We start from the raw sequence: 107,655 nt of genomic DNA on the forward strand, positions 1-107,655 counted from the left end.
ACACTGAAAAACACGCTCACGAAGCTGTGCGAAGGCCGCCCCGAAGATTGGGATCGGTATATTCCTGCCATGCTTTCCGCATACTGGAAGTACCACAAGCGAGTGTAGGGTTTTCTCCCTTTGAACTCTTGTACGCCGTACAGACACAGCTGTGGACGGATGATCACGCTGTCGAAGAGGTACGTACTACCTATCAGTAAGTCGCGGATTTGCGAAACAAACTGGAGGAAGTTTGTTCCCTCGCACAGGAGAACCTCAAGCGAGCGAAGGCGCGTCAGGCGAAGAATTGCAATAAGCGTTCAAAACCACGCCAATATGAAGTAGGGGACAAGGTGTTGTTGCTGTTGCCTCAAGCACACAACAAGTTGCAAGTTTCTTGGAGAGGTCCGTACGTCGTAACCGGGAAGGTCGGAGGTCAAACCTATCGGATACTGCTACCGAATAAGGATAAGCTGTACCATGCCAATCTCCTTAAGAGATACCGGGAAAGAGAGACCGACAGCGAATTTGTCGTCGCCACGATTGTCACCGAGGAGGCCGAAGGCGATATGGAAGGTGCAAGCACTGTCCCGGGCTGTCCGTTAACGAGAGCTGAGACACTCTTGGACGTGGAGAGTGACCCCATGTTGACTGCGGTACAGAGGGGAGAGATAGAGACGTTGCTTACGGAAATACCCGGGAGAACGTCACTTGTCGAGTTCGGGTTAAAGCTGGTGGACGACCGGCCATTCCAGCACAAACCCTACCCATTGCCCCACGCGAAACGACAAGTCGTAAGGGAAGAGATCGAGCAGATGATTGCTCTGGGAGTAATCGAGCCCGCCGAATCTCCGTACAGCTCTCAGGTAGTCTTAGTGCAGAAGAAGGATGGCACACATCGGTTTTGTGTCGAGTTCCGGAAGCTGAATCAGGTAACGAAATTTCATGTTGAAATGCTACCTGTCCCAGAACATATGTTCGCTTCTGTCTCGAAAGCGAAATATTTCTCGAAGTTGGATTTGTCCAAAGGCTATTGGCAAATTCCTGTAAGGAAGGCGTATAGGGCAAGCTCGCTTTTGCTACTCCCGATGGGACCTACCAATGGTTGGTCATGCCGTTCGGAGTCAAGAATGCGCCCAGCGTCTTCACTATAATGATGCGGAAGTTGTTGAAGCCCTTGCGCGATAGTGGTGTCCACAACTTCATGGATGATCTCTTGCTAGCCACAGAAACGTTGGGTGAACACCTCACTCTGCAAGCTAACGTTTTGGAACGGCTACATCAGGCGGGATTGACAGCTCGCCCTTCCAAAAATCGCCTTGGGTTCCGGACATTGGACTATTTGGGACATACCCTGAGTCAAGGCGCGCTGTCCCCCGAAAGGTCGAAGGTGGAGCAGCTGAGACACTTCGCACGGCCCACCACAAAAACTGAGATGAGATCATTCCTGGGACTGGCCGGGAATTACCGGAGGTATGTGGCCAATTTCAGTGGGATTGTGCAGCCGTTGTCTGACCTAACCAAGAAACGTTCCCCGGGTAAAGTTATTTGGACGGGTGTATGTGAGCACGCTTTCCAAACGCTGCAGGAAAGGCTTACATCCGACGCCGTTGTCCGTCTACCAGATATGTCCAAAGACTTCGTGCTTCGCACTGACGCAGGTGACACGGGACTGGGAGCAGTACTACTGCAAGAGCATGAGGGGCGCTTTTTCCTGTTGCTTACGGCAGTCGGAAATTGTCTGCTGCAGAGAAATTGACGAATGGACGCTTGATGCGATGGTCGCTGTTCTTACAGCAGTACCAGATGCAGAACAGATACGTGAAAGGAACCGAAAACGTATGCGCTGATTTCATGAGTAGAAGCGCTGAAATGACATAGATCGCTCTGTAGATAACTGTATGTTGTGTGTATATTCGTGTCCGTAGTCAGCGAGTATTGTCGCTATGATTTGATTCTTTTATTACGTGTAGTAACGCGCATTTGCATTTGAAGCAATTTTGTGGGAATAATATCCCGATTTTATTTTCAAGCGTGGGAGAGTTGTCACGTTGCCTGACCGCGATGACGTAAGTCAAGAACAAAGGAATTGGTTAGAAGCCATATATATATGTTAGACCCCGCGGCTATAGTGCTCCTATTCGTATTTGTTACGAGAGCCCAGCTTGTTGGGTGTCAAAAATCACATGTGGACGTTGAAAGCTTTGTTCAAGAACAAAGGACCCTTATTGGCGTCATAAATCTCACCACGCTGACAGATGGCCGGAGCATTGTCTGCTAAGTTGAATATAACAGGGTAGAATCGATATCCAATCGGAATTGAGAAAGGGTGTGGTCACCATTTCATATATATATATATATATATATATATATATATATATATATATATATATATATATATATATATATATATATATATAATGTACGTTGTTTATAGTAAATGTAGGTAAATACATTTACTACTATCACGAGTCATTTCCTTACATCATCTCGAAAACGATAATATCATATCCATCCCTTCTCTCTCGATCTCGATCAATCGATCGATCGGAATATTGAAATTATAATACTGATTCCGCTTTATTGCTTTTTCATACTGAACCTTATATTTAGTTACCTATACCTGGTGGCCATGGTTAGTAAGGCATTTTTAGAATTGTTTATTAATATTAATTCAGCTTTTATGTCTTTTAATTTTAAACAAATGCAGATTTATCATTAAAATAACTCAGTTAAACAAATTGTTTAAACGAAATCATTAACGGGCAGCGTTTAATCGAATGGCTACATGTAAGAAGCCTTACGAAAAGCCTTGAGATAATGTTACTGCTACTACAACTAATAATGATAATATTAATAATAATAATAATAATATTGATAGCAACGGTTTCGGTACAAGTATATAGTCATATAGCAGTAAGTTCATGTTGTTTTAAAGCATTGGTAAATCAATTTTAACTAACGAAAAACTTAGAAAGTTTTCCGGTGTCTATATGAATGATATTTACTTCAATAAATTCTCAATTAATTTCACATGGGGCGATTTTAGATCGGCTATACAGACAGGGTGGAAACGGCCGACCCTGTATGCATAATGAGCTACGGCAACTAGGTCGAGATTATGATGTTTGTGTTTATTATTTTAATGTCATACCCTACTACACTGGAATCAAATTCAAATGTACCAAATCTAGCATCAAGCATATCTATGTATATATGTATGTATTGCTCTGAACATGTTCGTATTTTGATGTATTGAAGGATAAACGGATTGATTTATTGTGCAGATGTAAGTGAAGTTTCCCGATTAAACTATCGTAGGACAATGACATGTTTTCAATAGGAGTACGATCGGCGCAAAGTGCATTTAATGTGTTGGCTTTTGGATTTTGTTTGCTTTTATTTGTTTAGTTTCTTGGGGATTGTTTGCTTTGAATTTTTAAAATTCAACTTCAGGTACATTATATAATCTTTACATATTCATACCGTATGAGCTAATATTTCATTTTAGCTGCACAATAATGATATCTCATAAAACTGGAAAAGTACAATCACAATTTTGCTTAAACTCACTGCATTTATAAAGTCAGTTTAATATGTCAGAACTCCACATGAAATGTTGTCCACTTTTATTCCTTCTTAGCTTGAAAGTGAATTTAAGGACACAAATATCATAGTTAATAGATAATAAGGATAGTTGAAGGACACACAGTATAGTCACTTGAGAACACACAATTCAAGGGCACACATTATCTTCATTAAATAACAGGGACACTTTAAGCAATTGCAAATCTATTTTTGATTCAGTAGCTATAACCTAGTCACCAATTGTATCATTCACGTAAAGGAACCTAATTACTTTAAACCCCTTAGAAACGAGCTCCACTGAATTATACATAATTCGTGATTTTCTCTCTAATAGTGAATGTCTATCCCCGTAAAACTTCGTGCATTTTCAAAAACCATTATGTTTAACATGGAGTTTTACTTTCAACGAAAAACATCAATAATATAACAATGATTCAAATGTTATGGTAGATTAGATAACCCATTTGGCACCTTTTTGAGTCGATACACCATGAAAACTGGCACAAATATGCTTTTCTTTTTCAAACATATTCCGGCTAATGTGTATTTTCTTCCAGGTTTTATTTATTCCTCGAAACGTATAGAAATAAACAGTACGCCATACGACATACGCAGCGAGCAAAAAAGAAAGCAAAGACAACATACAACAAGATTGAACGATGAGGACAGATATAAAATGATTACTCAGGGGTAAGAAGCAACACAAAACATTCAATGTAAAGAGTCGTTAAGTGCCGCTGAAAGATAATCTAAAGACGTTATAGTTTCTTATCTAATGTAAGAGTCAAGTATCGATGCTGTAGCCTCATTTAAATCATGAAAAATATTTTGTTTACACATTTCTTTTGTTTTTAGTGGCTTAAGTTGTATATTCCAAACCATAGCTTACGACAATCGGTGTAAGACAGAACTAATCAAAGGCAATTCAAGCCTGCTTTCCATATAGAAAAAGCGTCTTCAACTGAAACCCGATGAAGCGAGATGTACATATACTATACCAGGAATGATTCACAGAGCATCTGTTGACTAATTTGCTCATCTGTAAACAAAATGCTTATCAGTGCTCCACGGACCTCGAGGACATGCTCATAGTAGTGAAAAAAACAAGGATCAAACTTTTATACAGTTAACATAAGAAAGATTAGCGCCGAACCACAGATCGGTTGCTTCGATCACTTAAAAGATTCTGAAATACATAGTCGACAGCAACATTTTGAGCACCTCAGACAAGCCATATAATTTCTGCGATAATTAGAATAGATTCTAGAAGAATCTCTCGGAAAAAATCACATCTGATAGTCAACTATTACAGTTGAGAGTCATATTGCTTATTACAGCAAACAATCACCTGGTGACTCGTAACCAAGTGAGTCTTATTCTTTACCCAGACTTCGACAATTTTCTCTACTCTTGTTGGATGCACAGTCTGAGCAACAACAAATTTCCATCATTTATGGCGCAAATAATCGTCTTCCAAAATTCCTACCGCTACACTCGGTTACAGGTCATAAACGGAACAAAATGAGAACGCACCCAAGTCATACCAAAGTTGAGACTAATTTAATTAAAAATATAGTTGAGTCTCAACGTAAAGAAATGAAGACGAATCAGTACGATAATACAGGGTCAAAAACAGTTTTGGTTTTGACATTTAAATATACTGGTCTGGTTACCAACTGTAGGTAGCAGTGAAGAATTAAATATGTTCCTTGACAACACCAAATTATTACCCAGGTGGTTCAAAATGAGAACGAAGACAGTATTGTATGCACAGGATTATGAAATCTGCAGGGTAATGCATTTGAACAAAGACTTCGCATTATATAAATCACATTGATCTGCTATTGATATTCCTGTCAACTCATTCAACTGGATCAAATGTTATTATTCTATTGCATCGGTGATCTTTAGGAAAATTCCACTATCGGGTCATACATGTACGCCCGATACGAGACTTTTCTGATCCTGAGGGTGGACTTTTATATGATATATTCTTCGATTTAACTTTGATTTACATCTGAGTTTCCTTTAAAAGTATAAGAAGATGCATCTTTTAAAAAATAACAATGACAACAACTACTATTCGACTTGAAACCCGCCGATATAATCAGTACTTGTAGCTTGGGGAGTGAATGCAAAATATCCTGATTGCGGGACACTATCTTCAACGCTGCAGAATTTAGTGTGTATTTGTGTTGCAAATAATGTTGATATTGATTACATCATATCCACTGGTGTTTAAAATAACAAATCTACTCGAGGCTCAAAGTTTTGTGTTCTACAAACGACTGGAATAAAATCTCTCTGACGTGCAATTGGGACCTCTGGGTGGAATTTTGCTATCCGATACCGATTAGTTTTCTCACATTTTAGAACGAAAAAAGTGTCAAAAACAAAATCCCTTATTGTAAGTATCGATGAAAGAAACATTAAAACAGAAAAAACAACTTAAATTATCTTATCTTTAAAAAAGTGAGTAAAACTTTAGGTTAACATTGATTTTATTCTGTTGTTGGGTTTAACGCCATTTTTCATCACACGATAGGCTATCCTGGCGGCTAGTATTAATGGTGGAGAAAGAACCCGGGAAAACCCCGGAAAGAACCACCGACCTACGAGAAGCTACTGGCAAGCTTTCTCACATACCCACATTGGCTGAATCCGAGACTCGAACAGGCGCAGACAGAGGTAAGATGGCAGTGATCCGAAACGGAGAGCTCTTTAAACCACTCGGCCACTCGGCCCCCCCCCCCCCCGGTTAACATTGATAAAGTCAGTGTAAACATTACATTATATTTAAAGGCAGTGTTCTAGGAACAGTGGTCACAACCGTTATGGTAATGGCTATACGAAGCTTCTGTATTGTGCACTAAAGATGCTTATTTAATGTGAAGAGGTGAAGGTGAAAATAAAAGGTTTTGTTTATCCCCACGATATATTATTTTATAGTTCCCGATTATGTTTTGATCTCAAATCAATTTTCATTTCACAAATAAAGAAAATATGATTTTTAAAAAAAAATACTATTCGCAGTCTCTGCAGGTTTAATGATCTCCTTATGATGAAAGACCGTGAGAGTATGCCAGTGTATGTTCACTATGATCACAGTAGTAAGTAAAATAATGATAGACACAAGTCAGGTGATGAAAAAAGAAATAATCCCCATTGTTGTTTTACAGTGGAAAACACTATCATCCGCATGTAGAAATGTGAGACATTACTTTCGGACCCATGCGACAGAGAAAGCTAGCTGATTAGAAAACCTTACTTTTATTATCTCAGTTGTCGCAGCCCAGTTGTCTCTGTCATGGTACCCACGCCATACGAACTAATGTTCAAAAGAAGAAATCCTTGTTGTCTTCTGCTGTGCCTGATGGAGTTGTTATAAAATCAAACCACAACAAAAACAACAGACAGGTAACAAAAAGAAATTCGCTCATAAAGCAACTTAAAGTCTCATAAACTTTGATAATTCACCATATAATTTAAGAAAGACAGACACACACACGCACATGAAGTCGAGCCTTTTTGTAAAGCTCATAATTGAAAGCGTATATAAACTAAAACTGCAAAGACTCATTACCGATTATTTGAGTAAACTGTCTGAATCATCACGGTCAGGCCCGAACACACTTTCAACTTTATTAAACATGTTGTGGCCTAAAAATATGTTGCACTTTGGGGTACGAGGGACGGAATGGAGAACACAGAAACAGCAAGTGAGATGATATAATAAACTAAATTTAGAATATTGGAGTTGAAGAGAGACAGACGAAGACGAGTACATACAAGGACGAAAGAAACACAAGCAATGGAGAAAAAAAACAAGATTATATGCTAACCCCATATTTCCAGATAGGTGGTCTGTTTCTACAAATGTTATAAGAAGGAACGGCTCAGTGATTTTTGTGACCTAACCATATATTCTAATCTCCCCATGTAACCCATTTGGATGCGCCTGTGCCATATAACCAATGAATTTTCAAGAGTATCACTTGGAGCAAGAAAAACTGAGTACCTTAATGTGAAACGGCTATGAAACAAATTTGCCCGAGTTGTCTTTTAAGTAAATCACATAAACTCAAGCATCAGATAATATTTATGATTGAACCTAATAGAAAATAGGCTACTCATCATCTGTTACAAACCTCCAAACTCTATCTACATATACCGCAAAGGAAGTATCTACCATAATTCTGTTATATGTTATATATCGCCGCAACAACCAGAAGTATGTTATATCCGACCTGCGCTCTTCAAACTTTGTCAAACATTCCCAATCCGCCCCATCTGAATCAAACATGATAGTGCAATAAAAACTCTGAGCCTACCAGTCATAGTGGCTTATTCATCAGTCCACATGATACTCCATAAGAAGTTTCCATGTAACCTATCATTGCATCAATAATAGCAACACTTGCTGTATTTCCAGGGCATAAAAAACACTTTTAAAAGAAAATCAGATTAAAAAATCTCCTTAAAGTAATTACACTTCGTTAGATCTGTGTACACAGTATGGGATCGTACCACTGGCTATAATAGAACTTTTCAGAGCCTCATGGGGAGATGATTAATGTTACCCCTTGACTGGGATTTCCTTGTATCGGTGCAAATCCAATTATAGATTTTATTAGTCTTGTTCCAATCAAGTTTGATACACTTGGTTTACCTCTTACAATTGAACCTTCTACTTGTCAAATTTGAATTTCTAATATATACTCGTCTCAATCCCTCGACACTTGAAAATACTAGCGCGTCCTAAAGTATATCAGGGACAAGTAATACGAAAGGTTAATGATAAATATAATATGCAAACATTAACATGAGGGGAAATTTTTTGGGCGTTGGTAGTTAGGGACATGTTATGCAACAATGCGTTCATTGTGCTTAAAGTGAAATAGCGTTCTGTTATAAAAACTAACTAAATATTTATCTATTTCAGAAACACATCACGAATCGACAACATCTTCATATTGTACTTGTTCTGGATCAATCAAGTTAGATACATATGTTGTGAATGAAGGTGAGAAAAACTGAGTTCTTCAGACCTTGCATGTAATTGAATTAATGTAATAAATTAACAGCACATACATTACATGTGAGTTAAAATCTGTAAGAACTATCAGCTGTACAGACATTATATATGAATGAAAAGCTGTAACAACTATCAGATGTACTGACATTATTTGTGAATGAAAAGCTGTAACAACTATCGGCTGTACAGACATTATATGTGAATGAAAAGCTGGTGGAACTATTAGCTGCACATCTGTCTTTTTAATACTCTCTCTACATCCCATTTTTATTTTGTTCATATAAATAAAATTACCAGTTAAGATTGCAAAAAGAAATCGCTCATATGGAAACTATTTGGGTTGGGTACATTCTGGTATTGTATAACACAAATAGCAAATGCATTTAGATGAATAAGTTAAACCGTTTGCAGATTGAATTTGGTATCGAATGTATCATTGTGGTAAAGAAAGAAGCGTTCCTTTATTATGGGTTAAGTCGTTACAAGGATTTCGTTTCATTGGGCCCTTTTTTTGATGCAGCCAAAAGATTTTTATGCAATCAGCATTTCTGTGTTTTCTTTTTCCTTAGTTGTTACAACTCTGTTGTTCTTTACTAAGTAACAGAAAGAAGGAAACCAACAAGTGTTGTGAAACTTAATAAATAATCTAATCATCGAAGTTATCAATGGAAAATGGAAATGGAACTTACAGTATTATGATTGAAGCCAAAATAACCATAAAAAGTTCTATTCAAGTCCAAAGAATCAAATGTTCCGATTAAATGTCAGATCCTCGAATATATGTAACACAACAACATGGTCTAGAATGCTTTTGAATAATTCGCAATCGTCTCAGAATGATGTTCAATTCCATCATGTACTTTGCAATTCCAATGAATAATTCTAACAAATGACTTCTCTAAAATTATCTGAACACAACATCAAACACAACTGACGATTTATTTAAACATACGAAACGAGAATCGGAAATAGGAATGAATCCAACATAGGAATGAATCTGATTGTTCTTTTATCTCTTTGTATACACCCACCAAGCATCCATTACGACTATATGTCGAAAAATACTCCACTTGACAGATCTTACCACTCAATCTAATATTTTAAAATACATATTATGTGACCTAACCCATGCAATGATAATAAACTGAATTCTTGTAACAACCCACCTAACCTAGCTCAGCCAATGAGAACTTACCCAAAATTGACAAACAGGGTCAACATATAGGTTGAAATGAACTTTTCAACACGTATTGATAGCTTAATATCTATAAAAATATCATGTATATGTATGGACAAAATATTAACCACGTATTATTTTGTTTATAGAAGAGAACTACAATTTAGAGTCTTGAACAAACATTACACACAATACAGGTATAGGCATACACGAAAAGTAACAAACATTATAGATATACATAACACCATTGCTCTAGTCATTATTTCTGAGCAATATATTACCTAACCTACCATTTGATTAGACTCCTTTTTAAACATTTTTTTTCCGTTTTCTTTAACTTTCCACCGAGAATATAATATTTCTCAACTAATTTACTCTTATAAATTGCATAAAATGTATTTATATATTTCATTTTAAAAAGACGCTAGCTGATTAGTTTTTGCCATTAACCTTTGTCTGTTTACAGCTGACCCGTGTTCAAAATGGGCTTCAGAAGCACTGTTTTCCGCATGTTGTGCTGCATTTAACATATATTTTAAGGTTTTTCCATAAAGGAAATCATCGAAAACTATCGTCCATTTATTAAACTTTGGATATAACCAGCGTATATTATGTATACCCAAGTTATGGAAAACTACACGCAATTATGGCAATACCGTTGAAACACATATCTGAAGCAGAAACTATTTACTATAAAAAAAAAACAACTGTCAATAAGGACATATTGATGTTAAAGGATCTGGTCAACTCTTAGCCGCTTCCAGTGTTAACAAGCGGATATTTGCAAGAAACAATAATGATGTGTTTGATATATCTAACATCAAGAAATCATCGTTCAGTTTTTATATACAGATAATCTTCCACGTAGCGAATGCAGATATTGAATATTTTAAATGATCTACTTTACACCTCAAAAGACGTTTCGTTTATTAAATGCGATATCAGAATGTTTCTTTGCTGAGCACAATAATTTAAATTTAAATATCAGCACCAAAATCTTAATTCAAATATCGCTTTCAGTTTTGGTTCATGTGTTAGTATTTCCTTTGTTATTCTCATATTCTCTGAGTAAGTGTCGTCGTTGTTGTTTTAAAAAATCATGAATGGTACATTTTGAATGCAATGATCTTAATGATTATTCAGTTTCAACACTCTTTCAATTTCTCTTTTGTCTGTGATTGTTTATTTGAAATCCAGTATTGTATTTGAATACAGTCATGCTGATATAAAATTATACAAAGATTTGGTTATTGTTATCTTTAATTTTCTTTGCTTTGTTTCGTTTTTCGTTTTTCTTCTGCGAGGCCATTTCCTTTTAAAGACATTTTGACATTTTCCTCTTCAAAACACATAATATTTCATTTACCTCATTTAAATTCATTCAAAGAGGTGACATTATTGATTATTCCTAGCTTGGCTAGGTCCATCTCAGTTCCTGGTTTTTAATTTCAAACTGCTATTCTGCGACATAAACCATTTTATTGACAAGTTTTGGTTGGTAAAATATGTAAGATTGTTTTAATATAGATTTCAAAGACTGCCGAATCCTTGTTCCTGCCAGGAGATAAGTCAAGGTAATTAATATCTTGAATTTCTCTCTTCAATCTGGTATAAGAATTCAGACTTTGTAGCTTTCTATAAGTCAATGTTATGTAACTTTAATATAGGAATTATTAAAAATAGTGATAAACATGTTCATGTGCCGATCGTTTTTTATGAATCCTCTGATTTCAGTGGAAACTCATCTATCGTATAGTGTACTTTTGTCTGGTTAGATATATCATGGTGTTAATATTACACTTTTATCAATTATGATTGGTGTTTATTTACCATTTGCGGTGTTGCCAATTCCATCTTTTTAATGCTCATGTTCTGTGCATTTAATGTTGAGTCCATTTTTCCATATACATTTTGTTAATTCTCTTTTACCCACTTCAATACATTCGCGAATATTTGATATAAGCCGTATGCAATATGTAAACACGAAATAATTTAGAAAAAAAATCGACTATAAATAAATTAAGAAGTCGATAAGAATATTAGTTCAACGATGGAAACAGTTGCTGATCTGAAATTTACAATCTTTCCACGATGCTCTCCCTTAAGTACACGTCTCCGCGTGAATAGCAAGCCCAAACTGCGCTGATCACCGATTTTCAGGATTGTTCCATGTTCTCTTTAAATACATTTTTATCTTTAAACAGATCCCAGGTGGTTCATTATCCTTATATAACAACAGGTTATTAATTTAGTATATTCTATCAGATAATTATATAACATATTAAATGGAAACTGCATACAGTTGCCAAGGATTGCGTACAAGTTAGCATTGTTTCTTGTTGTTGGTTTTGTTTGGGGTTTCTTCTTCCACAGGACCTAGTTTACAAGAAACACTGATCTCAGTTACAGAAGGAATAACAACTCTAGTCTCTCTTTCATAAGATGATTGTTTACAGTACCGTTCCCATAAGTGTAAGTGGTTACGTTATACAATTCTTAGCTTTGGTGTGAATTACTGAAACATATACGTCTTGACCAGAACTGGGACCTGTGATCGTGTAAGGATTGGCCTTTAACAGGATTGGGAACAATGATCGTGTAAGGTGTTATGTATATTTAAATTACTTGCATCTGATTTAATATATATTTATTTCAATTTAATTATTTGTCGGTTTTCATTTTTTTATATTTTATATTACATGCTATTATAATGTAAATTTATTCACTAGAGATGATCTTTCTTCACAAATAGTTTGAACTTGACTGTTAGTTTATAAACACCAGGTGTCAATCTAAATCCTGACCTTGTTTCAAAATTTGCGGCAACCACGTAAACAAGTTTCTATCTTTATTTTAAGGTGATTGGTTGTTGTCAAGGTCATGATGGGCCTTCGTCTTTAAGATGTAAACAATTTTTTTATTTTTTTTATTTCTTAGAGTAAAATTATTGGTTTTCGGCAGGGTCACACTGGGTCGACGTGATCTTTTACAAGTACTTATTTTCTATAACCTTCTAGAAGATTATGACATGACCCCTTGTTTACCTTTTTAAGACCATATAACCTCTATTTTGGAAATTTATTCTCGTAGAAGATGGGCTGTTACATTGGAAGTTGTATGTTGTGCTGTTTGGAGTTATTTCATATTACATGGATTCAAAAGGATTAATTCTGTTTTTGTTTCTGGAAAATACATGTGCTCATGTGAGATTCTTAATTAAAGACAGTGCTTATAAGAAATTTATTTTGATTTCCAAACTAGACTTCAAAACTACAGGTTACAACATACGTCATCTTCTTCCATCTTGGATTCTTTGTCGGGATTCGAACTTGAAATCAATAGAACATTTTGTTATTAGGGCTTCTAAAATTTTATTAATTGATTATTTTTGGATATGATTCTTAAAACCGTAAGTTCATATTTTTTCATTTTTACAGATTTTTTCTAGGGAAATAAATTATTGTATTTTTCAAAGCTTGATGTTTTCACTCTTTCTTGTGTTACTGTTTATTCGAGCCTAAACAGGTAACATAAGAAAGGTTCAGCCTTGACCAGGAATGGGAACTGTGATCGTGTAGGCCATGACCAGGAATGGGAACAGTGATTGTGTAAGGATAGTCCTCGACCAGGAATGGCAACAATGATCGTGAAATGTTCATTTATGGAAAATTAAACACTTCAGTTTCATTATCACATTTTGATAGAGCTATAATTAATAATCACATCTAACTACACGTATCCTATGTACATTAATGGCAGAGAGAGAGAGAGAGAGAGAGAGAGAGAGAGAGAGAGAGAGAGAGAAAATCTTAAAATCTGGTTAACTCCACATAACTGTTTAAATCGGTGTTAGCCTTCGCACAATAGAGAGATAAGCGATATCATTTCATCCTAGATACAAAAACAGAGACAGCCAGGGATGATACATATGGGTATGATTTTTCTAAGTTTCTTTCCTGTTAATGACAGTATTTGAAATTAGTTTTATACATGAAGACAACAGACCATGACGAAATAATAAGAACTCGAACAAGCATAGCTTTTGGAGAAGGATCAAAATGAACTAATACATTGTACACTGAAATAAGCAGAATGTCGAACTGAATAGCGTAGATTCTTTCTATCTCTACTGTTGATTGAATTTGCATCTCACGGTAAGAGTTAAGCGAGACACTGGTAAAGAAGGAATTTCAAACTTACTTTCAGGTCTGAACACGATCTTATATGTGATATTATCATTAAGGTCCCATAACTTACCATGAGAAAATTTCCGTTGAAATTAGCTAGTGAATGTGGACAACACATTTTTACAGAGTAAAAGTTAATTCATTGTACGTGCAGAACATATCTATGGGAGTCTAAACCGAACTAAACTTACTACCACTTTCTTCTAGTAATGTTATCGTGGTAATATGTTTCAAACGAAATCGTACAATATGGACTAAATAAGAATCAATAACATCGAACTTAAGATTACATATGAAATTTGGAAAATTTCTAAAGATTCCGATTCTATATTTACTCTTTAAAATTATCTCCTGATCCGATGAAACACGTACCATGTTATGAATTTTAAAAAAAAAAACGATCTTTCGATACTTCAAAAAATTATGTTTACAGTGCAAGCTGTTCAATTTTCTTTTCCAATGGTATTCGTAATTTGTAGCAAAAACTACCATAATGTATTTTGCATACACTTATAGAAAGTGTTAATTATCAATAAGATGCACATACGAAGGAAAAATGTATCATATACAGAGATGTCTTTTTAGTTCAATTTCAACTAAAGACATTAAATCGATTATATGCAGCGCAATGGCTTGAAATCTACATCTAAACCATGGAAGTTAAATGTCATTTTTCAACAACGTGCTCAACAACGTGCGCTATCTATGCCTAAGTCAAAAGTGATAGCATTTACATATGGATCTGAACACAATAGATCTAGACGAGTTGTCGCCTGTGCCAATAATCAATGTTGATTGTACATGCTTGGAGCAGCCACTTCTCAAATAGATCCCACATTTATGTATGTATGTATGTATGTATGTATGTATGTATGTATGTGTGAATTTGCAAAAGTGCAGGTTGACAGTATTAGTTGTAGTTGATGACCACCATTACAACTTTTATTGCTATCATAATAGCAAAACAAAATCTAAATTTCGAAATATTCACACTAACAGACAATTAGTGGGGGAGGGGGACAAAATGGCAAAGAGACAGAAGAAAGTTACAATTTGCTGCCAAAATATTATTTCATTTATAACATTAAGCAGTCACGTTCCTGAAATATAAACCTTAAAATTCCATAAAACGTGTACTTTATAATGCTGCGCGTAAGTAAACGTTATTTAATCAATATTAATTTTCATTAAACATTAACTTAACGTAAGATTGTATCTAGTAGTTGACCTTGTCCAAAATCAGTGACAATTTTGTAAACATTTGTTTTTTTATAGCGAGAATCATTATTTTAACCTGAGTCAACGACATTGTTTTTTTTAAGCTAGACTACGTGATGATTGTCGTATAATTTATTGTGATGTTGGTGATGGACTTTCTAATTATAATTAAGATTCTTCTAGAACAAAGTACTTTTCACCCTGATCCGTTGTCTCTTTTTACGTTTTAGTTCAAAATGAAAATCTTGTTTATTCGAAAATTAGTAATTCGTCCTATAATATCTTGAGGAAGAAACAGTTGTGTTATTGTTGTGTTCAGTAGTTCATTCGGGCTGAAATTTTATTTATTCAAATTATTTTATTTAAGTGTTTCGTATTTGGAAATAATATTCTTGGAAATAGTCTTGAATTTATGGTGAAATTCTAAATAAGGATTTAATTCTTGGATTGTATTATTGTGATCTCACAAAAGACTGTTGGCACATCAGCACTATACTGGCCACCACATGCACGTCAACACCTTCAGCGTTGGATTTAATTTGGATTTCCAGAAAACTTCAGAGCTTTAATTATTATGACTTGTGTCCGTAATTCTAGGATTATTTTGAATTTAATTCGCCATAACTTTTTTCCTTTTTTGACATTTCCACTTTGTATTCCAGGAAATAAATTATTTGTTGAATTTTGCAAAGCTTGTCGCTTCTCACTCTTTTCTATTACTTATTTTATGACTATAGAGTCGTACATAATGAGCTGGTTTGCTCCTTCTCTGACTATCAACAACAAACTTCCCTGACAGTAATTTGACACACTGATTTACACCATTCGAAAACAAAATGTTAGCAATTTCTTCAGTTGTAACTCTTTCAGATGAGCATCAACACTGATATCCGCGTCTATTACTTAGTGAATTTTCACGCGAACTTCTCGAAATGGAGTTTAAATTACCGAATTCATTTCGTGAATGAAACGATTTAAACACCATTTGTATCGAAACCACTCATTCGCGCATGCTGAAAAAAAGTGGTATGCGTACATGCAATCCACCAAGTTAGTTGAGAAGTTATGGAAGAGTCCATTTTATCTACAAAGAGTCCATTTTATTTACAAAGGACTTAAGTAAGCAGACATCAACTACTAATTAGAGAAATTTTATCATAAACAGAGAGTATGTATAAATTTAAAATAGTTTAAAGACAAATAGACGGTCAAGCTATAGCGTGATCTGTTTTATTATGTAAAGTGGTGTTTGAGGAATTTGTTCTCTTTACGAAGTACATCTCGGTGATTCAACTAGTGTAGTGGTCTCATCTTTCGATGGAAGTTCGAAGCGGCGTTCCGATTTGCATCTGTCCAAGTCGATACGTGATGAAAACTAAAACAAAATCATCAATCTGCTCTGTTTGAACAGGTAGTATGCCTTTCGTTGTGACGTATATTCTGATTCATGTATATTCTTTCCGAACTGTAATTTGTTTTCAAATACTCTAACCACGACAATGGTAGATACCAACAAAGCGCCCATCAAGGTGTACAGAGAGAACACAGTAAGGCAAAAGGTAACGGGAAAATCAACAGGACAATGACCGATATAAAAGATTTCTCAGCCGAGAAAACAGGAAATACGTGGACGGAGTCATGAAATAAGTATATTTCTCTTATACGCTTCTCTAGTTTTAAATAGAGCCACAACAATAGATTCTTAAACATGTGTCCTAACTTTGGAATCATTCCAATTCTGCACATGTTTAATCATTCTATTGCCATTTATGCAAACACAAACATCAGAAGTTCTGCAGCTAGCCTCTAAAACATCATATTTATGCAAAGTTGAAAGACACAAGTTCAAGCATTTGTTCTTAGATCTTTGATGCATTGCTAATATTGATCACATAAAAGCGTCAATACAGCTCATTCATTAAGCATTAATACTAGAAGATGAAAAGGCAGCTAAAATTCAGTGACCTTCGCCATCTTTTTCTTTCACAAATGACTTCGATACACTCAAACTTTATATTTAAGGAAATCTGTATATTCTACAAAACTGAAAACTGGACATAGTGACTTACTCATCTTCACGGCTAAAGTAGCAGAAACGCATTATCGATAGACTCTCACAGCCATAAAAAACGAATAAATGTGCCTATTGTCGGGTCAGCTGTAGATCTCCCCGTACGCAGCCGCGTGCATCTTGTTACATATATTTGCAGGAAGTTTTCTTTGTTAAATACAAACCTGTTAAGGTTGAAAACGTGTCTTAGGTTTGACTAAATAGAACGCTTGAGTGGACGGATCAGGTCTAATGTTCCGTGCTTCCTTGCAGGTTGTGATATTAGTATATAAGGAACACGGTGACGAGGAGAGTATCATTTATATACCGACTTCCTGTTATTTGAATGAATCATACACATTTTGCAAACACATCAATTCACGTTTGTTCTGGTTTGTTGTTGGCTCATTTAGATCCGCGCACAAGAAATAAACGTATCCAATTTTACAGATGACCTCACAAGGTGATGTAAACTTGGTGCGACGTACGCTCTCCAGATCCTCGAAACACGAGAAACGGTTAGAATGGCAGAAATAGAGTAAATCGTACATATTTTTTTTAAATATGTATTTACTATTTAAATAATGGATAATCTGTTCTATCCCTCCTCTTCATAAATTCGTCACATTGCTCACAAAGCAATTACAGTTAAACTTCGATAACCCACTAATGAATAATTTGTATACTCTGTATCTCTTGAAAGACCAATTCAGTCCCGACGTGGAGCTTTCTACTGCCTGGGACTCTCATAAAACTCGAAACAGCAGAAAACTCGAAGAAACATTTAGGTTGTGCAGCATTTTGAACTCTCGGTGGTTCTAGTGTATTTGAAATATATAGCATTGTAATATGCTAGAAATAACAATACCATGAAATATTATTTTCAGATAAGCAAACATTGGATATTAAACACCAGCCAAATTATACTGATATTTCTTGTATAACGGTCATATTTATCCCTCATGGAATTATTAGTTTTAATTTGTACAATCAACCATAATATTTCGAACAAACAGGATTTAGTGGAAAACTGGTAGAAGATGTGTCCGATGGAGAAAGGAAAGCAGTAATAGTTAATGTTGAATGATATGTTGTTGATGACCGCTTTTAGCGTTATAATAATACAAATTATAGCAGTTGTTGCTGTTATTATAATCATAACAATATCACTACTAGTACTACTACTGATACTACTACTGCTACTACTTTTACTAATATCACTACTACAGCTACTACTATTACTACTACTGATTTTGTTGCTAATAATAATAATAATAATAATAATAATAACTTTTTGTTTTAACGTAAATAAAACATAGTTGGCTATGTCATGCGAGGAAACGCGAGCTAATTGCTCTTCCTAAAGATACATCGACGCAGCCGACCCAGGCTGGCACGGACTAGTATCAAACCCGTGACTCTGATTACGAGTCCGGCGATCTGTCAAATGAGCGAGCGCTTCTCCCAATAATGATAAAATTATCCACAGTAGCAGTATCAACATCATGTTGTCGACATCATCATCACCATTTGTATAGTAAAATTGTTGTACTGTAGATTCTATTATTATCGCTATCGTAGTATTCATCATCGTTATTTACATCGTCGTCTTCATTTTATGTAAAATATGATAGTAATAATAATAATAATAAAAACATAATCTGCGCATGCATCTTGGAAGGATAATGCCATCAATAATGGACAATAAGTACTTTAACTTAGGTGGATATTTCAGATAGATACACGTACTTTTGTCAGGTATATGCCGTGAATATTTTGCCACCTGGACGATTGTGTCAGATATCGTGTAAGGATAGGCCTCAAGGATAAAAAGGAACAATAATCGTGATTCGTTCATTCTTGCAAACTGAAACATTTCTGTTTTGTTCGTCATAATTATATGTGTTAGAATTGTAGCTAAAAATTGCATATGGAGGTTCTGTACTGACTCATATACAATAATGCGTAACACACAGAGAGAGAGAGAGAGAGAGAGAGAGAGAGAGAGAGAGAGAAATTGAATCGAGATCACTCCAAGTATGGTTGACAACTGATTAAATAGGTGCAACTCCTTTACAAACCAGTGAGATAAGCGACGTCCTTTCTTCCATGATAAACATCAGGGACGGACAGGGATTTTAAACATGGGTAAGATTTTTTCGAAACGTTCTCCTATTAATGATATTATTTCTTGATTTATTTTATCTACGGAGACAACAGACTGTAAAATAGTAACAGGAACAGAACGGGCATATATTGGAGTAATTTTAAAATGAACTAATACACTGACAGCAGTAGTTTGTCCAAATGTATGGTGTCAATTTTGTTCAAATCTCTAATGATGGTTAAATTTGCATATAACGGCAAGTATTAAACGAAAGTTGATATGGAAGGAATAGAATGAATACCAATTTACTTTCAGGTATAGAAAGGTATAGAAGAAAACGCAATATACTTTCGGGTATAGAAAAGCATAGAAGGAATTCCAATATTCTTTCAAGACTAAAATAAATTAATTTGCTGTCAATAGCATGAAAGACGAATAACATTAGCGGGGAGAATGGACACTTTATCCAGTAGGAAACGCCGGGATACACCCAAAGTTCTTCAAAGAATTTGCTCACAAGAAAATAGTACGAGGGACATGCCCCCTCGAGAGAAGTATACGCGTGCGCAACCAACCTTGTTTAGTCTGTCTGGGTCATCAATCAGAAGTGTAACATAAAAATACGAATTAAAAAATATTAAAGATGTTATATAATTACTGTGTAAATAAATCATTGTAATTGACTTTTCGTTGAAACATCCCGGTGTGGTTGACTATGTATAAACGAATGTTGCTGGATGCGTGTATTCCTGTAAGCATCGTTCTACATCAAGTGATTCCGTGTGGGTTATGCGGGACTCATGTAAGAGCTACATGTGTAAAAAAAATATGGCGCTGATAAAGGTCAGTTGGTAGGTCTGGAGTGACACTAGCAAAGATGCCGCATAAAACATAAATTAATATAACAAAAGTTTATTTTAATTTAAATTTAACATATGTTCTATATTATTATAGATGGCAGCAAATTACCATGAGCTGGCTCGTGTTTAAGGTAAACGGTCTCTTTTACTCACTGGGGCGAACCCATTATATCCGCAGTCGTCGGTGGCGTTAAATGAACTTCGCGCCGCGATAGATCAACTCATTAACCATGATGAATTAGACAGACAGGCATATATTAACACTGATAGAATGGCCGTTCAATCTTGACAGAGCATGGAGAATTTCTTGCAAGAAATGTACCACGGAAACATGAACCATTCTCTTCCTGCAGGAACGGAGTTGAAGAATAGGGCCAACGTGTCCTCACTGCGTATCGTAAGATGCGACTGAGTGGAGGCAAACTGTTTGCCATGGATTGCGTTCCTTGTAAAGGGAGGAGAAAATGAAAATGGTATTTGAATTGAGGTTTCTCGATATAACACACTACTTTGGCCTCAACTTCTTCTAGACGGGTCGGCATGGGCCCGGTCTCAAAAAATCGGCTGATCACGTCAAGACCTATGAGGTCTTCTTAATTTGTTTTTCTCACTGAATGCTTAACGTTTTCTTGTATCTCTCTTCATACCATCGTTGCCTCATAGTGAACTCGTTTTCTCTTTCTGTCGCCTCTCAGAAAATTACCTAGAAGATGGTGGCTTAACGTGTCATTCTGTAGGTATCTTTACCTTCTGATTATACCACCTGTGTATCCTTGGCACTTGATAAGTGTCCCCTTGTTGGTCTCCGTGGTATGCTGGCAAGCACGGGAGATGAACACTAAAAGGACAATGGAAAATCAAAAAATATCAGCTTAAAGGAACTAAACTTCTATATGATTCGGATGATGAAACTTGTAGCGTGGAGTCATTCCCACACTTGATGGTTACCCAGCCCAGAGACTCCTCAAATCCATTGCCGCAATATCATCATTTTTCGTCGAAAAGAATACACTTGGTCTAGTCGGCACATAAAAAAAAATGTCAACAAATTAAAATGGGGTTGTTTGTTTGTAGAGTGTATGTGGGGAGTACAATTTTAAACTATCCAGCAAATTAAGACTTTCTTTGATATTCCAGTAGCCTCTTTTGCTCACACATCACTTAATTCGTCAAAGGGAATGATTCGAAGTCATGGCTTTCCTGGACTCAGCGACACAGAAATTGTCGAAGGGATGACAAATCAATGTGTTCTGCCATCCGTAGGATTCGTATGAAACGTAACGGCAATTTGCAGGACACAAACGTAGTTATACTCACCTTCAACACACAAACAGTACCTAGCGTAGTTAAAGTTGGATTTCTACAAGTTAAGGACGAGATATACATCCCAAACCCACTTCAATGTCTCAAATGTCAGAAGTACGGACATCACAAAGACAGATGTTCCAAAAGCCCAGTATGTGGACTATGCGGGGACCTTTCTCATCGGGAACCCGAGTGAAAGGCTACTCCTCACTGCGTCAGCTGCGACAAAGGAGCACCACGCAAATTCCAAGGACTGTGAAAACATGGAAAATGGAAAAGGAAGCACAAAGGGTGAAATACACAACCAATATCCATTTTCCAGAGGCCAGAAAGATTGTTAAAGCTAGAATCCTCATACCTGGCACAACCTTCATCACGTGACAACAGCGCCACGTAAAAAAATTAACATCATGCAGCGTTTCCTAATTCTGTCCGCGTGATCATCATTGGGCTTTCCTGATCATCAAAAACATAGCTGCTGTTAAACTTTGTTGTGCGTTGGCTAACTTTGGCTAACTTTTATATTGTAGCTCCGTCGGTAGACTATCAATCATATTATGATGTACCTCGCGATTTTAACAGCACAGTCATCAAAACGAACATCTTTCAGTGAATTTTCTCAATGACGTCTAAGACGCGCCTGATGTTGAGGATCTAAAGGTCAATCACAACAACGTAGTTGTGTACGACAACGTACCGTTGGATCAACAAAAAATCACGCTCGGATATTTGCACGCAGCAGGCACATAAATGCCGACGTGATCTAAGTGACACAACGCTGTGCATATGTTCCTAAAGTGATTCGTGATAGCGCTAACATGTTGACGGTGTTCAACGGGGTAGACGCGCACGGACTAGGACATAATTATCAAACCTGATCCGTCGGCGACATGGCCAGGAATGAGTTTAAAACGTTTTGCTCAAGCTCACACTCAACCCTGTATGGACTTGTCACCATCGAGTTCACAAACAAACGTGGACGCTACCGCATAAGACTGGACCGTATATCGGGGAGCAGCAGGGAGGATGAACAGACCAGTTTGGATCAAATCTTTTTGAAAAATAAAGCTTCCTGCGAAACAAAATGAAAATACAAGGTCAGTAACGTCACACCGAAGCGTTTTTCTGATTGGGTTAGCTCATTTTGTTACTTTATCTGTGTCGCTCGTGTTTTCGAATTTGTATGCGTGTTCATTTACCCACCCGGAGACTCATTATTGGTCGTCACCCTCCATGCTGCTGTAGTGTGTGAGTAATTAAATCATTATTATATCAATAATGGAATCTCACACATCTAAAATAGCTCGACAGCGACTAGAGGCAGTTAAGAAATATCTCCCCGTCCGTGATTCTTTCAAGCAACAACTACAAGAGAGTCAGGAGTCTCAGGTGGAATTTACAGAAGGTGCAGAACAGTTATTTAAACCGGTTACGAAGGCTACCGTGGGTCTTCTTCCCTCGTTGGAGAAAACCGCTAAAGCAACTGAACAAACCGCTAAAGCAACTGGATAAATAACAGAAAGAGCTATAAAAAAAGATTATAAGAGAGCTTCCAGGTAAAATAGCTGGTGCTACTTATCAACCACAAACACAAGAAATACTTGAGGATATTGACCAGCTTCGTTCTGAAGCAGCCGATATAAAGGATCTTATACCAGAAACAAAACCAGAACAAGCAAGAGAGAAATATGAAATAACTAGTAAATTTAGCGAAGAGGATAATACCATCATCAAAAAAGAAATTCAAAACACGGATTAATTATTTGCGTTTACCGTACGCAGTTTTGATCAAAGACAAAAATAACTGAAACCCGAGTACGTTAATGATACTGTACGTCGTGATAACAAGTACCAATGGATATTTCGTTTACACTAAGGGGTTGATCAGGTCCGAAATAGTGATACAAGATATGTTACATTGTTAATAGATTTGGAATAGATAAATATTTTGCACTGTTACAACAACGACAAAGACAACGACAAAAACAACAACCACAGCACCCAGCCCAAATAACAAGTGAGGAAAATACGGTGCCACTGGAAGTGGTATTGGTACAGGTAACAGGGGGACTGGTCTTCTTTCTCCATGCCCCAATAACGTCCTTATTGATGTTAATAGACTGGAAATCCTCACTGGAAAAAAACAAGCCGGTAATTATTCCCCACAAATCATTAATGAAGCAGCAGCTATTTGTCAGAGATTACTTACAGGCGGTATCATGGACTTTAGTGTTAATCGGTATCTCATTGATAAAATCGTTGACGATAACCACACTGTTTAAGGGTATACAATTATATCAGTGACAAGACAATAAGATGATTATACATAATGCTCAACGTGGACATGTAATGGTCAGGGTTATAAATTTGCGATTACCAACATATAAAGTCATTTACGGGGATGGACTCGGTGATGTTGTTCAGGGTCTATGCAGAAGGATAGCCCCAAATGAAATACCGACTGCGAAACAACTATCAATGAAAGCTATTGACGATGCTGGTGATAAAGGTATTGGTGCTGTTGATGATGTTGCTAGTAAAGCATTCTCAGCAATCAAGGATAGACTAGCACGATTAATACGACGAAAATCACAGCCAGTTAAACTGCCAAGCACTGAAGTTATGCCTTCAGATGTCAGTAAAATAATTAATCAAGCTTCAAATCAAAAACTAGCAGAGTAGGTTAGTGCGCAACTATCAGAAAAAGAAAAAATATAACTGCTAGTCTGAGAGCAGGAAGTGGTCTTCCTGTTAGACGATAACAATAATAATAAAATGTTCAAAAGTGCATATTATCCGTCATTCGACACGAACGCACCAGTTCTCAAAGATGAATCGGTGCGCGTTTATCAATATTATTCTTATGACGTACGACAGCCAAATCAGCGTGGGCGAATGAGCTTCAAGTTCAGGATACAAGTAGATATTTCTTACCCGCTGAAGCATTTACTGATGTAGAAGATGAAATTCTGAGAACAGATAAAACTGAATATGGAGCTGATTTTAGTGTTGGTTTTGTTAATAATGGCATTATGGCGTTGTTCGACAGTGCTATGTTTATCATCGACGGAAGAAATATTGAATCAATTAAGAAAGATGTCGACGTTGCCAAGACGATATTGGGTCTAGCAAGATATTCTGATGATTACATGAAGGATACTACTAACCACTCTAGCAACATACGCCATCATATAAAACGACCAAGAAACATTGCCGACAACGCTGACGCTGATGTGTGGCCGGTGGCTCATAGTGCAAATCCAGAATTCAAAATAGGATTCGCAGCACGTCGATCAGTGCTAAAGGATGGAAGCAGAAGATTATCATGTGCAATTCCACTGTCACATTTCTTTGGATTTTGCAGAAATGTCAGAAAGGTTATTTTCGGAGCCAGTGATACAGTTTTACTTATGCGAAAGAGTGATGACAACGATGCAAGCTGGCAACCTGCTGCTGTTGTTGATGCTGGTAAAGTAATACTGACAAAACTTTCATTGTGGATGCCAATAGTGATATCATCACTCGCTGAAGAAAAACGGTTTCTTTCTTTTATGGATTTGGGTGGTAAATCAACATTATTTGGTTGACGATGACCACAGAGAGTGTTCAAAGTACCACTAATGGTTTATTCACATGGCAGATAGCACCACAGCTAGGTGTATCAGCACCAAGACATATATTTGCTGCTTTCCAAAATACTGATTGAATAAACTCACAAACACACAGTATAATGATATTGACAAACTTGGTATTTCTTAGGTTTACTGAGAATAAATGGACATCAAGAACCATCCGAATATACATTATTGAATTTTAAGAATAATCACGAGCATATCATCGTATGATGACATTCATGGGACGTGATCAAAATATTGATTCTAGTCAACAAATATCACACCTAGATTTTACAGCTCTGTATCCGATTTATTTCTTTTCGCTGGAACACATGGATTTATTTAGACAATCTGTCGTTGATATACAGTTTTATGCTCGTGTGGCAAGAGGAGCTATAGCTAATTACAGAGCAATCGCTGTCATACTCTCAGACAAAACAATGTTACTTGAAAGCGTTGATGGACGAATGAGAGTTATGGATGCCCCAGTGGAAAAAACATGTAATTAAATCGCTCATGATATTATATAATCATATCATCACGTTAGTGTCAGTCTGACTCCTGGTCAGATTAAAAAGCTTCAATCGAAATCAGCACCAAAAAAAATGCGGAACTAAAATAGCACTAAAACAAGATCAGATCGCAGGTGGTCCAATAAAATATTACTGACAGAACGTCAACTCAATGAAGCTAAATAATCAAAGACCGGCGTACTACTTAATCTTTCTGCGGGTGACATTAAAAACACAGTCAAGACGGGTGCTATATTTCCACTTCTTGCAGCATAACAGATTTAATAACCGCTGCATCCCCAGCTGTTGCAAAAGCAGCTGCACTTGGTGCTGTTGAAACTGCTGCTAGAATGGCACTAAAGAAAATAACAGGTCACGGAATAAAGGTTTCCAAAAAAAGTTGAAGGGTCTAAGACTGCCAGGACCCCCCCCCCCCCATTCGTGGTACAGAAAGGGTTTAAGACTTCCCGCGACACTTCGTTAGACGCAAAGCGTCTCCTTTGTATGTCCAGTTTTGATTTAATTGTTGCTGCTAAGCTATTAAATATAAAAATTTCAGAGGTGTTTTTATGCGTGATCAATTACCAAAACAACCATACCGTGTTAGAACCAGTATCATTAATATCGATGGAAGTTCTGAAAAAGGTACTCATTGGGTTGCATACGCGATTGATCCACGTGGAAATGTTTTCTTCGATTCGTATGTGTTGGTGCCAGCAACAGAATTTTTAAAATATGTCGGCAGAGTGCAAAGTACTCCCGTCTGGTAGTCAACATTACCAACACAGACAATAACTGATCCGCCGATATGTGGCTGTGAAGTAATTGCTGTACTCGACACTGTGTCATCATCAACAACACCACCTCATAAAGTCGTGCACGAGTATACAAGTAGACAGTATAACCGTCCACCGTCGTTTTAAACAGATCTTAAAGTATAATGGTAGATATTTACGGAAGACCTACTCCGAGTAAGACTCAGAGCAAACCCCAAGGCGACTTATATAATTATGCAACCCTTGGCGAGGCCAATGATGAACTCGCTAATCTTTTGAGTCTCGAAAATGTAGACCAAAATGAAGTCGTTGTTTTTCAGGATAAACAAGGACGGTTCAAGACGAGTAATATCCCGTTGACAGATATTATTCTGCGGGTTCTGATGTTAATGAAGATAAATTAGTGGCATTTACTAAAAACGATAAAATTAAATAATTCGGAGGAATCGGTTCTAACACTTATGGAGAGATAACTGTACTCATCAGAAGAATTAGAGATATTATGTATAGTGATCTCAGTATGAGTAAAAATACAAATATTAATGTGAGAGAACCAAAAGCGGATGATGATGTGGTAACAAAAAGATACATACACAGCAACAACAATACAATCAGAACTGATATCAATGATCGTTTACTAACCTTAGGTGATACTATGACTGGTTTTCTCAATATGACTAATAATAAAATTACTGGTCTTGGAGGACCTGAATCGAGCAAAGGAATACGTCGACAATAGCAACATTCCGATGATGAACTTGTTAATTACAATCAATGATAGAATGACCACATTTAGATCTGAATATTCTAATTATTGACAATCGTTTATAGATTTTCGCAAAAAATAAATGGACTCTTGATGATTTCTTTGGAAAGCCAACATTTATCGGTATGAAACTCTCCGAAATAAAAAAAATTACTAATGGCGTAGTATATACAGTAGCGTCTGGGTCAGCATTATGGACACCACTTAATAAATCCATCAAACATCGTGCTGAGGTTACCGGTATATACATGTTCTCAGTACTCGGCACTACGACACTTACGATATCTACCACAATTTCACGGCGTTATCCACTAACTGGATCCTCTGCACATATGTTAATGATGTTGGAGAAAGCATACTCAAAATTACCTTCGTTGATATCAGCAGGCCTTAGGTAGCAAGGTAGCAAGTTCACAGAAATGATACAGATTTACAACGAGGCAATGATTGTGTCAGAATCAACGAATGATTTACAAAATCGGGATTTAAAATCCTGATTTAAAATCAGTGGTTTAACAATAATGTCGTTACTGCAACAGATTGTCGCTAATACAACACCGTTGAAAACCACGATGATATCAGCAAGCTTAACCGATCCTGAGTTAAACGTTAACTTTCCATCTGCAATTCCAGTGAGAGAAGTCGCACTAGCACAATTACGAGTGTATCATAATTGGCCAAATGTTAGATCAAATTCATTCGGTGAGTTGCAAGCAAATAATTATTTGGTATTTTCCTATAAAAATAAACCAGATGATATACAAGATTGGAATGCTGTGAGTATACCTGCGGGTAATTATCAAGTCGAACAAATAAATAATGAATTCCAGCGCAGAATTAAATCTATAAAAGAATCCAAAATTAATATCACTGTTCATGGACCAACAATATCATCTGCGATAGAAATAAACTCGATAGAATACGCAGTCGATATATATCAATCATCGATCAGAACCGTATTAGGATGGCCAGAGATAGCAAATGTTTATCAAGTACCACCAGAAACTCAACGTATCAATTTCTCAACGGACAAATGAATATTTTTAGAACTTCCAGAATATCGAAATGGAGAACCATGGAGTTTATGGAATATACTTTCAACGCGTCTGATGGTACAAATCTTCCCATGAGTAGATTTGGTTTTTTTACGATAAGTATAATAATAAAGACGGATTCGAAAAAGAAGATCTTTATGAATTTTCCGACAGAGTCAAGTCAGAATACAAACCTGTACTCGGTCAACAACAATTTTTTTCAAGCGTTACACAATATTACAGTGATGATAATAAGCAGCAGAACGGCGCAACGATACAACATTTAAACCAGGTTATATTCAACCTTGAGTTTGTCAATTAAATTATCATTGAACATGTAATTGACCGTGCTGATAGAATAGTTCATGTCTCAACGATTAAACAATTATTCCTGGACGCATATGTAATTACAGAAGAAAAATTGCCAAACTTCATAGTACCAACATTTAACGCCGACGAGCTAAAAAATCATGCAACGACGTCATCAATAATAATTTTCCTAAAATTTTTGCCGCATGGAAAAAAATAGCCCCTCAATCAAATATTTTTCAACATAGCAATGACCCATATGGAGGTCGTCATACTTCACCATGAATTGTTAATATAGCATCAAAGATCGCGGTTAATTTTGTATGTGATGCTATCAATGTAAGCTATCAAGTCGATCTTGAAAATTCCAATCAGGAATATATTTTATATACATTTACACCTCAAGCTCCCCCTGGACATTTTATTGTGTTAGAACCCGTTAATCCAGTTTATCTGCTAAGTCATAATCCGCTACTATCAATGATACATTTCAAACTTACTGACCAAACCGGGCACTTCCTTCATTTGCGATATGAAGCTCTAAATATAAATCTGAATGTAAGATCATACAGATCTTTTCGCAGATCTTCACGTTCATAATTGATTTTCAGTCCTGATTACTACTCAGGGGAAATAAAATATATTAAAACAAAATTTATGTTTTACTGATCATCAGTCAGATTTCAGGTAAATAGTACTCAACATAACAATATTCAGTCAGATTTCAGGTAAATGGTACCAAAAAAACAACAGTCAGTCAGATTTTATAATTTTCTGTAGTAAATGTTACTTAACACTGTAAGAATTAGTCAGATTTAATAATTCTTTGGGGTAAATAATATTCAAAATTGTGAAAAGCAGATTGAAAACAGAAAAAAATTACAAAATTACAATTTCATAAATATATCATAACAATTATTTTTTTACTGCTCATCAGTCAGTTTTCAGGTAAATGATTCTTAAAATTGTTCAAATCAGTCAGATTTTATAATTTGATGGTGTAAATATTACTCAGAGCTGTGAACATCCTACTGAAAACATAAAATTACATAATAAATAATATGTTCAGAATAAAAATAAATATTATAATCTTAATAAATATTACTATCAGAATAAATATTATCAAAATAAAAAAAATATTATAATCTGAAAAAAATAGCATTATCAGAATAAAAATACAAATCTTATCCTTCGCTGATTATTGAATTTGGTTGGGTAAATGATACTCAAAATTGTGATCATCGACCATATTTCATAATTTGTTTGGATAAATGGCATTCAAAGTAATAATTATAGGGCTGATTTCATAATTTTCTGGGTAAATGATACTTACAAAAATGAAAAACCTACTGAAAACAGAAAATTACATCCGGAGTGTTATTACATTTCCTATTACCAACAAATTTGCTATTTTGACTCTGTGTAATACCTCGTAAATTATTTAAAGAATTATTTTATATATCGGAATCAATATCATCGATCACAAGACCGTCTTCGATTACTCAGCAAAAACACTACTAGACAAACCTATGTCAAAGATAATGTTTATTCCTCTTAGTATCGAATTTGAGATAACCAAATTTATCACATCAACGACTGTTATTTTTAGTTCAAGATGAAACCATCACGTGATACTTCATATTTTTTGATGATAGGATATTTCACAAATTAATTTTGCTTCATTTTATATAATAATATTATTTTCCTAAATAATTATTGTAAAAATCTGGCGATATAGTCTTCGGCGCTTTTTATGCCTGTCATTACCGGAGTTATTTTTTTATCATAATATCATTTAAGCTCTCTGTATTTTTTCCCACCACCTTGCACACATAACTGTGTCTCTCCTCTAACCTCAACAGCACATTTCAAGCACGGGTTTGGTCCAAGACTTCCTCTTCGCACTCTTTGTAGGTGCAGTCAACATAATTCGTTCACGCCGGTTTTGTTACAACGCGCTCAAGAACTCATCATTAGCAATTTACAGTTCTTCTTTGTTTGAATCATTATATATATATATATATATATATATATATATATATATATATATATATATATATATATATATATATATATATATATATATATATATATATATATATATATATAAAATTATACTTCAGTTTAATTATATATATGCTTTAATTATAATATGGAGGAGTTTGAGAGATTATCTACAATCGAACTTCTAAAGCTAGATTCGATCTTCACAGAAGAACAAATGACTTGCCGAGACAGGCTCTGGTTGATCCGACGAAAACTTTGATTAAAAGTATTCATGATGCCAAGGAAGAATTTCGCAGTGATTATGCAGCTAATGTGTGGTCAACATTCAGAATCAGGCTCAACAACGAAGGTGTTATCGATGATACAATGAATGACCAACGAGCAGAGACGATTATTCACAATCAAAGATATTTTTGTAGTATAAAATTTATTGCGGAAGTAGACGATACTTCGATTATCCGTGACAAACGTGACCATGTTCGATTACATCACACTGGAAATATTGTTACATTAAATATAAATTTCAAATCAGGAATATTGACTGGTATTAACAAACCGTATTACGAACGAGCGTATCTTGTTACCGCAGTTATTTATGCACTATATCCGCTGAATGATAAACCTAGCGTTGATGATCTCAAACCACTGAAATTTTCGAAAATAAATTGTGTAGCCGAACGGGTAATGGAACATTTTACAAATGCAACACGTGGAAATAAACTAACAGATCTACGACGTGAAGAAATAAACAAATGGGCTGAGTCAGTCAAAGATAAAGGAGCTACAATAAATTATCTTGCTAAGTTAGAAAAAATAATAATGGTAATAACAATAACAGGAGAAGCATTATAAGAGCCAAAATATTTATCGAAAGGAGCTCTGATAAATATCATAATGCACCTGCTTGGACTACTGCTATAGTAACATTTCCAAGAGATAGAACCGCTAGATTTTGCGAAGGAAATATATTTTATTTTATTAATGAAATAAGTAAGAATGATCCTGTGTCGGTGTGGTTATATCAAAGTTCTACAGAAAATCACGTCGAATGAATTAAACCTGATGGAACTATCTGTATCAGGGGCCCCGAGTGGCCGAGTGGTCTAAAGCGCTGTCCGTTACGGATCACTGCCATCTCACCTCTGTCTGCGTGGGTTCCAGTCCAAGGCTTGGCTAGCGTGAGAACGTGGGAAAGCCTGCCAGTAGCTTCTCGTGGGTCGGTGGTTCTTCCACGGGTTTTCCAGGGTTCTTCCTCCACTAGTTATACTGGCCGCCATGTATAGCCTATCTTGTGCTGAAAAATGGCGTTAAACCATAGAACAACAACAACAACTATCTGTATCGAAGAAAATAAATTTGATCAGTTTGTAAGACCTAATGGTGAGATTCATAGAACAGAATTTCTTCCTAAAAAATGAAAGAAATTGCGTCAAAATACACCAACGATCATGAAAGTTGTTCAGTAAATGTTTCACGATTCCATCAGTCGTGGCTCACTTTGCTAGAGAGAGAAATTCATGGAAACAAACTCGGTTTGATTTTCTCGATGATATAATATCAATTTGTGTCGAACACGGACATGGTGGATTATGGAATACCAGACACTATTATAAGGATGTTATCTCGGTTGATACGGTTGCATGTTATCACGGAAGTGTTCATGGAATGGGAGAGTGTTCTGGATATTTTAAGAGATTTGGACATCCAACACGCAAGATGACCAGAGTATCGATAAAAGAACCCCTACCATATTTTGATATGAATGGATTTGCATGAATCATATCATTTTAGTTTGCCGAAGGTCTTCATCCGAATGTCGCTGTTTGGTTTGGAAAACATTTTAGCGAACTCGTTTGGGCTTCAATAGCTTTACTACGATATATGCTTCTTGTAAAAATATTGATATCGTTAATTGTAAGTGAAGCAATTATATTGTCGCAGAAACAAGTTTGGTTACCACAACAAAAAATATTCTGATGATGAAAGTCCTGATATAACTGATTTTGAGAATAAAATCGGAAAAGATGTTGGTAGAAAAATAATTGGCAAATTTACTCAAGGAGAATCACATGATCATAAACTACATTGTACAAGATTAATTAGAGATGATGCTGAACTCGATTTTATAATTGCTGATACAACGAAGAGAAACACATTTATAATTCTAAGTAATGTTAATTTATCAGACGAACTAAATTAGGTACAGTTGTGAGTTACACTGATGGTGAGGCACTGCAGTTTACTCATTTACGATCTCCTATGCTTGTTTACGTTTCGATAAATGCATTATCGATGATAAATAGATTTCCTGATGCTGCTGTTAGAGTTGCCACAACTTCATTTTATTTTTGTATTTTTTAAAATTCAGGATTGCTAGAACAACTACATATCGGCGCTGATGCATCATGGGGCGAATGTAGAATAAAACAAAAAAGATACTTAGTTGTTCTGAATTTGCCGACGTTGAAATTAAGAATATGTATTACAAAAATAATCAAATATCAAAATTTTCATCAGCACCATCGTAATATGATCCTGTGACCAGACATAAGACTGTTTATCTCAATGGACCGGAAGATTCTGGTAAAACAACACTTGCGATCGAATTATTTCGTGGACTTCATATTATTGTGTTGACCCCTGCACACAGGCTTGCCAGACAAATGAAAGAGCGAGAAGTAAAATCTCATACGTATCATAACTTTTTCCAACGGAAAGGAGAGACATAGACGCCTGAACGAATGGGTGAAAAATATATTATAAAGATTATTATCTGGGATGAAATATCTAGTGTTGCTGGAGATATTCAAAATATTTCTTGATTGGTTGTTGACACAAAATACTGATGTTATAATGTGTGTCGATCTTGATCAACCACCGCCTTTTGTTGGATCCTCCCCACATAAGTGGCTGAAAAAGTTCGACGATTATTATGAGAAGAAAAAAATGATCATAGAGCGCTTGATCCAGAATTTAGAGAGCGTAAGAAATTAGTCAGAGTACAAACAAATAAAATTCAGTGCGAAAAAATGCGTGAGATGATTTAAGAAACTCCTATGAATGATTTTTAGAATTTGTAGAGGCCAGATGATTTTATTGTAGCAACTGGAAAAATAGTTCCTGATACACTTCAACAACAATTATTTCTCTTACATAAAGTAAAATTTTCAAATCTACCAGTACCATTTTATTATCGCCCAACAGTTACGCGACGGTGAAATATCGAAGTTGAGATTCCAGGTTGTGTTAGGAAACGAAGTCTTGTGTTAAATGATATTGTTTTAGTTCCTGTCAGTGTTGTTATAACGATTCATTCGTCACAAGGAATAGTTATTTCTCATACTAATATATGGATTGTTGATGATCATATTGAATGGTCAAATTTAGTTTATCTCGCAGTGTCTCGAGTCAAAAGAATATCTCAGCTGCGGAGGGTTACCATAGACTTCACAGAAAATAATAATCACACCCAAGAAATTAACGATGATGTAGTAAGCAAAAAATAGTAATAAACAGTGTGGAAAAAAAGCTTGACTTTGATGAATTTATCATGACACTAAAACAACGAAAGACTAATCATTGTATAAGCTGTAACACAGTAGTGATGTTGCAAAATTCAAATAATAATTCAAGACAGTTTAACGTAGACAGAATTGATAGTAGTATTGGTCACACTCGCGAAAATGTGATGCTGACCTGTCTTTTGTGTAATCGACGTCGAGGCGCCAGTTCACAAAAGTGAACGCGGTGTAATTTTGTATCTTCAGGAATTACTTGTAAGTGTTCATGTACAAATCCACGTTGAGGAGCAGTTAAATCTAGTCTGTAGATTGCAGGTCTACCCATGGATCTTACCACACTGAAAATTGTGTGTCATCACACTCTAAATAGGATCAGTTGCTCTTTCTTTACCACCTTCAAGTTCACCAGGTTCATATAAACATCTTACAGTCACATTACCTCGTACTGGTTGCTTTGAGAAGGAGTCATGACGTTGTATTGGAATGTTTTTTTGTGATCGCATTAATGCGTTTCATAGAAATAGCATGCGTATTTTCATTATTTAACGCAGCTATTACACTCGGTAGTCTAGCAACCCATTCACGAGATCTAATATCTTTCTGTACTTTGTTCAGCGATATTTCCTGCGCATACTGACATCCAAATAACCGCTCAGCAAGTGTTCGATTAAATCGTTCAACAATTGACGTTATGTTTTTTTTTTTAATCAGAGATGATACTACACCCAGAAATTCCCTGCCAGGACCAATTTGTAGCAACTGTGGCCATAGCAAGGGTCCTCGTTGATAAATTCGTTAAAACGCAGATGCAAGTTCAGTTGCTGGTTTTAGTTTGTAGTGGTTCTGTTTCTTTATATCTACTTGAAACGACAGTTAACGCGTATTTGTATGTGCGCGATTGACGTCTACGTGTTTTAATAGTATCGTGTGGTAAAAAAAAGTATCTGCTTGATGAACTTCATTAGGAGCGCTGACATCAAAATGTGCGTACTGAATTTGTTTAGGTGGTGGTAGATACATTTGCCATATTGCCTGTCGTGCTGACCAATTTGCAGCGACATAACGTGTGACATTTGCTGCATTTGCAAGTGTACTAATCGCTGCTCTACCCCTCCAATATCCTCTTGGACTATAATAAATCGATTCCATTATGATAATAATAATCGGCTGATTAATTATCAGCCCCTAGCACTAGTTTACTTTTCATCGCGGATTTTACTAGGAAGCTAGCAAGTTTTTCTCTGAGAGATTTATTTTTTATGGAATTTAACGAGTGAATCAACTTCACATTTGCAATATGTCGTTGTTGTAAATCTTTATTTTTATATGCTATGAACGTGGTGTAACGTGACATGCTTGATCAATCGCATTTATTGGATACTCTCCAGGTCTTGGTTGATCTCGCTCGTCAAATCGAATATCAAGTCAGATTCCAGGACAACAATAATTATATCCAGGAAGATGTTTTTCTCCTGAATATTTAGCTCATGGAGCTCTCTGTAGTTTTCCTAATGAAGCAGCGATATCACTACCTGTTTTCCTTGACTTGTCAAGGGAGATAAATTTGTAATTTTTGTACCACATTTCACACACTTGCTTGTAAGCGCACGCTTTTTTTTTTTGTTATTTTTGTTAATCGACTTGTAGAGGTGGATGTTCTGCATCGAACATAATATAAATTCATTTTATTTATTATATTTCTACAACATGGATGCCATTGATTTTTCAGCGACACGTCAAGTGCCAATCAAACATCAACCAACGCTACCAAATTCTATCAGAGCAATTATCATATGTCCATCTGGGTCTGGTAAGACGCAAATGTTGCTTAATTTGATAATGAGATGGCCCAAGTGGGATAAGTTATATTTAGTGGCACTATCTGTAGATGATCAGCGATGCTACGATGTGCTTAAATATTTCAATGAAAACGCAAAATTGTTGGGCGAGGATGCTAATGATATTATTGATTTTATCACCGATATTGGTGAAACCCATCTGTGGATGACCTCGATGGATTTATTAATAATCTCGAAGTGTACGATGATGTGATGCTGGACAAACAATCAAATCAAGCTCGGTTGTTTTCTCGAGGCAGTCACAAAGACACTGGTGTTATATATGTTACTCAGCGATATTCACAAATACCTAAAGTGATCAGAGATAACTGCAATAATTTAGTTATGTTTAATGGAGTCGATACACATACTGTACGAAATATTCATCAGACTTCGTGTTCAGGGGATATGGGTATGATTAAGTTGAAAAACTAATTTTCAAGTGCGCAAACAATCCCACACGGATTTATCACGATCAATTTACATCATCCTCGGCTGCGATATCGCGTAGGTCTTGATAACATTTTTGGTTAAGAAACAGCAGCAGGGAGTGTGACGACCAACAGTGAGTGTCCCGGTGGGCAAACGAATACGCATACAAATTTGAAAACACGAGCGACAAAGATAAAGTAACAAAATGAGCTAACCCAATTAGAGAAAATCTCAGTCGGTTAGAGGCTTCGGTTTGACATTATTGACCTTGTATTTTCATTTTTGTTTCGAAGGAAGCTTTATTATTTAATAAAAACTTGCTCAAAAACTGGTCTGTTCACCCTCGCTGCTGCTGGGGTTGACGCGCGCAAGCATTCTAATGACTACGTAACCACACGCAGATTTCACTAAGAAGATTTGCCTCGTTGATCAAACCCACAAAGGATATCGCCGGGGCATGGAACTAATCTAGGCCGGACCCTATGGTAACTTAAGACAGCTTACTAATGATTTTAAAGTTAATAATGTTAGTATCAGATTTTGAATACGATACACAATGTTAACGCAGAAATTAAAAATCATAGAAGCAGAGCATCAACTCCGCGACGAAACAAATGAAAAAGTAAACAAATATTAACTGATGTAATTTTTTTTCTGCCGCGGCAGCGTATGGTGTGTGTTTTTTCTTATGTTACAACGATGTCTACAGTCGTGCCCGCCCTAATCAGGATAGCAGTTAATGCGATTTCAAACATCATTGGGATTACCAGAGCAGCTGAGAAACTTTTTATTGTCACGGTTTGAATGCCAACATACGCGGAATATATGCCTCGGCCGAATCCAGAATAGGTTCAGTTATTATGTTACACGCGTTATGGAAAATTTCAGTTAACACTGATTATGTAATGACGGTGTTATCCTAGGTGGAAAATATTAGACGTCTTCTCGGTCAGATTTACACTCGGACTTTTGAGAAAAAAAATTATTTTAGCTGGAGCAAAACAAAAAATATATAAATATGTCTGGGTGACCCGTGCGATTATTTTATTTTTGTTTGCCCGTGGTTGGCTCAGGTATGGATTTTTCCGCCGTGAAAAAAAAATATTGGTAAGTACATCAACAGCTAGTGTTTGTACGTCGTCGTAGCGACGATTTTCTTTTTCCTGTTTGAGAGTTTACGAGACAAGAATTCTCAGCGTTATTGCACATTAGTTATTAATATGTCGTCGATTATAAAGGTTTCCAAGTTCTACTTGAATGCATCCAAGCTCAGTTGCCAACGCAAGAACATTTTTATTGGAATACTTTCTACCGATTCACCGAACGACTCCAATTCTTTTACAAGTCTTGCTTCCGACGATAGATTAGAGCTACCGGTATACTGTCCGGAGTGAATTCAAGCCCGATAATATAGTCATCTTTGAACGTGCCTTGTTCCACAAAAATCATCTGCAGATCACTATCCTCTATAATTATTGTAATTATTTACCCAAGATTCGATTGTTTGTGTTGTTGTTTCTTTTATAGAGTTGCTGTTATTACACGATTTGATATATTCATTTTCGGAGTTGTAGTGATTTTTTTTCTCTCGTGTTTTATGCCAGCCATTTCTTTCACGTGTTTGGAGTATATTCTCTTTCCGTTGCAGCCTAAGTTTACATTGTTGCCCTCTCTTTCTTAGATTCTGCATTTAAGGTATTTGTTGTTGATTAGGTTCAAGGTCCAGCTGTTAAGATACTTGTTGTTTCTGTAGATCACACTCCAGCTGTTCATATTTTCTTTGCTTCTGTAATGCAGATTTTGTGTGTAATGATGTAGGTCCAGTTATACTTAGTTTTCTCGTATCTGTTATTCATATTTCTTGTGGTTGTTGTAGTACAGGTTCTTGTACTTATAGTATCCGGTATTGCTTTGCAGTAGTCTTTCCTGAAATTATTTTTCTAGTATTTTTGTTGCTTACTGGTCTGCTGACGCTCAGTTCAAACGTGATTTAGAGTCGCTGCACTCCGCTTCTCCTTTTTGTCTACCGTGTGTTGCTTTCCTAACCTTCATTCAAAGCGGGTGTGACAACGTTTGTCAGTGTGAAACATTTTCGATGGAATTTGCCAACGATGTCAATGGTATTTACTTGCGCAGATCCTCTCTTTCGAGGCATACCTACCCAAATCGTGTAAAGTCTATTAGTTCCAATTCGTAAACTTGTTTCTGTTGTTTCAATCGGTTGTTACCACATGTGCGCACATGTCTTTGATATAGTTTGGGGACAGCTGTCGTTTTATTTTACATTGTTCTAGATTTGGCTACAAAATTTATAATAATTGCCGTCCGGTGATAATCACTATGAATAGTGATAGTATTAACTAATTGGATTATTATGCGACATTTTCTTATCACTGATGACAATTATGACTGTGACCTTTTATAGGCAGCTACAGTGACGTTTTTGCCTAGTTTTCCAAGGCTAGGTTTATTTACAAACTTTTGCAGTATTTAACACTGAGTTCTCCAAAACTATTTTAAATCGAAGAGATTGATTTATGGTTTTCATTTCGGCGATCATACAAGCAAAGTCATTAAATTATCGTCAGAGAAAATTATGGTCGTTGTTATTTAGCTGCATCCATATACCATCACCGCGAAATTGTAGAAACCATCTAATAAATATCATCTATACGACAGTTGAACGCCAGGTACTCCACCTATTCATACATGGTGTATTTCTTTACGTAACCCCATTTTAACTGCTTTTTCCTGTCCAGGTTTGTAGCACACGCTTACAAACCCAACGTGGTTTATTTTTTGTAAGCATAACCGTGCAAGGTTCTGGTGGGTTTTCGTTTTCCGTCTCCTAGAATAAAGGTATCTGCTCGCCACCTACCGTCTCTCACTCTCACCCCGTGCAACATTCATTTATACAATTTTTGCCTCCAAATTAACAAGCTTATATGGAAAATACATCCTCGCAGAGTGAAACGTTAATTGCATAAACTAGAGTTTAAATGAGATCTTAAATCAAACTAAAATTTCTCCTATTTTTTCAGGTACAATTGTTGTGGTAATACTGCTGGCAATAGTGGTCGCACAAGATGGATTAGGCAAGAACCAATACTACCTACAGTTATTCTATAGATGAAATATCAGTTATTAAAACATATTCAGAGTCTTCATTTACTCTTAATAAGTACATTCTTATCAGATGTAAAACAAACAAAATCGTGCACATTGGAAAACACTATATTTCATTACTGAAAATGAATATTCACATGACATACAAAATTTTTGCTTTCATGGCAAGCCTATACGTGTTTAATCTGGTTGTGGTAATATTAGACAACCCTACATCTATAAAAATGACGCGGTAAGTCGCATTCTGACAATCTCTCTCTCTCTCTCTCTCTCTCTCTCTCTCTCTCTCTCTCTCTCTCTCTATATATATATATATATATATATATATATATATATATATATATATATATATATATATATATATAACATTATATAACCTGTATGATAATATTATTCATTTGTATTTAAATATAATGTTAATGTTATTAAGCATACTCCCGTAGGATACATAGATAGCACTTTTTGGCTTTGTTTGACTGTTTTCTGTTTGGTGTATATTTGTAATTGTCAATTCTCTCATCACACACACACACACACACACACACACACACACAGATATTCTTAATATATTATTTAGTAATAGTATTCAAACACAATTTGTAACAAATGTTCCATACCGTTTCTGGATGATATGTAAAAATAATGCGATATTTAAGTTAAAAGCTCGCATCAGAATTATATATTTTGCACATATTTCACCCACTTTAAAATTTCGTTATTTGAGTGTATGTGGGTTAAGGTAGGGTTGGGATGGAGGTAACATGGTACCTTCGGAAAGCATCACCTGTTGTTTCAAGGTAGCGATCATCACTTAAACATACATCATTGAACAAACTTTAAGATTCAAACATCAGAACAGAAATTTGTGTCTTATCTCTTTTTATCCAAAATGATAATTGAACTTTAAAACGTTGCTATTCATATATGTGCATAAGAAATTCTGGGCATAAATCCTTTAAGAGTTGTCCCCATGAAATATCTTATCGTACTTAGAAATAACGTCTGTATAAAAAATACCATTTGTGTTACAGCTGAATGCAATGTTTCTGAAAGAAATGGAAGATTTATAGTTGAAGATTCCTGTAACGTTTATCAGGAGTACAAAGGTAGGATATTTGGCAACGATACTTTCCAGCATTTATTGTTACTCAACAGAAATACATGACACAGTCCCAAACATGTCAGTTCCAAAGGTTTTTGACGCGTACACTTATGGAACGTTTAGATGCATTTAATTATCAGCAATAGGCATATACGTAAGAAAAATGTTCGATAGAAGTCCATTTTTAAATTCCAGTTTTAGCAAAAGACCTTATGTGGTGAAACTATTTACAAACATATCAGTGATGTGCAACGTAATGGATCCAGTTGTATTAATAAACGATGCAAATAAAATGTCATTTTACAACATCGCGGAGATTCTATGCCTAAATCAAGGTGGTCGCCTTTAATTTTGGATACTAGTACATCAACCTAGCCTAGTTGTCTCAAATAGAGCCGATTCTGCAATCCTGGAGCAGACTCTATGAATACAACGTGTGGGAAGATAACAATTGAAATGAACACCGATGAAATAATTCTTTATGGCAAAGAGAGAGAGAGAGAGAGAGAGAGAGAGAGAGAGAGAGAGAGAGAAGGGAATACAGAGGAACTTTCGCTGAAATTGTTAACCATGAAATGTTTCATTAATTTAGTAAATGTAGATTAAACGGGGAATATGAATATTTTGCTTACTATTTTCTTATTTAATTAATATATAATACATTGAAAGTTATCACTGTTCTAGAGGGTAAAGACGTCATGATCTAGTATCGAATCCAATTATATGCATATTTATACCCCATGGGCAAATCAGAATTATATACACGGACAATATTAAGTTATTCATATAATGAATTCAAACACCGCGACTTCTTTATGCACATGAAGAAATGTCAGTTTGGTCAGACTATGACCCGAATATATATTTTGACTTTTGAAGGGATTTTTCATTAATACTACAGCAGTTTTAAATCAGCGCCACTTGCGTAGTCCTCGTCCTTCATTTTCGATATACACTGTCGGTTTCTTATTCCTGTTAGTCGTGTCATCTTTTGGCCTTACGAAAAAACTGTAATATAAAATGGGACATGTCATACTGCCACAGAGACGGACATAAGCAGTCAGATGAAATGATAGATTGATGATAGATAAAATAAAGAATTGTAATTCTATTGACAAATGGCAATACTGATATGCAGGTGAACAAGCAATAATAGTCAATATATAGGGCATATATATTTACAATTTTTGTATCATAAAAGTAGACGAACATTATAAGCCATGGGATTAGTTCTCATCCGTCTTCCTCTATATTGTACGTCTTGTAATCTCCCATTAAAAAATATGTTGAAACCTAAATTAAAAGCTGAGATTAATACTTTCGAACTGGAGTAAGTGTTCTAAATTGCTAAATAGGCTGTTAATGATACAGAATATGTTTTTTTGTATGTCTTAACATCTGTAAAAAATGTCACTTTTGGGGGGGTTCACATGGCTACTGCTTGAACCCTACACTAGCATTTTATTACAACCTTTCCTACCAGTAGTATTGAATGAAAAACAAGATGTTCTTTCCACATCATAGATAACATTAAAATAACCTGTTCTTTTCTCTTTAGAGGGAGGAATAAAAGAAAAACAATATCCCCCAAAACTTCGTACAATTTCCTATTAGTAATTTTAAAAAATTATGTCACTCAATGGTTCGATAAAATTAATGATGTTAAAATATTGTGTATCTGTACCATAAATAATTATAGTGATAAAACATACATTGGATAACAAACCACCCGCAAAAATGGGAGTCAGCGTGAACCTTTATACTTCGAGACATCACTGAAAGACATTTCTGTATTCAGTTGTCTTAAAAACAGTCTTGAAGCATATATAAACGTCATATTATGTTTGTATAATAGCAGTGTTATTTATCCTGAGCTATGCCACAACAGATTTGAGGTTTGGTTAGATTATCCATTTTCTAAACATCTGCACATTTGTTTAGCCATCTTCGTTAGCCAAGGTTATGATGTGTAAACCCTATCTACATCATGGCGGATCGTTCCGTTATTTCATTTTTTTGTCCTAGCGACATCAATTGGATTTGATGAGTTGTCTCCCTTAGTATGTAATACCAATTAACCAATAGCGCGTAACAGCTGTGCATTGTACGTCGGCCGAAAATGGTGGAGGCAAATGACTTCAAACAATACTTTGTAAGTTTAACATCGAAATTATGACTATACACCAGATAGAATCCATTCAAGGTGTATTTGAGGGAAAGAATGTATTTTTACTAACACATACCAGCAGTGGAAAATAGCTGATTTATGAGTCCATTTCATTTGTATGCTCCCTTTGTCTTGTAGGAACAGTGTTCAAATTTGAACAACTTGATTTTATTGGATGCGTATGGTTGCATCGAATCGAAGTCACAGACTCGTATCACCGAAATATCTGAACAATCCTCCAAGGTGTAGATAGGGTTAAGACAAGCGGAACCGATGCTAACGAAGATGTAGTTTAGCAAATTATTTATACACTTATCATCCATCAATTTATCTAATATCCATATATTCATCATTCCTTCTAACTATATCCGTAAGTAAGAGTTTTAGTGTAAATTTTGATAATAATACTAGTTAATTTTGCGAACAAATGTATTCATCTTACTTTTTGTTGGTGGTATTATACTGAACAAGTGTCTAATAACTTCTTTCCAGATCTGGAAAAGCTTCAAACATCTCAGAACTGCACCGACGAAAATAAAGGTTGGAAAAAGAATATCATTCGAATTATTCCATTTAATTGCTTGGCATGACAACGGATGAGTTTAAAATTGTTTTATTTTAATATTACTACTTCTGGTTCCTTAATCAAAGGACGCCTCTCCTCCAACATCGATTCTTTCATGTTTCATGTCTGACGAGCCTAATAATAATAATAATAATGTCCACCGGCCTTTATACTGCCTAGAAACAGCAACCATCAAATCCATCTAGAAACTTTAATATTTGAATGCAACAAACTGCTTTGGAAATCATTAAACGTGTTGCTTCTAGTTTCTTGATTAAGGTGATCCTCTCCTTTGAAATCTAGTACTTCATGTTTCAAGTCTGACGAGCGTAATGATAATAATAATAATCTGAACGCACTCACCCCCGCGACCTTTATATATCGTCGGGCCCGACATGCTTTTAAAATCACAACCGGGAAGAAGTAACCGTCAAATCCACTGAGAAACATTGATTTATGCATATACACAAACTGTATTGGAAATCTTTTAACGTGTATTTATTTATTTACTTCTCTATTGTGTTGTCACGAGTCATTGTTAAATGATATATGTTACGCTAATGATTACAACGGTGATACTAGATGAAACATTTAGCATTATGGTTTAGGTGCCGAAAATGGTTTAAATACTACTGATTCTTTGCAAGGAATAGTGCTATCCGCAGCTTATTTACTACGCAAACTGTATTCCAGATATAAAAGAAACAGTTTTATAAGGACAGACTGCAAGTTTTGATCAAAGTAATGTTATAAATATATCAGAAACACGAACATGCAAAGAAATTTGAGATCTGTGTGGTTCACAATTAGAACTATATCCTAGCCAAATACAAAGTAGAGTTACCCGTCTTAGCTGATACATAAATATGAAGACATAAGAACTAAATCTTTCTGAATTTCCTGCAAGTTGGGCTTTCATCCAAATAAAATGTATAAATAATCTGAGTGTATGCAACCATCTGACATTTGCAAGAAAGAATTCTTGTATGAATATAGAAAGAAATGCGCAATGTTTGTATCACTGTATTCTTGAAGTATGCAGAACGTAATTAAACTTATTTCGTCTACATACAAACGATTATTATATATCAATATATCTTGGACGTTGAACTCTAATTCAAAAGAGATGTAAAACCCATTAAGTGTAACATTAATCTTCCCCATTATGCTAATCAAGGGATCACTTCATTAATTGCGGTATATATATATATATATATATATATATATATATATATATATATATATATATATATATATATATATATATATATATATATATATATATATATATAGCAAACTTTTGTCTGCACTTGATGTCCATGGTTAGTAACATGTTTTTAGCGTCGTTGTTTAGTAATATTAATTCAACTTCCATGTGTTCAAATTTTAACAATGTAATTTACCCACCCTACAAATCTTTACAACAAAATCAGTCACGACCCGCTTGTAATCGCATGTTTTCATACAACAAGCCTTCAGAAAATCCTTGAGAGAATACCACAAGTACAAAAAATATCTTCAGCTCTAGAACTCCTAGCAACGGTCTCCGTTACAATTAAATAGTACTACATTAATAAGGTCGTTGAAAGCATTGGAAAACCCTATATAAGTAACTAAAATGTTTAACCATTTGACCAATTACTGTAAGAATGGCATTTGTCTCAATAAATTCTCACCAAATTTCAGTATGGGCGATTTTAGAACGGCTATACAGACATGGTGGAAACGGCCCAAGCTGTATGCATAAAGCTATACGCCAACTAGGTCGTGAGTATTATGTTTGTTTTTATTCTTTTAATGGCATACCATGGTACGCTTGAATAAAATTAAAATGTACCAAATCTACCAACAAACATAGGCATGCACCTATGCATGTATTGCTCTGAACATATAAGTAATTACTAGTAATGATGAAAGAATGAATTGATGTACTGTGCATATATCAGTGACTTATTCACATGAAAAATATCTTAGGGAAATCTCAGTAGCGGTATGATGGTAGCAGATACTGAAAGAGTGCCTTTTATTGCGTTTAAATATATATTGGATTTTGAAGTTTTATTTGTTTATTCAGTTAGATTTTTGTATATTGCGACTGTATTTTTTTAAATGAAGCATCAGGTACAGTATGTAATTCTTACACACTTTCAAAGCTATGCCAATATTTTGGATGCGGAAGGTTGCGAGTTCGAACCCTTGCCATTTTAAGTTATTATTAAGATTATTATTAATAATTGTCAACACATACTTAAATATATATTTATAGATCCTGTTCAATTTGCTTCTTAACAGAGCCAGGTCACGTACACAAATTTATAACAAAATATATTCGATACAGATTACAGCCATGAGTAAGAATTATAAAATCATGTACCGGGAGTTACCAAAAATATTGATATACATAGCAGCTTATTTTCGTCCAAGGTTAATTTTCCTCGAAAAGGTTAGAAAGAAACTGTGCGCCATACGACGAACACAGCGAGCACACAAGAAAGCGAAGGCAATAGAGAATAAGAGCGATATGGACAGATATACGTAGATAACTAAAAAAAAACACCAAAATATTTAATAAAAGGAGTAGTAAGTGCCCCTCAAAAGTATAATCCAAAAGCTGTTCTGGTTTCTTATCTAATGTAAGAGTCAGGTATCAAATGCTGTAACTATACTTATATTTAAAAATACTGCTTTTCTGATTCCCTTATTTTCGTTTTAAGTGGCTCTACAGTAGTGCATTCCTAACCTTGCTTATGACTATGGGAATAAGTAAGAAATTTTCAAGGCAACGCAGTAAAAGCACCTTCAACTAAAACCTAAGTAAAGCGACAGACCCAAACACTATACCACAGTTTATTGTTGGAGTATCTGTTGATTAATTTGCTCAGTGAAAACAAAACACTTTCCAGGTGTCATCAGACCCCGAGAAAGTTCCCAAGACAGTAGAGAAACATGAATCACACTTTTAATATGCGTCGACGTCTGATATCAAAATTTGACTTGAGGGTCAGACTTTTGCGTTCGACAAACGACTGGATTAATGACTCGTAGGTGACGCGTAATTTTGACCCTAGGGTGAAATTTTGAGATCCAACGCCAATTAGTTTTCTTGCATTCCTTAACGAGAAAAGAGCGTCTCTAATAAAAATGAGATATTTTAAATATTAATGAAACTTTAAATGATCAAAATGCAAACTTAAATATTCTTCAACTTAAGATAAATAGTACAACGTAAGGCTTACACCTGTCAAGTCATTGTCAACATTATATTTAAACGCAGTGTCCTAGGAAAAGTAATCGAGGTCATCGCGGTAATGGATGTACGAAGCGTCTACATTGTGCTCTACAGACTGCTTCTGCAGTGATACAAATGGGAAATGGTCAAAATTAAAGTCTCCTTTATCGCTATGATTAAACGAGACAGACAAATACGATATAGTTATCGATACCGTTTCGATCGAAACTCGATTTTTCTTTCATAAATAAAAATGGAACTATGCATTTTACAAAAATATTATCTGCAATCGCGCATGTTTAATGATGTAGGTTAGCTGCAATTAATGTTAAATTTGATTATTTCTGAAAGAATGCTCACGACATTATGAAAGTCAGAGAGGTTGCCAGGTTATTTGCAGTATGATCGCTGCAATGGGTCATATGATGAAAGACACCACTCACATGATGGAAAATAGAAATATCCCCATCGTTGTTTTACACTGGAAAACACTATCTTACACAGGTAGAAATGCGAGACACTACTGTCTTACTTTAATCAATTTTTATACACTAAGTCAGCTCTTACAGTTGAACCTTCTGCTTGCCAATTTTACCCTTTAATGTATAATCGTCCCATCCCCTGGACAGTTGAAATTAGCTAGAGGGAGATAATATATAGCACTGTTGCGAACTATGGAAGATTCAGAATATATATAATCACGAAACATTATCTCGAAGGGAAGATAGAAGGGAAGTTACGTAGGAAGTTGGGTAGATGGTATACAAACGTGTAGTCATTGTACTTAAACTCAAATAATATTCTGTTATAAAAAATCATTGAATATTTATCTATTTCAGAAACGCACCACGACTCGACAACGCCGTCGTATTGTGCTTGCTCTGGATCAATCAAATTAGATATCTACCATGCGAATGCAAGTGAGCAAATTCGGGTTCTTATTCAGAAGTTACATGTTAATAACTAGCTGTTAAGAACCATCAGCTGTACAGACGTTACATGTGAATGAAAAGCTATAGGAACTATCAGTTGTACAGACTTACATGAAAATGAAACGCTTTAAGAACTTTAGTAATACAGACGTTACACATGAATTAAAAGCTGTAAGAACTATCAGTTGTACAGACGTTACATGTGAACGAAATTCTGTAGGAACTATCAGCTGTACATCTGTAAAATGTTCATCTGTATTTTGCATATTCTCTCTACATCTCTTTCTAATTTTATTCACATAGTATCAACACCAGTCAAGATTGTAAACGAAATCGAGACCAATTGGAGTGGGAACATTTCCGTATTGTACAACACAAAAATCATATGAGTTTAGATTAATAAGTAAAAATGTTTGTACATGTATTCAATAGGGACAATTAATTTGTTTGAGAAAATATAAGTCTGATAAAGATATGTCTTCCTTTATTATAGTTCAAATCAGCAAAAAGGACTTAAATTCATTAGTCCTTTATTTTACTGTAGCCAAAAGGATATATGTCATTTGCGTGTTGATTTTTTTTTTTGTATTTGTAGTAAAATCTCGATTCATCATTTCCTAACAATATATTACTTGAATGTCCATTTAGTAAATAAGTTTTGGAGATAATTTGTTTCTTTTCCTTTTTTGCTTTTGACTTTTCGAATTTCTCAACTAATATATTAATATAAATTGACCAAAATGTGTTTACACTTGTGTTATTATAAGTCGCTAGCTGCTTAGCTTTTTCCGGTAAATTTTGTCTATCTACAGCCGGCCCGCGTTCAAATAGCTTTCATAAACATTGTTTTCCATTTGTTACACTTCTTTAAAAATCTGTTTTTAAGCATTGCCATAAAAGAAACTTTCCAAAATAACGATTGTTTATTCAACTTTGGATACAACCCGCGTGTATTATTTTTACGTATCTTTCATTAAAAACTTTGACACTATTATTCAATACAATTGAAACACAAATCTTTAGCGGAAGCATTGGTTACTAAGACACAAAATTGTGAGTAACACATATTCAATATAAAGTATTAGATAATCTTTAAGCAACTCCAAACGATACCTTGCTGATATTTCCAAGAAGAAAATGGAACTTACTTGGATATTTTTATCATATTTATGTTCCTTTCAAAGTGTTTCGCGTTATTGGTCACCAAAGGCATTTCTTGTTGTTGCTATATTCAAGTACACAAGACTCTGCATGCGCAGTAACACATGAAATATTTTTCCTCAGTAATTACTTACTTGGTTTCTTTCACTTATTCTTTTTTGCTATTAAACTTTACATTTGAAGAGTAGTTGAACCTTTCATTACTTTCATTTGCCAGTTTAAATATCTTTGTCTTCACCTTTCAGTGGCATCAAAACGGATGCGACCAAGAAAAAAAAACGTTTTAGAACATTGTTTTGCCATTTTCTTCCAGATACCGGTGACCATTTAACCCAATGCTTTAGGTATCACCAATATGTGCGTAAGTAAGCGTCATTCAAAGATTAAAAATGTGATCTTAAGACAAAAGAGAGATTTCAACGGTGATGTATTTTCGCGCCGTTTTATATTAGGCAATGAGGCATGAGACGCATATGCTGATATCAGTAGCACGTGATCTTTTGGAGCAAGTCATGTTCAGCGACTCAACCAATGACTTTCAATAACATTTCCAGAAAGACGCAAACTAAATAAAAACCCAATACCTTAATATCCTTACCACTAAAAGCGTAATCAGAAAACAGAATTGATATCTTTTATTAATAAGTCTTAAATCGAAGTAAATTGTACATCACTTCAAACCGTTCCATTTTAAAGCCAAAACAGATATGTATGCTTTCAATGAGGTACGTGTATGTATGTATGTATGTATGTATGTATGTACATATGTCTGTCTGTCTGTCTGTCTGTATGTATGTATGTATGTATGTATGTACGTACGTACGTACGTACGTACGTATGTATGAGTGTATGTATGCAAGAATGTATGTATGCATGTATGTATCGGTTAATGTGAAAACATTTTTGGCATATTTCTTTTTCTCGTTCCGGTAGAATTGTTTGAGACTTATTTTACCTCCAGTGGAAACCATCACCACCAGCAGCTGTGTCAAAGCCATCACAAGGGTAAGGACATGCAATTTCCAAAAATACTGAATACAATATAATGCCCATTCATTTTCTTCCCAAGACAAATACTATGATGGATTCATTTTGACATGACTAAACTATGTTTTTGAAAGCTTATCATTGACCAAAGTCGTTGATATATATATATATATATATATATATATATATATATATATATATATATATATATATATATATATATATATATATATATATATATATATATATATCGTGCATATATATCGTGCGTTATATGGCTCTGCTAAGAACGCACATTACAGAATTTGTAAATAGAGATTTATGTACGTGTACAGTCGCTATATATGGAGTATATAAGGCGAAGATTAGGAATTCTGCTTCATTTCGTTTTCTGAAGTCATTCATTCTTTTCGTGTTCCCTTTGTAAGTATGCAGACGTAGCTTATGTTGTACTTACAGATATTTCGAGAGGAATAACATTAGTTGGGACTGTTCAGTAATTGTAGAGATTGCTCATTTTTTAACAATAATACTATTCTGGAACTTTTATAGTTTATTCGAAAGAATTCTAGACAACGCCATCTTGACAAAGTCACGGTTCTTGGAGGACCAGTTATTTCCGGTATTGAAATTATAAGGGACTATTCATTTGTTTAGGACTTTCATAGACCTTTATAAAGACTAATTTTGATGCACTTCATAATTCTGTAAGTTCCTCTCACATTTTTCTTTTATCACTTTAATAATTAAATTTAAATTGTTTGTTAAATTTAACAAAACGTGTTGGTCTCGTTTCTTTTCTGTTACTTAACGTTGCACCATAACAATATGGACCCAGCATAAAACAATAAGTCTACATATGTTGTGTTTTTCTCCTCACAAAATGCGTGTTACTTCACAAGGTTATAATATTGTTTGAATCAGACATAATACTGCACTGTAAAATCAGATCGATTTTACATAGTATGTTTCACTACAAATTTAAGAAGTTATTTTGAATGCAGTATACATTTCAAACAGCCAATTTCGCGTTTTCGTTGTAGTTTGTCTTCTCCAGTAATAAACAAAATAACACACATACACACGCACACACACACACACACACAATCAAACACACACACACAGATACAGATATATATATATATATATATATATATATATATATATATATATATATATATATATATATATATATATATATATATATATATATATATATATATATCTTATTAGAGAGATCTCTGATTGGATGCTTAATGGTTTGTGTATATAAAATAATAAACATACATTACTTTGTACAAAATATATAGGAAGAATGGTTTTAATGTTTAATTGTTATTTATGTCTCTATTTCGGTGCTTTGCAGTATGGAATGTACTTGCCGGTATCAGTTCAGATATATGCAGATTGGACATAGTTCTACACGTCGCAGGTAATAGTAGTTAATATTTTCCGATGAATAATAGCTGAAAATGCCTTGAACGTAACAATTCTTTATCATAAAAGAAATAAGATAGTTGCATATCTAGTATGTTAAAACAATTGAACTGCATATATATAACATATGAGTTTGTATATAAGACATATGTGTTAGATACTTCTCAGATTAAGATCATCGTTCAGGTTGTATATATATATATATATATATATATATATATATATATATATATATATATATATATATATAATCTTCTATCTAGGGAATGTTATCTGGAATAATTTAAAGAATCTATATGTAACACATGAAAATTTAGTTCCTTTTCATAATTACAATAGACTAATTTGAATCTTTCTGTTTTCTTAATGATTAAAGTTTAATTATCGACAAAGAATTTTAGTTCATATGTTGATTTTAAGTTTGGTTTAAGTGTTAGTGTTTCCTTGAATATTCTAATATTCTTCCTGAGTTATAATTTCAAACTGCTAAACATCTTAAGACATAGACCATTGTATTGACTATTTTTGTTTGGTAAAATAATAAAAAATATTTTTAGATAAATATCACAGACTGCCGGATCCCTGTTCCTGCCAGGACGTCAATCCAGGTAATAATTATCTTGAATGTTTCTGTTCCATCTTGTATAAGAATTCAGATTTTAACTTTCTATATGTCCATATTAAGCAATCTTAATTTACGAAATTATTAACGATAATGAGAAATATGTTCATGTGCCGATCATCTTTTTATGATTTTTCTCATTTCAAAGGGAATCTTCTTCCATGTTGTTCTTTTGTTCTGCTTGATAATAATGCTCTAACCATAACGTTCATATTTCTCTTGTAAAACATTTAATTGGTACATATTTATCATCTGGGTTTCTGTTTTCTTCGTCTATTTAATACTCCTATTCCGTTTAACCATAAGAGAATGGAGTTCGTTTTGGTTTGCATATATGTTTGTTAAATCTATATGTAAACACTTAAACAGAGTCGTGAACATTTGATATAGGTTGTATGCAATATGTAAACAAAACATCATTTGGTAATCGACTTTTAATGAGTTAAGTAGTAAATAAGAATATTAGTTCGAAGATGAAAACACGTGCCTGTCTGAAATTTACAATCCTTTCACAACGCTTTGCTTAGGTACGTGGCCCTGCGTGAATCGCAAGCCCAAACTGAGCTATCACCAATCATCAGGATCATTCCGTGTGTTATTTAAATATATCTGTATATTTTAACAGATCCCAGACGTGTCATTATTTGTACAGAACCACAGTTTGTTCATTTAACATATTCTCTCAGTGGATTCTATACGTAATTAAATGAACACTGCATGCAATTGACAAAGAAAGTGTACAATGTATTATTATTTTGTTGTTTTCGTTTCGTATGCAACAAACAACGATCTCAGTAGTTACAGGAGGAATCACAACTGCTAGCTCTCTTCCATCGGACCATTGTTTACAATACCATTCCTATGAGTGTAAGTGGCTATGTTTTTTAATTCATTCCTTTGATGTAAATTGCCTAAACCTGCACAAAGTATAGTGATTTAAATATCGATGTTCTGCAATCACGTCGAAGACCTAAATTGTAAATAACTTATAAAATTGACAGTTAATGCATCATTTCTGTCGTTGAACTTTGCACAAACGATTAAAAGAAACGGTCTGAAAATTAGGTTTTCTAAGTAATATTTCAAGAGAGAAAACTATCTAACTTACTAGATATTGCATTATGTGCACGGAATTATTTGCAGAGACTCGTGACTAGAAAAGTGTTGTATATTTGAAAACATATTGGCTATTTCTTGTAGAATTGGAAACGAAAATACTGGGAAGCATTGGCTTCTTCTACTTGTAGAAATGGACAAGACAAAATATAGTAATGATTTTCTCTCTCACTTTCAATGCAATTCAAACTGATGAGATATGTAGCTGTGGCTGTCTTGACTTAAATTACAGCTTAATTCAAAAGAGAAACTTCAGTTTTAATTTTTAAATACTGATATATCATTTCATAACTTTTGACGTTGAAAGAGGAAACGTATTTATGAAGCTTCTATCGCATTACAGGACATAACTTCACAATAGTTTTTGGATTTGTTTCATTGACTACATAATCTAAGAGGATTTCTTAATTAACAGCCGTTGTTTTTGTTATGTATATTTAAAGTGTATTGTTTGTAGGTTTTTCTTAATAGTTATGTGTTGTGTACATCTGTATTGTATACTTGACCTTGTTGAACATGAAAGGTTTATTGTGTTCCTGACTAGTGACATCTATTTTGTAAACAACATAATACATAGCTAATATTTCTCTAAGAGCGTAGATTAAATATTCAGATTATTATTATTACAGCAAACATGTTTATTTCGATTTCAGTTAAAGATAAAGTCTTATGTCTAATCTTTGAATCTTCCAAAATGGACGTGTTGTATAAGTTGTTACAGAATTTTCAGAAAATCGTAATTTCGACTTAGGTCACGTAGAGGGTATAGAATATTGCTTACCTTAGAATTAATAATTCTTGCACAATTGTCTGAAGTAGAAACAGTCTTATTGGTTTGTTCAGTTTTCATTTGGGTGTATTGTTTGTTTCTTCAAATTATTAGTCAATGGAAAAAGAAAGTGCTCGTTAATATTCTTGGAAAGAAACGTTAATTTGGAATTATTGTAAATTGAGACAAGAGCATTTATGATTATATTATTGTGATATATTATCAGACTGTTAGAGTATCATCACAATTCAGGCCACTGGCACATTAGTATTTTAAGGACCTCAGGCACATCAACGTATTCAATATTGGAACTTTGTTGGAATACTGCTGGAATTCAATTGGAACTTCATATATTTAGCCTTGTAATAGAGCTTTTAGGACTGTTTGGGATTTATTTCACAATACTGTATTTCTAAGGAAATAAATATTTTGCTGAATTCTACAAAACTTGATGGTTTTCGCTCTTCTCTGTTACTTCGTTTAAAACAATAGAGTAGAAACATTTTTTATTCGTCAGAAGTTCCAAAACGTTATTTATGTATATATTGAATGCGTCTACTTCATTGAATTTATATTTTATTATATTTCAGACCTTTACCTATTGAGTATAGATCTTGACCAGTGTGTGAGTGTGAACAACAGTAAGTTCTGAGTTTGAACACATTTTTTTTATTATTCTCAGATCAAGTGCAATACTTATATGCTTTGTCCAACCATTGCCATCATGTTATTGGTTTAAATTGGCTAAATTAGTTCAAAACTGTATGATGGTTCAATTTACATTGCGACTTTGAAGAGCAAGAGCACAAACCTAGAAGAAAACATAAAACAAAATAATTGTATCAACGCAATATTTATCGCGAACTCCATGTCTAATCAATTCCGCGTGCTGAAAAAGACAATAGATCATTTTGCCGGCAGCGTTTCATTTTGGAAATACAAGATGGATTCATGGAAGAAAAAATTATTTATCTCACGTCCAAATAAACAATGATTTAACAAAGGATTAGCATACGTGTATGGGCCATTTCCAAATTCTGGAGACAGCGTGCACGTTGATTTTCTAGTTACTGTTTGACTGCTCAAAGTGCTTCTATTTTTAGCACTGCGAAAATATCATCTTTTAACAGTGCATTCTGCTTTAAATGTATAAAGTTACAGAAGATATTGCTTTCATTGCAGTGTGGAGTTACCTTGCAGACATCCACAGAAATGATAGCAAATGCTGGCAGGAACTTATCGACCACATGAGCAGTAAGAATCATTCATTATTTGACATGAAACAATATTCGTTAGATTCCGTTTTCTAAAGCTTGAAATACATTAATTTTGATCATTTTTACAGCTGTAACTTATAGTCCGAAAATTGAATCATTGTGTAGAATAGTGTCTGGTTGTTGTCAATTTTGATCCCAAATTCTGCATCAAAAACATGCTACTGTGTTTACCAGAACGAGCTGAACCGCCAATAACAAATGGTATTGTTTGTAATTTTATTTGTCTTGTTATGCAGTGTTACAGAAATAATTTCTCTGCTTCAATGTCCCATGTCTCATCTTTAAAGTTAATCGTTCCTAAAATCACTTCGAAGACCATTGGGAATGAGACCAGACACAAACTGTCACAAAAATTACAAATAGTTGTTATGAAACGGCTTGATGACAGGTATAAAAAGGTGCCATGTGGCAAGAAACCACTGCACGATCAAAGGCGTACATCAAACATTTGACCACACTTTCTGGAGCATTATTTCTAAACTTTTGACACAGTTGCTAACATTTGTTTTGTTTGCATCTTCGTCACAGATATGTTACATTTAGAAGATGCTGGTTAATTAGAACAATAGTTCACGATACAACGGATGAAAGATGATTTTGCTTCAACAATAACTCAGAAAATGACAGCAGCAAGGTGTTAAATGTTATATGAATATACTTATGAAAAACATTTATTTTGTGTTTCGTACTTCTGAAAAAATGCTTCGCAGGATTTTGACTTTATTTTAATACTACTTTTTAAATAGCAAAAATTACATTATTTCTTATCATTTCTCTTAAATCGTTTTTTCTCTCTCAAATAAATCTTAATTGTTCAACATAACTGTGCTATTTATAACATTGCAAGCTCGTGCATGCATATGTAAATCACAGTGGCTATGATATTTATCACCAATGTATTTTTGTTTCTATGACCAAATTCGTGCTTGCTTTTACATCTGGATTCTCTTCCTCAAGTGCTGATAAAAGTAACGATTTCTTTGGCAAATTTTGCGTCGTCATCCTGCACAAATATTTATATTTGGACAATCCCCCAAATAGTATTTCTATCGATAGGTTCAAAGAATATATGTTAAATATACAACATGACACATCCAGGTTCCAAGTGACAAAAAAAGCCTGTGTTTTATATAATGAGAAAAAGATTTAACCCGGGGGTTTAAGGACCGAGGGTCAATTTACCTATATATATATATTTGTCTCTTTATACAAGTGACAATTTTATTGTTTATGCTGCTTAATATTTAAACTGCAGAAACATTTCACGGGTATGAACAATCTCCCCAGCATTGCGTTTGCACCGGCCATGATATACAACGACATACAATCGATTTGCGTAAGTATACATTTATACTGACTCTCATGGATTCTTCTTACGAATATTTATAATAATCACATAGCAAGCTCTAACTCTCTGGCGAAAATGTTTGTGACAAAGTTAAAGCCCCCAAGTAACGTAATATTCATATCTATAGATCTTCTCTTCTTTTTGGCTCTTTTTTTTCCATTCAATCGATCAGATATACCTTTCTTGTAGTTATAAATCAGGGCTATGCTGTGTGTATTACATTATACTTTTTGTATTGATGTACAAACGTATGATAATCAAAAAAAAAACACATGAGTCAAGGTAACAACCTATGGTTCATTTATATTATTCAACAGCCCCCCACTTTACCTAACACTAAATGGGTAGTTGTTGCTGTTATTATTATTATTATTATTATTATTATTATGCTGATAGAAAGAGAGATATATAGATATAGTATAACCCATTAGAATAAACTCCTGAAGATCTTCCTCATATGTGTTCCTTAACGATATGGTTCTTACATTTTAGTGTTTGAATGGCAATCACCAATATTTATTTAAATATAGTTTTAATATATCGTGCCAGAATTTTATAAAAAATGTTGCTGGTCAAAACTGAAGTATGGCTTCATATCGTTTAATGCATAAATGTCTACTAAACTGTTGACAACGTCCTTACCCCTTGTCCAACTTTGCCATTTTCGAACGGAAAAGCACTGTGATCTGTTATATATAATGATTCGCCTGCCAATACCCTGTGAAGAGAAAGACCTCTCCATTATAATGTGCGCATTACATTATACTTCCAGTAGTGATATAGAAACTCATGAGTTTAATTACAGCTCGAAATGCAATGACATTTTTATTTACTGCATTGTTGAAATTATAAAACCGGACTACACAAATTATCATTCAATCAAGAATTTTGTCTGAAAGTGTTAGGAGTGATTCATCCTAGTTGATAAATAGTGCGTAACACAGTCTGCATGTCGCAGTTGTAAATCGGACCATCACAAATAATTTTAAAGCAGATTGGAGGTGTTTTCTGCTGAAAAGAGAAAAAATATACTGATCTGTTTTAGTATCTCCGCCATATTTATCTAATCAAAAATGACCTCATATTCAAAGTTCTCATTTCAGCCCATTTAGACCAGGTTTATTGCAATAGCCACTACCCCAATTACCGATGTAAGTATTCGAGGATAAATCAGAGTAATATTTCTACACGTACTGAATTTGTAACTTGAGAAGAAAGCCATACATTCAATTTAAATTTAATATAGTATTCAGGTTTCAAGCAATGCAACTACTATTCAGACAACTGCGCCATCAGAGCTGAAGGAAGCGTATTATTTGTACAATGGTGTAATAAATGACAGCATAAATCAGAGCAGAGCATCAAAGACAACGATAATATGCTGCATGTGATAAGAACAAGTTTCAAGTACGTATTCGGGCAAACATGCTAAAACAGATAATACACTTTACTGGTGAAGCACTCTATCACATTAAACACTTAAGCATCTGCTGATGATGATAATGATTATTATTATAATTTATTAAACATCATGAAAGTTACGAAAACTGTCATAGGTCCTAACGTGAAAAACAAGAAAAAAGTATTAAAAGTTATGCATTTAAAGAAAGAATACCTGCTTGATCGCAGTGTTGAAGAGTGTTGCTAATGACAGTCAGGTCGCACATTATATGAACTGCTAATTTAAAAGCTGATGTTCTGCAATGGTATTTGAAAGAGAGCCACGTCAGGTATGGGGTATGGATAGACTGTAACATAACATCCACACTCGTGAGTTATAGACTATCCGTGTCATGCTAGGAACGAAAATTCATTAAATCGACTAAAACTGCTGCTTACATTGATAATATTGATGAACGTCATCGATCCGTGTGACGTCAATAAAGTTAGTATGATATTTCAACAAGCACGGGTATGAGAATAGTTCAAACTTGACACTATTTACTTTCATGATAGCTTTCTTGGAAGCGAGGGAAAATGCCAAAGATGTTCTGATTGCAATTAACATCTAAGCAGCCACAATCATACTATAAACATCTACCATGGTTTACTGGACACAAAAGAAAAGGTTGCACAAATCGGGCAGAGAGATCTAGAAGCTGTTGTTCATCCATGATACTCTTTAAAAAATGGAAATGTTTTCTGTACCCGCACACAGCGATATGTGGAAGGAGCATGATGCGTGCACAATATTGTGGCGATGGAGGGAAATAAGTAGAAGAAAGTAAAGTGAATTCCTAGCCTAAGTCCGTGAAGGCTTACGTCAAGAATATGACAAGGGAACGGAATCTCAAAATGGAAAAGGAAGAAAACACGTCTTATTTGGGAAGGTGATGCATGGACCGTCTGTTCATTGAAATTGAAAGATAAAAGAGATTAAAGAACCTTAAAGCAAAACTTGATCTGGCTTTATGGTCAAGAATATATGATAATGAGTATGTACAATACGTCTTGCAATGTGCAGAAAGCCCGTGAGTAAGGACGATGGATGGTTCATCGTTGTATAAGTGAATGTACCAGTTAACCTAGAGAGCCCATACCATATGTGACATTACACAATAGCCTTATTGATAGGACGGTAGTTTTGTATTAAATAACATAAAATCCACGACCAAGTGTTGCCTGTATGATGCATAGAAAGTATTCGAAAACTTGACGTTGCATATTTGTTGCATAGACAGTTGATGAAACTAACACGACAACATATTTACGTAGAACTGTAGTATAAGTCAAACATAGACTGTCATACATCGCACAAGTGGGTAAAATATAAAAACCTGATGTGCACAATAAACAATGTAGTACTATCACAAATATCGTGTGGAGTTTAATGGACCGGAGAAAATATCCTGGAACAACAACTTGATCAGTCAGAGTAGAAATTACAGAATCAGAAATATTGAATCATAGATTAAACCTGGTATATCGCTTATGCCCCAAACCCACTTTGAAAGGTAGCATTCCTTGAACACCCTTAATATTAAGAATGTCCTCTGTATTTTATACTGTGCGAAGTTGTAAGTTCACAAAAGCAAAATAATAAAACGCTGCATTGCCTACAACTACTACTACTATTACTTCAAATACTACTACAACTAAAAATAATAATAATACAAATTAAAGAAGAAAAAGAATAAGAAGCTCATGAAAGAAAAAGATATTATGCGTTCTTTTTTAACTTCATGTGAACCGTTCATTTTGCAGGCATGTACTAAATCATTTTATTTTCTCGAACACGTTTCTCCCTAACATACTTTCACCGACATATAAATATCTCACAGCAGATTGTTCAGCAATTTGCCAGCAACTTAATATTTCATTAACTTTCAGACCTCCATGATGAAATATATGCAAACAGTCCATCACCTTGCAGGTCACACCAATACAGTAAGAATACACTAAATTTAAATACAGTAAATTCAAACATGGAAGTAGGAAACCAAACTTGTTTTAATCCTACGCTTAATAACACGTTTGAATAATTTTCAAGCATTGTCAGACGTTGTATTACTTGACGAGATTGCTTTTATGTATTTTAAAAAATGTGCTCATACATTTTTCTCTCGTTAATAAATATATTTGGACGAATTAAAACTCATCCGATGTAGCTTATAAAAATATAACGAATTGATGTCTTATATTGGTGTAGAACAATCACAAAAGACAAGTCACGTGCATCTTACATGCTCTAATTTGTAATTTTCTTTCTTCAGTTTCTCAATCAATAATTTCAGTTGCTGTTATTGTCTGTGAAAAGCAATCATACCCTGATTATTATCTGCTTTTTTAAGAAATATCCGCACATATCTTCATCTTGAACATGATGATGCTGGGAACAAACGATATTTGTGATAATACTTTTTAGTAGAATAGCCTGACTGTGGGATGTGAATAACTGTTATTTCAGTGTGGTATTATCTCGGCGCAATAATGAAGGACCAAGAGAGAGATTGTAAGGAGGATTTAATTCTGTATGCACAAGGTATTTTTTCCTCTTATCTTCTGATTTTTGTCGGTAGATACAATTTTGTTTAATACTTATTTATCCTTTTATGTATTCGTTTTATTGTTAACATTCTATTTTATACTTGTTTATTCTCAATAGACTGTTGAGTTAAGGTTCTTACTGCATAGGTATAATAAGCATTAAAATGAGCTAAATAAGGAACTATTAAATATGGACGGTAATAGACTAATGCTAATTACAATCAAACAATATGATAATAGTTTCGTTATATATATTACTAACCAGCAAGAGGTTAATATGATTCGATATTACTGGGTAGATAGTTCGAGAGTGTGATCCGCTGTACCAAAAATTGCGTTATTGTTTCAGTTCTGTCTCTTAGAATTTTCAGTCTATTTTGCGTTAAAGTGCTCGTTAGGGCACGGGATATGTATACAATGGAAAGTGCTGAGATAATCTGGTGGATGGTTGTTTTGAACATTATATATATTTACATTAATGTAATTATTATCATATACATACTGTATCAATATATGATTAATTCATAACTATTTTTATGAATTGTTTGTTGTTGTATCCATATGATGATTAATTATACTCTCCATCTGTTGAATTATGACTCTATGGCTTTTTATTGTTAATTCATGTATTGCTTTTTTACAATATCTTAACTGTTTATTGCATAGCAAACAATGAACCGAGATCTCCTTCTCTCCAAACACTGCTACATCCGAAATACATGCAACCCATGTGATGCACATGTTTATTCCTTTATTCGATATATATTTCCAATGTATGATAGTACCGAAGTAAATCCTTGCTATTTCTACGATTTTAGAACGAATTAACAATATCAGTACACCTTATTACTAAATCTATCACAATTTGCAGCCACATATCCAGATACAGCAAGCGATCCTTGTTCGTGTTCCTCAGGTACTATATATATATATATATATATATATATATATATATATATATATATATATATATATATATATATATATATATATACAAAAGTCAAACATAATTTTACTATCATCTTTCATCTTTGAAGAATCAAAAAATATTATTTTGACTTTTAAAATAATTTCAGCCAATGGTGTAGCAATATAATCGTATTGTGCTTAACGAAGGACACAACAAAACGAAAATTTAGAAATTCCATTCTAACCTTTTACAAAATTTACGTTGTAATGTTCTTTTGAAACAAATTAATAATTGTCCAAAAATTACACTTTCCGACAGCAGATTCTATCAAATACCAACACGCGGTGCGCGTTCCTACAAGACTTCACAATTTAGTATAGGAATATTAAGTGGATGAAAGCTCTAATAGTAAATCCTTCTTCGTTTTTTACCGTTTTGCTGTAATTTTGTTATTTCTTCTATACATCGTAAGAATTGTTGAAGGTACTGTTTTATCTCCCACTTTTTAATGAGGACTGCAATAATAGCATTACACTTTGCAACCTAGTTATTCCGTGCTTAATTTGTAGATTTTTACATGGATAAATTACATGAAATAGTGTATAGTTGTCATTTTATGTTATCTTAAAACGCAGCTTCGCAGTCTTCAGAAAAATCAACTGTATCGGCAACAATAGAAACTCCACTGACCACGAAGACAGTTATCCTTGATGCGACAACTACACTTGAGTCTTTGCTTGGTAAGAAAAGTGGGAAGAATTATTTCCTTCATACTCGATTTGCTAAATTAAAACATTTCCGGGTAAACAAAGGAAGTGTTTCAAGCCTAAATTTAAATATGAGGGCATTAGCATCTTTCTCAAACGATCCTGCAGACCTTTAAATCGACCATTTGATATAAGATTTTATGATAGGTTACAAACAATGAAATCATTTACAAATTATCTCTAGGAAAGTTTTAATCATGCACTTAACGACATGAGCCATGCCGTTATTACTTTAAAACTGGCATCACATATTACACGCACCAAATTAGCTGAGAAGTGTCTGACCGTACCGGAATCGCATATTTAGGAAAAATCAAAATGAAGTAGCACATGAAAAATATTTATTGCATTATCTAACTAGCTGCGCATTCTTTAGTTCAATTTAGGGGAAACATCGGTTGAATATGTCTTTCTAAAGACTACATCGATCAATAAAAATTTATATATATATATATATATATATATATATATATATATATATATATATATATATATATATATATATATATATATATATATATGACTCTGTATATATGTGTATCCTTTAAAATGTTTATTGCATGCTGCGTTCAGTATTTTGACTTCAAAGATATTATATTAGCCAACACTTCATTACACGTAATTGTATCTTCTACGTCGTACATTGCTTTCACCAATCAGTGTTTATAACGGTTTATCCGATGAGTTGATTTCCACTGCTGTTATCCCTATTGCTGATACATATTTAGTGATAAATGCTTTCTGGTGAAATAGTCTTTCTTTGTTTTCAGACATGGCAGTGTTATGAAATTCAGAATAACACCTATGTTTTGGTTTACTGACCTTTTATTTCATATGCATGTACTTTGTATAATAATGGCATTGCGGGTTCTATACATGAATATGGATCTGGTCCGAGTAAACTAAATCTTTTCACCTACCGGATACATATATCCCCGACAACAAACCATTATATCCATCTTCTATACAGGGGCCCCGAGTGGCCTAGTAGTCTAAAGCGCTCACCATTACGGATCATTGCCGTCTTACCTCTGTCTGCGTGGGTTCGAGTCTCCGGCTCAACCTATTTGGGTACGTGAGACAGCTTGCCAGTAGCTTCTCGTTGGACGGTGGTTCTATCCGGGGTTTTCCCGGGTTCTTCCTTCGCCATTTATGCTGGCCGCCATGTATAGCCTTTCTTGTGCTGACAAATGGCGTTAAACCTTAAATAAACTACAACTACAACCATCTTCTATACGACTTCATGTCCAATACAGCATGAAGAAATGTTTTAAACAATAGTAGCATGTACCAAATAGTAGAAGGTTATTCATCTTTATTCAGAGGAACGAAAAGAAACTCGAAAGAGCTCCTATTTCTAAGCACATGATTATTAAATCAAACTGACCACCAGATGTCATTAATAAGACAGTACCAATATTTTTATATCAAATATATTGTAATTATGTAAGCTGTCTTGAAATTAATTCTTTCGTAGATAATATGTTTTCTGTTTTGACAATGTCTACATGATTCGATCAGGCATTAACAATAACATCCTTTTGCAAAAGTTCATATTTGCAGTAAGGTCTTAACGATTGCTGACGCTGCACACAACTTAACTATCAAGCACCCCAATGCATCAGACTGTACTACAGGTGATCATGTCTCCTCAGAGGCATTAGTCCTCAGTAACTGTAATGTTGGATCAGCGACCTTATGGATAAAAGGCGAAAATGTATGTATTACAAAAAAAATATGGAGCTGTTTACTTATCCCTTGGCATATTGCGAGAAAGATAAAATAAACCGGTCAAACTCAAAAGTACGTTTATATATTTTCAGTTAACTCTTTGATCTCTTTCGATCTTCAAAATGTTTAAACAGATTGTAAATCAGTTTCAACAAGAGATGAATATAAAATAGACGTTTATACTGACTCTATGATTTTAAGTTCCAAATTATTATTTTCGGTTTAATTCTTTACACGTAAAGTAAACCGATCCTACGTAACGTACTCAGTAATAGAATATCCGCGTTTTGTAATAAGATAGAAACATTGACTCATCTATATTTCAAAAGATTATGATCTTCATCTACAGGTAATGGAAATGTGTCACAGAATACCTCTATACGCACCAGTAGCAACTTTCGATGCTTTAGGTGTATATCAGCCTAATGGAGGTAGAGCCGGTATTTTCTTGGGCTGTATCCAGGACGGTTTCAGGGTAAACTATTATGACCCCCCCCCCCAAAAAAAAAAAAAAAAAAATATTTTAAAGTATGTATTCCGTCTGTCTTGTAACAAAAGGCAACTGAACTCAGTACACAATTATTTTCAACATGTATTATTTATATTTGTATTTCAGTAATGAACGTTCCAAGGTTTCCAGGTCCAAATGATTCTTATCTTAATCAAAATTATGTTCCTCGATAAACGTTCTGCGAAGGTCCTGTAATACTGTTTGGAGAGGCTGAACTGCAAAGAAAACAACATGGCACGGGCCATCGACCTCACTTCAGCGGAAGCATCAATGCCTGATTACACATTGTGCACTATAGCAAACATACATAATGAGAATCACACCTTAATCCTCATATATAAACAATAAATATCTTCTTTTATATCAGCACTAAGAATACGTAAATCTGAGTACGAAAAGGAGATGGAAATATACTCTAAAATAGATAATTGGAATATTTGTAGAATGATAACCCGGACGTAATAGTTGTTAACTAAGTCCAACTAACCGATCAAATGAAGAAGCTTTAGAAACAGTAATTGTTATTGTCAGACGACAAGATAAACAAATCCATCTTAACCGGTAGATTATGTTTTCGTTTGCATGATATTTAGCACCGATGCGTATTGTAGGAATGTTCGGATTGTGATATATTTTAATGCATATGGCAATCCATTTCTGTTCCAGCCTTCTTGAAAAGTTAGCCAAACACGATGACAGACTAGTGGTTTTGACATTTATTTTCTGCAACAGGCCTTTATAATTTGCATTTCAATTAATCCCTCAGCAGATACATTTCAAATCTCTTCTGGGGTTTTACAGCAAACCATATTGAAAATGACAAGCAATTCGAATGAAAAACCTGAAGAATAAAGTAACAATTTTATTTATGTATATATTAAACTGCAACCATTATAATCCATTGACATAATTATTCTTTTTTATCTTTTTCTCAATGTAAGAGCAAAAGTTTTACGCTAATCTATTTTAAAGGTTAATTTACAGGCCCTTTTCATCAGATATGATATCAAAAATTCTTGGAGAAATTAAAGTACTATGTAACCAACACATCTTATATTTGGAAGTTTTCCTTTACGTGGTCATACGACCTCACACAGAGAAATCCTGAATTACTCCTTTTTTAAAAAGTTGTTACATTTATTCCTGTGGATAGCGTGTTTCATATATATTAACTGCGTCCAAATATGCTTAGTAGGGACTAAAATTCCAAACAAGGCCCCGTCAAACGTGTCTGGATGGGTTTATTTACCTATACGTATGCTAGTAATCATGCATAATATGTAAACCAAAGGTCACTCAAATATTATAAGTTTCTCCATGTCGTTTCCTGTTTATTATTTGTATTCGTCTGTATTAACCATTCTTGGTTACAATGTATTATTCTGTTATTATTGTTATTATTATTATTATTATTATTATTTAAGTACTTCAGTAAAGTGTAATCACTTTTTAAGCAAACAAATAATGTATAATATAATGTATTCAGATATATTTCAAAATATAAAGTCACCACACACAATGTCAATGTATTTTGCATACTATCTCTGCGACCTAGATATCATCGTCATCGTCGTATTATTTTTATTATTGTTATTATTATTATTATTATTATTATTATTATTATTATTATTTCTAGGTAGCTGCCCAAGACTGCAACCAGGGAGTTTCTATCCAGCACATCACAAGGGGCGGAGCATTCAAGAATGATCCGTCAAATTATTTCATCATTAGGTGGTGACACTCTTTTGAGCAAGTAATTATCATGTCCGTTACGTGCTGACACACTACTCAAAGGAAGTAGTTATTATGTCTGTGAAAAAAAACATCCCTATTCTATGTCTTGAAGTCTTGTTATTTGTTTTGTCTTCTTTGCTAATAAGTTATCAAGAAAAGATACATCTAAGTACTAATACAGTACAATATGTCTCATGTATTTGCGCTCATATCGACGTTGAAATAATCTTTGTATTATGTCTATATTCTAAAATCAGAATAGTATTCTAAATTCTTCCTTACGGTGTAAGCCCTAAGCCGTATTATGTCCCAATATCACGTGAAATTTTATCGGACACCACGAAATTCAGCAGACGCCAAGTTTAAGAAAACACCAAATCATAAATTGCTAAGGGTGTGGAACGTTATTATATGTGATAGGCTTATTTTTGCCTATTACGAGGTGAGAACCTTTTGACAAGAGAGGTATTTAATTTTTGTCTGATAATCGTTCACACAAAAAGCCGTAACACAGGTATGGTAGATGTAGATTCTTCTACAGACGTTCCAAACGTTTCAACTACATGAGACTTTCTATGTCAGACTATGTTTAACAGAAAGAATGGACAACAACGTTATTCTTAGTACCAAGATAACGGATCATAAAATCAGATAACTAACATGTATATCCTAATGTTTTTGTCAAGGCATAAATTATAGAATACTGTAATTGTTCCTACAAACTCAAAGATGAAATATCACTTTTGTATACTCAAGTCTGTAGTCTCAATGCAAGGTACCAATAAATTTAAAGAAAAGAAATCAACGGTGTAACGTGTATAAAATGTGTCTACTAGAATAATAATAATAAAAGGTCATGGATGAGATGGATTATTGGGTGACCTTTTAAACCTTTCTCGAGTAACATCTTTTTTTCTTCTTAGACATTTGATTTTTATGTATGATTGTGGTTCACTCTCCTCAAATCGTGCAAAAGGTTTTCTTTTAATGAGTGATACAACAGTATTTGGAATATTAATCGTCAATATTCCTTCTAAAAATATCTGATAAAGTTACATTGCTAATCATTTCTTCCAGATACCATAAAATCGTGCATACCAAAATGAACTGAGACAATCTTAGAAACGTGATTCATCTTATGCTTTATAAGTTAAAAAAAGATATGGGCTATACCTCTTGTCAGACTTTGAAAAAATCATTCCATTCTGTTGCATTGTCTTTGATAGTATGAGTATTGGACTTGTGTATCATTTTCATATAGAAGCTGGAAATAAAATCACTCTCTAAAAGAAATGGATATGCAAGGATGAAACTTTATAAATGATTTTTCAACAGATGGGGGCAACAGATAACCTTCAAGTTTTGTAAATGTTGTATTATCTGCAGACCAAAGTTATAGACTAGACTAGTATTTTAAAGGTTATGAAAGATTAAAGTATGAAGAAGTATATTAAACTTCAACCCAAATTGCACAGACTCCAAAGAAAGTTGCAACAACTTAGTATAGGGACAGGACCACCAATTTCATTTTCCACAGAACTTAAAAGAAAAATAAATAGCCTAGTGCTGTTGAATTACGAGAAGACGATATCAGACGTAAAAAGTGTACAAGTATTGCTCGATCAAAGGAGGATAAAGACCTGACAAATATTTATATTTATTTGAAGAGGTTAAATACATCCATGCTGGCAACATGTAGTGGAAAAGGAAAGCAGACAGCCATGTTTCGGTTGATGACCCGAAGAGGTTAGAGAGAGAGCGAGAGAGAGAGAGAGAGAAAGAAAAGAGAGAGAGAAAATGAGAGTAGAAGAAGAAGGAACGAACGAACGTACGAAGGAACGAAGGAAAGAAGGTACGAAGGAAGGAAGAAACGAAGTTAGGAAGGAAATGAAATATGGCAACACTGACCTGCCACCAACAGTGATTTGGAAAGGACGGGAAGCAACCATGTTTTGCTGACATGACGGCAATGTTAGTTCAATCGTTCACGCGATTATATTTTGAAAGTTGTTTTATCGGTAGAACAGAAGGCTATTTGCATTTCACATAAATTGTGTAATTCTATTTGTAAGAGAAAGCGTATAATTCCAATTTTAACAAGATAACCGGGTGGGATTTCGGATTTATATTATGGTGATGGTGATACAAATACAATGTTTAATGACGAATGACTTGACTGAGAAAAGAATTATGATTAATACGTGCGTATAATATCCAAATATCGGATCAATTAGCATAATCCGCAAGACTTAATTAATGAAAATACAAATAAATGACCTTACACAAACACAGGACAAGGGGTGATTCATTCACAGTGATTTCACAACGAACGAATGATGTAGTTTACTCAAATATTACAATTCTAGAACTTTACTCATATAGCAAAAATGTATTCACTCAGATAGTGAAAATGATGAAAACAAAGGGATAGATGTACACAATATCTTTACAGTCCCAAAAACACATTTGGTATTACCAACCCATAGATTAGCCCACGGCTAAAATATTACATGTATGGAGTTACACACTCTGCTACCAGCACATTTGGTAATAGTCACACTGGTCAATCAAACAGTCAGTATTCCAGGTTGGTCAATCAAGCAATCAGCGGACACCAATCTCGGTCAGCGACGCCCGATGACCTGCTACTCTCGACCAGCAACACTGTTTCCTCAGTTCAACGGCTGCTATGGATCAGCTTCACAGCTGTTACGGTCAACTTCTATGGTTAGCTCTTCAGCTGGTACCACGTCGACTCCGATCACTCCGATAACTCTAATCAGTCTGGTCACTCCAATCAGCTATACAGCTGCGACTCCGATCATTCTGATCACTCTGGTCACTCTGATCACTCTGGTCAGCTGAAAATACATTTAACACCGAGTAATATGCATGACACGGGCATATGCGATAAAACTTATTTACGATATATACGGTAAGCTATACAGATAACATTATCAGCGCAATAATTACAAAACAATACACCAGTTCTGAAGTGAACCTAACCGTGTCCGACAAGAATCCTACGGTACTAGACGTTTCTTAAAAGTGCAACTTTAAATATTGCTAATATAAATCTCTTACGAAGTCGCAAAGAAAAATAGAAATATTTGGATACTATGTAAGCCGAAGCTACATAGAAAATATACAAACATAAACGTGGTGGTACATAAGTTATAACTTATATACAAGAAATTAATAACTCACATGCCGTCACAGATGAAGGACTAAAGAAGACCGCTCACTTACAAGACGTTCCGTAATGTAAAGATTTAGTCTTACGGTGAAGCATTTATACACAGACGATGCCGCAATACATCGTCTGTGCGCTGGAAGTATTCGATTCTTTCAATCGAAAGCACTTCACACGTACGGCATAGGATGAACGTAAATCACTATTTCGAAATCTTTGCACAGTATACATAAATCACCCTCGGGTATCGCTGAACACAAAAATCGAAATCCGAGTACATGTATTTAATATTTAAAAAAAAGGATTTATACAATTCCGTGACAATACCTCCCCCTTAAAAAAGTGGAAACAATTTTAGAAAACTCACAGAATGTGAACATAAGCAATCGTTAAAACATTCAATTTTGAATGCTGAACCAAAATTATCTGCTAATTATACCCTACTTAAAAAGTCAGCACCCACATTCTCTGACCCTCGAATCGCCTCGATTCGGAAAATTTACTGTTGCAAAGAATACGCCCAACGCATCAATCTTGCGTTGGCGACCTTTGCATTGTTCAAGTATAAGAGCGGCTAATGGCCCGTTTGTAAGGTAAACTCCCTCCCGAAAAGGTGTGTATGGAATTTTTCTATCCCCCATACCAAGGCTAGGCACTCCTTCTCAATACGGAGTAGTTTTGTTCCCCAGAGAGCAATTTTATTCTTGCATAAGCATTATTCGTTTGCCCTTTCCTAGTCAAGTTTGTTAATGGGCTGGCAATAGCCGCAAAATTGGTGACAAATTTCCTGGAAAACCCAATCAAACCTAGGATAGATCTTACTTGTGTCTTAGTTTCTGGACTAGGTGCATCTCTGATTGCTTCTATTTAGTGTGGGTGGGGTTTCAATTGGTCTAGTCCACTTGCTAGATGTCCCAAACATTCTATGTTAAAATACCCTGTGCTACATCTGGTGAGCCTAGCTGTAAGATTGTCAATATGAAGTCTATCGAACAGATCCCTTAATACCTTCACATGTTCATCCCAGGTATATGTATCAACAAAGATGTCATCTACAAAACTGTCGACGTTTTCCATACAGTTTAACAGTTTGCGCATGAGACGAACGCACGAGGCACGTGGGTTGACTAAACCGAAAGGCATGACTTTAAATTGATAAAGACCATTCGGAGTAGCGAATGCTGTTAACTCACAGGCAATATCAGCGATTGTTATCTGCCAATATCCCTTGGTAAGGTCTGACATGGAAATATATGTGTGTGCCAACTTTGAAAATAAACTTTCTATGTCTGGCATTGGTTCTGCGTCGAACACGGTGATTTTGTTCAGTTGCCGAAAGTCAATGCAAAAACGGCTTGTCCCGTCTTTCTGACTAACACAACGGGGGCTGAGTATGGGGAACTGGAAGGTTCGATCACTTCATGAGCTAACATTTTCACCACTTCTTCGTTGATTGTCTCCTGCGCATTAAAGGGTATTGGATATCATTTAATCCTGATCGGTTCTGATGTATTCAACTTGATCTCATGTTGAATCAATCTAGTACGGCCTGGTTTGTCCGTAAACACGTATGGGTATTGGGATAAACCTATAAGACCTGGGTACGCTGATCCTCGGATAAATCCGGGCATACATTGATCTGATATATACCTTCTTTCTCTACATCAATGGGGTATTCAAGGGGCATTTCTGTAATGGAGAGGAATTACGATTCGTCAAACCACCTATCCTCTATCACCGCTACACACAATACATTCATGACCCCGTTATCAATTGTATGACTAGGTCTTTCTACGTAGAATTTCAGCATATTGGCGTGAAATATCTTGAACTTACCTTCGATGATGTAGTCCATTTCGCCTTTCACCTGTTTGACTTCGTATAGCCCTTTCCTTTGGACTAGCAGCTTGTTTTTAGTTTCGATTGTAGTATTTCGCGTACTTACGACTATATTTCGCGAGTTCGTCTTGCGCCATCCGACTTGTACTCTCAAACCTTTCGTGCAAATCTATCACGTATTGGTATGTCGTATTAACTTCTTCGTTCGCAACCTCGTCAGACCACAGTTTGCGTAGAATACGCATAGGACAACGAACTGTCCTACCGTACAATAGTTCAAACGGGGAGAAGCCTAAATTTTCGTGAGGAACCTCACGATAAGCGAACAGAATTTCGTTCAGGTACCTATCCCAATGTTAGGTCTTTCAGCACACATTATTTGCACCATTTGTTTTAACGTCCCGATTAATTTCTTTACCAACCCATTGCATATAGGGTGGTAGGGTGTTGTTCACAACTGTAAAAGGAACAACAACCTACTGATTTCTGACATGAGATAAGAGGTGAATTGCGCTCCACAATCAGTAAGAACCTCTTCGGGCACTCCGATCCTGCTTTGGCAACACGTTCGGTTTCGATCGATGGAAAAGTTATGGCTTCAGGGTACCTAGTGGCGTAATCTACCAGCGTTAAGATCTATCGGTTTTTCAGATCTGTATGTGAAAATATAGCTCCTACAATGTCAACGGCCACTCTTTCAAACGGAGTGTCTATCAGTGGCATCTGACCTAACGGTATTCTAGTTACCCTTCCCTTAGAGACTGTCTTCTGGCAAACATCGCATGAGTGACAAAACCGCGCTACGTCGCTATTGACACCAGGCCAATATAATTATATTAATGCCCTATCTGTTTTCTTTATGCCTAAACGACCCACCATACTCGACTCGTGCGCGACCTTGAGTATATGCGACCTAAATTTCTGGGAAACCATTTGTTGCAAGAACTTCCTATCAAATGTAAAGTATTTCCTGTTCATTAAACCTTTTCGAAGTGTAAATTTAGAGGAACCCCCGCTCTTACACTTCCTCATGCTACCCGATAATGCTTTCTCCGCGATTGCACGTAACGACGCGTCACGTTCTTGTTCATTCAAAATTCTTCGCGGGAAATTTCGGTAATGACTTCCGGTACTTTTAGTTTACGTAGCGGTTTGTTATCATCCTTTACATGGCTCTGATTTGCACTGCTTGGATGATGGGGAATCGGAAGTCCGACATAATTGGGAGTCTACATCCCTGTACATTGCCAATCGTAAGTTCATAGATTGAGTTGGCTATGCACAATTCTTCCACGGTTCCAGTCAAGAAAGGTGTTTCCATATCTATCCTTACGACAGGAACGTGGTCGATTGTTTGGTCCAGTAGCAGACAATGCGATTTAAATCCAAGCAATTGGTCATCGCGGACGATGCTTCGTTTCACGACTACACTAGTGCACCCTCTGTCTCGTAAAACGGTCACTTGTTGTCCGTTGACCGTGTCATTTACCTTCGGTACTCTTGCCCCGGGGAAAATACACGTGCCGATTGATTGGATCGCATCGCGACCGATCTCTGCACGCACAACTGGCTCGTACACTGCTTCCCACTTAGCCTGCTAGTGAATATCCAGTTTTTCATCTACCGTCCGTCTGCCTTCAATGGCCACAGCGACTCTCTGGACTGGTCCCTTCTGCTTAGGACAATTTGGGGAGATATGTCCCCACTCCTTGCAAGTGAAACATTGCTTGTCGTCATGCATTCCCTTGTTATCCCTACCAGGTTGTTCAGGATCCCTGGGTTTTCGGTTCTTGACCTGATTCCCACATTTGTGAACCTCCCCGAGATTCAGCGAATAAATCCGCCTGCGTGGCCTTGTCATATATATTCGTGAAGGACATTTCCCTCAAGGACAAATATAACTCCTTGCCACAAGTTGTCAATAGATGGTCCCGAAGCAAGAAATCGATAAGAACCTCAAATATCTTAACGACTTTACCACATTCCACCCATTGCTGCAAGTAATTGCACGACCAACTGACGAACTGGGTGAATGTCTCACCTCTGTCGGGTTTGGTATACATAAACTTCTTGCGAAACCCTTGCTCGATTAGCAGCTCGTATTTCTTCAGAAGTGCGTCTTTCAACGCGAGGTAATTCAACGAATCGGCCGCTGATAAACGCGAACACACGTTAAATGCTTTACCCTTCAATAACACGCTAAGATGAAGCGATCAATCGTCTTTTTCCATTTTTTTACAGTGGCGTACCTTTTGAACCTGTTTAGATAACTATCCATGTTATCTTTGTCGTCTTCACATGGGTGCAATTTTGGACCTCTCAGTTTAAAATCATGTTTCCTCTCTCTTTTAGCTGGCAATAGATCATAATTTTTTCATACGCCCTCTTCCTATTTGTATCTTTAATCTCCAAAGCTTCTAACCGCTCTTGTTTTTTCCTTTCAAACTTCCTATCTCCAACTTCTTAAAACAGTTCTATCTCCTTCTTCTCTAATTCTATTTTCTCCCTCTCTGCTTCCCTTTCCTATTCTATCCATTCCTTTTTGGATTGATTTCTAATTCTATCTTCTTTTTTCAAAAACCCTTTTCGTTTCTTCGGCTTCCCTTTCTATCTCTAATTTCTCCCTTTCTACTTCCCTCTCCTTTAAACTTTGATCCTTTTCCCGACTCTGTTCTTCACGAACAAAATTTCCAAGGGACTCCCCCTCGTAGCCAAACTGTTTCCCAAGTTCAACAAGTTCTTTCATTGATGACATTTCAGAAATCTTATACGACTAACTTAAAGTGCAGTATTATGCAGAAAATTCGTAATTACTATAACTTCAACGAACCGTATCTTCCTTCTCGAAAGGCAACGTAAACATGAAATGTGTACAAAAAATAAAGTAATGTTATGTGTCTATTTAACCACACTGTCGTGTGAAAAGCATCTGAAACACAGAAAAGATCATACAAGAATAATGAAGCAATAATTTCAGTGCTCCGCTAAATCCGATATGATCCCACTTCTGACACTATTTGTAACAAGATAACAGGGTTGGATTACGGATGTACAACAGAACACTTTTGATGGTGATACAAATACAATGTTTACTGACGAATGACTTGAATGAGAAAAGAATTATGATTAATGCGTGTGTATAATATCCAAATATTGGATCAATTAAGAAAATCCGCGTGAAAAGAAGTAAAGAAAATACAAAAAAGACCTTACACAGTACAAGGAAAAGGGGTGAATGATTCACAGTGATTTCACAACGAACGAATGATGTGTTTTACTCAAAGAGTAAAACAGTGGTATTGTACTCATATAGTAAAAATGTATTCACTCAAATAGTGAAAATGATGAAAACAAAGGGACAGATGTACAAAATATGTTTATAGTCCCAAAAACACATTGGGTATTACAAACCTCAAAGATTAGCCCACGGCTAAAAGAATACATGTATGGAGTTACACACTCCGCCGCCAGCACACTTGGCTACCAGTCACACTGGTCAATCAAACAGTCAGTAATGCAGGTTGGTCAATCACGCAATCAGCGCCTACCAATCTCGGTTAGCAATGCCAGATCACCCGCTACACTCGGCCAGCAACACTGTTTCCTAAGCTCTACGGCTGATATGGTTCAGCTTCACAGCTGTTATGGTCAACTTCTTTGGTTAGCTCTTCAGCTGCTACCACGTCTAACCACGTCTACTTTGATCACTCCGATAAGTCTGATCAGTCTGGTCACTCCAATCAGCTTTACAGCTGCGACTCCAATCATTCTGGTCACTCTGATCACTCTGGTCAGCTGAAAATACATCTAACACCGAGTAATATGCATGACACGGGCATAATGACGTTATATACGGTAAGCTATACAGATTACATTTTCGGCGCAATAATTACAAAACAATACACAAGTTCAAGAGTGAGCCTAACCGTGCCCGACAAGAATCCTACGGTAATAAACGTTTCTTAAAAATGCAACTATATATATTGCTAATATAAATCACTTGCTAAGTCACAAACAAGAATAGAAAATATTTGCATGATACTACGTGAGCCGAAACTACATAGAAAATATACACAAAAAAACGTGGTAGTACAATAGTTATAACTTATATCCAAGAAATTAATAACTCACATACCTCTACAGCTGAAGATGTGTACGTCCTTAAAGAAGAACGCTCACTAACAAGACGTTCCGTAATGTAAAGATTTAGTCTTACGGTGAGGCATTTATACACAGACGATGCCGCAATACATCGTATGTGCGCTGAAAGTATTCGGTTCTTCCCATCGAAAGCACTTTGCACGTACGGCATAGGATGAACGGAATTCACTATTTCGAAATCTTTGAACAATATCCATAAATCAGCATCGGGTATTGTTGTACACAGAAAACGAAACCCGAGTACATGTATTTAATAAATAAAATGATTTATACTATTCCGTGACACAAATATCAGGTTCTATTATCATTTTGTTTATGTAATTGATTAAATTTTTATATTTTGCATACGGGGGCTCGTGAAGTTATACTTTATATACTCGCTCAGCTCTCTGTTATTCCATCCATTAATTTCATATTTTATATTATTAATTACTCGATTCGAGCAATAACACCGTGATCATTTATGTCATTGATAGCGATAACCAAAGCAAAATAACACGGGGTGGGGTCATATGACAGATCACTGTTCCCACACACTCTAACAATAATAATAATAACGATAATGATAAGAATACTGCCGTTGCTACTACTACTAATGCTTATAATGCTAATACTACTTATATCATTACTATTACTTCTACTGTTTCTGCTGCTGCTGCTACTGCTACTACTACTAATAATAATAATTTATTACAAATAATAAAATTATTATTATTAATAGTAACAATAATAATAATGATGATGATGCTGATGATGATGAAGATAGGCCTCGATGAGTAATGGCAGCAGTGATCGAGATATTTTCATTCTCGCAAAATTTAAACTGTTTAATTCAACGCAATATGTGATACGATCAATTGCGATAGTTCTTTACCAATCCATCTGTAATAAATGATAAGACATATTGAGACAATTTGCAATATACAATATGACACACTCTACGTATGCCAGACTTGGCACACTAGTGAGAGATAAGCGCACAGAAGTGAGCGATAAGCGACGTTCTTTGATCCGAGATACAAATTAAGAACAGGCGGGGATTATAAAGTTGGGTAAAAAAATTGAGTTGTTTCTCCTATTATTGCAAGCATTTGTGTACTAATTTTAGCAATGAAGACAGAATTATTGGACAACGCATTAGGAAATCACAGATACACATTTTGGAGAAGGTTCTAAAACAAACAATACCTTTTACTTTGACTGAATCAAATGTACAATTGAATGTTCTAGATTTAATTTATCTCAATAAACTTACTAGTCTAAAGGTTGGTAAGGAAAAAGGAATATCAGTTTACTTTCGCGACTCAAGGAATTTGATTTGCTGTCATTATAACAAAGGACGCATATCTTTCCATGATAAAATTTTCCCTTGTTGTTAAGTAGCTTATTTGAAAAATGCGTTCCTCAAAGAGTCAGAACGTCAATTCATTGTGATTGCAGGAACCTGCAGTTACATCCGATTTTAAATCACACTAAATCTACAGTCACTTTTGTCAGGTACTATTGCAGTGTTAATATTTCTGGCACCGGAACTAAGACAGTATGGATTAGGTAAGAATCAATACTTCCTGAAGTTATTCTACAGATGAAATTTCAGATATCTTTATCGATTCCAATTCTTCATTTATGCTTAAATATTACATGCTTATCGAATGCAACACAAAACATGTTATCAATACGAAAGCAAAAATGTCTAAACAAACCGCTCAGGTGGCCTAGTGGTTAGAGCATCTGCCTAGAAAACTGGAGGTCGCGGGTTTGAACTCCGACTGAGTTATACCAAAGACTCATAAAAATGGTACCAGATACTGCCTTGCTTGGCGGTAAGCATTAAGAGGTTAATGCCAGGACTGTCCTTCCTGGTGTCATGACAATGTGACTGGGTGGGACATGATGCTGCATGTCTGTTGCATGATGCCCAAGTGCTCGACATCGCTATAAACTGTCATACTGCAGACATCGTACCGATGTCACTCAAATTGTTAAATTGATGTTATAAATCCGAAAACACATACGATATTGAAAATGAATATTCAGATAAGATCCAAAATGATGGCTTATCAAGCTGATAAAATCTTCTTTCCCTTTGCATTCATGATATGTCACACCTTCATCCATTCGAATGACGCTATTTGTTTTACCATTTACAACTCTGCCTTGTAATACAAAATTACACACTTTTTCAACTCCTCTATCCAAATTTGTATACGTACCTTCTTATGGTATTTAAATTCAACGACTTTCTTGAGACCATCAGATTGAGAATTTTACGTTATTTAAATACACATCTATCAACTGTCTCGAAACAAAATTAGTAAACATCTCTGACATACTAGTTTTTGGGGTACAATGGGCAATACCTGATATTTAAAAGCTTGAATCAAAATTACATCTATTGCATTTATTGCGCCAACCTCAGCACTTCGTCATTGTTTCTGCCTTTAGCTACACACTTTTCTAGGTAGCTACATGTGTGTTATCTGGTCTCTTGGAGAGGCATCTTATGTGTTATCTTATGTCTTGTATAATCATCTTGTGTGTTATCTGGTGCCTTGGATAAGCATCTTTTTCTTTAGCAATTATCCATAATCGGTACGGCATACCTAAAAATACAACCTAAAGATGAAAATTGAATTACAGGAATTGTGGATGATGTGAATTCGTTTCCAAACAAACTTAATTAAACAATTCTACAAGTTATTATTTATTAATATTCAGAACAAAGTTCAAATATGAATTTATTAAACTCTTTCTAAGAAATACCGTTTGTATATAGAAATAATATCTCAAGAATTATGCCGTTTTGAGGAAACGGTTTCCTCAACGAATCATTTTTCTTACAGCTGATTGAGGTGTTTCAGAAGGGAGTAGAAGATATATGTTACACTTTCCAGGAGTACAAAAGTAGGAAATGTGATTGTCAATGATTTCGAAAACTTATTGTTACTCAGTATAAATATATGTCACAAAATTAAAACAAACATATCAGCTATAAAGGTTTCCGAGTTTCCTGGTTTCCATATTAGACTGTAGTCAGCGAATTGTGAGAGGTCTACTTTCACGAAGTTGGCAGACTTTCCTAGGTCAATAATTATGATGATAAATAACGTAGGGATGAGAACATTCCTTGTGGGGTACCTATGTCTAAGTTGTAAATGTCGGCGTATTGGTCCCCTATTCAATTTTTAATTTGTCTTCCTGTTAGAAAATTGGATATCCAGTGGTGTGACCGGCATGTTATTCCATATTGATTCCGTTTTGCAATAAAGCCATTGGTCCAAACGTGGTCAAATGCTTTTCCAAAGTCTTAGAAAACTGCAATCAGATGGAAAGAATGGCGATCAGTCCCTTTGTATACTTTATGGAAGGACCTAAAGGATAACCTCGAGCACAAAGACTATCAGTTGAACAGAAACAGCGTGGACCTAAGAGAGTTCATTCTGATTTTTCTGTATACCTAGGTTGAACATTACTCTGGCTAAATGAGATTTCATGCTTGAAAACATGTACACTATACCCATAATAAATGCATACAATACCGATAATAAGTTCCCACCATGCACATAAATACTCTGTACACCTTTACCACTCTAAGCACACATTTTTTTAAGGAAGTGATTTTGAAAGTTTTTGGTTTTACAAATGTACAAAACTGGCAATGATTGAAAAAGTTTTTTTTTTTCAAGATATCTGGGTAGCCCTGAAACGACCGGGTTGTTTTTGCTGCTTGTCCTGATGAAGATAATGATGATCTTGTATTAAGGTTACTTTCGACTGTGGGGCATGTACCACCGTTTAATAAGCACAGTGTGGGTTTATTAATTATTCTTGAGTAGCGGAAGGAGAGGATCACCCCGATACGCATTTATGTGTTCATGGATAATACTAAATTATCATGTCCGGACGAGGCAAAAAAGGCAGAGAAGCCGCAGCGGCGTCAAGGAAGGTACAAGTCAACCTCCAGCTTAATGTTGCCCCACTATGTCCGAAAGTAAAGATTATCTTGACATAATGTTGAACAGGGATTGACTCTGTGTCATTGGTGAGAGACTGCGGATGGAATGGGTGCGGCTTCTTATATTAAAAACTACTTTCGCGGTATTGGTGCCAATGGCAATTAAGTTCTGAATGTTAATAGTTGGGGTTGCTATGCATATGGTGATGGCGTGGGTACTGGCTACCTTATACTATGTAACCTTTGGGCCTTAATGACTTATGATATATTTAAATGTTGCCCCTTTGTTCAGAGGGGCCTGATGGTATACGATTTGGACAGTAATTAATACCTATTCCTATATTGTTCGATGTAAATGAGATCTTTGCCACATTGTGTCTGGGGGCCTGATGGCTGGGGTTTAGCATCATCATATTTTCTAGTTAATTCTGGTCAGTTGAATAGAATATAATGTATATGCCTTACGCCATGTCATTATTGTAATAGATAGGGATAGAGCAGTTGTTGGTAATATAGAAATCACATAGGAATATCAATACAAAGAATTATGTTTTAAAAAAAACAAAAACAAAAAAGAAAACAAGCAGTTTCTTCTATTTTTCTTTCCTTTTTATTCCATTTCTCCTTCCCGGTAACCTCTAGTACGACTGCATTGCTTATACATATTTGCTAAACGACCTATTACTATTGGCATTGGAAGTTTTGAGTGTAATTCGTAGGATTGAATGACCTGTTTACTAATTACATTGTCTATACTGTATATGCTTATTTACATGATTTATCTTGTTATTGCTAGTGTTCGATGCTAATTGACCTGTGTTTTAGTTGCATGTTCTGGTTGGGAAGTCAAATATTTCTTTGGTCTGACGTACGCGGAGCAAGAAATTCCTTCTTCATGATGTTGGGTCCGACTCACCTAGCGATATGACGACGTTGCCCTTCTTCGACCGATCTGTCTTCCCTGCTCCAATCTCCAGATCCGACCGCGGTTACAGTTAAAATAGTGTCTTAACAAGACATAGTTGATCCAGTGTGACAGTGTATTAGATGCCTAGAGTGGATTTTAATGGATGTGTATATGTTGGTTGAGTATATTTGTTCAGGTCGGTTGTTGGTGTTAAATTCTTCCTTACTTTCCTATTTCCTTGAGAAAGCTCAACATGTTTTATTGGCTGAGTTGATGTTGGTGTTGCTGTGCTCCAAACATGCTGGATTTGTCGCTGGTGATCCTGTTATCAGTTGATCGGTTTTAAAGATATTCCGTTGTTCTTAATATTGTTTGCCCACATTGAAGATAGGTACTAGGTTTTCTGGTATTGGGCAGTACGATCAGTTAATGCCACAAGCCCTTTTATTCGGGAAAACTACTCCCAAAACTACTAGCTAGCACGTAATTCCTGCCTTGATTTTGTTCATTATTTTCTTATTGTGGTTGTTAGCAGCTTTGGCAGTACAATGTTCCTGCTTACTTTGTTTTGAATGGAATATAATTTTCTTCCACAGATGCTACTGTTAAACTCTTGCTGCCATTTCCAGTATATATTTCCCAGTGATGCTGCCGATTTCCTTGGTGCTGTATTTGAGTGGTATCGGACTTGGTTCTTTGAGTCTGTCGTTGGTGCTAGGTCCGTTTTGTAGTTTCCGGGTATATTGACGTGTGAAGGTACCCACATAAATTTAATCTTTATGCTGTTGTTCTAGGTATCCATTCCTTTTATGTTTATTATGTTTTGCCATTTAGTCAGTTTTCTCATTTTTTACAGATAATGATATGTCATCGCATCACATATGACCTTTTCCTTGAAAATAAATGTCAATTAAATCAATGTTTGGGCAATCTCTGTACTATGTGGCAAGAGAGATTTTATGCGTTTCGTCTCCAGAGAAGTAAATGGAATAAGAAATGGTCACGCAAGTTTTTTATGCTACATTTCGAAAGTCTTCTTAAACTGAGATGAAAGTTCCTGCCTTTTCCAAATACACCTCCGACTTTTCTTCTTTACTCGTCATCAAGAATATGTTGTTTCTGACTAGAATGGTTCAGTTGACATCCATAACAATATATATCGGTCAGATTTGTGATTCTTTCCGCTAAAGCACTAGCAAACCAGAAAAGTAAATCTGTTCTTGTTCACGTGTGGTTTATGACTGTTGTCCTCATGGACATAGGTTCTTCGTGTTCCATCTTTCTCTTTCTAATAGTCTATGATCACTTCCCCCAAATTGCTGATTGCTGGAGTATTGTCAAATTTTGCATAAAAGATGACGTTCATCGTGCTTGCCAGAGCTACTGAAAAGAAAAGTGACACATTAAGTTGGCCCGACATCATAGGGAGGAAATGTCCTTCGTGGAATGAAATCAGATCCCCACAAAATGTATCCTCCTGCATAATCATCGTAATAAATACTGTTTCTGATGTCGATACCTAACCCTCCAGTGTCTTAAAACAGTGACAAGTCAAATTTCAACTAAATTTTCTGGGCAAAATTTGGTTCCAAAGGCCTGGTATACATAATCTGGCCATCTCGAGCGACTCCTATTTTGGACACATTTAAATGTTTGAACTCTAAATGATATGATCAATGGCTCGGTCAAGTGAATTTAATATGAACCCCATTCCTCAATCCTCATTGTACTTAAAGACTTCTCTTCAATCAAAATAATAACACTTTTTCAACGGAATATTGCAGACCCTAACAAAATCTTCACATATTGATTCTCTTTCCTAAAATGAAATTAGTGTGTGGCAAAAGCTCAGCAAAATCGGTATGATATCGCACTCTTTACAGAAAAATATAAATTCATATTGTTAACATATATATCCATAAGAAGTACTTTTGTCCATATCATACCATTGGTAACTCGATTTAACGTGAGCTCAAATGGGTTTTAAAATATTGCCCCTTTCGGACATCTAATTGCAAAAAATTAATATATTCTGACCTTGATTAGTCAACGTGGAAGGAAAATTCAAGAATAAAACCATATTAAACTTTCTGGGTTCAGAATGAAGAATTAATTGTAATAGTACAATTTTTGCTGACAATATAAAATATAAATAACTCAAGGTTAACAGGGTTGGCTAGCTGGAAGCAACATTTCCCAATGAATGTATGTATTTTAAAATAAATAATTCGTTTTCATGCCCATTCTTGTATTTCAAGTAGATGGAGATGACTTAGATTTACTTTTGACTCAATACCAGAACACATGTGCTGTAGTAATTGATGGAGCATCGCACACAATATGTAAAATCGACGATAAACCGTGAAACACCTAAAGAAAGCCCTCGTCACCCTATGAAGGATCCGTATAATAAATTGCAAACAGTGTGGGGGTACTACTGAATAAAATGAACAAAATTCAAAGAACACAGAGCATAAACAACATAAAATTCATGTGGATCAGAGCGAAGACATGCTGAAATGAAATCAGATAGACGTATTTATGTTATACCGTTGTAGGTAACATCTTGAACTGGAAAATAGAAAAAGACGCTATAAACTGTTCCGATGGTTTTGTGGTAAACTATTTTTAAACTCAAATTTGCTTTCAATAACACATTCGATGAGAATTTCGTGTCAAGTATACAGTGAACGAAAGAGCAAAGAAGACCAACAGAACACAAACATTCTTTTACTGTGTGGTCCGGTAGTGTGGGAAAATATTTTCCGGAAAGAATAAGCCTCAGTTTTTCAGTTTCAGTTTTGATAATATGCCGGTTACATTTGTAAATGAATGTATTCATCTTCCATTTTTGTTAGGAGTTATTATACTGATCAAGTGTTTAATTATTTCTTTGCAGATCTTAAGAATCTTCAAACATCTCAGATTTGTACTGGTGCAAATGAAGGTTGGCACTAGATCATGATAGGAAGAATTCCACAAGTATATCTGGTTGCTATGATAGAGCAGAGTTCTATTACTGTGCTTACGATCCCAAAATTAACTTATTTTAATTTAGATAAGCCTGTTTCTTTATCAACGATACTTTCCTCTTTAGCATAAATGGTTGTATGTTTCAAGTCTAGAGAAAAATAAATAAATAAATAATAATAATAATGATAATAATAATATCCAGGCCCTAATAGGTCATCGAGTCTGGCATGTTTCGAAAAATCCTCCCTGTTGGCGACAAACCGTAAATTTCTCCACTACCTTTGATTTATGAACTTCCACAAAATCACCCCTAGCCATTTGCAAATTGTTTTGTGTTTGTTTCCAGGAAGTCGTTTTAAAACGACAGATATTAGGATAACAATAACAAACGTGATGATGCATAGATGTATGAGTTAGCATCAAGGTTTGGTGTCGATTATAGTTGAACTGGTTGTTTACGTTTAAGTACTTCATTTGTCTACGTTTTTATGAAATCCAGTGCATTAGTTGTAAGTTCAGAATTGCGGTTTATTAACGTTGTAGCAAACCCAAATTAATGCACTATATTAAACTGGGTGGTGTCAATTACAGAACTAAGTTGCAAAAGTGCCAAGGCTACATTATTCCCTGATAGGTAAATTCACAATAATTGCAATTCTTGGCTGACTGAAGCTACGCTAACCATTCTGAACTTAGTGAATGACCTTTCTCTACGTTTTTAATGTTGGAAATATTTAAGATCTTACCATGTACGACTTTACCTGCAGCATTTGATACACTAGACCATGATATGTTGCTTCACCATCTCCAGCAATGTATTTGATATTCGTTAAACGCAATTACATTGGTTCAAGTCATACCCAGCCGAAACGACACAAAGTGTGGGCGTAATGGAAAACATCCCAGTCCTGTTCGTCACTGTTATGTCGTTACACATGTAAGGCGTAGAGAAGTTAATTACCGATGTGAACTCATGAACGACACATAACAAGCTTTTGAAGAATGACGATAATACCGAAGCTATTCTGATCTCCTCATAAAGACGGTTTGTCTCAATACCTGCTACATAAACTTCAGAAAGTTTGAAACATTGCTGCTCAGATCGTCCTTATATTCGTCTGGCTTATAATAATAATAATAATAATAATAATAATATATTTATGTTAGCATTGTTCTTTTATATGTTCAGCCAGAGAACTCAGAGCAAAGGTTTTCGTTGCATCAATCAGGTCATTTTCCTTTAAAGAATTGTGGAACCCCCAACAAGTAAGTAAAATGACATTACAGTTGGCCAGTATCTCTACTAAAAACAGTTCCTTTAATAAATTGTAAATAATTTTCAGTATGGACGATTTTAGAGAGGCTATACAGAGATGGTCCGCATGGTCTAACATGCAAGCACCAACTTATAAAAGTCAGCTAGGTCGCGAGTATTGTTTTCGTTTTTTGTTGTTATTTTATGGTATATCCTAATATTTCTGACTTAAGTCCATGGTCCAAAGGTCCAAAGTCATCCAATACGTGTATGTATGTATGTATGTATGTATGTATGTATGTATGTACGTACGTATGTATATATGTATGTATGCATGTACGTACGTACGTATGTATGTATGTACGTGTGTATGTATGTATGTATGTATGTATGCATGCATGTACGTACGTATGTATGTATGTATGTATGTATGCATGTATGTATGATTTTGTATAGATGTGCAAATAAGTGTAAGGATGGATGAATGAATGGATGGAATATCATTAAGAAAGCAAATAATCTCTATGAAAAACAACCATGAACAAGGACTTATGTTTTCAGCATTTGTCTGGTAGGAATAAATTGGATTTTTGATGTGCAAACCTTCAGTATTTTCAAACTAATGCGATACTTCATTTTACTCGCACAATAACAACAGATTCCAAAACGACCAAGGCAATAACCAATTTAAAAGTTGTCTCAAGGTCCGATATCAATCTAATAACTTCAGATTAAATATTTTTCACATTTAGTCATTTTAAAGTAAATTTGAAGACAAAAATGTTACCGTTACTAGATAACAATGACAAGAGTTTTGTGTGTGTGTGTGTGTGTGTATGTGTGTGTGTGTGATGTGGATTTTTAACGTAGTTAAAAAACAAATCAGTCATATCGCTACGATGTCTGCAGTGTGGCAGTTTTTAGTGATGTCTAGCACTGGGGCACCATGCCACAGACATGTAGCATCATGTCCCACCCTTTCACATTATCATGACACCAGGCCAACCAGTCCTAACACTAACCTCTTAATGATGAGCGCCTAGTGAGGCAGCTGTTAGTACAATTTGTATATGTGTTTGGCATGACTCGGCTGGAGTTCGAACACTCGATCACCCGCATCCGAGGATGATGCTCGAACAATGACAAGTGAAGCTATTGCTGATCTGTATTTTAGTGGATAATTTCAATTTTGGAGAGCATTTCGCCAACTTTCTCACTCATATAAGGAATGAAAACCTAACTACCCACAGGCGTTTACTTTTGGCCCCTCATAGACACCGCTCCGGTGCCCTAAGTTGTTACAGCGTTCGCCTTGGATGCGGGAGGTGGCGGGTTCGAACCCCAGCCCAGTCATAACAAAGACATAATTTTTTTAGTAGCAGCTGCCTAGCTTGGCGCTCAGCATTAAGAGATAATGTGACTGGGTGGAACATGATGCCACATCAGTGATAGGCATTCTGTGCCCATGCGATTAACGGTTGCGTTACTACGCCAATGCAGTGAAGTTCCGAGATTTTACAGTAACATCAGGACAGCGATTCTTTATAAATTCAGCTCTTACATGTTGTAAAATAATGACTGTTTTCAATTGAAAAGATTTTTATTTTCATTAACACATTTCCCTCGGAGATTGGCTCACTGGATGTTGTTGGGGTGGAAGCACTGCAGAAACATGGCATTGCGATTGCATCCTACAGATTTCAGGGAACGGATTCTTTATCAAAATGATATTGATAATTGTGAGTTTTTTGTGAGGACTATGGTTCTTTAGGATGTTTATTTCTGCCTTGGCAAACTTGCAGTTTAGTTCCATAACCTACGATGCACCCAACGCACTTCGATTTTCACTTAATTTCGGTTTGCAGTCAACACTCATAAATTCCTGATTTATTTTCAACATGAGTATGAGCGTGATGAAAGGTAAAATTGCTACTTATTCAATTTTATTGAATCAAGAGTTTTTCCTATAACTATGCACCGTTAACCAGAGTGTCCATTACGTATACGATATTGTATTGGAATACACACACTATCATAAAGCAACACGTCATGCAAGGTAAGTCACTGACAATTTTTCATGATTCGTGTAGAAAATGTTAATATGGAAAACCTACATGTTGCTGTTTGGAGCTAGTGTAATTAGCATTGGCCTCTGATTCTATCCTTACTTTCTCCAAATAACTTATCTCATGAATCATGACTTAGAAAACAAACTAGTGGGGTCCCAAAATATAACGAGAACATGGACATGAAATATGAGTGTAAAAACGCAATTGTCATTAGCAGACGCTTATGTCTCTAACTCCAATATATTTAGTATTTAAGTCTTATCTTGGATTCGGTTGAAATATCTTAACTGTTATCTTATAAAAAGTTACTGGGCATGAACAAATCCGGATTCAGATATGCTATCGATACTGGTCCCGGTGCCTGTCTTAACACCCATACAGAATAACATGTGTGTCATAATTAAGCACTCTCGAGATACCAACCCCTTAAATCCTGCATTCTAGCTGGACATTAAAAGAGAATCACACCGATAGATCACATTAGTCCCTAAGTTCATCCTTGTGCTCATCTGCTTATGCAAGAGGTTAAACTTGGTGAAGGTAGTTAAAATGGGTAGGCATGCATATGTCTTAAAGACACACACTTCTGACTCGAATTACAGTAAAATTTTGTAATGTAATACATGTTCAAAACATGCTATTTAGAAAGAAAAACACGAATTGATGTTATTTTATACTTAAGTGAGAAATATAGAAAATTATTTGGTGAACAATTTTTTGTCGCGTATGCAAAATATATCCTTTTATTTTCACTTGTGAAAATACAATATTAGTATTTCCCAGAGAATTTAGACCAAAATTATTGCAGAAACCACCACACACATCACCAACGTATTATTCGAAGCTAAATAAATAACAATTACAATTAACATCTTTATTTGCAGAAATCGTACCATCATGTATTACGTTCAATTACCACACGTTATTCTTAAAAACAACTACAAACTACAGCCTAAATATGGGGATTTTCTAAATAAATAACTTCATTCAGTCAGAAAATGATTTTCGATTCGAAGAAAAATTAAATAAAAACAAAATTTCTGGAATCATATCTTTCTGAAATTGTTTGGAAAAATTAAAGATTTTGTATATCTTGAGATACAGTACTTGAATAAAACTACTAAATAATACAATTTATTGCTTATGGAGATTAGTGCTTGGGTAAAAGTGTGCAAAAACCAAATTACTTTCTTTAGATAATTTAATAAACATTATATGCCTAACAGTAAGAAAAGAACAAAATTGTTCATACTTGTTTTCACTCTGCTTGTATTGGTCCCCAAAGAGCTTTCATTCATCTTGCTCTCTAGGTACTGGAATTGCGAAATATATATTATGCACTTTAGTTAGCAAAAGAAAAGAGCAAAAAAAACCATTTATTTCAAATTCATCTAAATCTATAAGAAGCTTGACAACTTTAAATATAATTTCTGTTTGAGATTTCTGTGTGTTTTGTATGTATCATATTCTCTCCAAAGCAGTCGACTCATTTGACGATTTGATACAGAATTCTCCAGTCAAGAAGTTTGGGTTGTGCTGGGTTACATATTCGCTTGTCTGCCACAAGTAGTATACAGTGAAACTGGTAAAATCGCAACAGATGTATTCACGCTCTCTGTTGTCTGAAGTCAAATATGTTCTAAGTTACCTATATTCAGCTCACTCTATTATTAATCATAATTGTTTGTCTGTCCTGGAGATAATCTTCTTTGGCAAATTAAAGATGATGACAAATATTTATAAATGCTGAATGCATTCCTATGGCTAGGCATGGGCAAGTGACTCTATAAACAGCTAATATTTGCGATGGCTTTCATAGTTAGTTTGAGTCATTAAACGTCAAATATGTATGTGTCATCCATATTGTCAGTATTTCTTGTACGTTTTCACACCGGTTGTATTAGTCCCCAAAGAGTCTTCATAAGGTAAGGAATTGCAAAATTATAGTATGCACTTTGATCATAAAAAGGACAAAGTATTTCAAATTCATCTTAATCCATAAGAAGCCTGACATGTTTAAACTATAAACTTTGAAGTCTCTGTGCATTTTCTCTGTATCATATTCACTCCAAAACAATTAGCTCATTTGACGATTTTGATAAAATTTCTCCAGTCATGACTTTTTAGGTGTACTGGGTTACGTATTCGCTTGTCTGCCATACGTTGTATACAATGAAACTGGTGAAATCGCAACAGATGCATTCACAGACACATGTTCTAAGTGATATTTAACCTATCTTCCTCCATCATTCCAGTAATCATAACTGTGAGTCTCTAAGGCGGATACTTTTGTTTGACAAATTAAAGGTCGATAATGACCAATATTTTCAAATGCTTGAATGCTTTCCTGTCGCTGGGCCTGGGCGAGTGACTATATATTTTTGATAGCAGCCATCGTTACTTTGAGTTATCACATCAAATATGAATGTGATGACCAGAGATAGCAGAAGCGGTTGAAAAACTATGTCTAGCATGAGTTGACTACAACACAATACCATTCTCGTTGTGTATTGAGCATATGCAGTCTGTTAGGATCACCATGAAGGTCCTACGAACCAAAGTAAAACAAATGGTGTCCCTAGTAATAATTGTGTTTTACCACTTCCAGATGGACCTATTATAATCATTCTGATAGAATTCGGTAATGATGAAATATGTTTTACTGGCTCTTGTTTTCGTGTCACTGAAAAATCAATTACATTCATATTTATAAATATACATGAACCTATATTGTTTACGCTGCAAATCTAAAATTCCAACTACTGATTTAGTTACCGTCATGACGAAAAATAGAAAGATAGCGCATGGTGGAAGATATGCAATATGTTTTTACCCAGAATTCAATATAAAGATGGCGGTGATATTGCTACATTAATGTCAAAATTTCCAGGAACTCCAAGGGGCTAAATATCCAGGAGAAAACCATCTTCCAGGATATAGTTATTGTGGTCCTGGTACGCGACTTGATATCCGACTTGATAACCAAGATCAACCAAAACGTGGTGAATATCCAGTAAATGATTTTGATAAAGCATGTCACGTTCATGATGTAGCTTATACAAATAAAAACATACAAGATAGACATATTGCGGACGTGAAACTGATTCATTGGTTAGATTCCATAAAAAATAAAAGCATTAAAGAATCACTTTCTAACTGGTTGATAAAATCTGCAATGAAAAGTAAACTAGCATTAGGAGCAGGTAATTATTCCGTCAATTATTAAGATAATAGAATCAATTTATTATAGTCCAAGAGGATACTGGAGAGGTAGAGTAGCAACTGGCAAACTCGCTGATGCAGCAGGTGTCGAACGTTTCGCAGCCGCAAATTGGTTAGCACGACAGGCAATATGGCAAATTTACCTACCACCACCTTAACGAATTCATCATGCACGTTTTGATGTCAGCACTCCTAATAAAGTTCATCAAGCAGATATTTTGTTTTTACCACATGAAACTATCAAAATTGGAAGACGTCAGATAACATATAAATACGCGTTAACTGTTGTTAATGTTGCAAGTAAATATAAAGAAGCAGAACCACTACCAACTAAAACAGCTGATGAAGTTATATGTCCTTTTGAGCGAATCTATCAATAAGGACCCTTACGATGGCCACAACTATTACAAGTTGATCCTGGCAAGGAATTTCTTGGTACAGTATCATCTCTGATGAAAAAACATGATGCTGAAATTAGATGAGGGCATACTGAAATTCATCGTGATAAGGCAATTGTTGAACGATTTAATCGAACACTCGCTGAGCAGTTATTTGCATATCAGTATGCGAAGGAAATAATTCAGGACAAAAGGAATTATCAAGTGTGATAGCTGCATTATATAAAGAAATTACTCGAACAACCGCCATGAAACTTAATAATGCAATTACAAAATAAAATATATACCAAGAAAACGAAATGATTTCTCAGAACAACCAGTATTAGGTAATGTTACTGTCAGGTATTTATATGAACCGAGTGAACTTGAGGGCGGTAAAAAAAGAGCTACTGATCCTATTTGGAGTGTAATGACCATAAAATATCTAGCGTGGTAACATCTACTGGTAGACCCGCAATCTACAGACTAAATTGAACTGCTCCTCAGCGTGGATTTGTGCGTGAACAATTACAAGTAATTCCCGAAGACACACAATTACCACCTCGTTCACTTAACTAGCACCTCGACGTCGATTACATTCAAGACAGGTCAACATTACATTTTCGCGTGTATGACCAAACTTACTATTAAGTCTTGGATCATTACTCGAGTATCGCCACAACATTACTGTATTACAGCTTGCACAATGATTATTTTGCTGTTATTTCAGCGTCATTATAAATTCAGCATCAAAGTCAAATTTGCGTTTATTTTATTTTTTTTTGTCACACCGTTTATAACTAAAAACAATTTCTTGTTATATCATCGTTAATAACATACTCTATGATTTCTGTAACGTCCATGATGATTCTTCGTAACTGAGATAGTCTTCTAGTTCTAGACACTGCAAGATAAACTAAATTTGACTATTTGATACGATTATCGACAATCCAATCTCGTGTATCAGAAATAGTTAATCCTTGAGATGAATAAATAGTCATTGCATATCCTAACATCGATGGAGATTTATCTTTTTTTCAGCGCGTCTTCAACAACATTAATATCAATTAAAACAATATCATTTAACACAAGATCTTGTTTCTCTGATGATCATGGCACATCAACATCAATATTCTGCCGTCGTGTATCAATCGGTCGATAACATAATGGTACAGGCAATTCTGAAAACATTTCTTTATGTAACATAAATAATTGTTGCTGAAGTTTATCACGAACTATCTTTCTACTTGCTACTATCAAATCATCGGGTTTCCACAAATTCCATAATTCATTCATAGGAGTTTCTGAAATTATCTCGCGCATCATTACACACTGAACTTTATTCGGTTGTAGTCTGATTAATTTTATAATTCTACTAATATTGGATCAAGTGATCTATAATCATCATTTTTTTCTTTTTAATAATCCACAAAATTCCTGAACCATTCGTATGGAGACAATCAAGCAAAAGGCGGTGGTTGACCATGATCGCCACACATTATCTGAGCAGTATTTGTTGTCAATAACCAATCAAGAAATATTTTTAATGTTTTTAAAGACACTGTATATATTTCATCTCAAACAATTATTCTTGGAATGTATTTCTCTCCTATTCGATCAGGAGTCCATTCGTATTCTTTTCATCGAAAAAAAAACCGTGATAAGTACACGATTTAATGTTTCTCTCCCTCATTTCTCTTGCGAGTCTGTGCGTTGGTGTTAAAACAGTCATATCAAAATTCTGAAATAATTCAATCACACGCGTTGTGTTACCAGAACCTCCTAGTCCATTAAGATAAACTGTTTTATGTCTAGCTACAGGATCATACACTGACGGTGCAGATGATATCCTTAATGTCTGATATTTTCCGTAATAAATATCCTTAATTTCAACATTGGCTGATTCAGTATAATCAAGTATCTTTTCTTTTTCAGTCTCCATTCACCCCATGATGCATTATTATCGATATTAAGATTTTTCAAAAATCCTAAATATTTTTTGTTGATAAAAATGAATCTGTAGCGACTCTGACAGCAAACTCAGAAACCCAGTTTATCATCGATAATAGATTTATTGAAACAAAAGCCAACATTGAAGATCTTAAATGAGTAAACTGCGGTGATTCACCATCAATATAACTCACAATTGTACCTAATTTATTTCCATTGACAGGAAAGCTATTTCTCGACTTACAAATGTATTTTTCTTTGTTGTATCAGCAATTATAAAATTTAACTCAGCATCATCTATAATTAATCTTGTACAATGTCGTTTATGATCCTCCCTGCGTCTTTATTTTCATAATCAGTTTTATCAGGATTTTCATCATTAGAATATTTTTTGGGTTGCGGTAACCAAACTTCGGTCTGTGTTCGATATGATTGCTTCACTTACTGTAAGAAATAACAATGCTTTTACATCAAGCATATATCGTAATAATACTATTGGTGCCCACATTTTTTCTGAGAAATGTTTACCAAACCAGACATAACAAATTGGATGAAGCCCTTTAGCAAACTCGAATGACTCGATATAAGCGAATCCAGTCAAATCAAAATCCGGTAAGGGTCCGTTTATCGATACTCTGGTCATTTCGTGTGTTGGATGATCAAATCTATTACAAAATTCAGAACACTCTCCCATTCCAAGAAAACTTCCTGGATAACATGCAACCATATCAACCGAAATAACATCTCTGTGATCGTATTTTGTATTCCATAATCCACCGTGTCCGTATTCGACACAACTCGAAATTATATCTAGAAAATCAAACCGAGTTGGTTTCCACGAATTTCTCTCTCTAGCAAAATGAGCCGCGACCGAAAGAACAGTAAAACAATTACCTAATAAAATTGCTCAGTATCATTAGTATATCTTAATGCAAGATTTTTCATTTTCGTATGAAGAGAATCTATTTGATAAACAACGCCATCAGGTCGCACAAATTGATCAAACTTTCTTTTTTCTTCGATACAAATACTTCCATCTGGTCTAATAAATTCATTGTTATTTTCAGAACTCTGAAATAACCATACCGATACAGGATCGTTTTTACTTATTTCGTTGATAAAATCAAACATATCTCCTTGATAAAATTTAACATTTCGATTTCGTAGAAATATTGTTACTGCACTAATCCACGCATGCGCATTATGATCAATAATTTCAATTGGAGCTCCTCTTTTTGAGTTATACAAAATCTCTCCTGTTATTGTTTTCACAATTATTGGAAATTTTAGTTTTTTTCCAACTTAGCAACATCTTTAACAAATGCTCCGGTACCTTTAACTATTTCTGCCCATTCGTTTATTATTATTTTTTGCGTCTTATATCTGTTAAACCATTTCCACGTATCGCATTTGTGAAATGTTCAATTACTCTCTCGGCTACACAATTTATCTTTGAATATCTCATCGCCATAAGATCAGCTGTGCTGGGATTGTCATTTATTAAATATATTCCATAAACAACTGCAGTTACAGGATATGCTTCCTCGTAATACGGTTTGTCAACACCAGTTAATAATCCTGGTCTAGAATTCTTACTTAATATGAATGTACTTCTTTCGGTTGTGATAATAGGATCACGTTTATCATGCACGTCCCAAATACCTTCCACGTTTATGATAAATTTAATTCTGAGAATATATCTCCGATCACCAAGATAATTAACAATAACTGCTGCTCGGTTATCATTGATTGTCGCGTCAGTAACAACACCATCACTATTAATCATCTTAAATGTTGTAAATACATAAATTTCTCCATCTGCTTTGAATTCTTTCTTAGCCTCATGAATAATCTTAGTTAAATAATTTGCCGGAAGAGCTACATTTCTTTTTAGTTTTTTATGAACACATAACTTATCAAGGTCGAATCTATGCACAAAGTCTTCCTCGGATAAGGAAATTTCATTCATCTATAATATTTAAACTAGTATAATTTTAATTATTTTCTATAAAATATTATAATGCACGAGCATAAACGAAGATGCAAGTGGCTGTTGATAGGATCTGCTGATTTTTGTGATCGTAACTGTAAAATTGAATACTGTGCTGCACGCACAATATGAAGAAAAGAACCAATTCCCTGTATAAACTGAGGGCTTGGAACTCGAGGAAATACAGAGTTATGTAAAGATTGTGGAGGTAAAAAATACCGTGGATTAATGCGACATTATAAAATAAAACATAATCGCGATATAACCGCTGCAGATTACTTGAACAAGTTTCCCGATATGTATTTTAAGAACAAACAAGCATAAAACTTAAGTTTTTACTTTCATTGACGTGAATGAAATTAAATTTCAATCAATGAATTTATCAACTAAATATTTTGACATAAATTCACATTCAGTAAAACAGTTGCTGATTGTGAAGTTTATATAATCAATAAATATCATTTTATTATGTATCATATTATATTTAAACAAACGAATATTATATATGAATAAGGAAAATATTGACAGTATAATCTATGAAACCGCAGAATTAAGATCCCGGAAGTTCTTAAACCTATGCCTAGTGGATCAGGTAAAACTCCATACGAAATACTTGACCCTAAATACATATCAGAAGAATATTTCTCAATAGAGACGTCAAGAGCGTATGGTAGACACACATTACCGAATGAATATCGTGTAATCAGTATACTTAATAATGCAGCAAACAATTCATTAGCTTACATGAACGATGAAGATATTCCTAAATTAGCTCGTCTTAGTAACAAAATCACAAGTGTTAAAACGATGTTAGGTAACGCTTATGAACAAGAAAAACTTGTTAATAAACGTTTATCTTTGTTGCAGAATTCAGTGCTAGAAAATGAGCAATATGATATCCTAATTCAAATCAATAAATAAAATATTCCAAAATTTGATCGGGTTTTTTTGCATTTGTCATGTTATTTTTCAACTCCTGATTTCTGGAACTAACATTAGACAAATCTGCCTCAAGTCTTTCATTCTCGGCACATATTTTAGCATATAATTCTTTTTTACTGTTTAATGTTCTCATTTCTGAATGATGATTTTTTTCAGCTCCTGATTTCTGGAATTAACATCAGATAAATCTATCTCAAGTTTTTCATTTTCAGTGTATATTTTATAATATAAATCTTTCTTATTGCTAAATATTCTCATTTATGTATTATAATTTTTTTAATTCTTGATTTCTAGCACTAATATTAGATAAATCTGCTTCAAGGCTTTTGTTCTCGGCGTGTACTTTATCATATAAATATGTTTTGTTCTTAATTTCATCCTAAGATTTTGAATTCTCTCAGTAAGTCCTTTACCTTTGATTGATCCGTCAAAACCTGCAGGAAATCTTCTGTTTCTGCCGTTCTTTCCGAAATCTTATACAGACGAGTTAAACCAATTTTATACATTCTGGCAATCTTCGGTGGAGATTCGATACCACGTAATTATATTATTTTTTTTCTCATCATCAACAGACAAATATGTAGGAGCTCTAGGCATATATTTATCAGACAAAAATAAACATGGAAAAATAAACATGGAAGAGTAAATATGGACGGGAAATATGGAAAAACTATTTTTACCATTGCTTATCATTAATACCGTAATTAACGTGTTCTTTACCACTTTTACCGTTCATATTTACCATCCATATATACCGTCCATATTTAGGGGCCCCGAGTGGCCGAGTGGTCTAAAGCGCTCTCCGTTACGGATCACTGCCATCTCATCTTTGTCTGCGTGGGTTCGAGTATAGGATTCGGCCAATGTGGGTATGTGAGAAAGCTTGCTAGTAGCTTCTCGTGTGTCGGTGGTTCTTCCCGGGTCTTTCCTCCACCATTAATACTGGCCGCCATGTATAGCATATAGTGTGCTGAAAAATGGCGTTAAATCCCACAACAACAACAACCGTCCATATTTACTTTTCATGTTTACTTTCCCATGTTTACTTTTCCATGTTTATCGTTAAGAGATTTAAAAAAAACTCTAATAAACAGTTTTTTCATTATAATAATATTTATTTTTATTTCTGAAATATTTTGAATTTTGTCAGAATCGTATTTTTCGTCAAAATGTATCATTTTTGTTTAATATTTTGGTTGTTTACTGCGAGAAAAATCACAATTCGTATTTTAGAGGGTTATTTACCCCATATTTTTTATTTTTCATCATAATAATGTTCTTTTTTTTTCATTATTATAAATTTTTTTATTTATGAAATATTTCGAATTTCGTCAAAATCTCGTGTATTTCGTCAAAATTCATCGTTTGTTCGACTATTTTGGTCGTTGTTATTTAGAAAAATCTGTCAAAATATAAATTTTAGAGGGGTTATTTACCGACTTTTTCGATATTTTTGTATATAAAAAATTTTTAAAAAATTATCATCAAAATAAAGTAAAATCTGATTTCACGGGTAAGAAAGTTTAAGATTTAACATACAGATTTATGCTCAAATTTTCATTTCTTAAATCAATTAAGTGTCCGGATTGATCAGTAAGCTTGAAATTCATTATTGATAATAACGGGTTATGACAACGTAGATAAACAGGATTGATTGGTTTTTGCACAATCAAATATCCAGGAGGTACGTGCGGAGTAAATGTATAAAGAATATATCCTTGTTGAGCTTGATTTGATTTTTCAAGATCTATTTAATAACTGCCATCAGTTACTTCACATTCAAGATTGACTGCAATCGTTGAGGTTATATTAAGGATTCCTGGTGAAATATGACGACCTTCACCGTACGGATTATTGTTATATCTGAGAAGAGATGATGGTGGCGATATTTTGCTCCATGACTCGACGATTTCTGGAAAGTTTTCGTTGATAAGATCGTTAAGTGATCCTTTTAGTCTGTCGGTTTCAAATCCGAGAATTATAACTTTTAGTAAATCTGCTTCAGCTATTTTATAGTGATTACTATATAATTTTCTGATATTTGTTATTTTTTTACTGCCTATATTGTTAGCACTAGCATGTATTATTTCGATAATAACTCGATTAGTAAATTCAATATCTGATACAATTTGATTTAAATGTTGTATCGTTTCAATGATCTTCTTTTTTAGATCGTTATTAGGGTATCCCAGAATATAATTTTGAAATAATTGCACTAATGTCGTGAATGTAGTTGTATGTTCGGCTTTAATTTCATCAGCCAATGATCTGAAATCTTTTTCATAGATAATATGATCTGAAGTACTTCTATCAAAATAGATTATTGAAAACGGTGTTTTAGGAAATCATCTAATACCAGAAGTTTTAATACGATCAACTGCATTATGATCACGCCACGGATATCCATCTCGATATTGTGGAATCGTTATAAATTATTTTCGTTAATTGAGAAATCATCTCGTTGAGATTCCGGTAGTCTTTCATACTCTGGTAGAATTTCGGGCCAACCTAAAACAGATCTGATTGATGATTGATAAATATCTACAACGTAATCTGGAGAATTTATTTCAATCGTAGCAGATAATGTTGGTTCGTGTACTGAAATAGCTATTTTCGATTCTCTTCCGGTTATTGATTTGATTCTCCGTTGAAATTCATTATTAATTTGTTCGATCTGATAGCTTCCTGTGGGAATAGAAACAACCAATCGGGGGTTCCATCATCCTTATTTCTATTTGGAAATACAAGTGAATTATTTGCATGTAATCCACCAAATGATTTTGATCTCATATTTGGCCAACTGTAATATACTGGTAATTGTGCTAGTGCGATATCTTTCACTGAAATTGCAGTTGGAAAGCTAATACTAAATTCTGGATTATTTGAATTTACTGATATGATCATTGTTTTTGTTGGAGTCGTATTCGTTACGATTTGTTGTAGTAGCTCTTGCGATGTCATTATTATTTAAATCCTGATTTTCTAACTCATTCACCGTCATCGCTTCATTGTAAATTTTATTCATCTCTGTGAATTCAAAATCTGATATTTTTCCATCACTAAGGCTCGTTGATAATAAAGATGATAATTTGAAGTATGCTGATGTTACTGTGTGTAAACTTGTGTATAATCATGCACTTTTGTATTTGTGCAAGTACATATTTTTTGCAATGATATTGAGAATAAATGCAATTGTTGTTGTAGCTGAAATACAGATTGTTACAGCTACTGGCACCATCATTGTTATTGTTGATAATAACACACCGGTTCTAGCAACAACAGCAGACACTGAATAAACAATTATATCAGCAATAACTACACGTCTGCGATATTTCTTTATTTTTATTGTGTATTGTTCGACTGTATCCTTTAATTTTGTTTGCCATTCACGCACTTGATTATACCTACATATCTGAACGTCGATTGAGATGCTCATTATGTTTTACTTAGTAACCAAATGACGTGTTTAGCCACAAATTCTAGACACCACCAGTAAGATGTTGTGGTTAATTTCTTATCAGCTGCCTCCAGTGTAACTGTTTCTTCATCTCCTTTATTTAATATAATAGACACAACTCCAGAAAAATTATCGGTTGAATATCGCCAGTGATACGTAGTAAATATCTTAAATTTTGCAGCGCTGAACAGAGACAGCCTGTACACACCAGTGACTTCTGCAGTATGCTTGATAGTATTATTTTGCTGTGACCATGTTGAGAATCTTGATGATACTGTATATACTGTATTGGTAGCCTGTCCGTGGGGGATTTTAATCAGATTAATTTTTTTAACTATCTCAGGAATTCCATTTATGACATATTCTAGCTTTCTTCTGATCGTTTCAATATCTGATATAGCTGTTTTAATATCAGCGAGTTTTACGTTGATAGTTAACGGGGTGCCAAAGAAATCATCTGTGATTTCATCAAGTGTTTGAAAGTTTCTACGAAGTCTTGTAAACGTGCCTATGTGAGAGTCATACTCAGCTCGTAGCGTGGATAATTTAGCATCTAATGTGTCTACATATTTTTTGTCGTGGCATCTTCATCGGATGTTGGATCTCTTAAAACAACTATTTTATTTCCGTTCATACTGAGTTCGCCCATCATTGTACCACCGGTGTTCCGTAAACGATTAGCAACGTTCTTTGCAATTTCATTTCTAATAGTTGCGAATGATATACTTGAATCTTTGATTTTTACATCATCAGTAAATATTGGAATGTTATCCGTGGCCGCACCAAGAACTCTGCGAATTATATCATTCCATTTGATGTTGCTCGTTTTTAAAACACAGTATTTATCCTGAAAAATAACAACTTCAGATAGGTTCATAATATCAGCAAGTTCATTTTTAGTCGCGTAATTTGACAAATCAATATCATCTTTTTTCTTGACTTTGATAGAAAAAGATCTTCCGTAAATATCAACCATTATACTATAGGATCTGTTTAAAACCACGCGGTTACTTGTGTAATCATGCACGACTTTATGAGGTGCATTGGAAGACTTTGATATAGCGTTAAGTACTTTAATTACTTCACGGCCACATATTGGTGGATCAGTTAATGTTTGTGTTGGTAGATTTGAATGCCAGATATTAATTTTGTGAGGAGTTTTTATCGTGTATATGTATCTTAAAAATTCAACTGGTGGAGGAAGCCCGTACGAATCAAAATAAATAATTCTACGTGGATCAATTGCGTATGCCACCCAATGAGTACCAGGCCATGAATTATCATCAAGATTTATGATTCCTGTTTCAAAAATATTTGGTTCTGGTAATTGGTCACGCATAAAAACACCTCTAAAAAAATTTATTTTTATTTTTTTAGCAATATCAAGCAAATCAAAATTTGACATTGGACGAATTAACGAAGTGGTCCTGGAAGTCTCAAACCTTTCCCGTATCGTTGCTTTCTTTAATGCCATTCCGGCGGCGGTTCCAACAGCACCTAATGCGGATGCTTTTGCAACGGCTAGAGCTGCAGCGGCTATTAATGCTGATATAGCTGCAAGAAGTGGAAATGTACTACCAACTTTAACCATATCTTTAACAGCGCTCGGAGAAAGATAAAGTTCTTGATTCTAAGGCTTTATTAAAGTGTTTAAGTTGAGTTTTAGTTAATGATAATTTGTTTGGACCAACATCAGAAATTTGATATTTTTTAGTGATATTTTTCTTTCGCATTTACTCGCGAGTTTTTATTGTAATTTGTTTGCTTGACCGGAAGTCAGAGTAACTCCAACGTGACTATACGACATTTTTATAATATGATAAGTTATTTAATTACATGTTTTCTACTAGAGCGTCAATAACTCGCATTATTCCACCAGCACCTTCAAGTAACACTGATATATTTGTAAGAATAACTGAAATTGCTCTGTAGTTAGCACCACCAATGGAGTTTACGCGAGCTCGAAAGTATATATCAACAACAAATTGTCTAGATAAATCAAGATGCTCCAGCGAATAGTAATAGATTTGATACAGAGTTGTAAAATCCCGTTGAGATATCTGCAAACCAGTATCTACATTTTGATCACGTCCCATAAATGTCATCAAACTATGATATGCACGTACTACATGATTTTGGTCATAATTTAATAATAAATCTTCAGATGGTTCTTGATGTCCGTTTATCCTTAAGGAAACTTCACTAACTGCAAGCGTGTCAAATATCATATGACTACATTCTGATGAATTTAGTCGATTAGTATGTTGTAAAGCGATAAATATATGCCTCGGCGCATAAACTCCTTGTTGTGATGATATTTGCCATGTAAATAACCCAACAATATTACTTTGAACACTATCTGTGTTCATTGTCAAGCATGATAACAGTGATTTACCACCCGAATCCATGAAAGAAATTAATTTTTGTTCTTCAGTCAGTACTGGCATCCATAATGAAAGTCGTGTTAATCTTATCATACAATTGTGAGCAGCAGCAAGATGCCAGATTGCATCATTGTCATTAGCTGTTCTTACAAGTACAACTGTATGTTTAGCTCCAAAAATAACTTTTCTAACATTTCTACAAAATCCAAAGATGTGAGACAGTGGAATCGCGCATGAAAAATCTTCTTCACCATTTAACATTGATCGACTTGTAGCAAAACCTAAATTTAAGTTTTTGTTGATTGATACAATTGCTGGTCCATCAGCTGCTACTTCAGCGGCTCCTACACTACCCTCAACTTAACTGACATGTTCGGGATGATTAGATGCATCCTTAGCAAACATCATTGATGGACCGGCTGATCTTGTATAATCATCTGAATATCTTGCAAGTCCATCTCCGTAAATTACTTTGTAAGTTGGTAATCGTGTGTTTACTACCCTGACCATTATAGGTCCACGTTGAGCATTGTGTATGATCATTTTTGTAGTTATATACTGATTAATTAATTGTTTTGTCGCTGTGATAATCGTCAGCAATTTCATCAATGAGAGAACGTTACATGTTGCGGTCGATAATACCGCCAGTAAATAATCTTCGACAAATATCAGATATTTCATTAATTATTTCCGGCGAATTATTTCCAGCGCGTTTTCCTCCAATCAAAACTTCTAATCTATCTACGTCGGTAAGAACACTGTCAGGACAAGTAATAAGACTACATCCTTGAGTAGTTGAGTAAAAGCCACTTCCAGTAGCGCCTGACTCAAATCCGTAATTTTCATCAGGGTCATCATATTGTTGTTTAGCTTCCTCAATAGTTATATTTCTTTGTTTAGTTACTTTTTTGTACACATCATGTCTACGTTTTACTACTTCTTGCTTAAAATTAATAAAATCTTGACTAGTGGTATCTAAAGAATCAATTCTTATGGGCGGCATATGCTGACGCAATCCAATTTTCAGGTTTTATAGGTTCAAAATTTTTTTTATCCAATCTCTCTATTTGTGAAAAAAGCAGCAGTATATACTGATACATATCGACGTTCTAATAATTGATGTTTTCTCCTTTAAATATACTTCTATAAGGGCTGGGTTTTTCTTCCTGAAGATATTTTGATATTATTTCTTCTGATCGTTTAATCGATGAAGAACGTTGAGGCTCAGATTCAGATGATACTTCCTTTTCTTGTGGAGTAATTGGAGAAGATGTTGGAGTCTGAGGAAGTTGTCGACGAGGAGATCGTGGTTGATGTTCTTGTCGTTTTATATGTTGCTGCGGTGGAGGAAGTCGAAAGGAAAGTTCCTGTTGAGGAAGCTGCGTCGAGAGAAGTTTTTGTCGAGAAAATTCTTCAATTTCCTTATAAAGTCCACTTATATTACTAGCAAAAATTCTATACGTTAGATCACCATCTCTAGTCTGACTTTTGTTATATGCGATATATCCACTTGATAAAATTATCATCACTTACATTTTCATATCCGGGTTTTAAATATTTAGATTTATTAAAAACAGCTCTCAATGTCTTACGAGGTAAATCTTCTTTTTTAATATTTTCAAGCCCCTCAGTAACATTTTCTTTAAATATTTTAATCAATTCAATATTTTCTTCTCTTATTTTAGATTTAGATGTAAGAACTTCTTTTATCTCACCAACACCTTTAAGTATTTTTTCACCCAAAGGAAGAGGCTGAGCAGTTACGTTAGCTGGAAGTTCTTGTAAAAGTTTTTATGTTTTCTTAGTACCTTTAGCAGTTTGTTTTAAAGTTGTAAGAAGACCTTCAGTAGCTTCTACAACTTTTTCAGTAACTATTGTAACAGGTTTGAATAATTTGTATGTACCTTCTGTGTATTCAACTTGTGCTTCTTGACGTTCTTGAAGTTTTTGTCTAAGAGAATCACAAACAGTAAAAACTTTTTGATTGCTTCTAATCTTTCTCTAGCTAATTTAGCCGTGTGAGATTCAGCACCAGGTGTCATTATTTATATCAATAATGAGTTAATTTACAGCAGCAGAGAGGGCGACGACATCCGAACCAAATGCAACCAGAAACAAAACATACACTAATGTAGCACCCCAAGAAATACTTTTGAAAGAATATTCCAAGAGAAAAAAAGGAAATCTTTAGTTAGAAGCTTTGGTTTAACGTTATAAACCTTATTTTTTCATTTTGGGAACATTCGGTTTTCGAAATTGAGCCTTTCACATCGAGGTGGGTTCGCCCTCTCTGCTGCTGCGGTAGAGGGTAAACAAGTAGTCGAGGGGTCTTCGAGAAAGAAACCGACGTTGATTCTAGAATGTTAATCCACAAGAACTTCCTACATTGTATTTATCAGGAATCAAGAATTATTTGCACACAGTAAGACTTCACAATTTAAACATGGTCTCAAAGACCAACATTACCAAGGATTTTATATGAAAAATTGAGTACTGCTAAATTTGGAGCTTTTAAAGAACTAAACTTATATATTCAGACTATCACTTCATCAAAACTTAAAACTATCTAAATCTTTTTGAGGAACGAACACCTAATACACTTTTGAGTAACGAGTTTTACCATTTGTACGTAAAGAAAATGAATCAAAACTATATAACAAACTGAGCAAAAGAAGCATAATTTATGATTAATGCATTGAACAGTGTTTAGAGTTGTTTTTACAAATATAAAGTCACTACATCCAATTTCAACATATTGTACGTACTATCTCGATGGCTTTAAAGATAGTCATCATCATCATCATCATCATCATCTTCTTCTTCTTCTTCTACTACTACTACTACTACTACTACTACTACTACTACTACTATTATTATTATTATTATTATTATTATTTCAAGATTTCAAGATTTCTTTCCAGGACTGCTGTGTATTCATGAATGATCCGTCAAATTATTACATCATTAGGTGGTGACACTCGGCTCAAAAACAAATATTTAAACATATCTACAATAAAACATCTCCTATTCTTTCACTTAAAGTGTTATTATTTATTTTTGTCTACTTTTCAAATTTGACGTAAATGCCAATGTAGTTCAGTATATTTTATGTTCTGTTATGCAAAGAAAAAATACAAAATACGTAAATCTACGTAATTTCTCCTAAAGTTTAACACATCTATATTATAAAATCAGACTGGTATTAAATATATATTTTCAGAACCTCTGAAATCAGACAGTAATTACTGTTTCATGGGTAAGGAATGAAGTTGCAATCTTGTCGCATATATTTTGGGAAATAGGAAATATCAGACAAAATTTGCAATCAATGATTGGATCTGACAAAGAAGTAAATATCGTCATACTGAGAGTCAACTTCTCTCAAGAAACGACTACATTTTTAACAGAGAAGATACAAATGTAGCAGATGAAGAATAATACGTTGTAGTACAGTTTAGACTGTATATATTATGATAATGAAATAGTCTTCGTTTCAGAATTTCTTTCACAGGGCTGAATGAAATACACCACATATTTAAGTTACTTTAAATTGTTTGTCTGTACCCTCCCTCTCTCTCTCTCTCACACACACACACACACACACACAAACAGAGCCATTAGCATTACTTCAAATAAAGTAAATATATATTTAAAATGTAGTCAGTGGTCATTTTTGTTTCTATTTTATTACATATTTCTGGTTGCAAGGAAATTAAATATTATAAAACTAGGTTTCCAAGGCTGTGTGACCTTGACATCGCTTATCATCTCTGGGGGGAACAAAATGAAAAATAAAAGTATCTGGTGATGGATGTCATTGAGTTACTATAGAATTTAGAAAATCCGTCCGTACTCTCTCTCTCTCTCTCTCTTTCTCTCAAACACACCACATATATACAGCATTTACTCGCTTATTAGACGAGTCAAACTATAATTTGCACAGATCAAGATCTGCCGTTGCATAATGCGCAGGCAGATCTGGTTCTGTGCAGTTTGTCATGAGTAATAAGTAGAACAAGGAACATAGACCCTAGTCAGCAGACGCGTTATGGTAGTTATGGTATGTCAGATCAGGATCTTTGTTCTTTGCAATTTGACTCAATCTCAAGTTATAAGCTAGTGTGTATATATATATATATATATATATATATATATATATATATATATATATATATATATATATATAATGCAAAGACTAAATAAATATACGTATATACCATTTATACAATTAGGCACCATTTGCGTGTTTCTAGTTGCTCATGCAACAATGAAAGCCATTTGCAGAAGCTCATATCCCTCTCGTCCTATGAATTCAGAAATCATCAGTTTTCGTAGTTCTCAGTTTCTTCCTAAATATAATAATTTTCTTTTTTATGCGTCAAAAATCCAAAATTCCAAATTAACTTCAATATTTCAATTAATTGTGCAAAGATTATGAAGTGTATCCTCTTGCCATGGAATCGTAACAGTCGTCAGGGATTTCAATCTTTCACATATCAAATAAGCCTACCTTAAAATTCACAAAGTCTCAATCAATTTATGGAGGCAAATTACAGCGGGTGTCAAGTTAAAAGAAAATGAGCGAGAACTATGACATCTTTTGAACATAAAGACTAGTTGAAACAAAGTTTATATATGCAATGCACAAGCAAGCCAAAACGGGCGCAAATACAGACGAATTTGTGTTAAATATGTTGATATTCAGCTCCAGGTACACGTAGATGATATGCAAGCAGATCAAAGGTTTAGTAATGATTATATAGATTGAGAAATGCAAAGAAAGAAGAAAGAAAGGGAGAAACAAGAATTATAAACGCAAGTGCAGAAAGAAGAAACACAACTCTGAATGCAAAGAGAGAAAGACGAAAGAGAAATGCCTGCGTGTGCTTGTGTGTGTGTGTGTGTGTGTGTGTGTGTGTGTGTTTGGATTGTTAACTTAGCTGTAACAATTTTTTCAGTCTTATCGCTACTATGTCTGCAGTGTGGCAGTTTCTAGTGATGTTTAACACTGAAGCATCCTGCCACAGACATGGGGCATTATGTCCCATCCAATCACATTATTCTGACACCTGGCCGACCAGTCCTAACACTATCCTATTCAGGCTGCGCGCCAAGAGAAAAGAGAAATGCATTCAGATTTTTATTTTATCAGAAAATCAGTTTAGTACCCCCTTTTAAAGAAACAGAACCAGGTCAATACTTCATCATTTTGAGAAAATTGCTGAAAATTTGAAATGGTTAGAGTGCATTGCACTTTATTACTGACAAAGCTTGTGAAGTCTACATTTCACTCTCTGTACAACAAAGTGCTAATTAGGGTGTAGTTCAGAAATGTATCTTAAAGTGTTATCAGTTGATATCTAAGTCATATCGACAGAGGTTTAGGAATTGTTAAAAGGAAACTGGACAAGCCATTGTCAAATTTGCATGGGAGAAAGGACATCCGTGAGAAAAAGGTCAAAACTTTAGAAGATGCCGTCAGTTCAGCTGATAACTATTTATTTACTCACAAAGTTTCATTTGTCAATAAATCTTTCTCTCAGAAGGCCTTTGATAAAACACCTATTTCCATCTCATGGGAGTACTTCCGAATCTCAATCTGGCACCACTTTTAAGAATCAAACTTTTGATAAGACTAGCCAGAAATCTTTAACTCTATCTTCGTGCACTTATTGTAAGAAAGAAAGGCACGTTATTTCTGATTGCTTCAAGTTGAAAAATAGGCAAAAGAATTAAAACGGGTCTATTCCGAATTCTCGCATTTCAAAAAGGTCAAGGTCAATGTTACATATTAAAAGCGATACATTTGCTGGATCAAACAAACCCCAGTCTGATATTATTATGGATAATTACATCTTGAAGATTCCAGTATATTATTCATGAATTATGCATCCAATACTTTAAATCTGCTGCCTATCACCTTCAAAATCAAAGGGCTTCGACAGATTTCATCAACTTTTGAAGAATATGATTCGGTCATAATGCTATGATACAGTTAAAGATTGAGACAAAGGAGGGTATTTATTTGGTGTTGGATGCTGTCACGGAATCAGTTAAAGAATCATTAGGTTTTAGACCTTTAAAACTAGCTTCTGGACACACTGTCCGTTGACCATTCAAGTTATTAAACGAGAAACTTCTTTCAAATGAAGTTTTCAATATTAAATGTATTCACTATATCTCTGATTTCAAATATAAGTTGTCCAAGGCCAGTGAAGTATCAAGAACTAATCTACTCTCTACTCAGTAAACAATGAATTTAAGTTATGACAGAACTACTAAGGAAAGGACCTTTTAGCCTGGGGATAGAGATCTGGCTCTCTTGCCCATACCTCAAAATCCTCTTTAGGCTAAGTATTGCGAAAAATGGTTCTCATCAGACTTAGTCTCAGAACCCTTGACGGGCGGATCGGTGTATTCTTTACCCATTCAGGGTATTAATTTAGAAAGATAGTGTTTAATCCTCTTGTAAATGAAAAGTCTTGTTTGGATTAAAAGGCTTTCTTTACCCAATTCCTCTTGAATTCGATCTAGTTTTTCCGAACCATAATGTATTTTACAGATTCCAGTTATACCTACTAGGTATAAACAAGACTGTTATGTCTGCTATGTTAAATCCTTCTAGCAACGTCGCATAAACCATCTAGAACTAATTTGACGTTAGCCTTTGCGTCGCGCCGTTACATCTAAATATGTTTAAATATGCCTATATTATAGAGTTTCTAATACCAACCAAACACGATAGCTAGAAGATGCCCAACAGTTATACATTTTAAAGTCGGTTTGGTTAATTTATACTTCAATGTTTAATCTTGGATTTATTTAAATATATTCTTACTTAAAGATTATATTTTTGCTTGTTGAGAGTAACAAAAATCATCATGGTCCTCTTGTTCCATTTTTAAGAAGTCGATGAAACGTGGATCTATTGTATGCACCTACTAACAGGTCACTGTGCTGTGCTAGTCAAGTCTGACAGGTAGAGTAATTGGTGGAGTTATATGAAACGAGTATCTATAATATCCACCTGATAACGGGTCATTGTAGTACTAAAGTTTAACAGGTAGCAACATGTTTGAGTAGTTGATATATGGACAGAAATAGAATTTGAGTTTCTTGTAAGCTCTCGATGTAATCATTACATTAATCGTGGACAAAACGATCGTAGTATTTTAATTTCCTCTATGG

The 107,655-nt window shown here is 34.8% G+C and overlaps 1 protein-coding gene across 3 annotated transcripts; it reads left to right on the forward strand.

Moving 5' to 3' along the window:
• The first annotated feature begins 19,333 nt into the window (after window positions 1–19,333).
• LOC149803366 (uncharacterized) lies at window positions 19,334–65,877 on the forward strand. Of its 3 annotated transcripts, none has more exons than XM_089951381.1 (22): window positions 19,334–19,382; window positions 39,357–39,410; window positions 40,473–40,547; window positions 43,203–43,250; window positions 44,962–45,042; window positions 47,344–47,424; window positions 48,911–48,958; window positions 49,531–49,602; window positions 50,951–51,016; window positions 51,579–51,629; window positions 52,439–52,510; window positions 54,119–54,169; window positions 54,711–54,782; window positions 56,061–56,141; window positions 57,257–57,304; window positions 59,484–59,540; window positions 60,061–60,135; window positions 61,012–61,056; window positions 61,686–61,790; window positions 63,368–63,534; window positions 63,898–64,023; window positions 65,696–65,877. In XM_089951381.1, exons 1-22 carry the CDS (start codon window positions 19,379–19,381, stop codon window positions 65,795–65,797), a joined length of 1,581 nt encoding a protein of 526 aa, XP_089807507.1. In that variant the 5' UTR covers window positions 19,334–19,378; the 3' UTR covers window positions 65,798–65,877. The 3 variants fall into 3 exon arrangements, with proteins under 3 accessions (XP_089807507.1, XP_089807509.1, XP_089807510.1); XM_089951383.1 differs by having other exon boundaries at window positions 52,442–52,510; XM_089951384.1 differs by having other exon boundaries at window positions 63,368–63,454; window positions 65,696–65,832.
• Window positions 65,878–107,655: the final 41,778 nt, after the last annotated feature.

This window comes from Sinohyriopsis cumingii, chromosome 3 (assembly GCF_028554795.1).
Source record: "Sinohyriopsis cumingii isolate HCF-2022 chromosome 3, ASM2855479v2, whole genome shotgun sequence".
NCBI classification, from domain to species: Eukaryota; Metazoa; Mollusca; class Bivalvia; order Unionida; family Unionidae; genus Sinohyriopsis; species Sinohyriopsis cumingii.

Bases quoted from the DNA above. Each gene is read 5' to 3' on its own strand.
- LOC149803366 (XM_089951381.1), top strand. The intron at 52,511-54,118 runs GTAAGTGGCTAT...ATTATATTTCAG, and splicing joins ACAATACCATTCCTATGAGT to ACCTTTACCTATTGAGTATA. The intron at 63,535-63,897 runs GTATGTATTACA...CTTCATCTACAG, and splicing joins TATGGATAAAAGGCGAAAAT to GTAATGGAAATGTGTCACAG.